The following is a 143100-nucleotide window of genomic DNA, read 5'->3' as shown; positions in this document are numbered from 1 at the left end:
AGGAGAGTTTTTGGAGAAATTAAGAAGAAGAGAGACGTTTGGAAATGTAGAGAGAAGGAAGGAGGTTGGAGATGAAAATGTAGGACATTTAGGAGAACGAGACAAAGAAGATGGAAAACGGGGGGATTGGATAAGAAAAAGAGAGACAAGCCAAGGGAAGAAAAGGAGGAGGAAGAGAAGTGAATGACATTTACAGGAGGTTATTCACAAGGTGAGAGATGGAGAAAAGACAGTCGTGCAAGACGAAAAGACGAAGAGACGAAAAGACGAAAACAGACAAAATGGAACAAAAAAAAAGGAGAAAAGAGAGGACAAGCGTGGGCAAGAGAAAGGACAAGTTTAGGGGAAAAGATTACATTGTTGAAGAAAAGACAGACAGAAGGGGAACAAAAAAAAAGGAGGGAGGGGGGAGAAAAAAAGCAAGAAAGCAGCATTAGTTATAGAAGTAAAAAAACAAAACATCGTATCTGTGATGCAACGAACGACAGACTTAGAGTCATAGAGAATAAACTTTGACTCACATTCGACCCACTAACACAACACAGGTCTTGATTCTTGTTCGCTCGGCTGACGATATTGATTGCAAATGATCATGTTGATTTTTAGATTCTTGCAAACAAACTTACCCCACACTTTCCTCTTGAACCTCACAGTGTTGACAGATTATTGAGAAAATGTCCAGGGTCTACGGAGGCAGACCTGTCCTTCGGCCAACTAAAGGTTTGTTCTCCTAAACATCCCTTGTTTTCCACTTAATATAAACTTATATGAGAGTTCATGCATGATTTATTAGTATGTTGTGTCTTTTCCTGTTTGTTTGGTGTTGAACATTTTTAATTGCCATCAATTAAAAGTTTGGCTTTAAGATAACTGGATACACCAAACAGCAACTTATCTGATTAACATCCTTCAAACTTTGGGAGTTCCCCTTTTTGACGGAGTTAGACTAAACTCTTTGAATATCTTCCTCTTTCTTCTTCGTCTCTGACTTGTTGAAGGGAGGAGACGTTTGTCTCGGGGACCGAATGAAACGACAACTTTTGACAAGAACGTCACAGTTTTGTCTCAAATCGTCCTTCTCATGTTTGAAACGCCTGTCGTTCGCCCGGCGCTCAAACCTTTACTCAAGCGTCTCGCTGTGTCTCTGCCTCTAATCTCTTCACTCCCCCGTCACATCCATAGTTAAAGAGGCCGCGATCCACTTCCTGCCAAACAAATCCCAACTAAAAACGCCCGTCTCTCTGATCTTGACGCAAGCTTCCATATTTATATTTCATGAACGTTGAGACGGGACAACCAAAGACGATGTAACGACGAGAGACAGAGATCATGTTCTCCTGTCGACACTTCGGCACCAGACGTCAGCTCTGGACCTCTTGCTCTCAGTTTAAAATTGTTGTCATATGTAGCACCAACAAGTTACCTTATGAGGTCTAGACCGTAGTCTTGCATTCTCTCTAGTGTCCATCAGGGGGCGACTCCTCTGGTTGTATAGAAGTCTAGTCTAAAATGACTCTACTTCTCTCTTGATTTATTCCCTCAGTAAACATTGTAAACATGAGTTTATGTCTCAATCTCTAGTTTCAAGTCTTCTTCAACACAGCATGATGTTCATTTAGTACATTATGGTCCATTTAGAGTCAAACAGACCATAAAGCAGGGGATGCTTTAGGGGCGGGGCTTACTGTGATTGACAGGTCCGCTACCAGAGCCGTATATCTCTACGCCACTCCTCCGCATTCCAAATATGGTCACTTCCTGTTCATCAGTTGCAGAAAAACCAACACGGCGACGGCCGTAATCCAAGATGGCGACGGCGAAATTGACGAACTCGAAACCAACGACTACGACACTTCTTACATACAGTCTGTGCATTATACATGGTCTGTACCAAAAGAACACTTTATATTTTGTTTGATAAGACGAAAAGATGATTGGATTTTAATATGAAAATACAAAGAAACTGATCATTATTTTTGCAAATATTGTTAAATAGGTGCACAGAAATGACCAATTTGGGACCTAAAAGGGTAAAAAAGGCATTTTTCACTTCATCCCGACGGCACGGTTATTAAAGTATGTCCCCCTAACCTTAATGAATATAATCTTAACTGAGTAGTTGTTGTAACCTGAAAAACCCACGTTATTAAACGTTAACTAAAACAGAATCACGTCTTTACATTGACAGACAGACCGTCTCATAACAAAGACGCCATTTCTTCTCTTCTCTCTCTCTTCTTTGACCAGGATGTTGGTCTGATCTCGACTGCGGCAGAGAAACACTGCGACTGCGATTAACCGCAGCAGATGGGGGAGTGTGGGAGTCTCATGTATTCATCAGCCCTGTCAGCACACACACACACACACACACACACACACACACACAAACACACACACACACACACACACACACGCACACACACTCCTCTGAATGTGTCATGCTGAGATTCTTTCCTCTGCAACGACCCTCTTATTCCTCTCTTTTTTTCTTTCACTTTCTCTTTCCCTCTCCTCTCCTGCAACAGTTTCTCCCTCCCTCCCCCCTCCTCCCCTGTTTCATCCTGCCGTTCCTTTTTTTTACTCCTCTCATCTGTCACCCTCCTCCTCCTCCTCCTCCTCCTCCTCCTTTCTCCTCTTCGATTTCTTTTAGCCGACCACTTGATGAGGCTGTGTTTTCTCTTTCATGCTGCACCCTGCCGCTACCACACACACACGCACACAGGCACACACACACACCCCTCAGGTCGCACAGCTGTATGTAGGTCAACTCCACCTCCCCCTGTTTCCCCCCCCCCCCCCCCCTCTCCCGTTCAGACTGCCCTACTTTCAGCTGGATCCAGAGAACCAATGACATCACCCTTTTCTCCTCAAATATCTGCTCGCTAGGCTGCTACTGACTGCGCCGCTCTTCCTTCCTCACCATCCTCCTCATCCTCACCCTCATCCTTAATCTCCTCCACCCCGTGACTAGCACGATATCCCTCCCCGTGGAGCTAAAAGTAGTCCCCGTGGCGGGTGGGATCTGCTCCGGAGAATCCGGTTGCCATTTGCGTCAACCGAGGACGCTCGATCGCCGGGGCTGCTGCTGCCGCTCATCCGCAACAGCGCTGTTGCTAGGGAGACCAACGTTAAAACACGGGCACTGCCCCCCCCCCGCCACACACTCTGTCACTCTCGTTCTCTCCTTCAGTTAATATTTACTCCACCTCCTTTAGAGTCACTCAAACAATGTTCAGGGTTCTTCGAAGGTTCTCTAGTCAAGGTTCTTACGCTTAATAGAACATTTGATAGATTTAGAATATCATATCAAACACATGACAATTAACAGTTTGCAACCTTTTTTTTTTTTTTTTTGCCAATCATCATTCATGAGGTTCTTTAATCTTAAGATGAGGCCTACGGGACGAATATTATTTTAATATTTTATTAGGAAAAAGCATAAAGAAAATTGCGTTCTGGAGTTACCCACTGCATAATATCTCCACCTTATATCATCATTTACTGTATGTCTATTTTTGATTTTTGATCTCCTTAAATCTTTCTGTATTTGCAGATTTTCGTGCCTCAAAAACACCAAAAAAAAAGACTTGAGATGAGGAGGAGACTCTAAAGTGCAGGTAGAGAGAGAATAAAGGATTTCATACTTTGTTTGAGGATCCATCTGAACCATGTCGGCTTGGTGGTATGAGAAACATTGACTTGAGGGGATTTAGAGCCCTTTAAAGGTCCAGTGTGTCCTAAACAATAATTACCTTTAGTGCATCTAATAGGTCTCCACAGAACCATTTCCTGGTCCTTCACACGGAGCCTCTTCCTGAGAGTGTACACCGGCCTTTCTCCCTTCTCTCCTCATCCGTTCTGCCGGCTGCTCGCCATCAGCTCCCCCCTCCCTCCTTCCTCGTCTCCTCCTGCATCCCTCCATCGTCTTCCTCACTTGTTCGCCTCCTATTGCAGCAGATCAATCCTATCCCCTCTTCCTCCCTCAGACTCTTTCTATCTCTCTTCTCTGTCGTTTCTTTAGCCTTTGGTTTCTGTGATGGCTACAAAACTGGTATCATCTAATATATCAGTATATGTCTCGGCTGATAGGCGACAGGTTCCGTCTCTATCATATGTCCTTGAGCAAGGCACTGGACCTCTGCTGCCTCGATCGTTCTCCATTCTCCAGTCATTCTTGTCTGAAACAAATGTGTCTTTGTTGAGGGCGCCGAGGACTCGTGTTCCTCTGCTGCTGTGACCCATGCTGGCGTTCACTCATCCTGCCTTTCTTCTTTAATGTTTCCCCAAATCTCAGGCGTCCTCTGTTTATGAAACACTACTCAGCTGTGAGCTCCTGACATTTTAGAAAACGTGTTGTCGAGACAAAATGAAAAAAGGCCTTTTTAACACATATATAGATCCTGTTGTGTTTTTATATCAAATCATCATCTTTTCTTCCTGTAAAACAAAATATGAAACGTGCTTGCAGAGGCTACCAACCGATTTAAACCAATAAAACCACGACATCCTTCATCATGAAGTCCTCTGTAGCTCTGTATATCGCACTGCATTCTAAGCCCGCCCACTTTTAAGCGGCCCAATCAAATGCGAAGGATTCAATTTAAATCCCTCTTGCAACTCAAATATTCTGTTTCAACCACTGAAGCTGAATACACTAACTACTGTTTCTACTGGACTCTTAACGGTACTATATGTGACAATTACTATCATTTAATGACCACCGGTGTCATTCATAACAAACGTTCCACGTTGGAGCGTACCTTTCACCTGATTGTCACACAGAGATTTGCTCTTTTAAATTAGGTTGATTGCGTTTTTGCTTGTAAACTACTGGATACTCCCCCCCCCCCCCCCCCCCCCCCCCCCCCCCCCCCCCAGTTGGTGTCTTAAACTTTAGAGAGAAATTTAAAATCTTCAGCGAGTCAGAGCGAGAAAAGATGGACTCTATACACAAACCAGAGTCCGGCAGCCATCCGCAGCATTGTCTTTTCTTTCCAAATCTCGACCCTTCAGATTACAGATTATAGCAGTGTGCAGATGAATTACAGTACAGTTATCCCACAATGCCTTGCAAAAATCACAGTTTAAAGCACTTGAAGTGATGATAGTGTAATTATTTGTGAAATATTTAATATAAAAAACGTGAAATCTCGTGAAATCCTGGAAATAATTTAGTGTATTTCTAAACTTCGGGATTATTTCCCGTCTCTGAGACTTATTTACAGACGCATTGACTGAATTCCTGTGAGTGTTTAAAGCTGTTGGTTTGTCTTCTTTAGCCTTTATTATCTCCCTTATTATACATTCTGTCCCCTGTGCCTCTTATCTTTATATCTTCATCGATATCTTCATCGACCGGCCTCAGAAACAAAAGATCTTTAACGTCGAGGGAGTGAACGCACCGCAGCCGAGACTCGAGCGTCTGCCGGGCGACGGATGATAAATCTGATGCACCAGAATGCCCTTGAGCAAGGCACTAAAGATTTTTTTTTTTTACTTTTCTTAGTTTTGTTTGATCGATCTTTTTAAACTCAGACAAATGAATCCACCGAGCCTGCGGGACACTAAAAGGAGATCTTGACAGATGGAGTTTCACTCGCGTTCGTGTATTGCTTCATCACAAACGTTGCTACTTTGTGGGGAATAAAGATATTACATCTTTCCTTTTCTCTACGATCTTGTTAGGATTACTAAATATAAATCGAGGGAGCATGAGCCAAAGGTTTATCCCCCAAAATATAGCGAAATACCCCCGTATTTTCTTTTTCTGTGTGAGTAAAGCCTCCTTTCAACGAGCCACTCCTCCAAATTAAATAAGGGAAGATGAAGAACTTCCACTTTTATTTTGAATCCCTCAGCTCAGACTCACCTGCGCTTGCGCAGCTTCTTGTTCTCCGTCTTGAGCACGTGGAGCTTCTTGGCGAAGCAGACGACGATCATGAAGAGCAGCAGCACCACCAGAGCCGAGGCGCCCACGGCCAGACACATCACCTGGAACTCGGTCACCACCGACTCGCAGCGCGCGCCCTTGTGCCAGATGTAATCCTGGACGTTACATCTGACAGGGAGACGGAGAGAGAGAGAAGAAGAAGAAGAAGAAGAAGAAGAGGAGAGGATGGGAGAGAAGGCAAAGTTTTGAGAGGAATCAGAGAGGATGGAAAGATCAGAGGTGGGAAATAAAAAAGAACAAAAGAGGAAATGGTTAGTTGGGTAAAACCACATTTTAGTGATCCCACAAAATGCTCGGACTGTGTGTCAGCTTCCACGTTCATTGCTTGGCAACGTCCATGTATTTGTCTTTTAAGTATCATTTAACAGGCGCGTTTGGCTTCGAGCATGTCTGTGAACAGTCAGGATTTCCTCTCTGCTCCTGATTATATCGAAGTCGCTCTAAAAACCTCACAACATGTTACATAAAAGTCCTCGGCGCTATTGTGAAGTAATCGACCGCAGGCGTGTCAGCAGGGTGGAAGAGTCGCTGGCAGGTTTTTGCAGGCTGCTTTATTCAAATCATTTCTGTGTGTCTGAGAATAGAAGGTGAAAATAAAAAAAGGAGCCCCGGGGGGGGGGGGGCACTCGCTGTCACACACTCTGTCAAACATCATCATAAAAGACATGAGATCTTACACAATGCATATGGGCGTCCATGTGTGGATGTAAATTACAGGCACATATGTGGACGCACACGCACACACACACACACACACACACACACACACACACACACACACACACACACACGGTCGCCATCTGAGTCCCGGGCTCCCTCTTAGTACAGGCGTCCGCCCGGGGACAGAGAGGGGCAGATGGCTTTGTCTACGGACCGTTTGGCGTGCAAAACGGCAAATCTATTTCAGCGCTTAACGAGACCTTAAAGTCTGTTTCACTGTCACACGAGCAGAAGATCGTGTTTCCATAAGAATCACTAGATTTATGATAAGTCATTTAACCCCTCCACCCCCCCGGAAAAATATACTTATTATACGTTAGGATCTCCACCACATGTCAATATTACGTTACTTTCATTTTGTCAAAGAGGATGTGTGTGTGTGTGTGTGTGTGTGTGTGTGTGTGTGTGTGTGTGTGTGTGTGCTGTTTGGTAAAGAAAGTCTTGTGCTATTTTCCCCCTTTTTGGTTGTTTTTGACCGCGGGGCTTTTAAAGTGGATGAACACAAACGCGGAGTAAAAATACACAGAACTGCCAGAGGGAGGTTTTCAAGCATGAAGGTTTTCTTATTCGTGTATTTTTCATATACATCAGAGCACTCAAAATGACCACAGCGAGCGGCTTAAATTAACAAACGACAAAGCAATTAACTGTCCTCCCCCCCCTCTCTTTGTCCCGCACGGACATCGCACCGACGAGGGAGCGTAAAAGTGAGGGCCGCCCCGGCTACGCTCCCTACATGCTAAGCAGCCTTCCTTTTCACCGACCCGCTTCCTGTCTCCTTCCTGAATCCTTGACGTTTTTTTTATTTTCTTTATTTCTGCCAGCTGAACGAGCCGGGAGACATTTTGAGAGTGGGCATATGTGAGAAAAAGAGAGAGAGAGAGAGAGAGAGAGAGAGAGAGAGAGAGAGAGAGAGAGAGAGAGAGAGAGAAAGGGATGATGCCCGATATCACATTTTCAAGGAGACTTCAATGCACTCAACCTCCGAGCAACTCTGCGCCCGCACAAAGAAGAAGAAGAGGTTTACGTAAGGCATGGATGGAGGGAGGAGGGGATGCAAATAGAGAGCGGGAGAGAGAGAAGTAAAAGGGATGCATGAATAAAATAAATAAAAAAGGAGAGCGAGGATGTGCTGGTCGTCGTGGCAACCCAGCTGAGCGGCAAAAAAAAAAAAAAAAAAAAAAAAAAAAACCCGGAGCAGATGCGTCGCTGACATGTCATTCCATCACACGTCCTCCACGAGGACACAGTCGGGGGGTTTTTTCGCGGCTATAGCTGCCATCTCTTTTCTTTCTTCCCCTCCCTTTCCTCCCTTTCCTCCCTTTCCTCCCTCCCTCCTTGTCGTCTTGAAAATCTCTTTTCTTGTTCACCGGCTCTTTCACCTCCCCGTCTTTCCTCCCTGCTGCCTCCAGCTGAATCGTGTCTCTGCTTTCACTTAGCGCGACTGATTTTCTCTCTTTCTCTGGAGGAAAACATGCAGAGTCAGAGGCGAATGTTCTGCTTTTTGGCTTTAGTTGGGAAATAAATGAGAAGAGAAGTAAAATTAACTGAACTGTTCTAACGAGCGTTGCCCGGGCATCCGAAGCCTGATGTGTTTTATTCCTCTGGAAGCCATGGAGCTCCACTCGTCCAGAAACTATGCAGCCGTGCTAGTGGGCTTTGTGCGGAGACGTACTGCGAAAACCACGGCCAACAGACGGGGGGGGAACAACATGCAACCAAGAGCTGAAATGCAAACAAAATGTAGAAGATAACACTGCACCTACGGGACCTAATTGAGCTCTACACTCTCTACACTGAGCTAAATACCAGCGTCAGCATGCTCAACAATGATATTGCTAATACGCTGATGTGACGTTAGCTCGTTAGCATGCTGTGATTTGATGAATAAAGTGGATCTGAAGTCAAGGGATCACCAAAAGACTAAAGGAGTCATCCTCTGTGCACCATGAACGTCGGTGCAACATTTCATCACGATCCATCCAATGGCGGTTGAGATGTTTCAGTCTGGACCCAAGCGGTGGACCGACCATCAATGGAGCTTTGCCTCTAGCAGGACTACAAGCGAGTCGCACCGTCGCGCTGCATGACACGTTCCTCCATTACTGTGACCAACACACACACAGGTCATATTGAGTCAATTCAAGGAAAAACAACGCCAAGTGGCAGTTAAAATTAACTGCCACTTGGTGTTGTTTTTCCTCCAGATTATTGCTCTCAAAAAAAGATTTCTTTCAACCGATGTGTTTTGTTTTCAACGTTCTTCCCGTTCTACATTTTATGAGCAGATTTGTGAACTGAAAAGTCAAAGTTCCTGCAGATAGCTTCTGCTGTTAGGAGACCGAATGTCTATTAATCTTGCAGCTGAGAATAGTTTGGTAAAAACAGTGCCAACGCACTTTTGGTTCTGGTCTTTTTGTCGGAGAATAACGCCGGTCTTATCTGTTACCATTTAGAATCAAAGCTAGAGAAGCTGACACGGGAGGAAACGGCTCTTGGCTGAATTTTTCGAAGACAATCTTCAGGATTGGATTTCCTTCTCTGGAAAAGTCTCACGTCCAGGGCGGCTGCACAAATCAAAGTGGAAATAGCTCCTCTTTGGGGACGAAATAACTTCTACTGTCAAACCTCTTTCTCAACATTTAAATCACGGATCCCTCTCTGGCGGAGAGTGTTGCCCAGCCTCCCTCGTTCCCACTCTCTTCCCTCTTTAAAACCTCCCTCGTGCTCCAACAGGCCTTCACATTTCTTTTTTTTTTCCTCCCCAACCCATCATTATCTCCACCGCAGCCGCACTTACAGCATTGTCGCAGCCCGGCAGGAATACACCAGAATTAGCATCAGGGCGGCCCGAGCCACACGAAGGAGAGCTGATAAATCCTCTAATATTTACCTGATTAGGACCCGCTGGGGTAAGAAAGGGGGGAGGCAGGCAGAGGGAGTCTTTAATTTAACTTACAGAGGGTGACAATGGTGCAGGTGGGTTGTGGCCCTCTAATGAGACCCCCCCCTGCTGGTTTTGATGAAGAGTAATGGAGATGAGGGGGCCTGGTGAAAAGGCCAATTTAAGACACACCGGTGTTCCAGGGCGATAGGCCACCAGACGACAGGCTGGTGTGTGTTTGTGTGCGTTTGGAAATTAAAAATACTGATATCTGCTTCGACCCAAGGAGTCAATAACGCCGGTTGAAGTGAGACTACGTCACGTTTTCTCAATCGAATACGCTCAGAGGTTTTGTCACCACAGCCTTGGTACGCAGCAGACAGCAGTTTTTTCAGCCAAAAAGCGTCCGTAGCTATACCTGCAGAGAGACCGTACGTCTGTAACGAGCGGAAAGTGATTACTAGATGTTGCTGGACTTTCGTAGGGAAAGCGCAACTGAAGCTAAAGAGGCAGATATTTCCCTCAGGGGGTGGGCGGAGACCAAAAACTTTAACGGCTGCTGAGTAAATAAGCAGCTGCTTACTAACAAATTCGCCCATATACACTTAAAAGGTGAATACGTCGACGTGATGTTCATTTATAATTCATCTTATTTATTGCCGAGACAATACTGCCAGCTGCAAAAGATGAGCGGCTTTATTTTGGTTACTGTCTCCGCCGAAAACATATCAAACTTCATTTGGTGCTACGATAATAACAGATGCAGGATGGAAACAGAATCAGGTTTTAGATATATGTTTCTTTTGATCAAAGCACCATATGGACGAAGGCCCAGCAGAGGAGACAAATGCATTTCAGCGAGGTCTTTGGGAGAACGAGCGGACCTAAGAGAGCTGCATGTGGACTGACAGGAGAGGGCACGGCGGGGTGTTTACTGAATACCTTTTTTGCATAAATCCCCTATTTTGCATTAAAACAAACACTATTTTTTAAAAACATTTCTTCCTTGAAGCGATGCATGATTTTCTTACGCAAATAACTGCGGAGAGTGGAAGGGGAAAAAGTGAGTCAAATCTGCAGAGAGAGAGAGAGAGAGAGAGAGAGCGATGAAAGGCCAGCAGAGGACTGGGGAGAAGGAACAACTGGCGTCCTCTGAGAACCAGGTTTCTATCACGAGTTTTGGACGATAAAACATCCGCTACCGATCCTGGCGCTGAAACAGAACCTCGCGGAGTTCCTCTGACGAATAGAAGCAAACGTCCTGGGTGACGCTGAGGCTCTTTGGGAGGGGGAAGGACAACCGGCGGGATTAAAAACTGGATTTGATTTCTAAGTGCTGACAGAAGAAGAGTAAGAGGAGAGCCTGTGGAACACGGAGTTTGATCTCATCTGATTAGACGACTCAATGTGGAATTTAATGAATGAAGGAAGACGGAGGATAAAAGTTTATAGTTGTGTTTATAAGATGCCTGAATACAGACATCACTGGATGAGTTCACCCTCTACATGTGAGTTCATTATACTCCATCTCTGTGTTTTGCGGTCTAATGAACGCCGTAGTTTGGATTTGCTGTCGTTAATTCAAACGTAACGTTTTAGGTCATCGGGCTTCTGAAATGAAACAATACAAGAAGGGAACACTTTGGTTGAACATCTCGTAAACATACGCAGCCAATTGCTTTCGGGTAGTGAGGAGGCTTTGCTTCACTTCTTACCAAGAAGTTCATGCAGAGCGTTAGATTTGGTTTTAGGCTCCTAAAATCTTATTTTATGGTCATGAGAACGTAAACTTTACTCTTGAACTTGAACTAGACTTTGTGAGTGCGTTTGCCATCAAAACCTATTACGTGTAGTCAGCAAATTAAAGGTATTTAAATTGTATTTTCTTATTGTATTTTACTAGTGCACTGTGTATTTTGTCATGCGGACTAATTAAGTGATTTGTTACATTTAGTTTTACTAAGAAAAGCAGTGTTACCCTTCACGCAGTGAGGCATACAGCCCATTAAATGAACACTGGTACCTGATCGGTACTTGGCGTCGGCTGACACCCAAAGCCCGGGTGTTGGTGTCGGTATCGGGACTGAAACGGTCGGATCGGAACATTCTCAGGGTCCATTTAATCACACAGTTTGAAAACCGAAAAGGGGATTTAAAAACACGACGATCTCCAGTACATGAGAAGAATCGGACCAATTCAAACCATGATGTTAATGTTCACATTTTGTCTTGTGAAGAAGTTATTTTTCCAGGATTTAAACCGAGGGAAGACTAAGAAGAGAACCAATGATCCTCCATTTCAATGAGAGCTTCTCTTGTATGAGCGTGACACTGTGGTTTCTACGGTCCAACAGAAGCCTCCATTACACCATCCAAAGACCACGATTCTCACATCTCCGCTGAGCAAAATATTACCACCTAATTCAGTACGTGTCTGTTTGCTCGTCTCGGTCTCGTGCTGTCAGACTGCGCTAAGCGCTAACCTTCGTGCTATCGTGTACAAAGAGAGGCCGGTTTCAACACCGCAAAAATGATCTCTGGTCTATTGATTGTAATGGAATCACATAGACTTCAACGGTTGTGTCTGGTAACGATCAACCGCATTTCTTGGCAAAACCGATGTAGAAATAACGAGCTCTGTGTGGGAAAAGGCTCTGGTTTGTGTTGCGGTTCTTCTCCTAAAGAACTGCAATGACATCCATGTAAACAATACGGTGATGAATACATACACAGATCCAAATGGCAGGTAATGTTGATGTGATTGTGAATTGTTATCTGATAAAGGCTGCAACTTTTAAGGTCAGGAAAATAGACCAGAACTCTACAAAATAAGAGCGTCAAAACATTCAGGGTTGAGACAGAGAGAGCTGAAGCTTCAATACAGATTAGCCCCGCCCACATGAAGATCAATACAAAAAGTGACCAATCTCTCTTTGTTTACGCGTGTGTGTGTGTGTGTGTGTGTGTGTGTGTGTGTGTATGTATGTGTGTGTGTGTGTGTGTGTGTGTGTGTGCATAAATGTGTGTGTGTGTGTGTGTGTGTATGTGTGTGTGCAGTGAACCAGAGTTACTCTTGAGCAAGATGACTCGAATGTGTGCGAGTGTATGTGCGTGTCAACAATTGAATACGTCAGACAGGACTACCTTTGGCAAAAACAGGCAGAGTGTGTGTGTGTGTGTGTGTGTGTGTGTGTGTGTGTGTGTGTGTTGTGTGTGTGGTGTCTGTTTTGTCTCGAACCTCCTCTACAGTCGTAAATCTGTGTGTCTGACCTCTGGCCCGATTCCACGACTCCCGCTCTTTGAATTGGAAGTGATCCCTAATACACACATAATCCTGTGTGTGTGTGTGTGTGTGTGTGTGTGTATGTATGTATGTGTGCACATGAGTGTGTTTTCCATGATGTGGTCATGAAATCTAAAATGGATACAAACTGCAGTTGGTGCTCAAAGCTTCCCTTAATTACATCAAGCTGCAGGACACACACACACACACACACACACACACACACACACACACACACACACACACACACACACACACACAAACTGGACCTGGCTCTCCCGGGCCGTTTCCATACTGGCAAGCGCTTTAAGGTTCTGACTCATTCACTCACTCCACAGTTTCTCCTCCACCTCTAACTCTCTTCTGTCTCTCTTTTCTCTCCTGTTGATAGCTTCTTGCTATCTTCTTTTACTTCCCTCCACTTTCTTTACTCTCAACATCTGACTTCTCTCACCCACCCCCACCCCCCACCTCTGTTTTTCTCTGAATATGGTCCTCGGTCCTGCAGCTCCAGAGAGGAGGAAGCGATTACGACGTTAACGCTTGTCAGACCCCATCAGTCAGAGGGACGGGGGAGCCAGACCCGGAGATAGCTCCAAAAAAAAAAAAAAAAAAAAAGACATCAGTGTGATCGACTGCAGTTCAAAGATACTACAAAATAAAAGATGTTGTCTCCAGAAGTCAAAATGATAGACATTGGTGACACTTTATAATAACCACCAATAAGAAATGTTGATGTTATTAGTATTGAAATGATAATTAATCATGTTTACTTATCATTAGTAATGCCCCCCCCGGGGCCCCTGTAGGTACATATTTCTGCCTGCAGGAGAAGAGAAACGACAGGCCGGTCCGAGGTCGGTACACAGCGCTTCAAAGGGGGTCATGTCATGTGTTTTACTGCAGAGGGCCAAAAAGGTCCCGACGTTCATCCCGCCGTAATTGAATTGGCCTGATGTATGAAGCCGCTCCAGTTCAGCTGCAGCCACACAGATATACGGCGCACACACACACACACACACACACACACACACACACACACACACACACGGGAGCTGTCACATGTGCAATCAGACACACAATCATGCCTAAACACACATACACTCACACACAGAGGAACATATTGGTGCTCATCTGTGCCAGCGCTCCATTGACCCATATTGCAGTTTTTGCCCGGCAGTAATGCTCCTCTCTCTCTCTCTCTCTCTCTCTCTCTCTCTCTCTTCAGCCCTCATGATTCTCTCTCAGGAGCTTCATCACTGTTACGATCTGCTGACCGAAGCCCAAAATCTGCCCTAAATATCTGGATCATGTCGTCCGCTGAGCAACATTGCTGTGTGAGCGTCGCTCCATTTCCCTCTCAGTCAATAAAACACTTGTAATCTGATGTTTGGAAACAGAAAAGTCATTTATTTTTTTTCTGCTTCCTGCTCTGTCACTGGTAGATATAGATATTTATGAAAGGTTTTCTAAAATGTTAGGGTTTGAATATGCGAATGAGGCATTATCTTATTAAATAAGTGCTGATTTGCATGAATTTTCGGGAACGGAAATGTGAACACTGGATAAAGCCAGGGTCTAAATCATCGTTTCATTTTGACGACATATTAGATTCAAAGGGTTTTACGGAGTGAATTTGGGATATCTCTTCGTGTCGCTTCATAAATCAGAAAAACACGGTCAACAACCATAAAAAACTGCTATTTTCTGCCATGTTCTTAGTGATAAAATGTAGTATAAATCAGGCTGTGAATGATATATGAACAAAGCCCTCAGTATAAACCTTCAGAACACAGAGAGGAATAAAACTGTGAGGTTTGGTGCTGAAGAGATGCTGAAGAGGAGATTTTTACAATTACAGATATTTTGAAGACACTTCAGGTGAACGTAGTAAAACAAAAATCTTTCTTTCTTAATGAATTCTTCCTGTTTATATTCTGCCAACTAATTCAAAACGTTCTGCTGTGATCCTATTTGTTTGTTCTAATTATTCTTAAGCCTCTGAATGCAGCACCTTCTTATCGTGTACAAAAAAAAAACCTTGAATGCTGTTATAGTAGATGTCTCAATTTTCAATTTCAAATGGCGGATATCAAATTTTCAATCGTTCTCCAGTTTTGATTCACATCACGATGCGACGGTTTACGTTTGACACGGGGGGGGGGGGGGGGGGGGGGGGGGGGGGGTTGTCGGCTCTCAGGATCAGGGTCACGGTCGCTGCATGGGGGCTGGAGTGGACCTTCAGCTCCAGGAGGTCACAGGATCAGACGTTATCTGGCGTTATTTACTCAGAACAAATAAATCTGGGCTGTCAAGATGTTTTTCAGAGACTGAGATATGTGTGTGTGTGTGTGTGTGTGTGTGTGTGTGTGTGTGTGTGTGTGTGTGTGTAGCTGTTGGCGGAGTGACATTTCCTCCATCATCTCCAGTCAGGAGGCCGATCGCCCACCATGCACACATCTGCATGTTAATCTGCGCAGCTGTCCGCTAATTGGAAGTCTCTCCTCGCCGATCGGTGGGTTCATCCGTTTCGTGACCACGGGGGGTTATGCATGGAAAAATCGTTACCGTTTTGAAATGTGAAACCTGCGTTTATGTGATTGAAACGTGCAGATCTTCCATTGTCAGACCTCATCGGTCTGTAATATTCACTGTACTCCAGGTGTTTTTTGGTGCTGCTATTCTCCCTCAACCGCGGCATTTGTTAAGAGTATAAATTGATCTTCACGCCTCTTGAACAATGGATTTTCTTTTGTTTTCTTTAGAGCTGATGTTTTCAGCGTTCACTAGCATCTCCACCAGCGTTGTAACGCTAACGAAAGCGTCTCAAGGCGATGTTACATCATCTACATTTAGCCAATTATGACGGGAAGCAGCATCATTGACACGTCACCTACAGCAGTTTATGAAAGCTGACTCTGCAGCTTCTAAAATGCAGCTTTAATATTGATCCCATCGCATTCTCTTAAATAAATATCATAAACCGCATCAGTTCCGCGATAACACAGCATTATGATTCATGAAAGCTACCAGGACGAGGCGTCCCCCTCCCCCTCCCCCTCCCCCCTCCCCCTTTCCCCCATCTGCAGCAGCTCTAATCCTGAACCCGGCGTGCTGCTGCTGTGATGCTGTCTTTTTTCTTTCTTTTTTTTTGAAGCGTAGCCGTTCTCGTCACAGATCGGGACGTTTTGATCCGCAGATGCGTCGTGATTGTCGACTTTCAGTTGCATCGCCAGAGGACTCGAATTGAGCCGGAACTATGATTCTCTTAATCCGTTTGACTCCTGACCTCCGCCTAGATTCTGCACCGCGGCGACCGCCGTTGGACCGGGTATTGAGAAACGTCGTTACTGTAAGTTTGGGGCCGATGCCTGGAGGTCGGTTGGCGCAGTAATGAGTGCTGTGTGTTCGCATGACAAAAGGAAAAAAACAAATCTAACGAAGCACACAACCGAATCTCAGCGTACAGCCTGGCAGAAGAACACTTCCTCATAAAAACTCTCTTGTTAAAAAAAACAGCAATAACACACTGGTTTCTGTTCTGCACTTGAGCTTTTCCACATGTCCCTGAGCCGCGGAGCAGAACACTGGAATAACTCTATAAATCTACAGCTTCACGGCGCCTCGTGCGTCACGTGACACAACAATTCATTTTGCATAAAGGAACCCGTTGTGGATGCTGCAGAATATAATTATCATTGATTATACATGCAAATGAATGACCCTGATGAAGCCTAACGCAGCTGCAAAGTTTTGGTTTTTAAAAAGTTTTGTAAAGTTTACAAGAATGGAAAAGTTTTTATGTGGCTTTTTCTTGATTAACCCTCTTTTTTTCTTTTTTTTTTACATCAAATCATTTTGTGACTATTTTAAAAACTGCTGTGAGACTGTGTTGATATGAGAATGAATAGAGAAGAGTGTCCTACAGTTCCCATCACGCTTTGGGTGATGCAAACATTGAGCAACAATGCTCAAACAAGCTGATGGCCGATGTTTTCCTGATGTCAGCCATATTATCTATTATCTGTTTTTGTCGCTGCTGTTCAGATTCCTTATGATGCAAATTCAAAAAACTGTTTTTGTCTCGTTTTGTTTGTCATGCTTTTTCTTGTGTTGCAAATGGAATACAACTGATTTTTGTTCCCTATTTGTTGATAGATAAGTGCAACTTGGAGGACTTGCAGAGTCCTGTGTATTGCTGAGTGGTAGTGACTGTCTTTGTGGTTGCACTGTGCAGTATATCCTCTGTGTTTTTGTTGCGTCATACCTGCAGAAGACTCCCATGCCCTCCAGCAGGTAGCACTGCCCCCCGTTGAAGCAGTAGTTGGGCAGCATGTCGCAGGGCGAGCGGCAACTTCCGTTCGCCACCTGGTACCCAACACGGCATCCACCCATCCCGTCCGACCCGTCCACCGGTGAGGCCGCCGGAGGAGCCGCTGCGGGGATGTTTGGTGCCGGAGCTCCGGCGCCGGGGAGCGCCGCCCCGGGGATGAAGGAGCCGGACCCCGGGACCCGGGGTTTGGGTCGAGACCCGGCGGAGAGCCGGAGGTCTTCGTCGCTCTCGTAGGCGCCGGTCGTGGTGCTGTAGGTGTACTCGTCAGCGGTGGGGGACACGCCGTCCTCGTAGGGTGTGAGGTAGTCGTAGTTGTCCGGCATCGCCCAGGAGGTCGGGTCGCCGCCTTGCAGCTCGTGGGCCAGAGATGAAGGAGAGGGCGGGGCCAGGTCAAGGCCACGCCCACGAGATGAGGGGTCGAAGAAGTCCACGTGGAGGACTTCGGGGTTAGCGGGGTTGGTGGGGGCTGAGGGCTGAGCGGTGGTGGTGGTGAAGAGGCGGTCCATGTCAAACACGGCTGTGTCCTTGGCGTGGATCCAAGGCGGGTCGGTGTGCGGCAGACGCTCCTCCTCTTCCTCCCCCCCCTCCTCCTCGCTCTCCAGGACGTCCTGTCCGCGCGGGTTGCTGGGCAGCAGGTGCTCCGTCTCGGCCGAGTCAGGGCTTAGCTGGGGCGGGGCGGCCACGCCCACCTCCTCCAACGCGGGAACCACCGTCTCGCCGAACATGCCGCTGCTCTGCTCTTCCTCCTCGCCGGCGCGGGGGATCCGGCCCGCCCTCGGGGGCACGGTGGCCGGACTGGCCGAGCTGCTCATCCCGGTTACCGTGGCGAAGCCCTCGTTTACCTCGACGGGCCCCACCTCCTCGCCAAGCGGGGCGGTAACGTTGGCCGTGCTGTCCGGCTCAGTGGCATTGGTCCCGACAACGGTTCCTACAAACACAAAGAAAATAAAGATTCTCAGTACAAATACAGCAGCTGAGAAAGTGTTCCGAGTTCGTTTTAAAGGTTTCGAAGGAAACAGATAACAGTAATTTATTGCACATCTTAAAATCTGAATCCATCCCACACCTTCAAATATAAATCCAGCCCATATGTTAAAACATAAATCTATCTCTATTTTGTGAGATCCTGTGTGCAGATGCGTGAGAGCCACTATGAACCTCTCAGTTATACAGAAGCACAGCGGTGAGAAACCTTCAGCAAGTTTAATGAGGTGCAAAATGGTTTCACTTGGAAAAACAGGACCGCCGTTTGTATCGATCAGCTCGGGGGGGGGGGGGGGGGGGGACTTCTAGCTCTCAAATGGGCTCCAGTTACTGGAGAGCAGGGCTCATTAGGGAGACAGTTAGAAAGCAGCTGGTTTGATTTAAAGCACCAACACGGTCCAAGACTCACTCTGAGAGACTGCATCAATAAAAATGATGCAAAAAAAATACCCATGAAAATGTGTAAAATATCCGTGAAATAAAAGAAAAACATGAGTTTTGTGCATTTTACTGAACTTTTATGTCCTTAATGGGGCACCGTAGATGATTAATATGAATTTGGAAATGCAATTCAAAGTCTGACACTTTGTCTTACTTCTATTTGGGGGATAATCCTGCTTTGGAACTACAGTTCACGTAATTTGGGGGCTTTGGAGGTGAAAACAGGAAGTGTTATTTTGCCTCGCAGTCAACTTGAATTCAAGCCTAATATGCCAATAAAAGTATTCCGAATTAGCTGTCAGCGGTTCCTTTTTCTAACATACCCATGGATGTACGGACAACCGCCATAAAATTCGTCTTTTCTCAATGATCACGAGGCCGATGGACATCCGAGGTAATGATATTCTTGTGCAAGTGTAAGTCACGCTGAATCTAAAAACACGTGGGTGACAAATACGACTGCTACACAGCTTTAGCTGTAGAAAAAAAACACATACAATCACCAACTGGTTCCCTCTTTCCAAAGGCTTTTTCCAACCTCTCGCTTCAAAACACCAGTGGTCCTCTGCCACGCCGTGACGTCACACGTCTCCCTGCGTTATGTGACGGGACAGAGTGGGCTCAAGGAGTCTAGCAGTGAGCCCGACCCGGGGGGGGGGGGGGACAAATTAAAACGAGACGTGATTGATGCTTATCCTCCGGTCGATTACTTCATCCGAGGGCGGCACGTCGAGTCATGCGAAGAGCCGCTGTACGGCCGCCCCTCCTTTGGGATTAAAGCAATAATACACTAATGTACTTGAACGGCGAGGAGCCGGGATTACGGATTATGGGGTTGGAGAGGGAGGGAGTTGGGAGACTTTGGGGGTGCCCAGACAAGACAGCGTCTCGACGATTGTAAGAGAGCTTTAAATACGTGAAGATGACGGAGACAAGACTGTTCATCGTGAAAACCATGACTGTTTCTTTCTGAGCCTGGTTGCCGTTGGAGCACTTGGTCTAGTTTAAAATAAGAACGACTGTTGCGTAACTTAAGCTACCGACGTAACGCCATGTGACTCGGTGGCGGCGGCGTCACAGAACCTTGTCGGTCAACTAAACTTTTGAATTCACGCGGTCCTGCGTTGGTTTGACTCGTCCACCTCGTCTCCCTCCTCCCGCCCATAGCAGACAACTCGTGTTTTAGGGGTTGGGGGTTCAATCCCCCACGGTGAATAAGTGCTGTGTGGTTGTGGTCGTATAAGTAAGGAGCTTTGGTTAAAAAGCCTCCACCAAATGGCATATGTGAGGATATCTGTGAGGATCTTTTGCCGACTGAAGATAAGCTCTGATCCCGACCCCTCCGGGATTTTAATCTGTCCATCTCTAAATGTCTCCTCAACACTCAGCGACGCTCCGTGTAGCCGCTAGTTCATCATGTTTTATGACCTCCACCAAAGTTTTATGACGCGATGCCTGATTTGGTGCACACCCTTTGATAGCAACGAGCCAATGACTGCATCACTTATCAAAACCGCAGCAGGATGAACGGGAAACCGGCACTGAGAGACTTTTACACGATCTCTTCTCCGTCTACGGTCAGTGAAGATGGTCCACAGATCACATACCTTTTAATCCTTCTAAGTCAAATCAACTGCATTCGTAAAGCCCAATGTATCCAATGTCTTAATGGGCTTAACAGCCCAATTTTAAGAATCCTGAAAAACACAAAATTACGTTTCAAGGGAACGTATTTTCTGCTGAATAATGTTCATATTTGACATATCACAAATATGTGAGATCAAAGTCGGTATAGAGAGGAGGTTGGGGTGGATGGACGGGTCAAACATGGGCCCTTCACCGAGGAGACCGGTATTCAGTGTTAAACCAAAAGATAGGTGCTTATTTGAACCCAGAACACGATCTTTCAACAGTAATCAGTTGTTAATCTTGAAAGACGAAGACATTTTTTTTAGCCAATTAGTCCTTTTTAATGTTCTTACATGAAGACTGAGCTTTAACTCATTAATTGTTAATAACCATCCATATTTCTGGCACCACAACATTGAAAGTCTTCTTCATGTATAGAACTACAGCGAGGGCGAATTGATCTCTTTGCTTCTTCTCTGACGGACACATTTTTTGGGCTTTTTCTGCCGTTATTAGACAGAAACAAGCAAAGAGGGGAGTAAGAGACGAGGACTTCTGTGGCTGCTGGAAGCCGGTTGAAGAGGACGAACCCTCCGTCTTTGATTCTCACGTGATTATCTGACGTTCACCGCAACAAAGCTCGAGATTGAGCATCAGCAGAAGCAGCTGTGCAAAACCCAAAGTGCTGAAATGAACCGACAGAGACCCTCGTCTGCACAGGAGATGTTGGCTCAGCTTCTATTTTTCCATTTTAAAGAAATTAGTTTTGAGTGCGATAACTCATTGTGTGTAATAAAATACATCTGCTGCGGTTTGCACATCTAATGTCAAAGTGTCCTTGAGCACCAGTGTCTGCTTCTCCTGCCACTGAAGAGGATCATATACTTGCATTGTGACAAATGTGCAAATATAAAGCGGCACAGCGCTGATGAAGAGCACGCCTCGTTCCTGACTTAATGGGTATTCCTTATGAATGCATGCATGTTACGGTTTCATAATAAAAAAACAGCCGTCATCATTACGCGTGAGGCTGTCACTCGACAGGTGTGAAGCCTCGGCTTTGTTTTCCGTGGCGCAGAAAGCAGCGAGCGGCGTCTTTGAAGCCGGGGTCGTTCTGGGGCTAATCCTTCCGGCAGTCCCACAATCCACTGCTGTTTAACACATCAGCTGAGCGGCCCGGGATAATATGCCAAAACCACACACACACACACACACACACATATATATATATAAATAACAGGCTTTACTATAACCACACATAAGCATTTTACACACCGAATGCTTGACGCTCATCAGGATTTCAGACCTCTTCTCTGCAGAACGATCACACTCGCCTTCGCTGGCTTTGTCTCTCGCTTGTGTTTTCACATCAACACACACCTGACAGCGGCACACTCGTTAGGCGACAGTTTTGTCCGCTGTGTTTGCGTGAATCTCCCGGGGAAACCGGTCGGCCTTCGACACAAATACCTCTTCCTCCTGTGCTGCAACAAGCCTGATAAGTGTACAAAACCGCACGGACTGGAAGACGGACGGTAACGGCTGCCGCGCGACAAGAGAGGATGACAAGTGGTGATGAGGAGGCACGGTAAAACGAGGCAACGGGGAGACGAGACGGAGAGAAGAGGCCAGAAAGGAAAAAGTGATGTGACAAAGTGAAGGATGGAGGAGAGAGAGAGATGGGTTGTGTCCGAAATCATTCACTCACATAGAGATACAAAAACACTTCTGCACACCACTCCGTTCTCTCTTGTGCCGTTAATTACGTCATAAATTGCAAATTACAGCGACACCACATTTCTACGATCGTTATTAACACACACACACACACACACACACACACACACACACACACACACACACACACACACACACACACACACAGGCAGCTACACACATTCACACATCAGAACTCAGGTGGTCTTGCTGGAGGAGACCACAGTGGTGTCAGTCTGCCAGCATCCTCGCCGCGCATCTCTGGACGGGGCTCCAATTAAGCCGAGTTGTCTCCCTTTCACGGCCTCGTTAGCTTAATTGGATTAACGAGAAGAAACGTTGTGACGGACACAGCTGGTTTGGGAGCAGCGCGGCGGCTCGAGAAAGTAAATTCTGCATCTCACCGGTACGCAATAATATCACGATGCTGCTACTGTAAAATCTGTTTCGCTTTTTGACTTCAGATGATTTAGTTCTTCCTCATTGAAGCCCTTGTGTTTTGGAAATTATAGCGCACACAGGGGTTTTAAACAAATTCTCATGTGTTATGAAAGTGAGTCATCACTTACTTTAATTCATGTTTTGAAGAGAGATTTCAATTATGTGGTCGCTTCATTTTAAACAAAATAACAATCTGGGACTCAATAAAAAAAGTAAAACAGATTGTTTTTAAGGGCATTCAAAGTGCAGGCCGAGCAAAACCAACGAGTCCTTCACCCCGTTAGACCCCGTTAGACCCCATTAGACCCCGTTAGACCCCCAGACCTGGCAGACTAGACGTCAGCTGGCGGGGGTCGGGGTCCGGTCGAGCCCATATGAGACAAAACCGATGGAATAAAAGAGTCCCTGTTTGTTTTCCTCCCACTGAACATGAGATAATCAAACAGTATTACATAAGATGATTCCTCAAACTGCATGTCTGTTTATATTTCTGCGTGTGTGTGTGTGTGTGTGTGTGTGTGCGTGTGTGTGTGTGTGTGTGTGTGTGTGTGTGTGTGTGTGTGTGTGCGTGTGTGTGTTGTCTCTCTGCCAGTATCACCCACTGGTAATTGGGGTTGCCTCCAGCTTCTCTAGTGAAGGGTGTGGATGGTCATAATGAGAAGAGTTTGGCTTGTCTTCTCATGTGTGTGTGTGTGTGTGTGTGTGTGTGTGTGTGTGTGTGTGTGTGTGTGTGCCAGACTGATTGTTTGGGGGTTGATGGCTCCTCGAGGCCAAGTGCTGTTAGCCTGTGCTGGCGGGCCGCCGACCCTCAGGCCTCGCCTTTTGTTTAACCCAGATCAGTAGGGGGGGGGGGGGGGGGGGTGCGGGCACTAACACCACCCATGGACTCTGATTGGCTGTGACAGACCGTAAAGAAGAACCTGATTGGTTGTGACAGTTAGGGCCCGCCAGCCAGTTTGCTGACCCAGACTGGAGGGAGAAGGGGAAAGGTTGGGCCCCGGATGGCAAACAAACAAAAGCTTACAGGCTCCCGTAGAAACAACATGGAGGTTCTGTTGGGTTCTGATTACATTGTGGGTAAAATCCCATTATAACATGGAATGTAATACAGCGTAAGCTCACATTTTAGTGAGTGTTGGTTCAGGTTCCTCAGCTTATTACACGCACGCACGCACACACACACACACACACACACACACACACACACACACACACACACAAAACCGACTTCAGTGTGTGGACATTAAACACACAGGAGGGATGATTTAATGAGTGAATGTTTGGGGAAAATGGCCGAACTGAGCGGAGATGAAGCGAGAGCCTCTTCGACTCATTCTCATTGATTTCAGCTTCAAATACCTGAACCACACACACACACACACACACACACACACACACACACACACACACACACACACACACACACGCTCCTCTCTTTTCTCGTTCCCACACTCACTCACTAATGAATAAGACAATAATCTTTGCTCAGCGCTGCTCATTAACATCGTTATAAAGAGGAAACACACACATCTGCATTCGCCTCTAATTGAAAACCTCCGCATCGATTTTACACCAGTCGCTTTAACTCCTCTCTGGAACTCTTTTCTTTTTGTTTTGTTACTCCTCCCCATCTTCATCTCCCACTTCTTATCTCATACATTTCATTAATTTCTCTCTCTCGCTCCTCGTCTTCTCCCTCTTCCCAGCATTCCCTTCTCTGTTACCTCCTTCCATCACACAAATCCTTTCATTTCTGACTCCACAGGTGGTGGGATGGAGGAAGGATGTGTTGCCTTGGAAACTCGCTCGTCCTCGTCCTCGCTAGAGCGGCAAGACTCGGCTGAAGATGTGCGTCGGCACACATTGAACACACAAAATAAAAAAGACACACACACACACACACACACACACACACACACACCGAATAATAATAATGTGTTTGACTTTGAAGAACTGTGCTTTTTATGAGATTGAAAAATGTGACGTGTGCAACTCTTGTGAGTGCGGACACGTGTGCATGCATACACGTGTGCATATTAATATTACATACCATACATTACATGTTAAGTGCATGCATACTGTATGTGTGCATCCATGCATGCACATTTACACAGCGTGTTTTTTTTTCCTCCTCCTGTGTGACCTGATTTTCAACGGTCAGTCAATTAAGATTCAAGTGTGTAAGCATGTTTTACACACACACACACACACACACACACACACGCACAATCTTCCCCTCTTACACTCTGATTTTTAAGTAGCTAAGTCTCACATGTACAGCACACATTCATCATTTTTTAATTATCAGCATTTTATGACCATAAACGGGAAACAATTGGATTGAAAAAAGAATACGAGAGAAAATGAATAATTAAAAATACTCTATCCAGCGCAACCATTCAGAGGCCCTCTGGTGCATAATCATGAACTCATTTGCCAAAAGATCTGTGTAAAGAGCATAATAGAAATAAGTCCTCCAAATGAATTGACAGAAACTTTTTAAAAGAACTTGAAGAACTAGATCATTCGACAGTCTTTACGTACGACCGCCACGAGCGGCTAGAGGTAATATATTCGTTGGTTTGCGGTTCACGTTCAGAACTGATCCTTCCTGGGAGACCGTCACAGCGTTGATTCGGTCGTTCACACATTAACGGCAGAAAGAAAAGAGTTGTTATGTAATAATATAATATAATACTTCTGTTGGAGCGAACGATCGTAGTCACGGTTAAACCAGCACAGACTGTTGGTAGGGAAGAGGACAGCGGTCTATGTTGTCATCGTTTTTCTCAATTAATCAATTAATCAATGCCAATCAAAACAGTCAAAACCCAAAGAAATTGATACAATCACATTAGAGAAGCTCGATCCGGTGAATTGCAAAAAAAGAAAGTAGAAGTTTTCTCTCTGACTGATAAAATTATTTCAGCTCTACTCGTCTGTTTTCTCAAACTCATCCCACCAGAGGAAACATCAAACACACAAACCAAATAAAGTCTCCTCTCTAATTATCCGCCTCTATGCTGAACCTGGTTGGTTGCCATGACAGGTGTGTGTGTGTGTGTGTGTGTGTGTGTGTGTGTGTGTGTGTGTGTGTGTGTGCGTGTGTGTGCGTGTGTGTGTGTGTGTGTGTGTGTGTGTGTGTGTGTGACTGTGTGGGTTTACATAAGCGTGTGATGGGAGGACTGAATGCTAATATGACAAGTCTGCAGCAGCAGAAGAAGAAGCAGAAGAAGAAGAAGAAGAGGAGGGCTGGGGAGGAAGGAGGACCGTGCACGACCAGACGGAGAAGAGAGGGGAGTTTGTGCACGAGCGTGAACTCAATGACTCACTTCACCAAGGACACGCTGACACGCAGACGGTTTAAAGCAGCCGTACCATAGCACACACACACACACACACACACACACACACACACACACACACACACACACACACACACACAGAGAGAGAGACAGGTGCAAGCCTACGCACAAACAAAAAGGTGTGCTCTTATTCCATCTTCCATCTTTTTTTTTTTATCACCCTGTCTCTCTCTCTCTCTCTCACACACACACATACACACACACACACACACACACACACACACACACACACACACACACACACACCGCCTACATGAACACACACACAAACATGTAAATGACTGTTGAAGGGCACCTGGAGTTTGAGAGCAACGCCAACTCAGCAGTGCTGAAATAAAAAGTGAACACCATACTGTACGCTAATTGTTTCGTCTCTCGAGGACAGAAGCACGAAACTTTTGCCGGGGTTGTTCGATGACCTTCTCCACCTGCGGCAAAAAAAAACTTCAGGACGACCACCGGCGAGGACGGAGACAATGACGTCCCCAAACAAACTGTCTCACCTGTGAGTCAGACAGGCGGCGAGAGAAACCCCTGGACGCCGACAAGGACGACGAGAAACAACCGGCGCGATGGGACGCTCGCTTTTTGGACGTCACTCTGCTTAAAGGTACAGCGTGTAGCGTTTAGAGGCTTTATTGGCAGAAATTAAATATAATGTTAATAAGTTATATGTTATAACCACTAAAGAAATGTTGTGTTTATCGTAAAATGAGCCGTTAATATTTACAAACGAATGACATGTTTCTACAGTAGCCCGGAGCAGACAAACCAAACGCTGGCTCTAGGGACATTCACGTTTTTGCGTCTGCCATTCCGTTTCCATCCATTTCGCCGTCGCCATCTTGGATTATGGCTGGCGCTAAATTGGAGGTTTTTCCGCAACCAATGAACAGACATTTCTTCCCAGAACTCTGCATTAAAAAACACGGCATGTAATAAACTAACGTCACGGTATGTTAGCATTGGTCGGGACCTCCAATAATGACATTTTACAAGAGGTAAGAGATTATGTTAAAACTGTGAGAGCTTCTTGTGTGAAAAAACATTGGAATAATCTTCCAACGGGTCTAAAGTTGAGAGAATAAATAGTCATTTTAAAGCGCTAAGAGAGCAGATCTGCAACACGTGAAGAGTTTTTAAATCAATTAAAATCAATCCGTCAAGGGTACAGAGTTTATTACTATTGATCACACTAAAGCTCGCTCTACAATCAGTGCGTTTAGTCTGCCGCATTAGAATGGACCGCACTAAGATCTCCCACTGAAACGCAGGATTTTTTCAGGATTAACAGCCGTTTGAAGGAGGAAGAAATTGACTAACCGGTAGAGATGCATAAAAAACGTTTAAACTAAGAGGTGGAGTTAATAGACTAAAGAGACAGAAGATCACATTTGATTGCAGGTTTTTCCTGTCGCGGCGGTCTCGGAGGATCCTCATCTGGAGGCCGCTCTAACTGGCGGCAGTGCTTTTATGAGATAATGACGGACGCTGAGGGGAAACATCTGAGCTGTGGCTTAAAGCTCGGTAAACACGTCCTGATCGCAAATTATGAAGAGCAAGCTGCCCGTCGTTACTGCGTGTACAGTGTGTCAGCCAGAGTAGAAGCCAGCAGCCGGGTCGGGTCAAGCCCACGTACGTATGCTAACGTTGGCCTGCAGGCAGGTCCAGGTGGGAGGATATCACAAATGAGATTAGGATCACGTCGTTTCCTAACAAACAGATTTATCTGGGATGAGCCAATAGCCTCCACAGGTCCCAATTTAGCATGACGAGTTTCTGCCCCACCTCATTACATTAAATGCTAGAAAAAGACGGGAAAAGCCCTGTGGCAGAATAATAACTTGGGCATCCTGCGTGAAAGACAAGACGCGCGACAACGCGACTCCGCCCCGCCGACCCGACCCCCAAATTCACCTCGTCAGGCTTCGAGTAACGAGTTTCTGTCCGGAACCGATCGGCAGTTCCGACCCATCGGCGACCCGCGAGGAGCTACAGGTGCGGAGAGACGACCGTTCATTCTCGACAACAATGGCGGCTCCTATAGAGGTTAGATGCTGCAATAGCCTCAAGAAGAACTGGAGAGTGTTCATTTAATTGAAAGAAGAGCAAAGAAGGACAGTGAAGGCTTTTTCTCAGTAGAAAGGATATTTTCGTCCGATCGTCTGCCACGTATTTTTTTCCAAACAGTTGGTTCTACGAAAGAAACAAAAACCTAAAAGTAAAAAAAAAATAGAAATGAATGACGAGTCTTATGTCGTGCACTCACTGAAACTACTGAGTCGAGACTGACAAAGCTGACATCTCTGCAGTTTCCCGTTGCCGTCAGTCTGCTGTCATGATCGCACGTTTCTGCTAATTGCTCTCCTAACTGGACCTTCAGCAGTTTGACAAGCGTTCAACTCGTGCAGCCTGAAGAACCGTCAGCCATCAGTCCCTTCAGCAGCTGACTGGATGATCTGCTCTCGGTCTCTTGGAAGCATCCAACACACACACACACACACACACACACACACACACACACACACTAAAGGGACGTCGCTTTTTTTTCCTGTTTTTCAAGAAAGATTTTTTTTTTGAGAAATCAAAGCGTGGCGACCGACGACGCGCTCCACCTTCCCTTCTTGTAAATGTAAATCAAGAGTCAGAACACTGGTGTTTGCACGGCCGACGGTAAAGCGGCTTCATCTGCCGAAAAATCAAACACTGTGAATTCATTATGCAGAAAAAAAAATTGAATGCACCAGTACAAACAATGATATCATCTACAAAAGTAAAGCTGGTAATGATGGACTACACCCATTGCCAGTGGGTGTGGACACACACACACACACACACACACACACACACACACACACACACACACACACACACACACACACATGCATGGTCAGTAGGCGTAGAGCCACCAGACTTGGCAAGACATTTCAGCGTGTGCCAAAAAAAAAAAAGAAAAGAAAATCCAACCAACATTTTCAGCCCTAATGAAATTCGAAAGCGCGAAACACATTATGGCGCCGATGTGGACACACTGTTCTGCCAGCAGAGCCGGTGTCATGCGGATGGTGTGCGGTTTCCATGGCGACAGAGAAGATGCAGAGGAGAGACTGCAAAGCCATTGTTCCCCCAATAATAACCAGAGCTGTAGACGGCATTCATCTTCATGGCTGGTTTGCTATTTAATTCTGCACACTGCTATGTATATGTATGTATATATATATATATATATATATATATATATATATGAAAAAATCATTATGGATTGGGTTAGTGGAGTCACGGAGGAGGACTGTGGCTCGAAGATTAACCCACTGCACATCACAGATAATGTGCCAGCAAGCAGATATGTGTCAGCAGGCCAGAGGAGGAGGAGGAAGATGAAGGGAGAGGAGAAGGGCATGAAAGAGGCTGTACATCCACGCAGAAACCATTAGTCTGTCAATCAAACCTATCTACCAGCTTAAACATGAGAGAGAGGGGGGGGGGGGACGGGAGGGGCGGCGGCATAATCATCCGTATTAACCACGCAGACGGAGGAGGATTGCAAATGGCCACCGGGAGGAAAAAGCCGACGGGAAATGACTGACGGCGTTCCGGTCGGCTTGTTTGTCAGTTCGGGTTCGGTTGGCCTCGGTCGTCTGAGCATCATTCACAGATGTGGGGGCAAGCTGCCGCCGCCACACTTCACCGGTGAAGCGAGAAAGAAGTGTGTGTGTGTGTGTGTGTGTGTGTGTGTGTGTGTGTGTGTGTGTGTGTGTGTGGAGGCGGAGGATTAGCCCAAGGTTGTTTTAAGGCGTCTGCACCAGATCTGCCGACCTCTTTTTTTTCGTTAGATATGAGTTATGAAGCACTTATTAGTGCTCAAAGGTGAGCAGATATGTAGATATAATAAGATATGACATTTAAATACTTTGATATCCTGTATCGATCTCACACATACTGCAAAAAAAAAAAATCGCCATATTTATTCAAACAGTTCAGCCTCACTAGCCGCACGAATCTATGGACGACGACGTCTGGTCAGTTTGTCCACCACTTTGGTCCAGACTGAAGTATGTCAACGACTATTAAACAGATTGACATGGAAGTTTGTACAGATGTTCACCAGGCCCCTTCTTCTGTTGTGATTTAATGGCGGTCGGCGTCCTTAAGTGTTGCATTAACGCCATCTGCCGCCAACCAATGAACAGAAGTCACCATATTTGTAATGCGGAGGAGTGACGTAGAGACGGCGTATACGTCTCTGGTAGCTGCAACGACCTGTCAATCACAGTAAGCCCCGCCCCTAAAGCATCCCCTGCTTTATGGTCTGTTTGACTCTAAATGGATCATAATGTACTAAATGAACATCATGCTGTATTGAAGAAGACTTGAAACTAGAGATTGAGACCATGAACTCATGTTTACAATGTTTACTGAGGGAATAAATCAAGAGAGAAGTAGAGTCATTTTAGACTAGACTTCTATACAACCAGAGGAGTCGCCCCCTGGTGGACACTAGAGAGAATGCAGGTTTCAAGACACTTCCGCATCTGTTTCACTCGGCAGAACCGGAGGTTGAAGACTGTGAGGACACAGATTGGTCACTGTTCTAAATCTTCATCTATTTGGCTCATGTGCGGTTGACAGGGAAGATTTCTCTTGGATGTTTCCACTGATGGGAGTTTTTACCTCCTTTGTTTTCCCGAAAGCTTCCAGACGTGTTTTTGCACACACACACACACACACACACACACACACACACACACACACACACACACACACACACAAAATAAAAAAAACATCTTCTTTTTTTCACACTCCATGAATTGCAGCCAGCGCGAGGAAAAGAATCGGACAGATTATATTGGGATTATAACGCCATACTGATTTCATCTTCCGCACGCTCCCGCATCATTAATCTGACAGTAATGTGGTCGTGCGCAATGAATCTTAGACAAAGAGACGGAGAGAGAGAGAGACGGAGAGAGAGAGAGAGAGAGAGAGAGAGAGAGAGAGAGAGAGAGAGAGAGAGAGAGAGAGAGAGAGAGAGGAAGAGAGCCTTCGTGTCTTTTTTCATGTTTACTCGGGTGTTTTTTTCCCCTTCTCTCTCCTCCCCTCTCCGTGTATCAGAATGTCCGTCCAGATCCCTTCATGAATTATTCATAAACTTCCCCCCCGGCCCTAATCCTCGCCTTTGTGTCGCTGTAGTGCCAGTGCGCCTCCAGGGACCCGGTTTACTGCATCGGGGCTGGACGCTGTCACTGTCACACATCTCTGTGATTTCTCCTACAGTGGCTTTAAATACATTGTGTGGATTTAGTGATCTGATTTCTTCCAAAATGTCATTGTAATCTCTTGTGCAGTTTCTTTTTTAACCCCCCCCCCCCCCCCCCCCCATGCTGTACAATTACTTACAACGTCTGCATCACTCAGCATCGAGCTTATTGTATGCTCATATCTTAAGCTCTCTTTATAATATTAGTCCTCATTTCAATGTGTAATCTTATAATATTTCATCTGACGTCCTGATATCCTGTCTTGCAAGTGCGTCTATGGTGTCCAGCGGGTTTATATTGACCTCGTTGTTACCTCCTCTGGTGTCTCTATACTATTCACGAGGGCTTAGATTGTCTACTTGTGTCTTTATTGTGACCTAATTTCGTTGTTGGTTTTTTTTGCCTCCTGTGACATCTCTAAAATATCCCTGCAGGGACATAGCGTTCGATAATGGGTTGATCGTGACATGCATTGATATAAAGGTTCATTTCAACAATCTAGATTATGATATTTGCTTCACTATCCATACATTTTTTTTTTTTATTATTCACATTTTTTGAGGGCAGATTCTCCAAAAATCTATTTTTTTGCGTTCAGTGTGCATTGACTGGGAAATGTCAAGATCAATATACTGTGTAGAATAATGTCCCAAAATCAAAACCAGTATTGATTTGTGTTGAGTATGCAGTGCCTCGTAACCCACAATCCGAGCCTCACTGACCTCCTTTCTGGCTGCCCTGTGGGAGTGCGTTTAGGTACCCTGAATCCACAGAGAGGACGTGCTGCTGCAGCACAATACATGTGCAGAAATCAAGCATCTCAAAGTGTTTTTTGTTTTTCTTTGCATGATTAAAAGTGCACCGTTAAAGACTCTTACCGTGGACCGACAGCGGGACCAAGTGCAGAGCCAGGACGCACGACAGCAGCGTTAGTCTCCAGCATCCCGTGCAAAAGCTCGCCTCCTTCGCCTGCATCCTCGCCGTGTAACGATAGAATACGATCAGACGGGTGGTGGTGGTGGTGGTGGTGGGGGGGGGATTCCTGTTCTAATAGTGATATTTAAGAGTTCAACAAAAAAAAATGGTGGCAAAAAAAAGTAATCCGGGTCTGTTAAATGTGCGTGCAGTCTAGACTCCAGCCTCGCTGCGCTGCTCCTCCATAGCCGCTCGGTCTCAGCTGTCTCCTCGTATCCGTTGCTATTTCACGCGCTCGGCTCAGTTAAGCACACTTGAGGTTGGTTACGGCTCCATTGCCACAGAACGGCGGTCGGAGACGGCGAGGCGAGGCGAGGGTGGGGTGGTGGTGGAGGCGGGGTGGTGCGTTTGAGGGTGGGGGGTGGGGGGGGCGCAGACGCACGCCGTGGCTCGGCTTGGTTTGGTTGAGTTTCGGTAAGGTTCGGTGCTTTGGGCACTTTTTAAAAAAAGTGGAAACTAACGCACGGCGGAGTGCAGCGCGCTCGGCAGCCTTCTCATCATCTGGGGAGGGGAACATAGGATTGTTGATGCCCCCCCCCCATCCATCCCCCTCCTCTTCATCCCTCCGCCCCGCTTTTCCTAAGACGCTTCCCTCCTCCTCCTCCTCCTCGTCTCTCTCCATCCTTCCCTTAAAACTTTTTCCTCTGTTTTAGTCCTGCAAAGCGCTTCATATAGGTCCTCCTCAAACTTGTTGTCCTCTTCTCTCCTTTGGCAGACATTTTCTTCTCATCTTCCTCCTCACTTTCTTCAACTTCCATGACTTTATCTACTTTGTTGTCCTGTAAAGTGTCCACACACAGACATCTTCTTCCTCCTAACTTTTGTTTGTCTTTTTTTCTTCCACAAAATGTGTTTTCTTTTCTCTTGCACTGAGATGTTACCATTCCTTTTCCTTCCTTTCCCCAAAACGACTCCTCCTAACCAGTGCTCCCCTTCCCAAGACCCTTACCTCGCCTTCCTCTTTCCATCCTTCCTTCTTCCTAAATCTCAACCTAAGAAAATGTTTCATCCCGCTGCACCTTTCCCACCATGTTTCGCCACCTCCTTCTCTAACCATCCTACTTTTCCTTTGTTTTTTTGTCCTTCCACCTCTTTCTCTTCCTCAGACTTTTTCTTCCCCTTTCTTTGTTCCAGAGACATTTATCTTCTCTTTATTATCTTCTTCTTGTTCCATAATCTTCAGAGACTTTTTAAAACCTTGTTTCCCTCTTCCAGAAAACATTTTTTTTCCTCCCTTTTCCTCCTACTTTACTTCCCTTTCCCTAAAACTGTTCCTTCCTAACACATTACTCCTCCTCTTCTTCCTTCCTCCATTTTCTCAAACTTTTGACACATTTTTCCCTATCTTTTTCACTTCCTCTTTTCCTTTCCCATAATGTTTCCACCTCCTTCTACTCCTCCTCCATCTCTTTCCCAAAGCTTTCAGTTATTTGCTATTCATCTGAGTGTTGGATCTCAATAGGAGTGCACACTCTGCTCTGGACACTTTGTTTTTTTCTCCTCAAGGGAAATCAGTATATTTCGAAGGAGATTAACCTCCCTTCATCGTCCCATGTGTGTGTGTGTGTATTTGTGTGTGTGTGTGTGTGTGTGTGTGTGTGTGTGTGTGTGTGTGTGTGTGTGTGTGTGTCAGATAGGATGAAGCCGTTTTAGATTATGTAAAAAAAAAAAAAAAAAAGTGTTGTTCGATGCCGTCAAAACAACCTGCTTTGTTTAATGGTGTGACACAGAGAAGCAAACAAAAGGGGGGAGGAGGAGGGGAGATGTGGGGGTGTCTGGGTGAAAAGGGGGGGGGGGGGGGGGTTGGAGGGGTAAATGGGGGGATGTATGTGTGTGTGATGAATGCCCAAGGGCCCCGGGGGTGATGGTGGTGGTGGTGGTGGGGGTCGTGGGCATTCTTCCACACACACACAAAAAAAAGCATAAAGAGAGAGGGGCTGGGCAACAGGAGATGTTTTGTGTCTGCGTGTGTGTGTGTGTGTGTGTGTGTGTGTGTGTGTGTGTGTGTGTGTGTACTTGGTTGTTGATGTGTGTACGTGTGCATGTGAAAGCAACAGCAATGCCAACAACATGAAATCCAAAATGTTTAGTGGAATAGAAAAAATGTGTTCGGTGAATTGTGAAAAGTAGGTCAAGTGGACATTTCGGTGGCTTCCATTTGAAATCATATAAGGTCATGTTTGGAGGATATCAACGACGTGTATCCTCCCGAAATGTGTTGCCAAAAAAAAAAAAGCACCTGTTATATTAGTCTCTTTCTGCCTCCATCAGTGTATTCATCATGAGCACAATAAGATTACATTCACACCAATGACCTTCCTGCTCATTGCTGCTTTTATATCTGTTCCACTGTGTGACGCCAACATGTGAGCTGACAGCAGTGCTGGACAGGGGGAACAATAACAAAAGGCATCCCATCTGTTACGAACTTTCGGGCACATTTTCTTTCGGGTTGTGTCGTCCAATGTTATAAAGTAGAATATTTGTCTTTTCATCCTTTTGTCTCACTGTTGTCCTCGCTTATTCCGACTCATCTGAGCTGCCGTCTTGTCTCGGGTGAGTATTCCGTGCTAAATACAGTTCACAGTAAATCACTGCTTATTAAAACGCACTTTAACATCAGGGGTGATTTTTTTTTTGGTGTGATTTATTCGTACGTCAACTTACTTTTTTTTCAGAATAAGGTTGATTTCCTGAGCTTTTGCACTGCGATTAAAGGCATCAATTAATCACGTCGTGCGGAATGGACGCGTACAAAACATGTACAACAACACGGAGGATATATAGTCTGAAACAAGACGGCAAACTGTATCAAAGGCTCTACTTCTCTCTTGATTTATTCCCTCAGTAAACATTGTAAACATGAGTTTATGGTCTCAATCTCTAGTTTCAAGTCTTCTTCAACACAGCATGATGTTCATTTAGTACATTATGGTCCATTTAGAGTCAAACAGACCATAAAGAGTATGATTGACAGGTCTCTGCCGCTACCAGAGCCATATATGGCGCTTCTACGTCACTCCTCCACAGTCCAAATATGGTCACTTCCGCTCACTGGTTGCAACAAAAAACAAACAATGGCGACATCCAAAATCAAAGATGGCGACAATCAAAAGGCAAACCTCGAGGCTTTAAAACAGTAGTCCACAAACCAACGACTCTCCACTTCTTCTATACAGTCTATGGTTACTGTTTACCAGAGGGAACTTAAATTCACTCAGCATTTCGCTAAAAGGAAACTCAATAAAGTGTCTTACAGTAGCTCAGACAGACTGCCAGTCGCTGCTCTGGGTCAATAGGATGCTGGTAGTTGGTCCTCTGCGCTAAACGCTAACGTTAGCATGATCACGTGCTCACAATGGCAATGCTAAGATGCTGAACTTTAGCAGGTATAATGTCTGTTTTTAAATGCCATTTGTTTCGCAGATGTTTGCTTGTGAACCAAAAATTTAGACAAAGTGACGAGGAAAAGTCAAGAGATTGCCAAAGTTATTATGAGTCATCCTCTGTGGAATATGAACATCTGTACCAAATTCCATGGCTATCCATCCAGTGGTTGCTTGAGATATAAAATGGTGGACTAAGTGACTGATGGTGTCTATACAAGTCAAATATGAACACACTGATGGATTTCAACTCCTGTGATACTGGGCTGAACAGGATGTGAATTGGTCCTCTATTAGAAGACAACCTTGGTGTTCCTTGTGTATATATATATATACACACACACACACACACACACACACACACCTCAGCCTATACATGGCAGTACGGCGTTCGTCCCGGAGTTTTGGGGTTAATTCTTGCACAGCTATCATGTCCAATTGAGGGTCTCGTGCTGTTGTTGTGACCCTCCAGACTGATGTTAAATAGGGTACAGTGCTCATCAACACATGGATTAGGGGCCATTTAATCCCTCTTGTTCATTTACAAAACATAAAGCCCCCCCCCCCTTCACTTCCAGGCATTTGCATCTCATACAATTTTTAAGTAAAATGTCCACGTTGAACCCGTTAAAAGTCTCCTTTCCGACTGCCAGTAGACGAGTATGTTATCTTCGACTTCACAAACGGTAAACGGTAGAAAAAGTAGTTTTTACGTGTTTTTCACATCTGTTACGTATTCAGTCTTTCTTCAAACTCGGTGCCAACTGATTTGGAATGATGTTTGAGTGCAGCTCGGACGACGGCGGACGAATTTTGTGGCTGAGATGACAAAGGATCGGTCATAAATGTCATAGCGCCGCGCCGGAAAAAGGGGGGGGGGGGGGGGGATTAAGCGCTTCCACCCAGTGGGGTGTTTCCATCACTGCCGATCGGATCCGATAAATACCCGAGACTACTGCAGTCATTTGTCTGATGAGTGCTAGTCGTAACCTTTCCCACTAAAGACACAAGCCAGATGTTAGTGTTTTTTTGTCCAGTATGAAATTTATTTCATACCTTATCATCCACTCTCGTATCTTCTTTCATCTACTCGCGCTTTCTTCAAACTGCAAGCAACATAATAAAAATGTTCAATAAAGTTAAACAAACAGGGAAACTCACATATCACGGAAAGTGCAAAAGGAATAAAAAAAAAGATGCAGTAATGAACAGCTTCATTTGGCAGAATGGGCTCGGGTCCATTCTTTTATTTTAACTAAGCTCTCTTATGTATTGTTTCCTTATTTTTATATGAATGCTAGGTAATAAGCGCTTTCTATAGCCAATCAAAACAAATACTAAGGTGTGAAAGGAAACAATAGAGTAGCAGAAACACGCTGCACAGCAGCACAAGACAGATGCAATTAAAACCTCTTATATGATCAGAGCAGAGTGACCTGTGCCTGAATCAAATTGCTCACTAAGTGTGAATTCAAACAACAAATCATTCACTCTTCAAACAACTGCAACGGACACAAAATACAGCTAGTATGCTAGTGTGTAATTGCAGACCTGGGGTCATTTCATGACCTATATTTCTATACGTGCAGACTATCAAGTCTAATTAAAGCTGCGAGCAGCCACGACGGTGTGTGTGTGTGTGTGTGTGTGTGTGTGGCGCTGGGTGTTTGAGAAGACAGGGAAATATTAGCATCCCCTATTTTTTGGAATTCAATAAAAGCTAAGGTCTCAGAAACATACTATTTCTTTGTCACCTGTATCACGCTGTCATTAGGTCTTTTACTGGGATGTGTGGTTATTATATTTCTGCTACGACCCACCATTGTCAGCAGAGGGCGCTGTAGGCAGTATACTGAGCATCAGTAGCTAACGTAAGTAGAGCAGAAGAAAGCCGTCAGTACGTGAAGCGAAGTATCACAAAACAGAGAGCGCTTCTCACCAGACCTGATATATTTTCACATATTTACACGTAAACTGACTTTAAACAGAAACATGTTAGATATAACATCTGTATTCACTTGAGGAGCCTTCGTAACTGTAAAATCCAGAGACATTTCATTGTAGTCGGTGATGAGTTTTTTTCCTGCTTCTAATGTTAAAATGGCGGAGCTCATTGAAATAATTAAAGACAGTCGGGTTCTATGAGAGCTGAAGTTAGCTTTATATATCTGAATTGAGGGAATGTTTCTCTAGCAACGTAGTTAAGGAATGCGCCAGTGTCCGGATGGAGAGCTAATTACACGTATTGCTGTTTGAATGCTAATCGCTGCTAGCATGCTAACGTATTAGCTTGTGTTATTAATACTACATGCTATCCGGGTTCAGATGAGAATGTATCGCTCTTTCTTAGACAAGACAAAATGGCTGATGGATAACTTTGTTTCATGTGATTTTATTTTACTCTGCGAGACAGGCAGCGTTTAAGAAACTCGCTAATTTTGATTGAGAGTGTGTGCGTGTGTGTTTGTAAAGTTGGAATTCTAAAATGTAGAACAGAGAGAAGCGATATCTCAATTGAACCTCAATGATACTACTGGTAATATTGGTGTGTGTATATATATATATATATATATATATATATATATATATATATATATATATATATATACCAATATTACCAGTAGTATCATTGAGGTTCATATATATATATATATATATATATATATATATATATATATATATATATATATATATATATATATATATATATATATATATATATATATATATATCATACCCGCAAACTTGACGCTTTTCGGTGAAAATCGCCGTTTTTAATCAAAATATATCATCCACGTGAATCGTGTAGATCCGTAGAGGTATTTTTTTGGGGGGGGTCAACTGACCAGCATTTCTCAGATTGGAGTGAGACAAGGATTAAGGCGATGTCGTGATCTTCACAATAAAACATCTTTGATGTGACGCGTCGAGTCTTGGCCAATCAGCGTTAAGATATCTACACCGTCTTCATTTCCCTCCATTAAAGTTTAAGTTCCGTTATGTTCCGTTACAGTTCAGACTTGCTGGGTTAAGGCTAACGTCCACTGCATGCGGAACTTTGTCGACTGTTAACATTCGTCATTATCGCGATTTCGGAAAAAAAAACGTAACGTGATGAAACCCCCCCCTCGGTTCAGTTCACGCGGCCACTCATTAACGTTAAACCGGAACACCGGTGGATCTGGTTGTTTTTTAGTAGAATGAGGTGATTTCGTGGTGATAATAACTTTTATGACCACGACACATGAGGCCCAGATACTGATGAGATGCTGTTTGTGTAGCGCAGCTTGACGCAGGGCTGAGATGTGAGTGGAGCTGGGCCTGGATAAAGATGTTCACTGTGATGACCACAGCCAGTGTACTTCCAGTCCCAACAGTCCCAAGTTGCTCCCAAGAACCCTGACGTAATGAGAGAGTGTTAAGGTGCCTGTACCTTCATTTCAGCGGGTTGCTAATGCAGAGGTGTGTACAGATTGGAAGCTTGCAGTTAAATCACAGCTATTATTTTACTCTTGATAAGCTACCTTAGCCAGAGTAGATTATCATTTTAATTTAAATAATTGAACTGGATTGAATGCATATTAATTGCAAATAGAAGATCATATTTAAAATAAAATTCTCCTGGGGGAGTAACTTCTACAGGAGCCACCGTGTGGTACACCAGCTGCACTGCAGAGAACCGGCGAGACCTGGCCCGGGTAGTCAAAACAGCGCAGAGGATCGTAAGAACCAAGCTCGCGACTCTGGACACGGTATAGGCTAGCCGTCTACAACAGAAGGCTAGCAACATCAGCAAGGACCCAACCCACCCAGATCACAGTCTGGTTGTCCCCCTGCCATCGGGGAGAAGGTACAGAACAATAAAAACATGTACAAACAGCTTCTTCCCCAGAGCTGTAGCCTCCGCTTGAAATGTCTCTTCTGACAGCTGTTGGTGGTTCAAGAAGAGTTTCCCCCTACTCTGTACACGTTTAACCTATGGACTGATGGAGGGGACTGTGGAGGACCAGAACCAGGCAGGAACTCAGATCCAGATATTCATCCAGAACCAGATACTGATTAGAAGACTGAAGACTGTTCTGACAGCTGTTGGTGGTTCAAGAAGAGTTCCCCCCCTACTATGGGAAGAACTGCTCAAAATTAGAAATCAATCTAAGGATTACACCTTCAAGTGTGGGCGCTTCTCAGCAGCCCACTGCTCCCAATAAGCTGGTGATGGGTTAAATGCAGAAGCTAAATTTTGTATATGTATATGACAACTGTAACAAATTTCTATTTCTACAAGAGACAACCGGCTTTATTTATTTATTGATCCTCTCACGTAACTTTTGTAATGAAAGCTCATACAAATGTTCCTCTAAAATGCTGTTCAACCTACTGTGCAACCTAATAAACTAATAAAGTTTATTAACTTGGGTGTCAAGTGCATCGGCACTGTCCGACCAAACCGCATTGGTGGAGCTACCTTGATGACAGACAAAGAGCTGATGAAGAAAGGACGTGGAGCTTTTGATCACAGGTCTGCTGAAGGGGTGATCGCAGTGAAATGGTATGACAACAAATGGGTCAACCTTCTGAGCAATGCCTGTCTGTCACTGTTACTACAAATGTGCCATGCAGGAATGGAAAGTTATTCCTGCAGGTGTCCACCTCCTGCATGCCTTTAACGTAAACCTGTTGTGATAGCCTACCTGGTGCAGTATTTGGCGGATTTCTTTCACAGAGAGGGACTCTAGTAAAAAAAATAATAATAATAGTATTAAGAGGTGTCTGTCCACAGACTGTTGTTCTGGGGTTTTCTAATATTCAGCCAGAGGCGGATCGGTTTAAAATAATTTAGCTACACTATCAATTGTGCGTTTGCTACTTTAGCAAACGTTACAACAGCTAACGTTAGCTTAGTTGCTACTTTAGCTAACGTTACAACAGCTAGCTTAGTTGTGTAGTAACATAATGTAAAGGTAATATGTATGCTAACATTAAACTAACTTGATATTGCTCTCAACTGGAATGCTCGGTGAATTCAATTTTAGTAGCTATGAAGGCAAATCACTGTCAACATCCGACAGCGCAAATGAGATCCATGCACGCGCACAAATCAAACAGCCGCATGTTAAGCTGCTCACCATGCGGGCGAGGCTGCTAGCTTGTAGCGTTAGCATGTTAGATCATAGCAGCATGGACGAACAGTAAACAAACGTGTTAGTTAATGATGGAGACTGTCTTTATGGACTGTCGCTGTAGCCCAACGAGTTTTTAGGATATTTTACATGTGAAATACACGACGGAAAGCAAGTGGGGCTGTACACAGTTTAAATGTGGAGGGCGAGAGTAAAACAAAGTGATGTACAAATAAGAAGACAGTCAAAACATTGTTGTTTGGCTTACAGCAATATACAAACAATATAAAGTATTATACTGTGTAATATCCAAGTCAGCATCGTTCCGTTTAAAAGACGTTTAAAAGACGACTATGGTCAATAATATCAATATTAAAAGGGAGGAATTCCTCCAATAATATCAGAAGGCTTCTGAACATAATACAGTTTGCCAGAGATAATAATGTACAAGGCCTGGCAGTGACGAGAGATTTAGTTCACCGAGCAGTTTCACACAAAACTAAACGATACTACGACAAATCTATGACAAACTGACTGTCTTGACATGCAAAATTCTCTTTTAAATCGACAAACATGTGTAATTTAATGGCACAGTTCAACCGGGATTTTCCCGAAACAAGCTCCCATAAGGGACACCTGAAGGGGCGGGACTTCACCTCTTTACTAACCAACAATTCTGTCCCAGGAGCTGATAGTACGGCTGAGGAGTAAAGGTGAAATCTGAGGTGAGAGAGTCAGAGACGGGAATAAAACAACAGAGGGGGGGAAGGGAGGCGATCTGATGGATGAAAATAGAAAGAAAGAAAAGGTATAAAGGCACAGATAACGGTTGAGTTGCAAAGTGTAAAGCTCATCGGTAGTGGCAGATTTAGTGCAGATGTGGGAGGCCTGAGGGAGCGGCCATGTTAATTATGAAACATTCTGGGGAAGGAGTGTGTTCGCTTACACACACACACAAACACGCTCAGTGTGAACATATCAAGTTACAACCGGCTTCTCTTCATGCCTTCAGTTGAAGAGGTGAGCAGCTCAGGCGATACCACGAGTGCTGATGAATTTGTATTAATACATTTGTATGAGTGGCTATATTAAAAAAAAAAAAATATATGTATATATATATATATATATATATATATATATATATATATATATATATATATATATATATATATATATATATCTTTGCTTTTGTTCATTTATTTACACACCACACCAGCAGGGGACTGCATGAGGAAGGAAGTCAAAAGGATGCAACTGAAAAATGGAAGGGAATGAGCGATGACCAGACGGAGATGAGGGAAATTAAGAATTTAACAGTTGTTTACCGCCAACAAAAATACGAAAAATGAAGAAAAGGAAAACAGAAATGAAATTCATTAAATGATCAACTTAATGTGCAAAACATTTTTGACTGCAAGCCTGCAAAATATGAAGTATTTCTCTTGCAAATGCATCGCAATGTTTGTTATAAATCAATCCAAAGAATTAATTTATATGCACAGAAACAAATGAGATCTTAGCGCAAAGTCTTGTGTGTCTTCATGAGCTGATGGAGGACGAATGTAACTTCACAGCCAGACTCCATCTGATTGTTTCCTTACTGACGTGAATCTCCACAGACACGTGTCAATCACGTTGCTCCCCGCTGTCATCCTCATTTCATGTCGTTTGAATATGAGAGGAAGAGACCGTTCAAAACCTCAAAGAATATGAAATCCATACTAAATATAGAGACATCTGAGGTCAGCAACGCTGCAGACTGAAGAGACAGAATGTCTTGTAACTGAAAAGGTCACTGTTTGAGCCCATGTGTCAAGTTAAAACACCCTTGTGTGAAAACACTCGACCCCTTCTTCCTCACTCGCTGTCAGATATTCTCAGCAGAGTCAGCAAAAATGCAAATCGGTCGGTTTATGGAGCCTCTTTGGCCGGCTGTTGGTCTGTCAGTTCGTTTTTTTTTTTTTCTGATCTGGAAACGAGTCCACAACAGAAAACTGAACAGAGACACACTTGCCTCAATGGCTACCGAGCAACTCTTGAGTAGGCCGGTTAAAGCGAAACGTTATTAATGCTATCTCGATACACGTTTTGGGTTAACACACTGAGTAGCTACTGCTGTCTCTAAAGAAAAGGACCCAAACTCTTCTGAATGTGCAAGAACAACATCCCTTTCGTCAGTCCTGTGTTAGCTAAATATTGGCATATTAACATGCTAACCACGCATGTGAAACATCAGAATACACAAGCTAAATATTAGCCTATTAACATGCTAACCATGCACGTGAAACATCAGAATACACTAGCTAAATATTTGCCTATTAACATGCTAACCCTGCACGTGAAACATTAGAATACACCAGCTAAATATTAGCCTATTAACATGCTAACCACGCATGTGAAACATCAGAATACACAAGCTAAATATTAGCCTATTAACATGCTAACCACGCATGTGAAACATCAGAACACACAAGCTAAATATTAGCCTATTAACATGCTAACCACGCATGTGAAACATCAGAATACACAAGCTAAACATTAGCCTATTAACATGCTAACCACGCATGTGAAACATCAGAACACACAAGCTAAATATTAGCCTATTAACATGCTAACCACGCACGTGAAATATTAGAATACACAAGTTAAATATTAGCCTATTAACATGCTAACCATGCACGTGAAATATTAGAATACACAAGCTAAATATTAGCCTATTAACATGCTAACCATGCACGTGAAACATTAGAATGTTAACTTGCTAAAAATGAGTAAACTAATACAATTTTATCGCCAAATAAATTTGCACAATATCTTCCATCATCTTTTCACCTGAAGTAAACCTCCGAGCCACATGATGGAGACTGACTTATCATAGCTTATTAGCCGTGTTGCACCATCCACTCATATTTATTTACACCTCAGTAAAATACACCCGGTTTGCAGACAAAAGTTGGTTGTTACAAATTAGTGCGTGAGCTTATTGTCCCGTTAGCTGGCTAACTAGCTAGCTTAGAAAGTTGTATTGCTCTGTAAAACCCTGAGAACTTTTTAGTGTTAGCGAGCAATGTCTCCCTTCGACGTTAGCTAACTACAGAAGTTTCCCAAACTAGTTATTTTCTGGAGTGAGCAAACCTAAAAAAGGTAATCGTAGAGAGGACAAAAACCTTATTTTGATTAAGGTAACAACATGACTTCAGGCCAGACTTTTAGTGACCTCATCATTGCCGGGAGCATCTCTCTGAATATCCTGTGGAAAAAAAAGAGGCTTGGCAAACGGTGCTAAAGCTAGCTACAGATGTCCATCCTCAAAAAATAAAAGAGTTGTTTGCTTCTATGAATGCAGGTATGATATGGAGCTGCAGCTTGCACCGAGCCTCTTCAGCGTGCGACTGTAAAGAAAAAGAATTCACATTTCAGACACGGAACACTGAAGTTGCACCCAATCATCTGTGGCTAAACATGTTAGCTTCACGCAGAGAGGCTCTGAACGGCATCTGCAGTATTATAATACTTATTCCTCCGACACAAAATCAAAAGACCCCCCCCCATCACACAGAGGGAGTAATCACCTTCTGGCCCTCATCCCTCTCGATAGCATCCTCATGGTCAATCTGCCGAATGGAGAAATCCCCCCCCCAGCCAGATTACAGCGCTGGGTGGCCGGGATTAGGTTTTAAACTGCAGCAGGACACTCACTCACTCACTCAATTGCGGTTACAATATCAATGCGTCACAAAAAAACACCAATTTGTTTTAAAATATTGATGGTTTGTCCAGTGGTAGGTTGAAAGAGACACGATATTGGTTACTTTGAACGTATTTCTCTTAAGTCATATTACGCTGGCCGGTGAAATGTGGTCTATGCGAAGACGTGATTTCAACGCATATAAACGTTCACGTTTAGACCAGATTTCACCGGGATTTGCAATATTGGCTTTCAACTGATAATTGTGGATGTGGTTTCTTAATAAGCCTCTAAAGTAAAGATACAATACTCTGTAACCACCGATTTCACACATCGTGTAACTCAATTCATATTGTATTTTTTACACTTTTCTTTTAATTGCTGCATGTATTGCAGGAGACGAGATGACGCACTTTGTTGGACATATTACAAAAGATACAAATCCAAACCTGAAAAGAAACACAAAATGTTTGTGTGGAAACTAATTTTAGAAGAGAAAAGATCTGAGAGGGATGAAAGAAGTCCGAGACGACGTCACTATTTATTTTCCAAAGAAAAAGAAAAAGAATGAGACTTCCACAAGAGCTTGATAAGCCTGTGATGTCACTTCAAACTGTACTTTACACACTGGGAACGCATCGTGTGCAGATGTGTTTTGCAGCGGCGTCCCTAATCCCGACACAAAAGAGGGCGACGCACAGACAGATAATCCAGTTTCTCCTCCCGGAGCTGTAACACCACCTTCCATCTTCAGATTACAAATCTGTCACCAGTTTACTGGATGCACCTTTTGTGATGGTTTTAGCTGTGGCCACACATGTAGAAAGGATGGTTAAGCACTTACTTAAAAAGGTCAAGCGCTGTCCTGTATGAGTTGAGCGCTGCTTATTAAAGGGCTGGTGTTAATAATCACACAGCTGCAGGTAACCGAGATGCAGTGTTGAACTTTAATTCTATATTTTCCACAGCTTTTAAGCGTTAGAAGACACGGCACGGCACTTTTTCTTTTGGGATTTAGGCTCAAAATATGTTTTTTTTGTGTTGGTATATTTAGCATTTAATACTACGGGTACACGGCTCATTAAAAGAAAGATGTCTAAAGAAGCAGGGAGAAAAATCTGTAAATAAAAAGAAAGAAATCGGGACGACGACCTCATACAAAACACAGTTTATTCGACAGTGTCTAGGTCCAGGTAACAACAGACCCCATACAAAAGAAAAGAACAAAACAAATGCTACAAAGAACAGAGATAACTTCCATCTACACAAAACTTCTCCTTAAAAAATACATTACCATTAACACAAAGAAGTATCGATTAAAGATAATATATGTGAAGGGGGGGGGGAGGATTCCCGTCATATTTAAGTGATATTACATAACAAGCCTGGGGAAGGTGTTGAATGGGGAAAGGAGGTCGCGGTGAATGAGAGAGTGGTTGACTGTGTGTGTGTGTGTGTGTGTGTGTGTGTGTGTGTGTGTGTGTGTGTGTGTGTGTGTGTGAGAGAGAGAAGAGGGCAACAGTAATGCAGCAGTCACGTGGGCAAAGGGGGCAATCAAAAGGAGATAAGAAGAAAGGAAATGGTAACGAGAGAGGTAGCGAAGGGGCAGAGAGGTAGCACATAGCAAGAGAGAGAGAGATTTCTAGAAGAGGTAGCTAGCGGATGAACGAGGAAGAGGTAGCAGAGATGCTAACAGTGCTAGCGAAGGGGGAGGGACTACCACGTTGAAACACACGTCTTCTTTTAGAGCTCGTTATCAACCCGTGTGTCGACTGAAGAAAGATGCGGCGCGCCGTAACGGTTTCTGAGGAGATCAGTTAGAAAAGCTCCTCGAGTTCAGAAAACTAAATATCTAGATAACAGATTTCCGAGCCAAAAAAAAAAATTACCAAATATCTGCTGGTTCCATCTTTAAATCTCAAGATTAAACAGTTAACGGATAAAAGACAAGAAATAGGGCAGACTACTTTCAATTAATTGTTTTTTAGTCGATAAATTTGCCTCTTACAAACTCCTGAGGCTCAAAGCGACGTCTTCAAATGTCTACTTTTGTCCAACCGACACTCAAAAACCAGTTTAACGTCATACAAGACAGAGAAGACGAGCAAATATTCACATCAGAGAAGCCAAAGAATGATCAAAATAGCTCCCGGTTTGTTTCTCGTTGTTTCGACTAATCGGGCGCTTGTTTCAGCTCTGTAAATAACCGGTCGATGGTTGTTCCCCTCGTTCACGCACGCATTTTTTTTCTTCCCTACAACACCACAAGGACACAGAATTTGTGGATTTTTCTAAAGCGTGGCGACCCCAAAAAAAATAGGGTCGACACACAGGAATGAGGGGTATTGCTTAGTTTTCCCGTGGCTAGTGGTCAGAAAACAAAAACATCCGTGTGTGTGTGTGTGTGTGTGTGTGTGTGTGTGTGTGTGTGTGTGTAAGTGTGTTGAGTGTTAGGCTAGTTAGCGAGGTAGGCGGCACCAGGCGTTAGGAAAGGATGAGCAGAGGAGGAAGAGGAGGGTGAGAAGGGGCGGGGTTTATCCGCTACATTATCATCAGCACCTAAAATCACCAAGAAGCCCAACGCGCTGAAGAAGAGCGTCGTTCGTGTTCTGATGTTTCAGTCGCAGCGTCTCCCTCTGTGTAAAGGTCAGCAGGAGATTAAGTGTGTGTGTGTGTGTGTGTGTGTGTGTGTGTGTGTGTGTGTGTGTGTGTGTGTGTGTGTGTGTGTGTACGCAGCCTCCAGTGTGAGCCTCAGCTTAGCTTACATCTGTGTGTGTTACAGTGCTGTTGGTGCGCGGCAGGAGGAGGAACATTTGTGAGAGAACCTTGTCTGAGAACTTTTGCGTCAATGTTTTTTTTTGTTCAGATTTCCGTCTTCAGTACGAACTAACGGGCTCTGGTTTGAGATTCACATAATGAGATTTGTTGGAAATAAAGACGACTTAAGCCAGTTATATCCTTTCATATGAAATCAGTATAAAAGCCAGTTTCCGTCAAACATCAGACGAAACTCCACCCTGCCATCTTTGTTTTGGTCAAGGAACGGAGACGCATCTTGTCAAACAGATAAGAAAACAACTTCATTCTAGAGTTTAGGGTCTATTTTCTGTAGCGGAAAGACAATAACTGTTAACATCTTAAAAAACAAGTTACGGGTTGTTGGTTTGTTTTTTTCCAATCGACCTGCCTCGTTTCACCAATTTGTGCTTCTGTTGACCAAAGATTACATAAGACGCACAAAGTGTGGTGACGGGAGTGGAACCCCCACCCCCCACCCCCCGCCTTGAACACACACACAGAACTACAGTGTATCGTTTAAAGAGGAGCAAGAGGTAGATACTCTACAAGACACGAGCAAGGACAAGCTGTGTGTGTGTGTGCACGCCTTATTCCTATCAATATCTCAATAACCTGCTAAGCCTTGTGTGTGTGTGTGTGTGTGTGTGTGTGTGACAGCTCAGGTTGCTCTGCACACACATATATGCAGATCTGGTCTCACTAGCTCCCCCTAGTGTTTGGCTTGCAGAAAGAGGCACCAGACAAGAGGTGTGTGTTTGTGTGTAAAAGAGAGACGGGAGGGGGGGGGGTTACAGTGTCATTTAAAAACAGCATTGAAAAGAGAAAAAAGGTGAGAAAGACAGGGTTTTTTTTATCTGTTCTCTCTTTGTTTTGTTTTCTGTACACAAAGTCATTCTCTCCAGCCTCCATCAGAGCAGAAAACAGTGTTCATTACTAGACGACCCTTGCCGCTGCGCCCTGAGAGGAAGTCTGGATGTGTGTGTGTGTGTGTATGTGTGTGTGTGTGTGTGTGGAAAATTGGGTTGCCCTTGCCACTGAACCCTGAGTGAGTGAGTGAGTGAGTGAGTGAGTGAGTGAGTGAGTGAGTGTGTGTGTGTGATGATAAAGTTTACTGTAGTTTTGAGTGTTGAGGGAAATGTGTCGAGCCAGTAGCAAAGGCCATCAAAAGAGGGGTTCAGAGATCAAGTTAGCTTTGTGTGTGTGTGTGTGTGTGTGTGTGTGTGTGTGTGTGTGTGTGTGGGGAGGGGGGGTGTCTTAATTGTCAGCCACTCGTCCACTCGCGGGCGCTGGAGGACCCACAGGAAGTGGAGGTACCGGTTCAGCCTGTGCAGGTGGTGGGCCAGGGTCTAGAAAGAGGAGAGATGCTGTTTTTTAGAGAAAAAGAAAAACACTTCATGAGGTGAAGGAGAGTCCTTGACGGCCGTTTCAAAACCTGGAGGTCTGGACTTTGTTTTGTTTGGCCGACAGCCGACACACGTTACCCGATCATTAACAGTCAACCATCAAGATAAGTGCCTCGCATGCAGGGGTGATGTGGTTAAAAGGCGCCCAGCTGCAAGTTAAATCCACCGTTTACACCAGGTTCACCTGTCCGAGAGAGTGAACGGCCACGATGCTGCGTGCGTTCCTGCAGACACGTGAAGCCACTTTTCCAGCAACTCTTCGTTGCATCAATTAGTTTAGCTGCGAGGCTGAGAGCTGTGCCTCTACACAGCTGTCAGCTCTCGGTCACAGTAATGTTTAGTTTCCCCAGAAACCTTTTTTGGGATTGTTTGTGATGTAAACACTGGATTCTAAAAACGACCCCACATTTTACAGCATACTGGATGAATTAAATGTACACATCACCTCAATTAAACCCCCTTTAAATCTGATACACACATACAAGTTTACACATAAACGCACAAACGTAATGTGTGGCAGGAGGAGATTTGTACTCACACATGCCGTTGGGAGCTCCAGGATGGCGGGGGGGCATCATGGGAGCCATGCCGCCAGGAGGGGGGCCGCCAGAAGGCGGGCCGGACATCATGCGCCCCGGCATCGGCTGGCCCGGTCCCATCGGTCCTGTAGCGTAGAAAATAGAGCAGAGACAATTCAGACGTGTGGAGGAGGACCGGTTGAAGCAGGAAACACGGTGAGGAATTAAACAACGAAAGAAAAAGGCTTCTGTGCCGGTTACAAAAGTCCAGATGAGCCCTCGGACCCCCGTACTACTGCCCCTCTTCTCATATTAACTTCAGCTGAACTTCATGATGTATGTGTGGATTTTGTTCCCCATCCCTTACAGAAGGGGTCTCTTCAGGTGCCAGTGTGGCTCCTCCTGCTCCGTCTCTCACCTGTCTGTCCTGGGTGGTGAGGGCCCATGGGGTGGTGGCCCATCGGCGGGTAGCCGGGGTGCATGGCGGCACCGGGCGGGGGCCCTCCGTGGTGGGGCAACGGTGCTCCGTGGTGCATGCCCGACGGAGGCGGTCCTGATCCGGGAGCCTGCCCCTGTCCTTGAGCCTGGGCGGCGGCGGCGGCGGCGGCGGCGGCGGCGGCGGCTGCAGCAGCAGCAGCGGCGGCGGCAGCTTGCTGCTCCATCTGCTGCCTGGCCTTCATCTCGGCGTATTTGAGCTGCTCCATGTGGAACGCCTGGCGCTCGGTGAGCAGCTGCTGCCGCTGAAGCTCCAACTGCAGGGAAGAGACGAAGAAAGGCGGTTAAATGAATATCTGCTGCTGCACATACAGACCTGTGAACCCCAAAGACTCCGTATAAAACTGTGCTGTGTGGATCTTTGTTGTATTTTTTTTATAGACGATCAGTGTTTTACAGCCTGTAGCAGCAGCAGGTTGGATTCCTCTCCAGTCTTTGGAAAGCTCATGTAAACCAGAGTCCTTTTCATGCACTATTTACAGCCGTGAGGCTGGGCAACGCTCCCGATGCCTCCACAGAGAAAAACACTGTTTTACACTCTCACTGGTGTCTCCGGGGAATGTCCAGCGCCAGAGAGAGAGACAGAGACAGAGAGAGACAGAGACAAAGAGAGACAGAGAAGGAGAGACAGAGACAAAGAGAGAGAGAGAGAGAGAGAGAGACAGGAAGAGAGAAAGACAGAGAGAGACAAAGACAGGAAGAGAGAAAGACAGAGAGAGAGACAGACAAAGAAAGGAAGAGAGAGAGACAAAGACAGAGAGACAAAGAGAGAGAGAGACAGACAGACAGAACAAGAGAGACAAAGACAGAGAGAGACAGACAGAGAGAGACACACACCTGACGTCTGTTCCCTCCCCTGTAGAGACAGGTAACAGTTTCAGCCTCGTTGCTCTGGTAAAATGTTTGATGCTCAATTGAGCGTCTTCACAAAGAAGTGCTTCTGCGTCTCCTCTTCAGTCTCTCCGGAGGATTCGGACCAAACGGGAAGCAACCTGTTCAGTGGCCAACATCGGCCCACCAACTCCAAATATTTACACGGCTGCTTGTTTCAATTTAGCAGAAGCAGGACTACGCGAGTGGATCGTTTTGGGATAAAAACCCGTCATTTATTCTGAACCATAACTGTCATCTACCCTCCACCTTTCTTCTCAAAAAGCGTGCTGGACGAGCCTCTTTCAACAGATCACCTTCATTATTCATAACCACAGCTGAGAGCCTTTACTGGCTGTGTCGAGATGAAATGTTAATGCTGGAACTAATGCACTCGTTCAGGGTCAACGCTGGCCAGAAACATCCACCTTTGAGCTCATCTTCCACACTCAAGCATTTTAAAAAGCTTCTTTTTGGACTTACGGCCTCTTTCTCTCGGTCCATGATGGTCTCTAGCTCCTCGAAGTGCCTCAGCTTGATCTCCAGCTTCTTCATCTGGGTCTCCACCAGCAGGGCCACCAGGGACTTGATCTTCCTCTCCTCCACCGCCGCCAAGTGCTGAGAGGACGAAGAAAAGACGAAGATTACACATCCGACCAATGCCGAATACACAATAGTCAACGGGATCAAAACACCGACTGATACAGCAATGCTTTCAGCGCGACACACCTTGGCCTTGGTGGCAGCCGACGCGAGGGCGGCGGCGGCCGCGGTGGCGATGTTGCCCTCTCCGATGTCGTGCTCCAGTTTCTTCCTCTTCTCGTCTCCCTCCTCTGCCGCTGCCTTCTCCTCCTTCTCCTTCTCCTGCTCCGAGGACGACGTCTCCATCGTCTCGTCCTTGTCTTTGTCTGACAGGGACGGAGACGGAAATTGAACTACCACTCTTAATTCTTAACTTAATTTCTAGCAATCAGTGGTTGGAACATCTTTTATTCTATCATGAAGCTCACAGTTACCCGATGGAGTCGTCTTTGCCTCCCCTCCCTCTTCGTTGTCGTCCTCGCGCTCCGACGCCTCCGACCCCTCCTTCTTCACCTTGTCTGCGGCCTCCGTCTTGTCGCTCTTCTCCGCAGACTCGCTGGGCTTCTCCGCCTCGTCCTTCAACTCCGCCTGACGGTTTGGGGACGGACGCACAAAGCAAAGTGGACCGCGTGTCAGCGCCGCGGGAAGGAAAAAGGCCTACGTTTCAAGTCTGACTTTAAAAGACAACGTGAGATTTAGCGCAAGATAAACGAGACGATCTGACATTTTGGGTTGTAAAGCCCAACTGAGGAAAAACAACACAAGAGATGGTAGAAATGGGACAAACGGCCAAGAAACGGTATCAAAAAAACAACCACAGCTAAATGTGGCCGACGCTGTAGCTGGTAAATGAGGAGATGCTCGGGGGTTAAGTGGAATAATGGGTCGTATCTTGACACGATCCACTTTTTTGGGGGAACAATCGCTGTGATTCCGACACTAGTTAATGGATGTTAATGAGGAAGCAACCGGCCAACGAGCAGCCCAGCAGAGCGGGGACAGAAAAGGCCATTACGTTCAGCCGGTGGGCCTTTACGGACCGAGAGACACCAAACGTAGGAGTGGAAAATTGACTTTAAAACACCAAATGGGGAGAGAGGGAAAGCGTAGAAATAGGATTTTTGTTTTGGGACCTTGTTTTAGAAATTAAACTTTATATTTGGATCCAGTTTTTAAAGATGAAGGTCTCAGATATGGGCCGAGAGCCACGGAGAGGGCAAAAGTGCTTAGAGATGGACTAATGCTGTTACGCCACACCAGATTTCTAAAAACGCACAGACTTCCTCGACGTGTAGGACACATAAAGAACAACAAATGGTGGTTTTACCTTGTCGGCCTGCTGGGAGTCTGTGTCCGTGTCCATCTTCTCTGCCTCTGGGGCTTCTGCAAGAGACGGCGAAGAGGAGGATTCAGCATCGTGTCACAGAACAGAACTAATCACGACGCTTCAGATTGTGGTGTGTTGCAGCCTAAAATTTCATCGCAGCTGTTTTATTCCCCAGATGATTTGCTTATGCTGGAGGAGAACTCCGTCAAAACCTAGTGTTTGAGGGAAGGAACTCAGGAAAGGAACTAAAGGTCAAAGGCATTTGAAGGGAGCAGAGCCACAGGATAGAGTGCACACGCACACGCACACACACACACACACACAGACACACACGTGACCGGATGAATACATGTGTATGCTTGAGTGTTAAACCGTGTCACGGGTGCACTTGAGCGTGTGTTAAGGGTTTGAATATTGATTTTGTGTGTGTTGGTCGGACGACTGCTTCAGGCCAAGAGAGGCACTGAACACATTAAAGCTTATTGATTGCATTGATTGGGTGGGAGAGTGTGTGTGTGTGTGTGTGTGTGTGTGTGTGTGTGTGTGTGTGTGGAAGGGGGGAGGAAGAAGTGAAAGAGAGGAAGAAATATTTCAAGAAAGCACTGAACAAAATAAAGAGAAAGAGATAAGCACATGTTGGAGTGAGATGACCCAGTTTTCTCCTCCCCCCTCCCCTCCCCTGCCCCATCTGCCACCATTGTTTTAATCCACTGGGTATCACCACACACACACACACACACACACACACACACACACACCGCAGTATTTCTCTGGTGTTCAGCCCCTGCTGATAAAAGCTGACATGTGTATTGTCTCCAAATGTCATCTGTCTGATATTCAGGCGAAGAAAGACCATTTTCATTCAAAGATGGAGGAAAAGCAAAGATGTTCTCTCTCTCTCTCTCACACTCTCTCTCACACACACACACACACACACACACACACACACACACACACACACACACACACACACACACACACACACACACACACACACACACACACACACACACACACACACACACACACACACACACACACACACACACACACACACAAATCTGTGTCTGCTACCATCTGCTGCCCTCTAGTGGCTACAAGAGGTGTGGAAATTTCCCCGATTCCAGGACGCATCGCGGTGCGGAAGCGAGTGATTCTGCAGCGATGCGGTGACAGAACGTTATCGGGGAGGTTGGTTTCTTTTCAGCTTGGTGGGAGTTTTCACTGTGACTGTGAGCCAACACACTCCGTGTGCACGGACGCAGAAAGACGGCCCTCTGCAATCCGCTAAGCTTGTTTTACATAATAGACTGTTGTAGTCTGATTTTTGAAAGGATTTTCCAGCTAAAAGGCGAGTTCAGACCTTAAAGCAGCTCCCGTTTCTACCCCTCTTCACGTTCCGACTCACCAGTCTTTTCGGGTTCTTCGGGGGCGGTGCCGGCGATGCCGCTGCTCTCCAGGCCGAAGGCGGGGTCCACCTTTCCTGTGCTCCTGGCCGCTTCCTGCACCTTCTTCACGTGAGCCTCCACCAGCTCAGCCGGCACCTCCTCGCGCACACGGGAGAACTCCTCTGCAGACAGACAGAGGACATGTATGAACCAACGATTCAAAAGCAAAGTTCACGAATTTGAATTTTAGTTACAGTCATTTAAAAACAACTTGTGTAGTTGCACAAACGTTTAAAAGACGCGACTCTGCAGTCTCGTCTTCCTTCCGCCAGTTCTCACCTAAAGCTGCCCGAGCGGCGGCAGACGCCACCCTGGGGTCGACCACGGAGGCCAGGAAAGCTACTGTGCTCATGACGGGGTTCCCAGACTGGCTGAAGGGGATGGGCTGGTAGGCCAGAGGGCCCAGGGAGGCCTCGGTGCTCTCCATGTACGGATCCTCGATGGGGAGGCGCAGGAAGTGCAAGATGCACTCGTCCTGGGTGCGTGAGCCGATGTGCTCAGACACTTTGTTCCAGTCGTCTTTGAACATCTCCAGGGCCTGGAAGAGTCGAAGGGGAGTGAATACGCATTCGGCTGCCATAGTTCGTCAGCGTGCAATATTTACAGGAGGTATGCAGGACCATAAAAGCGACAGATTTAAGGGTCGTAAGGCGGAAGATGATGCGAGAGAGAGGAGGAGGGTTACGCGCTGCAGAAGGGGAGGCAATTAAAATGTAAACTATAAGAAGAGAGGGAGTGAAATTGAGAAAGGATTCATGAAACTAGGGAGGAAGCAAAAAGCACAACGAGAAAGAAAAGGAGGGAAAAGGAGGGAAAAGTAGGGAAGCAAGACAGAGGGAATAGAAAGAGAATGAACTGCTTGTTAGGTGACGGAGGTTAAAGACGGACAACGAGCAACAAGCTCATTAACCGTTTTATGTTTCCATCAGTGTTTATGACACAGCGCTCATAAATATTCACAACGGGCTTCTTTCCACTCTGGCGTCCTGCGAGACTCACCTCCAGCAGCAGAAGGGTTTCCTGCTCGGTCCAATCCCTGGTGGAGTTGACCGTCTTACCCTTTAGGGAACCAGAACCAAATGATCACATTAACAGTGACACTAGGACCATGCATTGGCAGTGTTTTAAAGTACAATAGCAAAAAGGTTTTGTGGAAAACACGTCCCAGGCTGTGAAGCGAGTCGTGTGCACACCTTGAGGTGTTTCTTGTTGTAGAGATCGGAGCGAAGGCCGAAGTTCTGCAGGTCGATGGACTTCTCTTTGCCTTTGTCTGCGAAGTTGGGCATTGGCTGTTGGGGGGGAATCTGCAAGGGACGAAACGCGGCACGTTAGCGACAACGTCTTCACGCAGCACCGCTTTGAGTCCCATCACAGACGTCCGTCGACGAAGCCGCTCAGACAAACAGTAGAAAAACGACGCTACATTACGGCGAAGCATTATTCATCTCGTATATCATTTTTTAACGTCGGCCTTACCGGTGGGGGTCTGTGGTTCAGGGGCATGAGGCCAGAGGGCGTGTCAGCCAGCACGGTGAAGTGGGGCGTGGGCGGGGGGCCCATGGGTAACGGACGACTCTCGGAGTCGACCTGGTAGTTCACCAAACCCCACTGCTCCAGGAACGCGTGAACCCTGGAGACAGACGGCAGAACACAAATTGATACGCTTCTGTTTTTTTTCTCCATTAAGAAATACATTTCGCTAAAAAAAAAGAAGAAAAAAAAGGTGTGTACAGCGTATGTCTAAAGAACGCTCACCTCATGATGGCACAGACATCCCCGGTCAGGTTCCTGCGACAGGAGGTGGAGGTGAGGTACTCCTGAGGGTTGAGCCGATACGTGTCGATCATGAAGTTGCGGTAGGCCAGGTATCTGTTGAAAGAGAAGAGGTGAGCGTGACAGGAAACACACATCGTACAAGATTTACATAGAAATGCTTGTGGTTTTATATCATTTGTAACAGTGTGTGGATGATGTGTGTGTGTGCGTGTATGTGTGTGTGTGTGTGTGTGTGTGTGTGTGTGTGTGTGTGTAAGCTCACATCTCTGGAGTTTTGGACTTGTTCTTCCCGTTGAAGAACTCGGGCAGCGCTCTTCTCTCGATCTCATGGATGCTGTCAGGAGACGAAAACAGATCAAAAGAAATCAAAGAATTGGTTTTATGATTTCAAACGATGAATTCACCGTGGCTCCTCCTTCTGGGTTTTTTTGGTCTGCCATAATAGTGACCGTGATCGTTGAGTGTTTCCATCGCAAGTGAACCTTAAGCTGTAAGTATAATACAGCTAGTGATTCAAATAAGAAGATTCCAGCTAATGCAACTTCTTCAAACGCCTCGACCTTTAATGCAGAAGAACAATATCGAAGCACATGGTGGCAGAGTCCTCAAGTTCTCATTGAATCACAACAGGAATCAAATAAAAGAGCAAAATCTGCAGTTGTGCTCTCTCTCACACACACACACACACACACACACACACACACACACACACACACACACGTACCAGTTGTAGTCAAACCAGGCGCCGTAGCTGGGGATGATGATGTGGTGAGTCTGCTCCGTCACGTTGTCCTCGCTGGAGTCCATCAGTCGGTTCACTTCAGCTTTGCTTTGCTCCTCGTCGTCCTGCAGAAAGGGACAAAGAGTCGGACCGGTGAGGACGGGGGACAGTGGTGGGAGGCACCAAGTGAAATAAAGTAATAAAGTACTTCAGCAGTCAGATTTCCTAAAGGTGTCTCAACATAAAGAATGTGTTTGCCTGGAAGAAGACTAAGCTGATCTTACAGTAATATTTAAAGATGGAAAAATAGTTTCACATTTTATTATGCAGGACTAGAACTTGAAGGTGGATTTGGGCGTAGAGGGAAAATGAAAGAGTTTTGGAGAACTATGATAAGGGGAGCAGTCAATCTTTTAACCAATAAAACCAGAAGGTAGTTGTTTTCAGGAATTTACTGCGACTGTTTTTTGTCTTTCTTGTAGAAAACCTCTCTAGTCCGGCACCGATAACGTATTTTATTTTGATTCTATTGTACTATCATGATTTGTATATGTGATGACATCAGCATGACGTCAACAACGTGTGGTCTATACTCTTTGTATAGGCATGTTTGTCTTTGTCATGTTGAACATTTGCCTGAAGAAGACACAGCAGGTTCAAAATGTTGCCGTATTTTTTGCGTTAAATACATTTTTTAAGAGCTAAAATAGAGTGTGAGACGATTAGTCCACAATGACGTCAAACCCTTGAGAGGTTTGACTGTGACAACAACACTCTGATAACATCTGGTGGGCATTAGTCACTACTAGTGTTCAGCCTAAACAACTTGTCATTGTTGGTGACGTCTCACCTTTCCACCGGACAGCACGGAGTCGTCCTCCATGTCATCTGGAACGAGTGAAAAACAGATTTCAGTTGAGATGCAATCACACTGGTCGACGCACATATTTGAAAATGTTTTTTATGAATTGATTCGTGTAATTTATACACAACTTAACAGATGAATTCGGTTATTAATACGCACCCAAGTCGGCCACGTTCCCTCCTTTCACCGGAGTGTTCTCGCTGTCTTTCTTTGAGTTCGCTGTGTGCGAAAAAAGAAAAGAGAAAAAGATTGTTTGAAAAAGTAGACTGAAAAGGGTATGGAGTATGGGTATGGAGGCATTAACCGGCACTCTGGTTTTGCAAAAGAGGACACCGTAATAGACAAGGGGGGGGGACAAAGTGGGACATTCCAGGTGGGACTTGGTCTAAAAGAGAACCTTTCGGAGAGTTCCCTAAAACTGAACATCAGCAAGACATGAAGACTGTCAGCTAATCGCCCATGTTCTCTCTCTCTCACATTCTCACACACACACACACACACACACACACACACACACACACACACACACACACACACACACACACACACACACACACACACACACACACACACACACACACACACACACACACACACACACACAGCTCCACCCCCCCCGACACGTACCATTCTTGGACACGCTTCCCTCCTCCATGCTTGCTCCAGCTGAGGAGTCGTCCATGTCCTTGGTCAAGTCCTCCTCCGTGTCCTCCTCTTCTCCTCTGTGGCCCCGTCGCTTCCAGTGAGGCCCCTGGTTCCTGACACCAAAGAGAGAGAGAGAGAGTCATAAGTCAGTTAAAAGTCACTGGAGAGCCTCAACAACAAAAAAAATCTATGTAAGCAGCAAATCAGCTTGGCAGCTCAAGCTAAAGCTCACTAAAGCACCAAATTAGTATTAATCCGCCGCTTAAAATAGTCCCCAACAAATGCACTATTTACTCCTGCTTGAGTAACATTCACTTAAAGACTACAGAGACCAGCTGTTCAGGGAAATAACACAGCCCTGTCCGCTACATTTGTTTAAACTTTCTCTGATTCTACTTAAACCACTCGCTCTACCGCTGGTTCTAAAAGGAGAAGATAAGAATGAGGCCTCCTTACCCCTTCTTTCCTCCCTTCTTGCGGGACTCGGCGGGAGTGCTGGGTGGCGAGGGCGAGCGCCTCCTCTTCTTGCTGGCGGAGTTGGCCTTGCGCTCCTTGCGATCGGGTGTACGGGAAGACTGATCAGACAAACCCCGTGCAGCGCAGGGAGCGAGGGATGGAGGATGAGAGAAAGAGCCGCAGAATGAGAGGATGGAACGGTTGCACACACAAGGAGGGGAAGCGGTGGGAGAACGACGGCGGGATAGGGGGAGGGGGAGGGGGAGGGGGGTGCCGTGGAGGTGGAGGAGACGACCAGGGTTCCTGTACGCTGTCCTCAATGCTGTCCCAAATATAGCTGCTCTGTCACCCAAACCTCCACTTCAGGATTTGGTGCATTTGAGGTTTTAAAGATTGATCTGAGACAAATAAATGTTTTGGGGTTTTTTTTTCTTCCAAACATGCACAGAAACCCTGACATACATTAGAAGGAGACGAAGAGTGAGGAAAGGATGGGCAACAAGACGGACAAGGAGGCCAGACGCAGCCGAAGGAGATGCACAATCCACACGAGAGACGCAACAAAACACAAAAAGACTTGCACACGAGCCGGCCGGCTCGCTTTCAAAATGCTCCATCAGCAACTTCCCACACGGCACAGAATCCATGACCAGCATGAGATTTCTATTGTTCATGAACTGCCAATCTGAACATTCAGTGTCAGTGAGTTGTTATCATGTGGGACACGATCAGGAAAGGTTGTTGCTGATATTTAATAAACAATAAACAGCGGTTTCAAGGCGGGAACACACACAGACACACAGACACACAGACACACACACACACACACACACACACACACACACACACACACACACAGACACACACACACACACACACACACACACACACACACACACCACAAACACCTACCTCCTCCTCCTTGGGGAAGATCTTCTGGCGGAAGCTGACTGGCTTCTTGTTGTCGTCCACCTCGTAGTCTTCTTCATTCATCCACTCGTTGAAGGCGTCGGTGTCTAAAACCCACTTGGCATGGACCTGAGAGGGAAGGAGACCGTTGTTCAACGACAGTTTGTTATTCTGTTTATCCGACTAGAATCTAATCATGCCGTCACGCTGCCGCCCTGATGTTCCTTTATTGTTTCACCCAATAGAATGAACTCATATAGCCCCAAAAGTTAAGACATTAGAAATGATTAAACTTAACAAAATGTCACAAAGTAGCACCATTTAGGTAGCAGTGGCTCCCTGAATGCTTCTCTTTGGAACTAAACTTAATTTTAACTTTTGAGCATCAAAGCCTTGCTCTGATTTAAAGATGTTCGACTTGCTAAAGGTTCCTTCTCTTGTGCTCCTTGTTGCTCACCTTCCACGGTCTGTCGGTGTTGGGCGGGTCCTCCACGTCTCCATCCACCTCACTGATTGACACCCAGGTATCATAGCTGACAGAGAACAAAAACATGAATGAACCGACATGCTGTCTACAAGACTAAAAACACAGGAGTGAGAGAGATTTTGTGATTGGCTATAAAAAGAATCATTTGTTTATCAAAATACTAAAATACGAGGGGTCTCTAAAATCAATTATTTGTAACTAAAATGTATTTTTAAGAGTTTACAGCCTTTTTCATTATTCAAACAAAAAATATGAAAAATAAAATGAACATTCAGTAATGCAAAAATCTGGATTATATAAACACATAGCACTGTTTCCTATAATTACATGAGAAAATCTGAGTAAAAGTCAATTTGCTGCCTCAAAAATACATAAAACGTCATGAAACTTAAATGTTTAGTCCCTTCAGAAGAGCCGTCTTTTCTTTAAACGCCGGCTACAGTCATCTAAATGAGTGTGAAGAGCGTCTCTGCTCACCTGTCTGGGGACAGACCCCAGTGAACCAGCACCTGCTTGTCTTTCCTCACGACCGGACGAAGCCACTCTTCTGCGACACACACAAACCAATGCTGACATATACACATTGACCAACTATACACATTACTGAGTCATACATAAACAGATCTAGTATTACAAAAAGATCGATAACAAGATGACCAGTCGAACTTTTGCTTACAATTTGATGTTGTTCGTTATCGTTTCACTGTAATTTTGCACGACTCGCTTTATGTCATTGCGACAATAATTAAAACGCTGGTTTTAAGTTTTAAATATTAAGAAAGAGAGAGAAAAGTATTCCCAAATATTATGGGGTTAGGTATTGATTAGTGGTGGATTTAATGATAATAATCTTTCACTTCAACCGTTGCTTTCCTCTCCTGCTGACACGATGCAGATGATGAAGTGTTATTTCACTGCATCCACAGACAATCGCCAAAAACTAGACAATGTTGACACCAGAGACTGTCTGTGTGTCCGTGTGTGTGTGTGTGTGTGTGTGTGTGTGTACCCAGCTAGCTGCTATACGAGTGCAGCAGATTGGACACTAGGCCACGAGACACCAGACCAAAGCTTCGTTTATTCTCGCACGTGGCGCCGTAGCGCGAGCCTCTGTTTGTACGGAGGCGTCTATACTCCGTGTGCTGCATTATTATTCTCCGAAGCGCCAGAGAAACAAAATGTACTGTGAAGAATCAAAGAGACAACGAGTGAAACCCAGAGATATGTCCACGGACTGTAGGTGTAACCGGCAAAAAGCCACAAACCAACCTCCGCAACCTCCTCCTTCGAATGATCCCTCGACATGTAAATAGTGTTCTCATCGGTGAACCGTAACAACGCCATTGACTGCTAACGTTTAGCCAACGAGCTAAAAGGTGGTTAAAACTCTCGCATACCGACGTCGAGTGTAGCTTAGCCTCCCACATACGAAACAATCGACCGAAACATTTTAATCCATTTTGTTTTTGTGACTCTTTATAGCTCGTTAGCTAGCTAGCTCTCCATTAGTGATTGCCTGCCTGCATGTCTCGATGGCTCCTGTGCTGCTCATGTCCCTGTTTTCTGCATGAACAGTGGAGAAGCACGGCCGGGTCTCGCTGCCTCCGTCTCTCCCCTCGGACACAAACAGACACACACCTCGCTCTTTCTTTCAGCTCACACACACACACTGATGTTAAAAGCTGCTCAAATGGAGCCGTTTCTGACGAACATATCCATTTTTGACCGATTCCCCAGTTTGGCATCGATGTAGCCTCATCCAAGACTCTTTTATCGATTGTATTGACCTAATCTGTGAGTTACAGACAATCCAACCGTACCTTCTTCTTGTTGGGATGGAGTGGGGTAAATGTGGTGGGTGGCCTTTGACTTGTCATCAGTAATGGAGCCCTGAGAGGACGAAGTGGAGAAAATAATGAACAACCACCAAAGAGACGTTAGAAAGAACCCTTTCTCCACTTCACTGATACGTAATGTAGTCGTCTAGTTTGAGGTAGTAAGTTCGGGCTCACCTGGTGCCTCTTGATGATGTCTTTGAGCTTACTGGCTTGTTTCTGCTCGATGTCCGGCGACAGGAAGACGGTTGGTCGAGTCAAGCAGTTGTTCTAAAAGCAACAGAAACAACATTTTTTTCATCCCAAAAATGTCTGTAAAAGAAGATAACTGCTCATCTATCGATGTATCCATGCAGCTTGGCTTAGTTAAAACGGCGTAGAAGTTATTACTAGTTAATAAATTATGACGGTTAGAGTAAAAAAAAAGAAAAAAAAAGAAAAAAAAAAAAAAAGTGTCGTACCTGGACCAAGTTCTTCTCTACATTTAAGAACATTTCCACGTTCCTGTCCATCCGGGAAGGATTCTGCAGGTCAAATCTACGCCTGGGAGTGGTTGACAAAGAAGAGCAAGACATGCAATGAGATGTGGAAGCAGCAGTACAGTACAAACAGCTCCAACGCAGACTTTTGTGAAAAAAACAAACAGAGGGAACGTGTAAAAGCGGGAGCTTCTTTGTCCCGACAAAGCCATCTGGTTTACATGTCGGGACTACGCGAGTGTTAAAGGTTATGGTCAACACGTCTTTCTATGAAAGTTGCCACAAGTCGACTCACCATCCCTGCTCGCTCTTGAACTTGTAGACCGACCCCAAGATGTGACAGAGAGCGCCACCTGCCTTGAAATCCAGGAAACACTTGGCCTGAAGACAGAAGAGTTACAATGAGGACGTGACACGTCTGCACGCAGGGAGCTAGGAGTTGTAGAAATGCTGGAGAAATTTGAAAATGTGTTTTGCTTACGGGTAGCTTGGTGAGAGCGGGGTTGTTGACCCTGCGTCCAAATGCGTCTTCCTGGAACTGCAGCAGCTGGACCACCAGACCCGCCAAGGATTTACTGGAGGGGGAGTCATTCTGGACAGACTGGGACCAGACGGAACAAAAACGTTTATTAAAACACACCCCAGTGAAACACACACACACACACACACACACACACACACACACACACACACACACACACTGTGTTGTTTGGGACAAACAACACAGTGCACTACTCCAATGTCAATAATGAAAGGGATGTACAGTATGTCACCTTTAAATAGAAATGTCACAATAACGACAAACGATGTTGCTATTAAAGAAATATATGTATATGTATATATGTATATGTGTATATATATATATATTTTTATCCTTTATTTATGTTGGGGTTATAATGATTATTATAATGATATTTATCTTATTTAAGATTGCTTAAAATGTGTGGTGAAAAGTGTTTCCAGTATGTTTTAGTGACATTTGAAGAGTTTTTTTAAAAACATGTTATGATAATTATCTGGATAATATCGTGAATCGCAATTTTTTGGGGGCCGGGATAATCGTGACATGAAACTACTTCCTGTCTATCTGAGTACAACAATTATTCACGTGTTCAAGTAATCTATCAATCAATATGTTTGACTAATCAATTCAATTAATAAAACAAAAACTGTGACAAATACCATCCTCTAGTAACAAGATCCCCAAAACATGTCTTGAAAAAAATGGGAATTTACTACAAAGAACAAAACTGTACGTGTGTGTGTGTGTGTGTGTGTGTATTTTTAATTTAAAATGGGTGTGATGTTGCCATGATCATAGCCAATATACAGGCACCCACTGAAACAACAACACCAAGAGCTTGCGTTGAGACGTTTAAGCAAAGTAGATATTTTGCTGTCACAGGTCCTGCCATCTACCAAATCTCAAACATACATGACTTTATCATCATGGCCACAGATACACTTCCACACTTAGCATAGAGCTACAATGCTGCAAGGGGGACATTGTGATAACATCTCTCGCTATGAGAAAATAGGACAAGCCAAACTAAAACAGAGGGAAAAGCTCACATACGCCTCGGTCTATTTATAACAAGGAGACCCACTTCCTGACTTAAACAGCCAACTTGCATGTGATATCATATAAACAAACTCAAACCAAGCATCTGGGTTAGCATCTCTGCAGAAGCATGTTTACATGTTTTAGTCTCGGGTGTGTTTCTCTGTGTAGGAAACGCAACTACGTCTCTCATTTAGATCCATCCCAATTAAATGTATTATTTCTTCAACATAATCAGCTAAAAGCGTGTCAGTGGATTTGAGAGAGAGAGAGAGCATGAAGAGACAGGAGGACCACTCTTTGTTTGGCTAACTTAGCGGAGGCTGCACAGTCTGGTATGCTGCTGTGTTGACAGAACTGACAACAATGTAATTGAGCATGATTAAAAAAGGGAAAACTAGTATATATTTTGCTTTAATTTTGATTGATTGCACGGTGTCCCGTGACTGCCATTTCATTAGCTTCTCGGGCCTTTTTAAAGCCAATGCTCATAATAAGGGAGTTTCGCTGCAATGTTATCAACTGAGAGAAGTTGCACATATCAGCTGAACAACGTCAGTAGCTGCAACGTCCCATCTGGCTCTTTGTTTGTCAACATTTTCGCCCCGTAGTGTTATTATTAACGGCACTGACGCGGCAGTTAGCTAGCTAGCTAGCTAGCTATCCGGGGGCTAACCAATAGATAAAACAGCTTCACCACAGTATAGTTAAGAGTCTGTGTAATTTGAGGGGTGCTAACACGAACATGTGCTAACCTTTAATTAACAAAGACACGTTTGTATAAGCGGCCTAAACTATAACGTTAGTGAGTTTTGTTGTGGCAGAAGCTAGCTAGGATAGCTAGCGCCCCCCATTGTGCCAGCAGGGACGCGGGCCGTCATAGAGAATCAATGGAGATCCAGCTAGCTAGCTGCTAGCTCACCTTCTTGTAGTGCTTTCCGATCCACTGCCGCACCGTCTCGAACTGGGATATGGTCTCTGAACTTTCCCAGAATTTCGTAGACGGACCGCCGTCCTTCTTTCGTCCCACTGCGGTCCCGCCGCCGCCGACCGGGCCGGTGGCCGGTCCGCCTGAGCCCGTTCCGCCTGCCGTTGTACCCGCCGCCGTCGCCATTGTTGTGTGTGTTTTTTTTGTTTGTGTCCGCTGCGTTGTCTCTTTCTCCTCCACGGCGTCCGCTCACCATGCAAGTTTTCGAATGATGTTGCGCAGCCGCAAACGTGTTGATGTTTGAGTCTCGCGAGTCTTAATATTAGAGGGCTTGTGGGAGATGTAGGCAAACTTACACGTTGGCCTTTATGTATGGAAGCTTAAACAATTTTTTTTCCGCCCAACCCTCCTTTTTCAATTATTTTTTTACGCCAGCAAAAACAATAAAAATACTTAAAACGTTCTCAATTTGTTCTTCCTATTTGAACACATACAAGGGCACACGTTCCATGGTCTATCACTAATATCACACTGTTCACACGCAATGATTCTCTAGTTTTGTTATATTACTGTGGACCTATTCTCTCGTCCTTTGTCCTCTTGTGGTTTTACACTTCATTGTTTGTTTTCTTTTTCAGCATCAGTAATTATTCCTAACAATGCAAAGTACACGCGTTGTCTAATCAGACCAGGACGCTGTGCCATATATGATCCACCTAGGAGCTTATCAACAACATGAGTATCTGTAATTTTCTTGTTTTATCTCTGTGTTTATCTGACCTGGAAACACAATCATATTTATTCGAGAATTGACAGTAATCAGCAAGAACACGTGGCATATTTCTTTCAAACAAAAGGTAGTTTATAAAGCAAAACACATAAAAAGAATTGAACTTTAGCACGACTTTCTTGTTTGTCAGCGAATATCAGAGTCTTCCTGGCTGCAGAGAGTTTGTGCTTCTGACCATCCAAGACCAGGAAGTGGAGCAGGTTTACACCATCTCCTCTTTTCTGAAATCTCTATCATCAGAAAAAGGATCACTGGAGACTTTTTTCACGAGGCAAACTGAGAAATATAGGTTATTGAGAGAAGGGATGCTTCAGATAAGGCTTCGGTGGAATCCATGCCTTTTCTATTCTGGTCAAATTCAGCCTGGGCACCACAGCAAAAGAGAAAAATCAGATGGACAAAATTGTACACACAACCTTAAAAATCATGGATATTGAGCTGCTCTTTCCCTCTGACACATATGAGAATAAAACTCAGAAGTTTGTACAGAAAATGTTATCTAAACTTGACGCTAGTGTGCAGAATTTCCCCTATTGTTCATATTCTGCACCAGTTAAGTATTTAGCTGAGCTCGAGCTGATTTCATAGTTACACTTCCTTAATAAAAACCTATAATGTGTTATTTCTTTTGTTTGTTTTGTTGCCCTGTTTTTATGTCTCTATGTTTTTTTTATGTTTTAATGAGAAGAGCTGTTGATGTGACTTTAAAGTATTTTATTGTGAATCTATTAATTAAAAAAGTGGCACCAGACAGAAACAAAGGAATCACATTTGCCTTATCTACAAGGACAAAGTCGTCTGTGGTAAATCATCAATGACCAACACCATGCGCCGTGATAAGAGGTGCACATAAATATCCCTGTGTGGTCCCCATCAAGTCATATTCACCAACAAAACACAAACAGCGGCTCCTCGTCTTCTTCTGAGTTTATTTCGCAAGTCAAGGTATGTGGTTGTAGTTGAGTAAAGCTTTTAAATACAAAGTCTGGAGGATCATTTCATTTTGGACAGCCAAGGCTACACATGCAGTTTCTTATTTGCCACCAGTTATTTATTTTATAACAGTTACTTCATTTTTATGCACTTTGGATATCTAACTTCTGGAACAACAACCGGTATTAATGATGACAATATTTATTCCTTCAGTGTAATTCATTGACTGTTTTTTTTTTGTCTCAACCAGAACAATGAAACACAGTTCAGTTCTGCCTTTGCTGCTTCTTCTGGGGACGTGTTCAGCTTACACCTATCGTAAGTAAGATCCGGCTATATTTGTGATATATTAAAGTCTCCCATGACCTGGCTAGAACTGCTTCAAGTGCTACATTTAGAAACAATAAGAGATGATATAATCGGACTGAATGGTTGGGTTCACATTATTGCACATATGAGGCAGTAAATATGAAGTGTTGATATTGCACATACTGTGGTATCTGTCCGTCACACACAGCTTTTCCATTAAGAAAAGCCTTCAGTGCCGTTCTTTGCTCTCCTTTCAGTGAAGAAATGCTCACCAGTTCGGATACAACTGATGCTATTGCAGCATCCACGCTAACCTCTTTAGGCCGCCATTGTTGTTTTGAACAGTCGCCTCTCCGTGTCGTCTCACACACACATCTATGCCACGGCCATAGCTCCTCCCAAAACGCTAATTGGTCTGGACACAAGCACATTACTTGAAGCCTGACAACGTGAATATTTGTGTGATGTGTGATCCCGCGATTCTCGTGGCATCGCAAGAATCCGGCTGCCCTGCAAGGTAACGGGAAAATAAATAATTAGTTGAGTGTCATCTGCATAGCTAAGACAGGGAACGCCATGGGAGTGAATAACAGAGCCAAGTGACTAGTTGTAAAGAGAAAAGAGGAGGAGACCCAGAACTAAACCCTGAGGGACCCCAGAGGGACCCCAGTGGTGACGCAACAAGGTTCAGACACAGATCTTCTCAAGGTGACCCTGTAAGTGCGGTCCTGACGTATAACCAGGTGTTTTAGAAAGAGGTTTGTTAATTTATATTTAACATTTTTCCATCAAACATTTCTACGTGTATTTCATCCGTCTCACTCACAGAGAACGTGGCCTTGCGTGGAAAAGCGACCCAGTCGGACCGTCCTGTGGAACCTTTGGGAGCTGCTTACAATGCTATCGATGGAAATCGTGATTCTAACTTCTTCGCTGGATCCTGCAGCCACACTGTTGAACAGACCAACCCCTGGTGGAGAGTGGACCTGCTGGAGTCCTACATCGTCACCTCCGTCATCGTCACCAACAGAGGAGACTGCTGCGAGGACTTCATCAACGGGGCGGAGATTCACGTCGGCAACTCTTTAAGAGACAACGGTGCCGCAAACCCAGTGTGAGTGAACGTAATGACTTCTTAAATACAATGTTTCATTTACAATTCAAGGAAATTGTTTAGTCAATCACTAAGTGATAGCAACACTCATTGAACATGTGAGAAATACTGCCTCTATATTCGTTCTCCAGCAAGTTAAGTGTTGGTATTATTTCCTATTTTATATTGCTGTATACCTGTCAAGCACCCCACTTATAAAACGAATGAATGCACTGCTTCCTCTCTCTGTTCTAGGGCTGGTGTGATTCCTCAAATCCCATTAGGCAGGTCTTTAAAAATCACTTTTACCAGACGTGTGGAGGGACGTTATGTGACTGTGCTGCTACCTGGTTCAAAAAGAATGCTTACATTCTGTGAAGTGGAGGTCTACGGGTACCGTGCCCCAACTGGTGAGAACTGAACATGAGGCTGAAGCCACACGAGATTTTCTAAATGATGCCAACGCGTAATTTTCTATACAGCCGAGGTCACACCAGAGTTTCAACTGCATTCCTTTGAATGAAGAAAATAGATGCACGCACTTCCTGTTATTAATAAATCTCTTCTTTGCAAAGTTGTATATACAGTAATTGAGCGAAATTAAGTCTTAACTCTAACATGTAATATATTGAAACTCACCAGCCTATCAATTTTCATTCAGAAAAGTTAAGATTTTCAAATTTGTCATACTGTGGATACTGACACAATTGAGCATTGACACAATTACTACTGCTAGCTGCTGCTGCATCCTGTAAGTTTTGCAGTGCCTGACTTTTCCATGTGTTACTGCAGTATCTTCTGGAAAGCTGGAAAATGGCAACAATGTGCAAATAGTGAATTTCAGTTTCAAGACATACACAGACTTTGTTCTGCAGAACGCATCAAGTAAAAGTAATGATCAATTCTAATGTTTGCAAATGTGTTCTTTATGCAGGAGAGAACTTGGCACTCCAAGGAAAAGCCACACAGTCGTCACTGCATGGCACAGGCATCGCAAATAACGCCATAGATGGAAATCGTGCCACCAAATGGAGCCAGGCTTCTTGTACTCACACGACCCAAGAGTTGAACCCCTGGTGGCGACTGGACCTGGGCAAAACCCATAAAGTGTTTTCTGTCAACATAACCAACTACATAAATCCTAATTTACAACTTGTTGGGGCTGAGATCAGAATTGGAGATTCTTCTGAAAACAATGGCAACAGCAATCCCAGGTAGTTTAATGTCCAATCAACTAAAATATGATTAAAAGTTTGCAAATTATGTATATTTGTAATTGGGGTTTGTTTGAAACAACACATTCATGCACAATACACCTCCACAGCACATCCATGCATTGCTTTCATTGCTGATACCCATTCCATTGTTTGTTTTGTCTTAACTTTAGTTCAATTATGTTCAAGTAAATCTCATGAACCGTTGACGTTGTGGCAAACTGGCCCAGGGAATGTGACAAAGATCACTAGCTGATCACTCAACGAGTTAACAAAGGATGATTTTCTTCCTCTGCTAGGTGTGCTGTGATCTCAAGAATCTCTCCAGGTTTCACCGAAAACTTCCAGTGTAACGGGATGGACGGTCGGTACGTCAACATCGTCATTCCTGGAAGAAGCGAGTCGCTGATCCTGTGTGAGGTGGAGGTGTACGGCTCCAGACTGGATTAGGTACATGATGAATCAACACCTCAGTTCCAACTACCACTCCCAAAGTGCAAAAAAACATCCTATTATCACAGTTACAATTCTGTTCTAACAACTGAGCGGGACAAAAGATTTGATCGAAAACGATGCTTAAATAATCGGCAGACATTTTAGCGTTTCATAGCGGGAAAAGCAAAGGTGTGACATACAATATTAAAGGTATACTATGCACGAATAAATTCTCATTAAAAAGTGATCCTTCTCATTCATCACTCATGACCCAGTAGAAATCCTCAGCCTGTATTTCCTCTTCTTCTTACTAGTGCAGTGACCGTGCAAAAGATGCCTGTTTGGAGCGGGTCAGAAACACAGATTAAACACACTGACCTTACTTGTGTATATATTATAATAATATATTTGTATTGCAGTTAACCTACAGTGACAACAATGTTGTATATGTAGGCCTACATATGATTTTGTATGAACTTTGTACTTTTGTATTTGTTTGGATCATGATTTGTTTTTTAAAGCTGTCGCAGATTAATTTGGCTGAAGTGAAGATTTAAATTTCTAATTCTGAACTTTGTTCTCTCACTGCCAGCATATGAATATTAAGTCACCTTTGATGAAATAAATTGAAGCAAAAAAAACCGGCCTGCCTTAGTTTTTTTTTTCTTTCTTTCTTTTCATTGTACCTGTATTCATTCCACATTGAACCTTTTGTTTTATCTCCTGTTGAGCTTGCTGGGAGGTGTATTTTTTATATTTTCAAGAGTACATTAGAAGTAGTTTGTGTGGAGCAACCTGTTTTGATTTGGTGATATGCAAAACTCCATTTAGAAAACAATAATATGTTTCTATTTCTTGCACTGTGTTAATTGTTGTTTAATGTTTAATTTTATTGTTTATTGTTTAATGTTATGCACCACCTGCCATGACAAATTCCTTGTAAGTGCAACATACATTGGCAATAAACGGATTCTGATTCTGATCTGATTCTGATCTTGTACAATAAAAATACTTTAAAACGTTCTCAATTTGTTCTTCCTATTTGAACACATAGAAGGGCACACGTTCCATGGTCTATCACTAATATCACACTGATCACACGCAATGATTCTCTAGTTTTGTTATATTACTGTGGACCTATTCTCTCGTCCTTTGTCCTCTTGTGGTTTCACACTTCATTGTTTGTTTTCTTTTTCAGCATCTGTAATTATTCCTAAGAATGCAAAGTACACGCGTTGTCTAATCAGACCAGGACGCTGTGCCATATATGATCCACCTAGGAGCTTATCAACAACATGAATATCTGTAATTTTCTTGTTTTATCTCTGTGTTTATCTGACCAGGAAACACAATCATATTTATTCGAGAATTGACAGTAATCAGCAAGAACAAGTGGCATATTTCTTTCAAACAAAAGGTAGTTTATAAAGCAAAACACATAAAAAGAATTGAACTTTAGCACGACTTTCTTGTTTGTCAGCGAATATCAGAGTCTTCCTGGCTGCAGAGAGTTTGTGCCTCTGACCATCCAAGACCAGGAGGTGGAGCAGGTTTACACCATCTCCTCTTCTCTGAAATCTCTATCATCAGAAAAAGGATCACTGGAGACTTTTTTCACGAGGCAAACTGAGTGTTAGAGAAATTCACTCGAAGCCGATGTAAAAGTAATTATCACAGGACATGTATTCTTGCAAGAAGGAGACAGAGTTGAAACACATACAAGTCATGTATCAAGGCTGCTCAGAGGTCTGTCTCTGAGTCTCTGATATTTATACTTCGGATAACACACAAGTGCGTTTGCACAGAATCATTTGTATAACGCTACGTAGCATGTCTTGAACTCGCCCCTTCCGCACAAGCAAATGTCTTCTTGACGTTTAGTAAGATATACAATTGTTCCTTACAGAAGTCACAGTGACTGCTAAACAAGGAACCTCTGAGGATAACAAGTGTGAAGAGACTTCACACAGTAGCCACAGACTTCACGGAGCCTTGTATGTTAAACAATAAGAATTGGTCATTCTAAAAGTTATTTTTCTCCAACATTTCCCTCCTGTTTATATAAAGTATAACTACTAGATCAAAAATAAAAATAAATGAATGAATGTCCAATCAAACTAGTAATAAATGAATGCATAAAAACAAAACATCAAAAACAATAAAGAAAGAATATAATCAAAAACACACGTATTTTTGATGTCGTACGGATTATCTTAAGCGTAACATTTTAGGAATGTCTTCACAAATATGCTGTGTACTGTCGCTTCCCAGCCCCTCATCACCTTGGTTGGAAATCTGTAAGTACACAGAGTCTGTTTATTCATTTCAACATCAATTCATCACTGTATTAGCCCTCTCAACATGGTATGAAAATACAATCACAATGAACCAAACATTTTGTAGCCCCCTCCTGTTCTTCACCAGCCAGCAACACGTCTTGACCCCTCTACCGTATTGTTGCCCACCAAAATAGTACTGATTCAAACCCTGCAGTGTTTGATTTCCCCTAGGGACCCCAATGTCATCTATGTACACAGACTGACTGAAACTGCCAGTTGGCGCTGACCTTTTATGGTCGTGATCTGTCTCTAGGAGGTTACGCAGGGAGGCGCCATCCATAGGCAATGCTTAAAATGGCCTCACCACGGTGCCAACGCACACGTTTCACTCCACTGCTCAGACCGATGTCTCTTACCTCCACAGAACCACTAGGTGTCAGCCCTGGGCATCGTCCATATCCATCAGTCGTCTGTGTGATGTTTTACATAAATTTGTACCATTTCAAGGTTTGAAACAGAGTGGTACTTTGTTTTAACAGTTGGAAACAGATAGTGCAGAGTGACACAATCGTTGCTACTAGGCGGTTTGAGGAGGAGAAAACAATCTGTAAGGCACATTTGAAACCTGTTGGATCATTTTCTGGTGTCAGGCGGAACGGAATTGTTCCCAGCGTGTAATGTTAGTGTGGTTGAATTCTGTTTTATTAACCCCCTCTGAGCGTGTTAGTATCTTCACTGGTCAGACAAGCGGCCTTAGAGACTTTCACCTCCCTGTTACTCCAGACTCACCCAGAGGGAACAGGTCCCTGCAATTAAGAGTTATCAGTGAGGTCTATTTTATGCAGACAATTGGTTGGAATTTTTTTTTTCTTTTTACAGTGAAGTCCCTCCCACCTCGGTACATTCCAAGTTTTCCATGACCTTGTGCGTGGACTTTTTATGAGTCCTCCTGAGTGGGAGAGACACAATGTAATTTCTCTTCTTTTTAACATTTTTCACATATTCTGATTTAATTGTACCATTTGTTCTTTCAATCAACCCTGCTGACTGTGGGTGATAAGAATTATTAATTTCATGTTTATTCCAAATACCTCAGTCAAATGTTTTATCACCTTATTTACAAAATGTGTACTATTTTCACAATATTTCATTTCTGGTATTCCAAAACATGGTCAAAATTTTTTGCTACTGTAATAGCATCTAGTGTTTTGGCTGGAAATACCTCTATCCATTGATCAATTATTGTCAAACAATATGTCTTCCCTTCACATTGGTTTAATTCAATGAAATCCATGCAAATGTGTTGAAATGGATATTCTAGTTCTGGTAATTTACCCCTAGCTGGTCTTTGCTGCCCCTGAGGATTATGTTTCGCACATACAGTACATGCTAGAAATTTTTTTTTTTTAGTAGTTTGGAAAGTCATACGCTGTTGCAACCCTGCTTATCATAGATACCATCCTCCCTTTTGAGCCATGGTCTCGCCCATTGGCTCAAATAGAGCCGTATATCTATATAAGGTCTTAGGTAATATTAGTTTGCCCTCAGGCCATTCCCAGAACCCATTGTTGTCTATTTTGCAGTTTTGTTTTATCCAAAAAGTTTTTTCTTGCTGTGGAGCATTTATTTGCATGTCTTTTAAGATTTCATGATCTAAATGTTGTACTTCAAAAGAAAGTTTGGTCATAAGGTTGGTTGATGTCACCATCTCTCTATTTTATTTTATTTTTACTGTTGAGCGAACACATGTACGCATGAGTATGCACAGTTACTATCTGTATAGATGGTGACGACCTTGTCCTTGTCCTAGTTTGCATGCTTCTGTTAGAGCGTTTAGTTCAGCAGCTTGTGCTGAAGAATGTGATGGTAAAGGTTCAGATTTTAACACTATTATTATTTGTCACTACTGCATATCCCGTTACATTTGTACCATCCAAATTCTTTTACATGAACCATCAACAAACATAGTCATATCTGCATTTTCAAATGGAGTGTCTGTTAAAACCCGTTAAGCCCTAAGCCTTTTTGTAGACCTCTCCTCGATTTTTGTGTATTTTAATAGTTTTGGTATTTTAATAAAGCTGACACTTGTGAAATTTGTTCTAATTTGTAAATATCAGTATATATGTTACTGGTTAAGAGAAAATTAAGATGGAACACAGCACAAATTGAAATTCTTTATCTCCGACTATAAATTAATCCAATTTTGATAAGATATATTTTTTTAATGTTGTAGTTGAAAGCTTTAAACCTCTCCAGATCATAGCCCAATGGGTTGGAAGTCTCTCTGCACAATGTTTTCTTTGATAAAGTGAAGCATTCAAGAGCTAGAGAGATTAGAGTGCAGTGATTTCAGCCGAGGTCAACCAAAATGTCATTTGGTTCCAGCTGTTCCATTGTAATTTTATATAGTATATAATTATATATTTCACTTCTTTTATGACTAATAGTGTTCAATCTATCATATGCAGAAGTTTGGCATCATTTAGAGAGCCTGGATCCTCTCTGAGCCTGTTTATGTCTGTCATCCATGGGATTTTCTCATCTGGCTTCCACTCCAGGTCTCCTAGCTCAGCCTATGGTTGGTCGATTTCAGTCAATGGACCCTCCTTAGAAGCGTCTGAGTCCACAGAATCTAACAAACCCCTCGTGATTTTGATAGACAGAAGCGTTAGCCAGTAGGGAGTAAAACGGTGGCACGTCACCTGAACCGTGCGCACAACTTCGCCGGAATTCACACCCATCTCCCTCACGGTCCCTTTGTTATTGGGCTCTTGTTTCTGCGCGGGGACATTTCAGAGACGCACCGGAAATACGTAGAACTATTGTTGACGGAAATAAGCGGAGATATACAGCAGAACAACGAAAAGGTAAGGAGCTTTGGATGATTTTGAAGGATATTACGCATTGTGTTTCTGGTGTTTGTTTGCTCACAGCCTTGTGAGGGTTTACCGGAGAGGCGATCTGATAGTAGTTCTGGAATCTGTGTCGAATGCTCGTGCTGTTTGATATTTCGGTTGCCTATGCTAACCGTTAGATTTGTTATGCTAACTCGGAGAAGAGCGACTTATGGCTAGAAATACGTGATTTTGTGATAAATCTTTTATTTGCGTACACTATTTGTGTAGAATGGTGTTTGGAGTGTGTAAGAATGTCTTAGATTGTTTGTTTTAAGCAGATTTTGATTTTTTTTTGGGATTTTTTTTTTCATTTTTTTTTCATATTCATAAATACATGCAAATGGTCATTTTTGAACGGTAAATGCTACAGCGGACCCGAAATCGGGGGCGTCGGGCTTAACAGGTGTTAAATCAATTATTGGTAATACACAACTCTCAGTTTCAGCAACACAGTCATACATGAAAGGTGTCTTGCAGGTGACATGTAAGTTATTTTGTTTTGCAGAATTAGAACTGCAACTGCATGTGATACTTTTAGTGTTAAAGGTAAATACCATTAAAGCTCCATCTGCTTCAGGTGTCCAGCACAATATGTCATGTGCTGCCATAGGTTTATCATCAATCAACTTTGATAAAGGTTCAGTTAATTCAGCGTAATTAGGAACCCAATTTTTTACAGAAATTAGTCATTCCTTTAAATGACATCATTTGTCTTTTTGTTTGAGGTTGGTGCTTTGAGAATGGCTTCTTTTCTTCGTCTAGTGACCTGCCATCCTTAGATAAATCATAACCCAAATATTTTACTTTTTCCTTGCAGAGCTGGAGTTTGTTTTTGCTTACTTTATGACCTTGTTCACAGAGGAACTTTAGCAACGCAAGAGTGTCCTCTTTGCATTGTTGTTGTTGTGTCTTAGAGCATATCAAAATGTCATCAACATAAAGTAAGATTTGACTTCCCCCAGTTGGCTCGAATTTAGCTCTGTTAGCTGCCATCATTTGAGAAAAGATGGTAGGATTTTCACAATACCCTTCTATTATAAGTGTACTTTTCCCCTTTGAATTGAAAAGCAAACCAGAATTGACAATTTTTATGCACTAGTATTGAGAAAAATGCATTAGCTAAATTTATCACAGTCATGAAGAGTTTTCTCTCTTCTGGCTGCAGTGATCACACCACTCCTGTAATCTTATCCTAGCCGTTGTTCTGTTAAAGAATGTCTCTGCATATTCTTATCTGGCCCTGGAGTGTCTGTAGTACATGGCACAATGCATGTCTTCAATTTATTGTTTTTGTACAGTCTGAGGAGCTGTTTTATCAACTTTTTCTTTAACTCCTGTGTACTTTTTGTACAGATCAAAACTGTAGTAATAATTTGGTGAGATACAACAGTCAATCGTTTATTCAAATCACTTTCATTCTCTTTCTAACAGGTTAACTGGATAGTTTTTCGTTGATCGCACAAATTTCTGTTTTGTCTGTCAGCCCGTTTTTGGATCTTATGATCATTTCATTAGTTGTTGTTTTTTTTCTTCTGAGGTTAAGATAACAGATTTGCATGCTCCGGAATCACACAAAAATACCATTTCACACCCTTCTATCATCAAATCACAAATGTTTTTTCTTCCTGCATCAAACACAATTTTTATTTGATCTAATTCTAATATTTCTATCTTTATTGTTCACCTTTAGTTTGTGTCTGTGTATCAGTGTGTGTGCGTGCTTTTACATGACCTGATCTGTCTGATGAATGCGTTGTCCAGACGTCCCCCTCCTCCGATGTCCCACTCCTCCTGCTCCTTTTTTCCTGCCACAGACATCCACTCCGCCTGTCGAATCCTCCTGCCTCTCCTCCTCTCTCTCTTTATCCTCTGCTCCGTCCACGGAAGCCTCCACGTCTTTGATTATCTCGGAAATACACATTAGAACAAACAGGTTCAGATATTTCATCAAATCTTCATATTCAAATAGCATCATTTTGTTTCCCTTTTTTACTTTGATGGTTACGCTGCAACACTGTTGCTGCATATTCAACATATATAATACTGGTGGGTGTTGCTCACCGTATTCTGTGCCTGATCTGGTGGATGCTGGCTTGTAGAGTGGTCCGCCAAAAGTCTCTCATGACCCTTGTCAGTCCCGTCACAAGCTCAGTTGCTGTTGTTTCTGCGTTTTGTCTGAGCACCTCTGGGACAGTGCAGGAGGGAGAGAGTGGAGAGAGGTTTCCGGAGGATCAGGCTGCTGGGCCCGTGAAGTTTGAATCTCCACGGGCTGGAATGTCTGGAGGGGAGACAGAGGGTGGGCGGACATACAGAGGAGGCCACCTTCCTCACACTATTCACACAAATCAGGAGAATTAGTCACATTATTTTCACAGTTTTCGTAATTGTCTTGTAGTCGTTTCAGTCTGTTTTTCCCTACTCCCTTTTTGCTCTCTTGCGCCTCCTTTAACCACATTTTTGCTTCGATTAAACCTTCTTTCTTTTCTTTCCCTGCATTTCCCTTTCACTGTTTTTCTATCTTGTCAATCAACAGTTGACATCCCGTGTTCGTCAGTTTTTCATCTTCATGTACTTTATTTCTCCCTTTAAAGTCTCATCTTTATTGCCTTTCGTTTTTGAACCCATCTTTTATTTAGTATAGTTATTTATTATTTTGATCTAAAAAGAAGATGAAGCTCTTTTTGTTATTTGTACAAATAGTTACCGATAGTTGCAAAATAAAATCTCTTTTGTTCACTAATTGAGTTTAGGCTTCCCAGAAACCAAGGCTTACGAAACCTAATAAACTTTTAAATTCCCAGAATTTCAGGTGTTTATCAAACCCATTGATAGCTTTTTAGATTGTTAGTCTCAGGTGTACATCACTCCTATTGATAGCTTTTTGGATTTTCAATCCCAGGTGTACATCACTCCCAATTTAGCTTTTTAGATTTAATTTTGTAAATCTTAAAGATCCAATTATTCAATTCAATAGCTCAAACTACTTCTTTTAAGATTGTAAGTCTTAAGAATGCTAGTTTTACCTGTAATGATTCTTCTACTGGCTCGGTTCACAAAAAGGATCTCGTCACTCCGTCTCCTCTACAGCAGAATCCTGGCCTCCAAAATGCCAAGTACTCTCGTGTGAGAATAGGGCGGAGGTCTTTGTCAGGAGTCCTAAACTCCCCTGTGCACAGTTTCAGGTTCAAAAGCTGAAGAGAAGTGGAGGTATTGAGATCCGGCTCGAAGGACCAAGTTATGTTAGAGAAATTCACTCGAAGCCGATGTAAAAGTAATTATCACAGGACATTTATTCTTGCAAGAAGGAGACAGAGTTGAAACACATACAAGTCATGTATCAAGGCTGCTCAGAGGTCTGTCTCTGAGTCTCTGATATTTATACTTCGGATAACACACAAGTGTGTTTGCACAGAATCATTTGCATAAAGCTACATAGCATGTCTTGAACTCGCCCCTTCCGCACAAGCAAACGTCTTCTTGACGTTTAGTAAGATATACAATTGTCCCTTACAGAAGGTCACAGTGACTGCTAAACAAGGAACCTCTGAGGATAACAAGTGTGAAGAGATTTCACACAGTAGTCACAGACTTCACGGAGCCTTGTATGTTAAACAATAAGAACTGGTCATTCTAAAAGTTATTTTTCTCCAACATTTCCCTCCTGTTTATTTAAAGTATAACTACTAGATCAAAAATAAAAATAAATGAATGAATGTCCAATCAAACTAGTAATAAATGAATGCATAAAAACAAACTTTTTTCACGAGGCAAACTGAGAAATATAAGTTATTGAGAGAAGGGATGCTTCAGATAAGGCTTCGGTGGAATCCATGCCTTTTCTATTCTGGTCAAATTCAGCCTGGGCACCACAGCAAAAGAGAAAAAGCAGATGGACAAAATTGTACTCACAACCTTAAAAATCATGGATATTGAGCTGCTCTTTCCCTCTGACACATATGAGAATAAAACTCAGAAGTTGGTACAGAAAATGTTATCTAAACTTGACGCTAGTGTGCAGAATTTCCCCTATTGTTCGTATTCTGCACCAGTTAAGTATTTAGCTGAGCTCGAGCTGATTTCATAGTTACACTTCCTTAATAAAAACCTATAATGTGTTATTTCTTTTGTTTGTTTTGTTGCCCTGTTTTTATGTCTCTATGGTTTTTTTATGTTTTAATGAGAAGAGCTGTTGATGTGACTTTAAAGTATTTTATTTTGAATCTATTAATTAAAAAAGTGGCACCAGACAGAAACAAAGGAATCACATTTGCCTTATCTACAAGGACAAAGTCGTCTGTGGTAAATCATCAATGACCAACACCATGTGCCGTGATAAGAGGTGCACATAAATATCCCTGTGTGGTCCCCATCAAGTCATATTCACCAACAAAACACAAACAGCGGCTCCTCGTCTTCATCTGAGTTTATTTCGCAAGTCAAGGTATGTGGTTGTAGTTGAGTAAAGCTTTTAAATACAAAGTCTGGAGGATCATTTCATTTTGGACAGTCAAGGCTACACATGCAGTTTCTTATTTGCCACCAGTTATTTATCTTATAACAGTTATTTCATTTTTATGCACTTTGGATATCTAACTTCTGGAACAACAACCGGTATTAATGATGACAATATTTATTCCTTCAGTGTAATTCATTGAATTCATTCATTCATTCATTCATTCATTTTTTTTTTTGTCTCAACCAGAACAATGAAACACAGTTCAGTTCTGCCTTTGCTGCTTCTTCTGGGGACGTGTTCAGCTTACACCTATCGTAAGTAAGATCCGGCTATATTTGTGATATATTAAAGTCTCCCATGACCTGGCTAGAACTGCTTCAAGTGCTACATTTAGAAACAATAAGAGATGATATAATCGGACTGAATGGTTGGGTTCACATTATTGCACATATGAGGCAGTAAATATGAAGTGTTGATATTGCACATACTGTGGTATCTGTCCGTCACACACAGCTTTTCCATTAAGAAAAGCCTTCAGTGCCGTTCTTTGCTCTCCTTTCAGTGAAGAAATGCTCACCAGTTCGGATACAACTGATGCTATTGCAGCATCCACGCTAACCTCTTTAGGCCGCCATTGTTGTTTTGAACAGTCGCCTCTCCGTGTCGTCTCACACACACATCTATGCCACGGCCATAGCTCCTCCCAAAACGCTAATTGGTCTGGACACAAGCACATTACTTGAAGCCTGACAACGTGAATATTTGTGTGATGTGTGATCCCGCGATTCTCGTGGCATCGCAGGAATCCGGCTGCCCTGCAAGGTAACGGGAAAATAAATAATTAGTTGAGTGTCATCTGCATAGCTAAGACAGGGAAAGCCATGGAAGTGAATAACAGAGCCAAGTGACTAGTTGTAAAGAGAAAAGAGGAGGAGACCCAGAACTAAACCCTGAGGGACCCCAGTGGTGACGCAACAAGGTTCAGACACAGATTTTCTCAAGGCGACCCTGTAAGTGCGGTCCTGACGTATAACCAGGTGTTTTAGAAAGAGGTTCGTTAATTTATATTTAACATTTTTCCATCAAACATTTCTACGTGTATTTCATCCGTCTCACTCACAGAGAACGTGGCCTTGCGTGGAAAAGCGACCCAGTCGGACCGTCCTGTGGAACCTTTGGGAGCTGCTTACAATGCTATCGATGGAAATCGTGATTCTAACTTCTTCGCTGGATCCTGCAGCCACACTGTTGAACAGACCAACCCCTGGTGGAGAGTGGACCTGCTGGAGTCCTACATCCTCACCTCCGTCATCGTCACCAACAGAGGAGACTGCTGCGAGGACTTCATCAACGGGGCGGAGATTCACGTCGGCAACTCTGTAAACACCGATGCCGCAAACCCAGTGTGAGTGAACGTAATGACTTCTTAAATACAATGTTTCATTTACAATTCAAGGAAATTGTTTAGTCAATCACTAAGTGATAGCAACACTCATTGAACATGTGACATGTGCTGTGTGAAATACTGCTTCTATACTCGTTCTCCAGCAGGTTAAGCGTTGGTATTATTTCCTATTTTATATTGCTGTATACCTGTCAAGCACCCCACTTATAAAACGAATGAATGCACTGCTTCCTCTCTCTGTTCTAGGGCTGGTGTGATTCCTCAAATCCCATTAGGCAGGTCTTTAAAAATCACTTTTACCAGACGTGTGGAGGGACGTTATGTGACTGTGCTGCTACCTGGTTCAAAAAGAATGCTTACATTCTGTGAAGTGGAGGTCTACGGGTACCGTGCCCCAACTGGTGAGAACTGAACATGAGGCTGAAGCCACACAAGATGTGATTTTCTAAATGATGCCACTGCTTCATTTTCTATACAGCCGAGGTCCCACCTTGAACTGCAATTATTTGAATGAAAAAAATGAGCAAAATGCAGGCACTTCCTGTGACTAAAAGATCTCTCCTTTGCAAAGTTGTATCTATTGAAGCTAAATGTTAACTCTAACATAGAGAGACTCCCTTTGAGAAAGATTGAACGTCTTAAAAAATATGTATTGCCGATATAAATTGCTAAATCGAAAGAAGACAGTTTCTCAAAGGGTACTGGGATTCTGGATAGTTTGCACATGTTTTATACATACAACACAATGTACACATTTACTTCTGCTAAATGCCTTCAAGTTTTGCACCACTGATTAAATAGTTGTTAATTTAATGTCAATCAGGAGAAAAAAGTAATATGATGAAAATACAAATATTTAATACAAACAGACTTAATGATAAAGTCTTGACAGAGTCTATGGCACTTAGACTCTACAGGAAGACTTGTAATCGAGGGGTGTCTGCCCTGTGCAGGAGCAATATAACCCACCCCCATGGGATCCAGAAACCGGCGGTGGTGGCTGTTGAAATGATGAATCTGATGAATCTGATTGATCTGCAAAGACTGGGCAGTGATGGGGAGGTGGAGGGGCGCGTGTCGCAGCAACGTGAATGTACAAAAGGCAGAGAGACAATCAGATTTGAAAAGAGACAGCGACAAGTTGATAGAGGACAACAATGCAGGCGTGTCTCTGGGTTTTTGGAAAGATGAGAGCAGGTGATGAGAACAGCTGACACCATGATTGACAACCCCAAACAATGACATCAAGGGAATTTTGAGTGAGAGGAGTGAACGGCAGACGCATGAGAAATAAACTACAGGCCTAAGCATGCAAAAGTATAGTCTTCCAGACTGAACTTAAGCTTTATCTTGTGTTTGCAAATGTGTTTTGTTTGCAGGAGAGAACCTGGCACTCCAAGGAAAAGCCACACAGTCGTCACTGCATTCTACAGGCATCGCAAATAACGCCATTGATGGAAATCGTGCCACCAAATGGAACCAGGCTTCTTGTACTCACACGACCCAAGAGTTGAACCCCTGGTGGCGACTGGACCTGGGCAAAACCCATAAAGTGTTTTCTGTCAACATAACCAACTACGTAGCTCTTCACTTGCAACTTATCGGAGCCGAGATCCGAATTGGAGATTCTTCTGAAAACAATGGCAACAGCAATCCCAGGTAGTTTAATGTCCAATCAACTAAAATATGATTAAAAGTTTGCGAATTATGTATATTTGTAATTGGGGTTTGTTTGAAACAACACATTCATGCACAATACACCTCCACAGCACATCCATGCATTGCTTTCATTGCTGATACCCATTCCATTGTTTGTTTTGTCTTAACTTTAGTTCAATTATGTTTAAGTAAATCTCATGAATGGACCGTTGACGTTGTGGCAAACTGGCCCAGGGAATGTGACAAAGCGAGAGTCCATGCAATGGGAAGAGTGAAAATTTAGCTGATCACTCAACGAGTTAACAAAGGATGATTTTCTTCCACTGCTAGGTGTGCTGTGATCTCAAGAATCTCTCCAGGTTTCACCGAAAACTTCCAGTGTAACGGGATGGACGGTCGGTACGTCAACATCGTCATTCCTGGAAGAAGCGAGGAGCTGATCCTGTGTGAGGTGGAGGTGTACGGCTCCAGACTGGATTAGGTACATGATGAATCAACACCTCAGTTCCAACTACCACTCCCAAAGTGCAAAGAAACATCCTATTATCACATTTACAATTCTGTTCTAACAACTGAGCGGGACAAAAGATTTGATCGAAAACGATGCTTAAATAATCGGCAGACATTTTGGCGTTTCATAGTGGGAAAAGCAAAGGCGTTACGTACAATATTAAAGGTATACTATGCACGAATAAACACTCATAAAAAATGATCCTTCTCAATCATCACTCATGACCCAGTAGAAGTGTGTGGCGGTGTCTGTATGGGCAGAGACTCTTTCCTCAGCCTGTATTTCCTCTTCTTCTTACTAGTGCAGTGATGTGCAAAAGATGCCTGTTTGGAGCGGGTCAGAAACACAGATTAAACACACTCTGGTTCACAGGAAAAAACACACTGACCTTACCTGCATAAATATTATAATAATATATTTGTATTGCAGTTAACCTACAGTGACAACAATGTTGTATATGTAGGCCTACATATGATTTTCTATGAACTTTGTACTTTTGTATTTGTTTGGACCATGATTTGTCTTTTACAATTTTTGGACTGTAGTGAAGATTTAAATTTCTAATTCTGAACTTGTCTTTGTTCTCTCACTGCCAGCATATGAATATTATGTCACCTTTCATGAAATAAATTGAAGCAACAAAAAAAAAGCCTGCATCTGTTTATTTGTCTTTCTTTCTATTCATTGTACCTGTGTTCATTCCACATTGAACCTTTTGTTTTATCTCCTGTTGAGCTTCAGATGTGCCGGGAGGTGTAATTTTTGTACATTTTCAAGAGTACATTAAAAGTAGTTTGTGTGGAGCAACATGTTTTAATTTGGTGATACGTAACACTCCACTTAGAAAACACATGACATAAGAACAGTAAGTTTGAACTTTAGGAACCAGATGATGAAGCAGGACTCACTCACTAAGAGGCCCGTCTTGTGTCAATTAGTACAAATTACTGAGCCTTTTCAAAAAAAAAAAAAATCTAACGATAATTTTGGTAAGATTTACATCTTTAACAGCAACCTAAGGGGGTTTGGACCTGAGTGTCACCGACTGGACTAATTTGCCTCATGAAGAAACGAGTCTGATGATCCTTTTTCTATGATCCACTTCAGAGAAGAAGAGGCGGTGTAAACCTGCTCTCCCTCCTAGACTTGGATGGACGGACAAACTCTCCGCAGCCAGGAAGAGTCTGATATCAGCTGACGTACAAGAGAGTCGTCCTCTCTCTTATGTGCAACATCTAAATCTGTCACGGCTGAACAAGCACACGGCACGGAAAAAAACAAAGGAAGCAGGATCGTGTCGCCACAGGATGGCGCCCTCTTGACTCGCACACAGACAGTCCAGCAAATGTAACACGCTTTTATTCTTGCGATGTGTGAAGTAAATAAGAAGAGCAATATGCTGTGCAGATATCTTCAGGTTACATTAGGACATTAGTTGAATCGGTACATGCACTTTTATTATGTGTCTTCCTTTTATAGGCTCAGATTTGTTTTGAAAAATGTCTCGAATAAATCTGGTTGAACTTCCTGATCACATAAACACAGAGATAAAACAGTAAAATCAGAGAATATCTTTATTTTGCTGATACGCTGACAGGTGGATCACATGAGACAACTTCCCGGTGTGATATAACGTGTGTGTGTGTTGCATTCTCATGAATGTAACATTGAAGTGTGAAACCATAATAGAAGGAGAGATAAGGTCCATTATAACATGTGATAATAAAACTAGAGAAGCATTGAAAATGTGTTTGATTTCTATACACACCGGTGATGATCGACATGGATGAATATGAAAACTGATTGACCATTAACGTATTGGCTGAATTAACATGGTTAGAGACGTCTGCCTTCACTTGAATATAACAGAACTAGATGGCACTCGGCTTGTGGTGCTCAAGCCCCAAAAAGTACATCTGAAAAACTCTGGATACGGTTGGCGGGTGTAGTTTGGTCGAAAGAAAATTGTTCCTACACAAAACTGCTCAGGACAAGGTCTGAGGATTATCTTGTATCTGGTTTTTCAAATGTATATTTTTGGGGCTTTGAGCACCACACGCCGAGTACCATCTACTTGTGTTATATTCAAGTGAAGGCAGACATCTCTACGGCCCATATGTCCAAAACTCTGCGGTGAACTGTCCCTTTAAGCTGTGATTGAACCATGAGACTCAGATGAACGTCACCAATGTAAAATGTCATTGTTATACATTATGAGCCTCCTCAGACCTAATCCAGTATGGAGCCGTACACCTCCACCTCACACAGGATCAGGTACTCGCTTCTTCCAGGAATGACGATGTTGACGTACCGACCGTCCATCCCGTTACACTGGAAGTTTTCGGTGAAACCTCCAGGGATGCTTGAGATCACAGCACACCTAGCGGTAGAAGAAATAACTTTAACTCACCGAATGATCATTTTAATACTCCAATGAATTCATTTGAGAAATATAAGTCACTGCTAAGTTTGGAAAAAACAAACTCAATGACAAATATCCATTAATCTCAAACTTTTAGTTATATTTAGGATTGTAAACTGTACCTGGGATTGTTGTTGCCATTGTTTTCAAGTGAATCTCCAATTAGGATCTCAGCTCCATTAAGTCGTTGTGGCACAACATCTATATTGTTGGTTATGTTGACAGAAAACACTTTATGGGTTTTGCCCAGGTCCAGTCGCCACCAGGGGTTAAAGTCGGCATTTGAGTGACTACAAGAACCCTCGCTCCAGTGGTAAGCACGATTCCCATCTATGGCGTTAATTGCGATGCCTGTAGAATGCAGTGACGACTGTGTGGCTTTTCCTTGGAGTGCCAGGTTCTCTCCTGCATAAAGGACAAATTTGCAAAACATCAGCACTGATGGATAGTTTACTGTGATGCTTTCTGCAGAACAAAGTTGCCCCAATCTGTAAATGTCTTGAAACGATGTTGACAACTATTTGCACATTGTTGCCATTTTCCAGCTTTCCAGTAAAAGAAACAGCAGTAAAAGATGGAGAAGTCATGGAAAGTTGTGACGATGCCTGTTTGTTTATTTGGATCGGCACTGCAAAACTTGAAGGACGCACCAGCAGCTGGCAGCAGTAAATGTGTCGATTGTATTGTATTTATGACGAATTTGCTCATCTTAACTTTTCAGAAAATGTTTCTTCTTATAATTTTCCAATTAAGATCGCCTATGAATACTTTTTAAGATGCTTATTAATTTGTAAACCAAATTGGCTGGCTGGTGAGTTTCACTATATCAAATGTTAGTGTTAAGACATATTTCTCTCAAATATATACAACTTTGCAAAAAAGAAGAGATTTTTTCGTCACAGGAAGTGAATGCGTCTGTTTTCTTCATTCAAATGAGTGCAGTTCAAACTGGTTCAAACTGGTGTTTGTATAGAAAATGACGCGTTGGCATCATTTAGAAAATCACATCTCGTGTGGCTTCAGCCTCATGTTCAGTTCTCACCAGTTGGGGTACGGTACCCGTAGACCTCCACTTCACAGAGTGTAAGGATTCTGTTTGTACCAGGTAGCAGCACAGTCACATAACGTCCCTCCACACGTCTGGTCAAAGTGATTTCTAAAGACCTGCCTGCTGCGATATGAGAAATCACACCAGCCCTAAAAGAGAGAGAGGAAGCAGTGCATTCATTTGTTTTATAGGTGGGGTGCTTGACAGGTATACAGCAATATAAAATAAGAAATAATACCAACACTTAACCTGCTGGAGAACGAGTATAGAGGCAGTATTTCACACAGCACATGTCACATGTTCAATGAGTGTTGCTATCACTTAGTGATTGACTAGATAATAGATCATAAGAGGAGCTGTTAACATCTGCTAAACAATTTCCTTGGCGAAACCCCGTATTAAAGAATTCCTTCACTATCATGAAGGACTCCGCTCACCCTTTTTTTGACCTGCTGCCTTCAGCGAGACGGCCAGAACCATAACCCCCAGGTGCAAAATAAGCTTTTTTTCCCACAGCTGTTTGTCTCCTGAACTGAATCAAACCTGTCAATCCAGAAAAATAACAGGCTCCTTTCCAGCAAAAGAAGTCTGCATGAATGTTGAAGACTTTGAATGCGCTGGTGATGTCTGCTTTAGAAAGCAGGGTGTTGATAGTTACTGCTCCTATTGTTCTCTGCTGGTTTTTATTGCTTTGTCTTAATTCATAAGATACTATATTTCATTCCTGCTTTTTTTTTTTGCATGACCTGTAAGGAGAGGCATGACAATAAACTCAAACTTGACTTGAAACTTGATTACGTTCACTCACACTGGGTTTGCGGCACCGTTGTCTTGTAAAGAGTTGCCGACGTGAATCTTTGCCCCGTTGATCCTTTCCTCACCGATGTCTCTGTTGGTGACGATGACGGCGGTGACGATGTAGGACTCCAGCAGGTCCACTCTCCACCAGGGGTTGGTCTGTTCAGCAGTGTGACTGCAGGATCCAGCGTCGAAGTTAGAATCATGATTTCCATCGATAGCATTGTAAGCAGCTGAATCAAAGTGTGGATAACGGTGTGACTGGGTCGCTTTTCCACGCAAGGCCACATTTTCTGGGAATGAGAGAAATATTTGATGGAAAAATGTTTGAAAATGACCAAACCTGCGATAACCTATTTTTATTGGCCACTTATTGACACATCCAACAGTTACAGATCAACATGATCATGTAGTGTTTGAGTCCACTTGATGAATGAACCCAGTATCTTGGCAGGTCGTGAAATAGAAACAAAATGCAATATATTAATTTCTTGTACGGGGGACATGAATTGTCCGTTTTCTTAATGTCGCTCAGCACAAAAACAATGTCAATGGAAAGTCAATTTAGGATCCTTTTTGATGGTGGACACACAAATTAAACTTATCTACGTACATTGCAGCCAGTACAGACTGAATGCTGAAGTAATAATCAGCAAAACACATTTGAGTGAAGAGAGACTTTAACGTTATATAACAAAGATATCAGAAATATAGCCGGATCATACTTACGATAGGTGTAAGCCGAGCACGTCCCCAGGAGGAGCAGCAAAGGCAGAACTGAACTGAGTTTCATTGTTCTGGTTGAGACATGCAAGAGAGTCAACAACAGAATTAAACTGAAGGAATAAACGTATTATTTAATACTGTTCGAAATTTACATCAATCTTTGTTCCAAATGTTCGATATCCAAAGTGCACAAAAATGAATCGACTGAAAAAGAAGAACAACTGGTGGCAAAGAAGAAACTTTGTATTTAAAAGCATCGTAATTCAACTTCAACATACCTTGACTTGCAAAATTGACTCAGAAGAAGACGAGGAGCCGCTGTTTGTGTTTTGTTGGTGAATTTGATTTGATGTGGACCACACAGGGATATTTATGTGAACCTCTTATCACGGCACATGCTGCTGTTCATTGATGATTTATCACAGATGACTTTGTCCTTGTATGTAGATAAGGCTCATTTTGGCTATCACGCAGATCAGGGATCTGGAGCTTTTACCATTGTTAAATAGCTTATGGAAAAACCCACATTACAGTAAATACTATTCCAGCACCGAGAAGTTAAAGCGTTTTAAAAAATAAGGAGGGGGATATGTCAAATTTCCCTTTCAGTCCAGTAAATATGTAAAATTTATGTTCGCTTTTTCATTAAAGCATGGACCTTGGTACACTTGTACAGTTTGGGGTACTAATTGTTTTCATGTCACAGTTTGATGTCTGCCTTCTCTTGAATATAAAGGGAATATATGGCACTCGGATTGTGCTGCTCAAATAGTCCGGAAATCCAATGAAAAGACCAAAATTAACAATCCAACGATTAAGTATTGTCTTAGTCATCAAAGCTTAATATATGTTCTTCCTCTGGGCCTTAGTTGTCAAAACATTATTAAAAAGCCACATTGTTGCACTGATTAACAAGTTCTTTCATTAGCATGAACACAAACACTGTAGTTTAGTTAGAAAAGCACATTATCAACTGAAAGGATGCGGTACTTAAAACTACATTTTAACAAAATCTGGCTACAGGTTACATCACAAAATTAGTTAAATGTGGATTATTCACAACAATCTAAACATGCACTTTTATCATGCTTCTTCCTTTTATAGGCAACCTTTTGTTTAAAAAAAAATGTGTCATGTGTACTGACACATAACTGTAAAGTTCCAAATAAATCTGATTGTACTTCTTGCTCAAATAAACACAGAGATAAAACAGTAAAATTAGAGAACATTCATGTTTATAATTTGCAGGAAGATGCATGATATGAGACACAGCTTCCTGGTTTGATTAGATAACGTTTGTACTTTGCATTACCAGGGACACTGATGCTGATGCTGTAAAACAACCAAGGAAGTGCGAAACCACATGAAGACAAAGGAGGGGAGAATGGGTAATAATTGTCCAGAATTCCAATGAAAAGACAAAAAATTAACGATGAATTGATCCTAACAAGTGTTGTCTTTGTAACCAAAATAGGATATATATATATATATATTATTCCTCTGTACAGTAGAGCTCCATTGTCCAAAAACTATTAAAAACTGTAATGGTAATTTTTTACGTAGTATGTATTTCTACTCAGTATATTGTATTCATGCAGAAGTTATTTTGCTCTGGACTTTGTTGAACTTCACCATGTCTCTGTTGTGCAGAAGAATAATTCTCCCTCTCTGTTCACATAGATAACTAACTGTGTTGTATGAGAATGTTCCATACCGAGGCCTTTGGGCCGCTTGTTTTGGTTGCTGGCCGTTTGTTTTCATTTGTTGTTCCTATCAGTCTGAGACCAAAAGTCTGAGACCAAAATGTCTGTAACGTTGGCCATCGGCCCCACTTTTGCTCATTCTGTATAAAGAAAGCTTGTTCACTTTTTTCGAGCTTCTTCCTCACTGAGACTGTTTGCATTTTGTTGTGATGATTGAACCTTCTCTGCGCAGAGAATAAATACTTAAAAGACAACCTGGTTTTTAATATTATGTATTTCAGCATGAAAAGACTCACGCAAAGCGGGTATAGGATTTTTTTTCCATAACAAGTGAATAACAGAGCCAAGTGACTAGTTGTAAAGAGAAAAGAGGAGGAGACCCAGAACTAAACCCTGAGGGACCCCAGTGGTGACGCAACAAGGTTCAGACACAGATTTTCTCAAGGTGACCCTGTAAGTGCGGTCCTGACGTATAACCAGGTGTTTTAGAAAGAGGTTTGTTAATTTATATTTAACATTTTTCCATGAAACATTTCTACGTGTATTTCATCCGTCTCACTCACAGAGAACGTGGCCTTGCGTGGAAAAGCGACCCAGTCATACCGTCCTGTGGAACCTTTGGGAGCTGCTTACAATGCTATCGATGGAAATCGTGATTCTAACTACATGGCTGGATCCTGCACCCGGACTGATACCGCCCAGACCAACCCCTGGTGGAGAGTGGACCTGCTGGAGTCCTACATCGTCACCTCCGTCATCGTCACCAACAGAGGAGACTGCTGCGAGGACTTCATCAACGGGGCGGAGATTCACGTCAGCAACTCTGTAAACAACGGTGCCACAAACCCAGTGTGAGTGAATGTAATGACTTCTTAAATACAATGTTTCTTTTACAATACAAGGAAATTGTTTAGTCAATCACTAAGTGATAGCAACACTCATTGAACATGTGACATGTGCTGTGTGAAATATTGCCTCTATACTCGTTCTCCAGCAGGTTAAGTGTTGGTATTATTTCCTATTTTATATTGCTGTATACCTGTCAAGCACCCCACCTATAAAACGAATGAATGCACTGCTTCCTCTCTCTCTCTTTTAGGGCTGGTGTGATTCCTCATATCCCATTAGACATCTCTGGGTTCTGTTATTCGCTCGCATGACTTCTCCTACCATTGTTATGTCGATGACACCCAGCTGGTCTTGTCATTTCCCCCCGGTGACACCCAAGTGGAGACGCGCATCGCTGCGTGTTTGGCTGACATCTCGAAGTGGATGACGACACACCACCTCAAGCTCAACCTAGACAAAACTGAGCTACTGTTCCTCCCGGGGAAGGGTTGCCCGCACCGGGACCTGTCCATCACCATTGATGATACCGTGGTGACGCCAACTCGGACTGCGAGGAACCTGGGTGTGACCCTGGATGACCAACTGTCATTCTCGGCAAACATTTCATCCGTTACACGCTCCTGCAGATTCCTGCTCTACGACATCAGGAGGATTCATCCCTTCCTCACTGACGAGACGGCGCAGGTTCTCATCCAGGTTCTTGTCATCTCCCGCCTGGACTCCTGCAACTCTCTACTCGCCGGAGCCCCGGCGTCGGCCATCAGACCTCTGGAGCTTGTCCAGAAAGCCGCAGCTCGCCTGGTGTTCAATCGCCCCAAGTTCTCCCACACAACTTCCTTACTCCGTTCTCTACACTGGCTACCTGTAAGAGCTCGCATCCAGTTTAAGACTCTGGTGCTAGCCTACAGGGCAGTGAAAGGAACAGCTCCTTCCTATCTCCAGGCCATGGTCAACTTACTTATAGCACTAACTGTTTTTCTTGTTTCTGCACTGTACTTTGGCTCTGAGTTATGCTCTGCTTCATGCTCTTAGATGCTTGTTTGGAAAAGGAAATGTACTTATGACTTCTGGTGACTAGTAGTTCTTTTGATTACCAATGTTGATGCACTTATTGTAAGTCGCTTTGGATAAAAGCGTCTGCTAAATGACTGTAATGTAATGTAATGTAATGTAGGCAGGTCTTTAAAAATCACTTTTACCAGACGTGTGGAGGGACGTTATGTGACTGTGCTGCTACCTGGTACAGGAAGAATGCTTACATTCTGTGAAGTGGAGGTCTACGGGTACCGTGCCCCAACTGGTGAGAACTGAACATGAGGCTGAAGTCACACAAGATTTTCTAAATGATGCCAACGTGTCATTTTCTATACAGCCGAGGTCACACCAGAGTTTCAACTGCATTCCTTTGAATGAAGAAAATAGATGCACGCACTTCCTGTTATTAATAAATCTCTTCTTTGCAAAGTTGTATATACAGTAATTGAGCGAAATTGAGTCTTAACTCTAACATGTAATATATTGAAACTCACCAGCCTATCAATTTTCATTCAGAAAAGTTAAGATTTTCAAATTTGTCATACTGTGGATACTGACACAATTGAGCACTGACACAATTACTACTGCTAGCTGCTGCTGCAACCTGTAAGTTTTGCAGTGCCTGACTTTTCCATGTGTTACTGCAGTATCTTCTGGAAAGCTGGAAAATGGCAACAATGTGCAAATAGTGAATTTCAGTTTCAAGACATACACAGACTTTGTTCTGCAGAACGCATCAAGTAAAAGTAATGATGTTTGCAAATGTGTTCTTTATGCAGGAGAGAACTTGGCAATCCAAGGAAAAGCCATACAGTCGTCACTGAATTCTGCAGGCATGGCATATTATGCCATTGATGGGAATCGTGCCACCAACTGGGACCAGGCTTCTTGTACTTACACAAATCAAGACTTTAACCCCTGGTGGCGACTGGACCTGGGGCCTGTTGTTCGAAACCTAGATAAGGGATTAAGCCGGGATATGTTGGTTATCCTGGCTGAATTTAGCCTGCAGTCGGTTGTTCGAAAGCTGGATAACTTTATCCTGGTCAAGTTACCATGGTGATTTATTCTCTGCAGCTAGCCTGCTCCAGACCAGGCTAAATGCCAAGCTTAGTTGATTCTGTTGTCTTATCTTTGGAGTCAGCGGCTGCGCTGATCAGAAATGAATGTGTTTTCTACAGTCATTCCATGTTCTAATGAAGGCTACGCATTGGCCTCGTTTTTAAACAAACAACACGTAGGCTAAATTATTATTTTAAAAAAAGAAATAAAACAAAGCATGATCAAATTAAAAAAATAAATAAAGTTAGCCTATTACGATAGTTCTTTTTCATAATTGGGGCCTATTCGTGTGTTCGTCATTGTAAATAAACACCCTTCATATTGTTTGCCAGCTCAAATCTGATTTTATTGCAGTCATTAGAGTAATTAGAAATGGCTGCACTTGCAAAGGTGCTTGCAATTAAGTCAGCAATTAGGGTAATAGCCTACACTATATAAAGTCCCATGAACATGTGTCCTTTCCTTCACAATGGCGTGTCCTATTTTGGAGGACATTGTGGATGATGAGGTAGCCATTGTTCGGTGGGCATTTTGACCTCAGAGGGTGGTCAGAGACAGGTCAGCTCCACTGGTGTTCAGTGACGACTATCTAATAGAAAGATACAGATTTTCAGGAGAGAGCATCCGCTATCTGTGTGGAATACTGGGTCCCAAATTCCAGGGGCGCACAGCCCGCCAGGAGCCGCGCAATGACGTTTCCACAGATGGTCTGTGTTGCACTCCGTTTTTTTGCAAGCGGCTCGTTTCTCTACTCCATCGGGGATGCTGAGAACTTCAATAAAGGAGCTGTGTGCCGGGCCATCCGCGACGTGTATTTGGCACTTAAATCAGTCGTGCACATTTTTGTTACATTCCCTGGCCACAGACGACTGTGTTACATCAAGGAGGGTTTTTACAAAATCGCAGGCAATATGAAATGCACACACAAAGAAAAATGTGCAAGTAAAATGGGATGGGCTGCACATGTTTTTCACAAGGGTTTATTTTTATAATAGCCTTCCCTAATGTCATTGGTGCACTGGACTGCACTCATGTGAGGATAAAGCGCCCCTCGGGTGTTAATGAGGGTGATTTTGTAAATCGCAAATCTTTCCACAGCATCAACGTTCAGGTAAGAATGACCTATGGTTACTGTTAATAAATAAATGAATCAATCATGTGCTTCAAATTGTGTTAATAGCTTTCATCTTATACTTTCAGATGATCTGTGATGCTGACTGCATTTTCAGCAATGTGGAGGCAAAGTGGCCAGGGTCTGTCCATGACGCACGAGTCCTTCAGGCCTCTTCGATTCACCAGAAGCTGTCTCAAGGTAAGCCATGCATTTGTTAAACAACTTCAACATCAGAATGTGTCAAAGGTGTATAACGGTTACATCTTGCACCCTCAGGCGAATTTGCTGGCATAATCTTGGGCGATAAGGGCTACGCATGCCAGCCGTTTCTGCTTACACCCTTTGCAGACCCCCAGGGGGGGGCCCAGATGAATTTCAACCTGGCCCATGCAAGGACAAGGGGCAGAATTGAGATGGCATTTGGCCTTCTGAAAACCCATTTCCAATGCCTCCGTCATTTGAGGGTCAAGCCAGACAGAGCCTGTGACATCATAGTCACGTGCACAGTACTCCACAACATCGCCATCATCAGGAGGGAAAGAGCTCTTAGAGTGGCCCTCCAAATGGACTAGGATAATCCTGCTATTTTTCCAGACAATGTGAATGGTAGAGCTGTCAGAGATCAGTATGTTGCTAGTTATTTTAGTTAACTGTATTTCTCTTTTGTTGAAATAGCTGCTTAGAGCAGGATTTTTTTTATTTAGTTAGACAAGGCAACTTTATTTGTTTAGCCCATTTTTACAAAAAGTTGGTCACAAAGAGCTTTACACAACATTCTCTGCCGTTAGACCCTCGCATCAGTTGAGGAAAAACTGCTTAGAGCAGGATTTAATGAATGAAACAGGGAAATGACTCTACAGTATTCATTAAATTGTTTTATTCACTGTCTGTTTGGAGCTGTGGAGGAAATGAGAAACAACATTGAATACCTTGTATCATTGTTATGCTTACAATGTGCATTAAACATACTTCTTTTTCTAGTTTTTTGATCTCGAGTTCCAACTTCAAGGTTTTTATTTTTTTTATTTGTCTGTCCAGATCCTCAAGCTTCCGCTTTTCGAGCTTGATTTTTGCATCTGCCAGCTCCGTTTGCTTCAGAAGATTAATTGCGTAGAGGCGTCTGACAGTTTGGGGATTCTGTAAAAAACACATCAGTTACGAGTACAGGAATCGTGGACACTGGATGTCATTCATGTGATAGGCTACTTACTATCTCTGCAGGCAGGCCATCATTTTGTTCAGCATCTGTGTCCTGTTACATATGATATCCTCCATGAGCACCACATCACTGACTTCTTACACAGAAAAATTCCACAAGATTGACAGGTTACCTCAAACCTCCCTGAATCCAGGGACAGAGTCTCATCAGCTTGGGCAGATGTGCCTTCACCCTGACACCATCAAATAAAACTCATGTTAACCAAGTGTAAACTTGCAAGACATGTTGAGCCTTTAATAACACTTACTGGATCTTCTGCTTGAACGCGGAGTGTGATATCATTGCCAGACAAGCTAAAGTCAGTCCACAGAACACCATAAACGTATTGATTCCTTCAACTATGTACCTCGTATGAAGGGCGCAGTCTGCAATTCAGTTGCAGAGCCTGTAGCTGACCCTCCCTCTAATCCCTCCATCGGCCTGTCTCGATTCTGGTCTAGGGCAACTGATTCTGCAGGTGTGAATTCCGCAGACGGTGGGCCACCCCCCGTGCCAGACATGTGTGCCTTCTTCTTGACTGCTGAAATCAGTGCATACATGAAAATCTGAATGAGACACGGTTTATTGAAGAAAGTTTACACAAACAAGGAATTTGCTGTGGCAAAAAGGCATGAAAAAGGACAAAAATGGCATGCAGAAAAATACACATTGGCTATTATATAAATGCTGGTAGAAGTAATGATATAATACAATTAAAAAAGTGTTAGCCAGGACCTTCCAAATAATCTATACACCTCGTTTGTGCTCAGCCATTTATTGAAGCACTTACCAGACTGCAGAATATTCTTATTTAACTTTCACCTGTTGCCAGGTGCGTGTTTGGCCACTTGTATTTGTGCTGTATGAACGTTACATGAGATAGAAAACATTTGCACAGTGAATCAATTCCCACTGCTCATAAGGCTACAGCATTTGCAAAAAGAACTTGAATTACAATGATGATAATTCATTAAAGTGTATTGTTTTAGATTACTTACGCATTTAGTCTGTCTGCAATCGTCTGCCACTCATGCTCTCGTATTTTTATGGTGGCAGCTGTGTTACTCTTTTTGTTAATCCGATGTTTCACCTCCTCATACGTATCCATTAAGAGCTGCTGCTCATTTGGGGAAAAGTAGGCAGCTCGCGTCCTCTCCATTTGACCTGTTAAGACTAAATGTTTAATGTGTAACCCTTCCAAAAAATCCACACACCTCATTTAAACATTATCAGAAAATTATTCAAGCACCAACAATGTTCTTATATTCACCACTTGTCATCAATTTCCACTGCTTATCATATTTTAATTTGTGAAAGGAACTTAAATTGTGATTAAGGATTTTAGTTTTGGATTACTTACCTACTCATTTAATCAGTCCGTCTTCAAATGTCAAGACAGCAGCGGTGCTTCATTTTATGAGAGGTGTGTCACCTTACGTTAGCATTCAGATCCGCTGTTCATTGGAGGAAAGTGTCCACACCTGTCGTCTCATCAGTGAATCTGTGATCAATCTCTGTGGTCTACTGAAGAAAGCCGTGGCCGCGCACTTACTCAAATTAGTTAGACCTGGCTTGATAAAGCCGCCCCTCCTCAGCGTGGCTCGGCGTTCGAACAACCAATTAAGCCAGTATGAATTTATGAGACTTTGTCCAACCTGGCTTTCCCACTTATCCTAGATGTCTTTATTCTACTTTCGAACAACAGGCCCCAGGGCAAAACCCATAAAGTGTTTTCTGTCAACACAACCAACTACTTAAATCCTAATTTACAACTTGTTGGGGCTGAGATCAGAATTGGAAATTCTCTTGAAAACAATGGCAACAGCAATCCCAGGTAATTTAATGTCCATCAACTAAAATGCTACTATAATTAGAAGTTTGTGATTAATGGATATCTGTCATTGGGTTTGTTTGTAAACACATCAATCCTCAAAACAAGTACTAAAGAATAAAGGTTCGTCATAACTTAGCAGTATCTTATGTTTATCAAATTATTTAGTATCTTTTTATTCAACTGATCACTCAATGAGTTAACAAAGGATGATTTTCTTCCTCTGCTAGGTGTGCTGTGATCTCAAGAATCTCTCCAGGTTTCACCGAAAACTTCCAGTGTAACGGGATGGACGGTCAACATCGTCATTCCTTGAAGAAGCGAGGAGCTGATCCTGTGTGAGGTGGAGGTGTACGGCTCCAGACTGGATTAGGTACATGATGAATCAACACTGTTTCATAGTGGGAAAAGTAAAGGTGTTACGTACAATATTAAAGGTATACTTTGCATGAATAAACACTCATAAAAAGTGATCCTTCTCAATCATCACTCATGACCCAGTAGAAGTCCTCAGCCTGTATTTCCTCTTCTTCTTACTATTGCAGTGATGTGCAAAAGATGCCTGTTTGGAGCGGGTCAGAAACACAGATTAAACACACTCTGGTTCACAGGAAAAAACACACTGACCTTACCTGTACAAATATTATAATAATATATTTGTATTGCAGTTAACCTACAGTGACAACAATGTTGTATATGTAGGCCTACATATGATTTTGTATAAACTTTGTACTTTTGTATTTGTTTGGAACATGATTTGTCTTTGAATTTGAATTTTTGGACTGTAGTGAAGATTTAAATTTCTAATTCTGAACTTGTCTTTGTTCTCTCACTGCCAGCAGATGAATATTATGTCACCTTTCATGAAATAAATTGAAGCAACAAAAAAAAGCCTGCATCTGTTTATTTGTCTTTCTTTCTATTCATTGTACCTGTGTTCATTCCACATTGAACCTTTTGTTTTATCTCCTGTTGAGCTTCAGATGTGCCGGGAGGTGTAATTTTTGTACATTTTCAAGAGTACATTAGAAGTAGTTTGTGTGGAGCAACGTGTTTTAATTTGGTGATACGTAACACTCCACTTAGAAAACACATGACATAAGAACAAGGCTAAGTTTGAACTTTAGGAACCAGATGATGAAGCAGGACTCACTCACTAAGAGGCCCGTCTTGTGTCAATTAGTACAAATTACTGAGCCTTTTCAAAAAAAAAAAAAATCTAACGATAATTTTGGTAAGATTTACATCTTTAACAGCAACCTAAGGGGGTTTGGACCTGAGTGTCACCGACTGGACTGATTTGCCTCATGAAGAACCAAGTCTGATGATCCTTTTTCTATGATCCACTTCAGAGAAGAAGAGGCGGTGTAAACCTGCTCTCCCTCCTAGACTTGGATGGACGGACAAACTCTCCGCAGCCAGGAAGAGTCTGATATCAGCTGACGTACAAGAGAGTCGTCCTCTCTCTTATGTGCAACATCTAAATCTGTCACGGCTGAACAAGCACACGGCACGGAAAAAAACAAAGGAAGCAGGATCGTGTCGCCACAGGATGGCGCCCTCTTGACTCGCACACAGACAGTCCAGCAAATGTAACACGCTTTTATTCTTGCGATGTGTGAAGTAAATAAGAAGAGCAATATGCTGTGCAGATATCTTCAGGTTACATTAGGACATTAGTTGAATCGGTACATGCACTTTTATTATGTGTCTTCCTTTTATAGGCTCAGATTTGTTTTGAAAAATGTCTCGAATAAATCTGGTTGAACTTCCTGATCACATAAACACAGAGATAAAACAGTAAAATCAGAGAATATCTTTATTTTGCTGATACGCTGACAGGTGGATCACATGAGACAACTTCCCGGTGTGATATAACGTGTGTGTGTGTTGCATTCTCATGAATGTAACATTGAAGTGTGAAACCATAATAGAAGGAGAGATAAGGTCCATTATAACATGTGATAATAAAACTAGAGAAGCATTGAAAATGTGTTTGATTTCTATACACACCGGTGATGATCGACATGGATGAATATGAAAACTGATTGACCATTAACGTATTGGCTGAATTAACATGGTTAGAGACGTCTGCCTTCACTTGAATATAACAGAACTAGATGGCACTCGGCTTGTGGTGCTCAAGCCCCAAAAAGTACATCTGAAAAACTCTGGATACGGTTGGCGGGTGTAGTTTGGTCGAAAGAAAATTGTTCCTACACAAAACTGCTCAGGACAAGGTCTGAGGATTATCTTGTATCTGGTTTTTCAAATGTATATTTTTGGCGCTTTGAGCACCACACGCCGAGTTCCATCTAGTTGTGTTATATTCAAGTGAAGGCAGACATCTCTACAGCCCATATGTCCAAAACGCTACGGTGAACTGTCCCTTTAAGCTGTGATTGAACCATGAGACTCAGATGAACGTCACCAATGTAAAATGTCATTGTTATACATTATGAGCCTCCTCAGACCTAATCCAGTATGGAGCCGTACACCTCCACCTCACACAGGATCAGGTACTCGCTTCTTCCAGGAATGACGATGTTGACGTAGCGACCGTCCATCCCGTTACACTGGAAGTTTTCGGTGAAACCTCCAGGGATGCTTGAGATCACAGCACACCTAGCGGTAGAAGAAATAACTTTAACTCACCGAATGATCATTTTAATACTCCAATGAATTCATTTGAGAAATATAAGTCACTGCTAAGTTTGGAAAAAACAAACTCAATGACAAATATCCATTAATCTCAAACTTTTAGTTATATTTAGGATCGTGAACTGTACCTGGGATTGTTGTTGCCATTGTTTTCAAGTGAATCTCCAATTAGCATCTCAGATCCATTAAGTCGTTGTGGCGCAACATCTATAGAACTTTGTAAGAAGGCTTTCCTGCCATCTATGAATCTGAAAAACATCACACTAAAGAGAATTGTGTGATATGGAAGACTGCAACCATATTACAAGATGCTGAACACGCTGAGAAGCAGTACGACAACAGATAACAAGCGAAGACTTTCGTCAGCGCAAACTTGAGGATGCCCAGCTGACAATGGAATCAGGCCATGACAGGCGAGGAGGAAAATTGACTTTGGAAAACAAACACCGGCTGAAAACTTGGTGTGCCATAAAAGTGGCAACTTGGACATTGTCTAAGGGACGGCCCACAATCTCTATGGAGGCAGGACTGGTGGGAGGGCTCAACATCAGCAGTCAAGAGGGGAGGAGCAGGCGCGGCGGGGCGGACCTCAGTGATGAACCATTCGACGCACACACATTACAACAGAGGGTGAGTTAACTTTAGATTCTGACTATGACAAACTTGTACATCAATACACACATTATAAACCATACAAACACCACTCAACCCACATACCAGATGTACTCAAACAAAAATTACGTTTTTAGAAAGTTACCACAAGACACGTTAACTATTAAAGGTAAATATGTTGCAGTTTTGATTGGCTCAGGGGAATACCAATTAGTGAAATGTACACAAAGCCCTTATCCTGTATATTAGATAACATCACAGACAAACATTCATTTCTACTGTCTGATCACTGCCCTATAAATTTAGTAGGTAGAGAAATGATGTATGATGGACATTTATTGGACAGAAAATGCTGCTGCTGTCTCCGTTTCTGTCTCCCACACAATCTGAGTTGTTTAAAAGGGAGTTCACACATGTGTCCTATGTGTCCTATGTGTCCTATGTGTCCTATGCGCGAGGCCCATTATTGGAGATGGAAGGACATGTCTGACTGGCTGTACAGTAAGACTCAACTCACTTCAGTAATAAGGGTGATGTATACAGAATAGAATATGATGTACATCAATGTTAACAGTAAAAGAGTAACTCAACTTATGTTTGATAAAAACACACACACACACACACACACACACACACACACACACACACCATGGTTTGAAATGTTCCGTCTGTAAACATGGCTGAGCTGTCTGAGGTGCCTTCCTCTCTATGGTCTGCACACAAATATGACGTAGGACTGGTGAGGGGTGGGACACCTTTGGTTCTCACCCAAAATCTGATTTTTGATGATTCTCTGGTGTTGCGCACACCAATCGTTCTGGTAAAGAAAATTCGAGACCTGGGGGAACCGACTGAGTGACGATTTGTCTAAGATTTACAAGCAGTTAATACTTCGGTGCACCTCAAAGTTCTAATCCACACCATTATGTCACTCATCCCTCCAGACACAGTTTTTCCGTCTTTGACTTGGCCAATGTTTTTTTTTATATATTTTTATTTCTGTACCTGTGCACAAAGTCAATTTTGGGTAGCTTCTAATTTAAAGGGACCCGGTGTCCTCAGGGATATCCAGAATGCCCTGGTGTTAAACAGTGTCTTGAGAGACAATCTTGCTAATTTATAGTTACCAAATGGTTCTGCCTTGTTACAATATGTTGATGACATCATGATTTGCAGCCCCACAGAAGAAGCATGCAGATTAGAGTAATTTACAATTACAGTTATCCTAGTTACATTTTGGCTGCAAATGGTCACAAGGCTATCCGTCCAAATTGAAATTTGCTCTCGATAAAGTTTCATATCTGGGACATGTGATCACAGCAGAGGGCAAAACCCTCTCTCCCAAGAGAATACAGGCAATTCAAAATGTGCCTAAAACACAACTAAGAAACAAATGATGAGCTTTATATGAATGACGTCATATTAGATCAGTGGATCCTAAACTTCTCAGAAAGAGAGGCACTCCTCTCTTCCATGATTCATGGTAAACATCTTTCTGCGCAGAACAAACTGAGCTGGACTGACTCCTTGACTGCTGCTTTAATGACATAAAGGACGCTTTACTGTCAGCTCTGACACTTGGACTACCTAAACTACACTCCGTTCACACAACACGTGGACGAAAGAGACATTTACATGACATCAGTTTTCACTCAGAAACATGGGGAGCTCATGGTTCCTTTCTGCCGTTTCACACATTAGATTAGATTAATATATTAGATGTGCCTAACATTACTGTGGAACGATGTATTATCCATTATTTTCTTAATATGTTTAGCTCTATTTATCTTGAATACAGAGTACTGAAAAATGGGAAAATGATCTAACAAGTCTGAATACAAGACTCCAGATTTTGTTCCTTCACGCAAAGAATTGGTTAAGATGTTGTCAATCAAAGTCATTGAATTTCCAGGAACTCATGTTGCTTTATGAATAAGAGGAAAAAGTAACTAGAGTAAAGACAAACTTTTGAATTCATAGTCACCATGAATAAACAGGGATACTCCACCTCCAGATCCATCCTCTCTTGCATGGTGAACTGAACTGTATTTTGGTATTTTAAAGACGTACAGTGGCTTGCAAAAGTATTCATACCCCTTGAACTTTTCCACATTTTGTCACATTACACACCACAAACACAAATATATTTTATTGGAATTTTATGTGAAAGACCAACACAAAGTGTCACAATTGTGAAGTACAAAGAAAATTATACATGATTTTAAATTTTTTTCACAAATAAAAAACTGAAAAGTGCAGTGTGCAAAAGTTTTCAGCCCCCCTGAGTCAATACTTTGTGGAACCGCCTTTTGCTGCAATTACAGCTGCAAGTCTTTTGGGGTATGTGTCTACCAGCTTTGCACATCTAGAGACTGAGATTTTTGCCCATTCTTCTTTGCAAAACAGCTCAAGCTCAGTCAGATTAGATGGAGAGCGTTTGTGAATGCGGTTTTCAGATCTTGCCACAGATTCTCGATGGGATTTAGGTCTGGACTTTGACTGGGCCATTCGAACACATGAATACGTTTTGTTTTAAACCATTCCATTGTAGCCCTGGCTTTATGTTTAGGGTCGTTGTCCTGCTGGAAGGTGAACCTCCGTCCCAGTCTCAAGTCTTTTGCAGACTCCAACAGGTTTTCTTCCAAGATTGCCCTGTATTTGGCTCCATCCATCTTCCCATCAACTCTGACCAACTTCCCTGTCCCTGCTGAAGAGAAGCACCCCCAGAGCATAATGCTACCACCACCACCATGTTTGACAGTGGGGATGGTGTGTTCAGGGTGATGTGCAGTGTTAGGTTTCCGCCACACATAACGTTTTGCATTTAGGCCAAAAAGTTCAATTTTGGTCTCATCTGACCAGAGCACCTTCTTCCACATGTTTGCTGTGTCCCCCACATGGTTTCTGGCAAACTGCAAATGGGACTTCTTATGGTTTTCTTTTAACAATGGCTTTCTTCTTGCCACTCTTCCATAAAGGCCAGATTTGTGGAGTGCACGCCCAATAGTTGTCCTGTGGACAGATTCCCCCACCTGAGCTGTGGATCTCTGCAGTTCGTCCAGAGTCACCATGGGCCTCTTGGCTGCATCTCTTGTCAGTGCGCTCCTTGTTCGGCCTGTAAGTTTAGGTGGACGGCCGTGTCTTGGTAGGTTTGCAGTTGTGCCATACTCTTTCCATTTCCGGATAATGGATTGAACAGTGCTCCGTGAGATGTTCAAAGCTTGGGAAATCTTTTTATAGCCTAACCCTGCTTTAAACTTCTCCACAACTTCATCTCTGACCTGTCTGGTGTGTTCCTTGGACTTCATGGTCCCGTTTGCTCCCCAATATTCTCTTAACAAACCTCTGAGGCCGTCACAGAACAGCTGTATTTGTACTGAGATTAGATTACACACAGGTGGACTCTATTTAGTCATTAGGTCAACATTCAATCATTCAGCAGTCATCAGGCAACTTCTGAAGGCAATTGGTTGCACTCAGAGAAAAGGGGGCTGAACAATTTTGCACACTGCACTTTTCAGTTTTTTATTTGTGAAAATTTTTTAAAATCATGTATAATTTTCTTTGTACTTCACAATTGTGTGACACTTTGTGTTGGTCTTTCACATAAAATTCCAATAAAATATATTTATGTTTGTGGCGTGTAATGTGACAAAATGTGGAAAAGTTCAAGGGGTATGAATACTTTTGCAAGCCACTGTATCTAGAGTCCTCAGTAAACCATGTTTCTGACAGGCCAATAAATGCAAATTCATGCTTAAGTAAAGACAAATAATGAATTAATTTGTCATAGTTGCTAGGAAAACTTCTTATATTCAGATAACAAGTAAAGAATGTATTCCCTAAAACCGTCTGTGTTATGAAATGTGATGCTCACACTAACGCTTCTGATCCCATTTCAACAGGAAATGCTGCAGCTGATGCTACGACTAAGCAAGCGGTTTTTTTTTTATCAGGTTACTCTTTTTAGCTCACAACACTTATGCTAGGTGTGCCTACAGAAATATGCCTCACTTATGATATTCAATTATTGCAGACAATTAACACATGCTCTCTTCCAGTAGTACGCTAAATTAGCTCACAGCAGAGATAACTTAGTACAGGGGAAATATGTAGTTTTAAGTATATGTGCTATCCACATATATTTGTACAGAATTTAATATTTAGCAACGTTGTAACCTTTGTCTAAAAGACTACCAAAATCCCAGTCTTCTACCAGTGATAAGAGATTGAATAAGATTGAATCTTATACTTTTACTTTGTAACTGTCCCATGCAGGTTATAATCCCTTTCTTCAACTGGTAGTCAAAATCTTGATGTATCATCAAAGCAAATAAAAACACCATTTAAATACAATGAGTACAAACGTTTTACAACATTTCACACCTCTTATACTAAATCTAAATCTTTCCACTACAGTTTATTTTAGCTTAGTTAATGATACCATTCTATTTCATTGTATACACTACTGTGCATGTTTTTTTTATATATTTTATATTTTTACTCTGCTATCTTTATTGTATATATATTGTGCATTTTTATACTTTATACTTTTATTTTTTACTCTGTTACTTTAATTGCTTTAGTATATTTTCTGCTGCTGTAACAAACACATTTCCCCTTGCAGGATGAATAAAGTATCTACTATCTACTATCTAAACTCTCAAGATAACATGATGACATGATGAGCTGAGCCTCTACATTAAATAATATAAATATCACTGTATTCAAATTAGTTGTTAACTGGCATTAGGGAATGTAAAAGAGAAATACAATAAATATTTGTTTTTATTATGTTTTAGGAATTCCAATAAAATACGTTATGATGTATCACAGCAGGGATTTATCAGAATAGACTAAGTAGCATCATTCATCTGTAGATTTCAGGATTTTAAGACTAGACTTAAAGTAACGGTCAGTGGAAACAAAGCAAAGAAATATGGAATGTTATTGTATTAATTCAGCATGGTACACAAAAGAGTGCACAGTTTTTTGTATTTTGTAGAAAATGTATAGTTTGTTAACAACTCATCAAGCACCTAAGTAACGGCGATGGAAGGCAGATCTCCAGCACCATGGCGCCCATTCTACGGTCCGGGGGGGTGTGGCCTAAGAGGTTCAATGTGTTTTCTGTATTTTTGTGCAATAATAATTGTGTTTCCTAATAATTGATGCATGAGAAACCATGGCAACCAAATAACATAGAACCAAAAACCAGCAACCATCAGATTAAAGAAACGGTTTGTAATTTAACTAAACTGCAAATAACATGTGATATGAATACACTACATTGATTTAAATTGGCCCTAGACATGCTGTTAGAAAAGAAGGAAAAAGGCCAATCCTGCAACATGTGACTTGTTTTCAATGCCTGATTGTTTTCCTCCCTTAGATGAGTAGTAGTACTTTAATAGTGACATTTCTGTGTAATACTTATGTTTATTATTACAGCTTGTTATCTGAGAAATATGATCTCACTAAACAGCTGGTGCTTTTGTTTAGTTTACCTGATAAAAGAATCGATTAAACTGACACTTGATTCTGAATGTGTATTATGGTAATATGATTGTATATGACAAATTGTTTGAGTTGTTTGATTATTGTTTGTTATGAAACTCACTGAAATTGACTGCCAATGTTAACCAAACTAACTGGTGAACTATCCAGATGATGGTACGTGTCAATCCGTCTGTTAGACTGTCCTTTAGTGCGAACCATCAACAAATCAGTGTCCCATCCACTCCTCCTGTATTCCCATGAGCACTCTGTTCTAACGACTGCACAATTAGACACTTTTTCCATGATAAAGATTTTGTTTCCTCCACAGGCTTGGTGTTTTCACAACACAAAAACAGCCCACCAACACTTTCCTATGCTAGGGGTTAATGATGACCTTAACTAAAATACTTATGTTCTGACTTCTAGCGGGGAATATATACTATTGTAGTGATCTAATGTAATGATCAAGGGGAGGATTGTAATGGTAATTTTTTACGTAGTATATATTTCTACTCAGTATATTGTATTCATGCATAAGTCATTTTGCTCTGGACTTTGTTGAACTTCACTTTAACTTTAATTATTACAAGTTTCTATGGGTTGTGTTATCAAAGAGGCACACCAAGTATCATATTTTGTCAAGTGAAGTTTAAGTAAGCTGGAGAGAGTTGGATTATGTTTGTGTGTTTTCAGAGAGAGAAACAGAGAAGTAGCAGAGCTGTTGAAATTTTTGGGAATAAGCACATTGCGCAAAAAAAAAAAAAAATGCAACTAAGCATTTTCAGCATTAAGGGGTACTATTGTTAAGGTCAAAAGCACATAGAAAAAGGCTGACACCAGCTATTTTCCCTCACATTTTTTCATCACATTGCAAAAATTCCTTTTTAATCTATAATAATACATCATATTTCATCAATTGATCACATGTCCATTGTGAAATCATAACCTGCAAAATAACTTTAGTTTTCATACAAATTAAGTGGAGTCAAAAGTGCAATATTTCCCTCTGAGATGTAGTGTAGTAGAAGAATAAAGTCGTATACAATGAGAAAAATCATGTTAAGTACCTCAAAATTGTAAGTACAGTACAAACTATTGAACCAATATCATCGGTAATGAATGGATGTGTGTGATCTTTGGCACACTTCTGTAGATGCACTTCTGAAATTGAATCATGAGTTTAGGGAAGGGAAATACATGTGCATGGGAGTAAACCGATGGCATGTGATTGGATAAGTGTTGAAGGTGAATATGATCTGATCTCTGATGATTGGTTGGATACGGTTTCACCGAGACGCATATCAAGAGCACGGGAACGGTTTAGGTTTTAAGTGTTTGGAAGCTTTTTTCTTTTTCATTGAATCAGCCAACTGTTGGGGTCTCCAGGTAACATTTTTCATTTCTTTGTTGCATCAGATCACCTTCCTACATCGGTTTCTGAGTATCTTTAGCATGTCGATATGTACCTCTGGAGCCCATGGAAGCAAATAATAGTTGTAATGGTTTTAACCATAATTGTGAAATGTAACTGAATATGAATGAGTTTCCCTCTGGATGAAGTTTTATCTAATCTTATTGTTGAAATCTAACACATTCACAGTTTTTTGTTATAATCACTCCTCCAGAATTCCAATAGGACACATATTACACAAGTAATAATGAATAATAAGACGTGTCATTTAAAAACATTATGATTCTCTCAACCAGAATAATGAAACCCAGCGTTTTCGTTCTGCTGCTCCTCCTGGAGACACGCTCAGCTTACACTTATGGTAAGTATGATCTGAGAGTATCTGTGACATCTTTATTGTCAATCAACACCAGGAGGTGCACATAGGTCTGTTTTGTTAGCAAGAAAAGTAACTAGTATATTTATAAAAGTGAACTCTTTAACTGTCGGGAGTTTAGTTTTTTTCTCCAAAATCATTGGAGTTGTGGTGAAAGGAAGCAAGACGTTTTTAGGGGCTTAATTTGAGTTTCTTTATACGGTAATATGATTATGTTTATATTTTCCTATATGTACTTGTGTTCTTCACAAAAATGAATTTCTCTCCTCACATTACATATATATTTTATGTTTTGCTGCCGCAAAAGCTAATCTGAACTCTCCAAATGTTGTGTTGTTGTTGGAATGCATTGGCAGACCAACGTCCTCTTTTCTACAAACTTGTCTGCAACAACTTCCTGCAGGATTTTGTAATGAGCAACAAGTTGCCATGTGGCTCATCAGACTTAAGGAAACACACACAAAGAGACACAACAAATCAATACATCTTTCCACCAATTCTACAACAATTAATCACCGAGAAACAAATTCATCAATTTGGCAACACATGCAAACAACCAAATACACAAACACACTATAGTTGACCACATAACAGTGAGCTAATGGTTTAAGTTTAAACCAAAGGGATATAATGTTGAAACACATGGTCTATATCACACTAAGCCATGGATGTCAAACTCAAGGCGCCAGTAAAAAAAAAAAAAAAAGTTACATTTTTTTCTCATGCATGAGCCAACTTCAAATCACATTCATGAGACAATTTGTCTAATTTCAGATTTGATTTTAGAGGAAACGGTGCATAGTTACAAAATAATTTCACTTCAGGTTAATAGCAGACCACCTCAAGGTGTCACTCAGAGAGAACCAGGATATTCTGATGTAGCATTTCAAAATTAAAGCCTTTCAAAATCTCATTCACGAGCCAACTTCAAATCACATTCATGAGACAATTTGTCTCATTTCAGATTTGATTTTAGAGGAAACGGTGCATAGTTACAAAATAATTTCACTTCAGGTTAATAGCAGACCACCTCAAGGTGTCACTCAGAGAGAACCAGGATATTCTGATGTAGCATTTCAAAATTAAAGCCCTACTTTAAATGTGGCTTTACAACAGATGAAATACTTCACGTGGGATTGTGCAAACGCACCCTTGAAAGGATTTTAAGCTTTGAACTTGTGTTTGATATTTGTCTTTGCTATTTTCTTTAAAAGTTTGATAGAATAATGTGGGTTTCTTAACCCTAAATTAAAAGGATTGAAGTTATAATAACAGAAATGTGCTTAAATATATTTTTACATTTATATAACTGCATGTGCAATATTTGTGTTTACTTGAATAAACAATAATCAAATGCAGAGACAGTTATTTACCAATATACTAGGAGTAGTTACAGTTACACAGTCTTACATTTACAACCGGCCCTTTGAGGGAAACCGTAATGCTGATGTGGCCCAGAGTGAAAATGAGTTTGACACCCCTGCTCTAAGCCATGGAGTAATACGTTGTTGGACACAGATTCATGCTTAACAATTCACAAACGATCTTCCTTTATATCTCCTATGTGTTTTTCAACCGTCTCATTCTCAGAGAACGTGGCCTTGCGTGGAAAGGCGACCCAGTCAGACCGTTGGGGGGACGCGCTTGGAGCTGCTTCCAATGCTATTGACGGAAACCGTGAAAATACTTACGGTTCGGGATCATGCACCCACACTGAACAAGAGACCAACCCCTGGTGGAGAGTGGACTTGCTGGAGTCCTACATCGTCACCTCCGTCATCATCACCAACAGAGGAGACTGCTGCGAGAACAGGATCAACGGGGCACGGATTCACATCGGCAACTCTTTAGTGGGCAATGGTGCCGCAAACCCACAGTAAGAAAACATATCCCGCAATCAAAGACAACAGTTTGCTGTAAGCTGCAGGCTCAGCAGTCGCCATGTGGAGGCGATAGATATGTGGCAGCTTTAAATGTTATTTCCACAAATACATAAATGTTAGTTTTTTTTCTCAGTATCATTATGTTAATACGTGAGGAGAATTCAACTTTCAAGATTAAAACAACAAGTTTGTGTCTTTCATCTTCATGTTAAAGGACTACAGGTATAAAATGTGATTCATGTCCTGTTTTTTTTTCTCTCTCTCTCTCTCTCTCTCTCTCTCTCTCTCTCTCTGTTAGGGTTGGTAAAATTCTTAGAACTGATCCAGGCGAATCGGTTACTCTGACTTTCCCTCAACGTGTGGAGGGACGTTACGTGACTGTGGTTCTACCGGGTTCACAGAAACACCTCACACTCTGTGAAGTGGAAGTCTACGGGTACCGTGCCCCGACTGGTGAGCATTTGACATGAATTAGTATGCAGTGACATCGCATCTATAAACTGTGGTGTCAGCCAGTAGATAAGATAATAAAATATGAAAACTGTTTTTAAGTTTTTAATGTTATTCACGTTGTATGCTTATTGGCTACATTTGCATTAAAAATGAATCATATTGTAGCGACCCTCGATAAGGAAAGCTACGAGACGTTATCTTGCTTGTTGCACTTTATTAGTGAACAGAACGCAGGCTACTGTGGTCCGTAGCCTGACCTCCTGAACTCAGTAAATGCAATAACCATTACTCTTATCTTAAACAACTTCTGTCAACCTGTTATAACATAACATAACAGGGTAACATTACATGTTACCCAGTCCGTTACAATATTATCAACGGTGCTTAATCATCTGTCTCCCGCATTCTACATAATACCTTTTATTTTACATTTAAAGTTGAATTTGCCACGTCTGAGTGATACATTTAGTTATACTTAAGTGTATTTGTAGTGTATTTTGCGTAATTATAAAATAAATGGTGGTTAATTCTGATTTGATCCAACATTGTGTCTGCAGATTAATTCACATTTTCTTGATGAGTCATTGGAGATAGTAAATTGAACATTGCAAGAAAAACAAGACCAGCATCAGAAGTCACACATGTTGCGCGTGCATTTTCTTTTGCAGGAGAGAACCTGGCACTCGGAGGAAAAGCCTCACAGTCGTCACTGTACATGTTTGGCACTGCATCTAACGCCATAGATGGGAATCCTGGCAGCAAGTGGGAGGACGGCTCCTGCAGTCACACGAAAAACAACATCAACCCCTGGTGGCGACTGGATCTGCGCAAAACCCACAAAGTGTTTTCTGTTAAGATAACCAACCGAGAGGAAGACTCGGACCGACTCAACGGAGCCGAGATCCGCATTGGAGATTCCCTCGACAACTTCGGCAACAACAACACCAGGTAGTTTACAACCTGTTCATTTAAAATCCATGGTTTCTTCATTTACATCTTTAGACACATTTGTATTTTCTTTATCAATGTTTTCAGCCACGGCTTTGTTCCAGACTGAAATCTCTCAACTACTACTGGATGGATTGCTGAGACATTTTGCTCAGACATTCATGTTCCCCTCAGGATGAATTGTATTCAATTTGGTTATCCCTTAACTTTTCATCTGATGTCATCATCGGGTCAAAAATTATTACTTTAATACCTGTATACTATAGTGTCAATCCCATCAGTATCAGCTGTGCTTTTGAGTTTAGTGCTAATTAGCACGTTAACATGCTAACACGTTAAACTAAGATGGTTAACATGAACATGACCTGTTAAACGCAGCATTTTAGCATGCTGACGTTAGCATTTAGCTGTGTAGCCTCACAGAGCTGCTACACTTTGTCAGCATGGCTGTAGACTTCTATTACAATTAGGGATGGGTATCATTAGGATTTTATCGATACTAGTACTCTAATCCAGTGATTCTTAACCATGAAGCCCACGATTGGGCCGCGAGCGCCACCTAGAGGGCCGCAGAAAACTTTCAGTTTTGCACCTGTGGGTCGCGAGGGCCGCGGGACCGCATAGGTTATCAACTGAAGACACCAGAGATATTACTGTTTTCCATGAGACGCTCAGTTACAACATAGCTTCAAACCACTTGGTGGTGGACTGGCGGTAATGCGTCAGTCAGTTGTTTAACAAGCTCCAATAAGCAGAAGAAGACACTCAGCTAGCCGCTAGCCTGTAGCGAAAGTTATGAAGAAGTATTTAAAAGTGCTGGCCAAGTTAACGTGTTATTATCGCATTAATTAAGTAACGCCGACAATTATTTAATCGCGCATTAACGCAGTTTTTTTATTATTATTATAATATCAAAATACATATTGTTGTGTTTTTAAATAAACATATAAGCACGTAAGAACAAACTGCTCTTAACTCTTTAATAGCATAACTTCACATGCACGTTACTGTCCCGGTACAGACTCCCTCCACGTTCCATGCTTCACCTACATTCCCCTGGGTCCTAAGTCCCTCCATGTACAACTTCTTATCACCCTCTATGTACCAACGTACATTTATAATTAATACCACACATATTACACGGTACTCAGCATTGCATATGTGTCTGACCAAAAAAAGCAAAAAATATATGATTCATTTAAATTTTATTTTTTAATTTTTTAAAGTTGTTTTGTTTGGAATATGTATAATAAGTATATCATTTAGTTATCCTACTGAGAATTTAACAAACATTAAAAAAACATGACGTAGATAGGTTTGCAGTTTTCAAGGTGTATATTTCAAATTGCATCTATTACACACATGAAAATAAAGTTGTGAACACCGGCTGAATATCTATTATCAGAATCATTATAACTGTATTTTAACTACTGTGTAAAGGAATACTGCTGTTAAAAAGAACCTGATTTGTTTAAAGTGTTTGCAAACCAAATGTTCCTGCACTTTAGTACTTTTAAAATAAAAGTGCACAATACACTACTTTTGAATTCATTATTGAACATTGCGCATAACAATGCGATTAATCGCAAAAAAATCATGCAATTAATTGCATGATTAAAAAATGTAAGCGTTGTCCAGCACTAATTTAAAACAAAAGAAAGAAGACGAAAGTGGTGCCAAACCCCCCGAAAAGTCTACATTTACAATCCTGACTTCATTAAGTACGGCTTTGTGAACGGAGGTAGTGAGGCAGAGCCGAGAGCCCAGTGTGTGGACTGTTGTGACTGTTGTTATTGTTCATTTGTCACAGATATGAAGAACAACTTCTGGTTCTGCCATGCAAAAATGAAGACTGCCGAAGCATGTAATTCGCATATTATAAGGCTATATTTTAATTTGCACTTTATTTAAATTCTATTTACAGTTTATTTCATTTGAAACTTATTTTTAATGTATATATTTTATTACCACATATTATTTATTTATCAAATTTCCATTTTTTTCTCAGTTTTTTTGAGAGTCCCTCCTTTTTTCTGTAGTAAAATCTAATTATTAGTTATTTTTGTGTTAATAAGCCTGACTTAAGCCTTTACATTTGTTCTTGTATTACCTCGATTTGTTCCATGCATTGTTCATTGGGTCGGTTCCTTATCAATACTCTTATTGGTTCTTTTTTATTATTCTTGCATGTAAACAAATAGTGTTTCTTAAGCAGCAATTCAAAAAGTTCAAAAATATTTACAATACATTCGCAGCTAAACAATTAGCTTTAATTTATTATCCTATTCTTATGATCAAACTCCTTATGGCATCACTAACGTTACCTGCAGAGGGCGAGGACGAGGATGGACGGCTGCTCAACAAACAGTAGAAAAAAACTTAAAGAGACAGAGACCAACCTTTTTTGGATTGAACAACGTCATTTCTGTTTCTTCTGCCAGGTGTGCTGTGATCACAAGTATCCCATCAGGTGGTGTCAGTGAGTTCCAGTGTAATGGGATGGACGGTCGTTACATCAACATAGTCATCCCAAGAGAAGAATTTCTGACTCTGTGCGAGGTGGAGGTGTATGGCTCTGTCCTGGATTAGGGATGAAGAAGTTCACAATAAAAAACAATAATCAAAAATCACTTCTTTTGTAAACTATGACTATTCCATTGTGAGATATATTTATGGCACTACTTGGTGTGTAAATTGTAAATTGTAATGGTCTTGTTGAGTTGTCTTTTTTTCTTACCAAACTTTTGGTTTACTGTCACTACCTGCTGCATGATAAAACTGTCTGTCATCAATACTGAAATAAAACTAAATCATTAACACAGACTATTGTTCTTTTCATTTCAACCCTTATTGGTCTGAATCAAAACCTTTTTTCTTGCGTTTAAAGTTTCATCGACCACAACCGTGTGATACAATTAGCATGTACAGGACATAAAATGTATCATCCTCGGTGGAGGCAATTACACATAAATGTACCATTATATACTTTTAATTAAAGACACTATTTTAATGAGAGAGTTTTAAGAACTTTGGGCTGTAGACTTGAATCTGCAACAGGATGTCACTCCTGAAGGGAACAGCAATGCTGTGCCTTGGACTGAAGAATTGCAAACAACATGATTTTCACCCAGGAGACTGCTGTTCCTGTCCCGTGTGAAAACAAAGGCAAATGTTCACTTTAAGCTTTTGTTGGACGGTTGTTTTTTGTACCATTGTTATTCATCAAAAGCCATGGCGCTATAGACTTCAATTGCCGAACTGTCTGTTGTGAAAAATCTTCAATACGTTCCCCTGTCAGCTTCATGTTCCGGTGTTTTTGTCCTTGTGTTTGCTCCTGGTTCCTGGTTTGTAACTTTCCCTTTTTTCTACAGTTTTGGGATGTTTTTGCTCCCGTTTGGAGTTGTTTTCTGTTCCTGTGTTTGATGGCTTGGAGCCCAGTAAAGTTACCTTGTTTTCCACTTCACCTCATCTCCTGTGTCTGTCTGCGCCTGAGTCTCTGATCTGCCCCTAAAACGTAACAGTACAATCTGACCATGACAGACTCAGCAGACCAGTTTTGGGGAACCTGCTTGGCCTTGGGAGGGCCTCAGAGTTTCCAGAAGGCTAACCTCGAGCTAAGCCGCCTTTTCACCCCTAAGAAGAGACCTGGGAGGAAGCAGCAATCCCCCATCCCCGCTGGGCCGCAGCGATCCCCTGTTCCCAGAGCAATTCCCTGTTCCCGTTGGGCCGCAGCGATCCCCCGTTCCCGTTGGGCCGCAGCGATCCCCGTTCCCGCAGCGCTCCCCGTTCCCGCAGCGCTCCCCCGTTCCCGCAGCGATCCCCCGTTCCCGCAGCGATCCCCCGTTCCCGCAGCGATCCCTCGTTCCCGCTGGGCCGCAGCGATCCCCCGTTCCCGCAGCGATCCCCCGTCCCCGCTGGGCCGCAGCGATTCCCCGTCTCCGCTGGGACCCAGGACCTCTCTATTCAAACAGAGGGTAGTCTGCTACGCACATGGACAGTAAAACTGAATGGATTAATTCATCTTTTGCCTGGAATACATCAAAAAGTAAGGCGCTGGTTATGATGTGAATCGATAATGCGGATTGTGATGATGGCTTTGTTTTGTGAGTAACTCGGTGATGCTGTGTCGTAGCAGAATATGATGAATATGGCTGCGATCATCAGGTTGCTAGCGATCTTTTAAGCTAACGGGGGTTAGCATTGAATTCATTTTCAAAAAGTTATTGGCATAAATTCTGGCGAGTGGGTCTGCCTAGGGGGCGCTGTATGGATTTTGATATTTGGTATTATATGTAGCTTTGTCTGAGATGACTTTGTAGATGCAGGAGCTGCAGTTTGAGCAGGTATATAACATAATTATATTTGTTACTGATGAGTGCACTTGTTTGGCATTATGAGTGGGTGAATTTTTGGATGAACGCGAGTGCCTCCGCCGGTGGGGGCTCTTGGGTACAGAAGGTTTAGACATACTTTAAAGTTCTGCATGGTTTAAACCCATGTTTGCTAAGTGTGCAGTCTTCTTCTTTTCCTTTGTTAGCACACTGCTACATTTCTCGGTGCATTACCGACACTAACTGTTGATTAGTGGCATAGAGTGAAACCTTTAGCTGGTGTGTGTATTGCGTCTCTGCATGCTCGTCACATACATGACATACAAACAAAATGGTAACTAACTCTAACAAACATTACTTCAAAGTGCTACTAGCGGTCAAAAAATCCAGGGACCTTTAATATTAGCTGATTCTCTCATTTTATATCCTTGTGAATCCAATCTTTTTGGGTTTGGGAGTGCAGACCTGGTAAAACAAGCTATTTGAAGACGTCTTTGAGAACTTGTGACTATGTAAACCAAAGTATTTATCAAAGAAAGTTACGCCTATCATAAAAGAAAATAGGGGCAAAAGCACAAAGAAAAAGGCTGACACCAGCTATTTTTCCTCACATGGTAGTTTAGGAGAACATTGCAAAAGACCTCTCCAAAACCACACAAACACCTTTAAAGTATCATGCAGCAAAGTCTTGAGTAAGGAGCATCAGGCTGTTTCAAAATAACTGGACTGACAGCTTTGCTTTTCTGAAATGAAGTTCTGGCAAAAACTCCACTATTATGTTGTGGCCGAAATGAGTAGAAGACACATAGTAGTTGGAGTAGACCTTTCATTCTTGTGGGACAAGGACATGTTTAAAACAAATCCAAAGCGTTAAGGGTTAAGGTTGACACTCTTGGCAGGTTGACTGATATTTGTCTGGTTGGGCAAAGTTCTGTTTATCTTTTAACCATGCCCATACGTGGTTGGTATAACGCAACAGTTTATATGAGGTCTCGTACGGTTATTCTACAACAGTGTGACCTTTAGATGCACTTCTGAAATTGAATCACAAGTTTAGGGAAGGGAAATACATGTGCATGGGAGTAAACCGATGGCATGTGATTGGATAAGTGTTGAAGGTGAATATGATCTGATCTCTGATGATTGGTTGGATACGGTTTCACCGAGACGCATATCAAGAGCACGGGAACGGTTTAGGTTTTAAGTGTTTGGAAGCTTTTTTCTTTTTCATTGAATCAGCCGACTGTTGGGGTCTCCAGGTAACATTTTTAATTTCTTTGTTGCATCAGATCACCTTCCTACATCGGTTTCTGAGTATCTTTAGCATGTCGATATGTACCTCTGGAGCACATGGAAGCAAATAATAGTTGTAATGGTTTTAACCATAATTGTGAAATGTAACTGAATATGAATGAGTTTCCCTCTGGATGAAGTTTTATCTAATCTTATTGTTGAAATCTAACACATTCACAGTTTTTTGTTATAATCACTCCTCCAGAATTCCAATAGGACACATATTACACAAGTAATAATGAATAATAAGACGTGTCATTTAAAAACATTATGATTCTCTCAACCAGAATAATGAAACCCAGTGTTTTCGTTCTGCTGCTCCTCCTGGAGACACGCTCAGCTTACACTTATCGTAAGTATGATCTGAGAGTATGTGTGACATCTTTATTGTCAATCATCACCAGGAGGTGCACATAGGTCTGTTTTGTTAGCAAGAAAAGTAACTAGTATATTTATAAAAATGAACTCTTTAACTGTCAGTAGTTTAGTTTTTTCTCCAAAATCATTGGAGTTGTGGTGAAAGGAAACAAGACATTTTTTTTGGGCTTAATTTGAGTTTTTTTATACGGTAATATGATTATGTTGTTTCATAAAATGTTCTTTTGTTGTTCTTAAAAATGAATTTCCCTCCTCAAATTAAACTACATTGGCAGACCAACGTCCTCTTTTCTACAAACTTGTCTGCAACAACTTCCTGCAGGATTTTTGTAATGAGCAACAAGTTGCCATGTGGCTCATAAGACTTAAGGAAACACACACAAAGAGACACAACAAATCAACACATCTTTCCACCAATTCTACAACAATTAATCACCGAGAAACAAATTCATCAATTTGGCAACACATGCAAACAACCAAATACACAAACACACTATAGTTGACCACATAACAGTGAGCTAATGGTTTAAGTTTAAACCAAAGGTATATAATGTTGTTAGACACAGATTTATGCTTAACAATTCACAAACGATCTTCCTTTATATCTCCTATGTGTTTTTCAACCGTCTCATTCTCAGAGAACGTGGCCTTGCGTGGAAAGGCGACCCAGTCGGACCGTTTGGGGGACACATATGGAGCTGCTTACAGTGCCATTGATGGAAATCGTGAAAATACTTTATCTTCGGGATCATGCAGCCACACTGTTAAACAGACCAACCCCTGGTGGAGAGTGGACCTGCTGGAGTCCTACATCGTCACCTCCGTCATCATCACCAACAGAGGAGACTGCTGCGAGAACACGATCAATGGGGCACGGATTCACATCGGCAACTCTTTAGTGGGCAATGGTGCCGCAAACCCACTGTAAGAAAACATATCCCGCAATCAAAGAAGACAGTTAGCTGCAAGCTGCAGACTCAGCAGTCGCCATGTGGAGGCGATAGATATGTGGCAGCTTTAAATGTTATTTCCACAAATATATATAAAAATTTGTGCTGGGCAGCGATTACAATTTGTAATCATTATGTACAAAGTTCAATAATGAATTCAAAAGTAGTGTATTGCGCAGTTACATTTTAAAAGTCCTGCTATATGAACAAAAGTGCAATAACATTTGGTTTGCAAACACTTTAAACAAATCAGGTGCTTTTTAACAGCAGTATTCTTTACACACTAACAGTTATATTTCCTCACTGTCTGTGCTCAGTGTGCTGACTTTATTTGAAACGTTCCACTGTTGCGCAACATGAATAAAATGTTCCGCGCGCGTTTCAGCAAAATGTCCGTCTTCTGTTGTCATGACAGTCAGAGCATGTGAATGCAGCTGCCACTGTTCATCAATATAATGCACCGTAACTCTGAGGTGATGACGGTTACCCGGCGATGTCCGGTAGTCTCCAGTGAGAGCAACAGCTGGTGCACGTTGTAACGCCGTCTCTTTTGTAGTCCTCTCCTTTTCATACAACTCGTGTGTTCTTCTTGTGGTGGTGCGTCTGGAGGGAGGCTCATACGTGCCGTCATTTGTTGATCCTAAGAACGTTCCTCAGACCGACATCTTCCACAATACTAATCGTGCTGCAGTTTGTATCTATCCACTTCTCTGTGGCGTTTGTTAGCTTGCCTTGCTTTTGTTTATCTATACTTCTCCCACACGCTGCATCCGACGTAGTCTGATGAAGACTCCCTCCACCATTGCCAGTGAGCAACGGACTTTAAAAATGATTTTTAAAAAAGGCGTTTACGCGCGATAAAATAATTGTCTGCGTTAATTAATTAATGCGTTAACGCGACAACGCGTTAACTTGCCCAGCACTAATAAAAAAAATTCTTTTTTTATCGTCTTTTGAAAAAAAAAAGTGTTATCATTACGTGAGGAAAAAACAACAAGCTTGTTTCTTCCATCTTCATGTTATAGGACTACAGGTATAACATGTGATTCATGTCCTGTTTTCTTTCTCTTTCTCTCTCTCTCTCTCTATCGCTCTCTGTTAGGTTTGGTACAATTCCTAGTGCTCGTCTAGGTGAGTCGGTTACTCTGACTTTCCCTCAAGGTGTGGAGGGACGTTACGTGACTGTGGTTCTACCGGGTTCAAATAAATCCCTCACACTCTGTGAAGTGGAAGTCTACGGGTACCGTGCCCCGACTGGTGAGCATTTGACATGAATTAGTTTGCAGTGACATCGCATCTATAAACTGTGGTGTCAGCCAGTAGATAAGATAATATAAGACCAGTTTTTATGTTATTCATGTTATATGCTTATAGGCTACATTTGCATTAAAAATAATCATATTATAAATTGAAAGTTTAATGTACCACATCTGAGTGATACATTTAGTTATACTGCATAACTTAATCATATTTTCTTGATGAGTCATTGGAGATATTAAATTGAACATTGCAAGAAAAACAAAAAAAGCATCAAAAGTGCATTTTTTATTTTTTTGCAATAACTGCAAAGAAGCCCATGTAACAATTTTCATGTTTGTAAGTGTGTTTGTTTTGCAGGAGAGAACCTGGCCCTCAGAGGAAAAGCCTCACAGTCGTCACTGTTTGTGTATGGCGTTGCATATCACGCCGTAGATGGGAATCCTAACAGCTGGTGGTTGGCCGGCTCCTGCAGTCACACATTGCTCGACATCAACCCCTGGTGGCGACTGGATCTGCTCAAAACCCACAAAGTGTTTTCTGTCAAGATAACCAACCGAATGGAAGTCCCAGAGCGACTCAACGGAGCCGAGATCCGCATTGGAGATTCCCTCGACAACTTCGGCAACAACAACCCCAGGTAGTTTACAACCTGTTCATTTAAAATCCATGGTTTCTTCATTTACATCTTTAGACACATTTGTATTTTCTTTATCAATGTTTTCAGCCACGGCTTTGTTCCAGACTGAAATCTCTCAACTACTACTGGATGGATTGCTGAGACATTTTGCTCAGACATTCATGTTCCCCTCAGGATGAATTGTATTCAATTTGGTTATCCCTTAACTTTTCATCTGACGTCATCATTGGGTCAAAAATTAAACTTTAATACCTGCATACTATAGTGTCAATCCCATCAGTATCAGCTGTGCTTTTGAGTTTAGTGCTAATTAGCACGTTAACATGCTAACACGTCAAACTAAGATGGTTAACATGACCTGTTAAACGCAGCATTTTAGCATGCTGACGTTAGCATTTAGCTGTGTAGCCTCACAGAGCTGCTACACACACACACACACACACAAACACACACACACACACAAAAAAACAAGTATTTCAGAAAAAACCCTCTGTTATCACAAAACAAACTTGAGACCATCCCATATGAAACATAATCGGCTTCGCTCGAAACGACACCTCTGACCTACTTGGGTCAGCAGAGAAAGCTCCTCATGCAGTTTCTGCATTTGCTCTCATGGCAACTAAACTGTGGAATTAGTCACTGTTCACATAAACGCTTAATGCATCCCTTTTTAATCTGGCTTTAGACTGACTTGTTTTTATATCTTCTGGACAATATTATCATTTATTTCATCTGGTTTTACTTTTTTAAAGTATGGTTTTATTACCGATTTGTGCTCTTTGTTAAAGCGACAGAGACCAACCTTTTTTGGAGTGAACAACGTCATTTCTGTTTCTTCTGCCAGGTGTGCTGTGATCACAAGTATCCCATCAGGTGGTGTCGGTGAGTTCCGGTGTAATGGGATGGACGGTCGTTACATCAACATAGTCATCCCAAGACTGGAGTTTTTGAGCCTGTGTGAGGTGGAGGTGTATGGCTCTGTCCTGGATTAGGGATGAAGAAGTTCACAATAAAAAACAATAATCAAAAATTATATAAATTGTGTTTAATTTACAATTGCGTAAATTGTAATGGTCTTGTTGAGTTGTCTTTTTTTCTTACCAAACTTTTGGTTTACTGTCACTACCTGCTGCATGATAAAACTGTCTGTCATCAATACTGAAATAAAAGTAAATCATTAACAGACTATTGTTCTTTTCATTTCAACCCTTATTGGTCTGAATCAAAACCTTTTTTCTTGCGTTTAAAGCTTCATCGACCACAACCGTGTGATACAATTAGCATGTACAGGACATAAAATGTATCATCCTCGGTGGAGGCAATTACACATAAATGTACCATTATATACTTTTAATTAAAGACACTATTTTAATGAGAGAGTTTTAAGAACTTTGGGCTGTAGACTTGAATCTGCAACAGGATGTCACTCCTGAAGGGAACAGCAATGCTGTGCCTTGGACTGAAGAATTGCAAACAACATGATTTTCACCCAGGAGACCGCTGTTCCTGTCCCGTGCGAAAACAAAGGCAAATGTTCACTTTAAGCTTTTGTTGGACGGTTGTTTTTTGTACCGTTGTTGTTCATCAAAAGCCATGGCGCTATAGACTACGATTGCCGAACTGTCTGTCGTGAAAAATCTTCAATACAAGACAAAGAAGCAATGGTGCTGATGGCAAATATTTTATTCTTTAAAATACAGACAAAATAGACAAATATTATAAAAGACATCTGAAACACACGAACGCCTGCAACAGGAAAAAACAAATATTTATGCGTTTCAGGAAGTGTGACGACAGCCCCACTTCACAAAAAACGGGCACTTACAAGATCACGTCCACACCGCGAAACCTCAGTCGTCCTACGAGTAGTACGAGAAGAAACGGCTCTGAAATCTGATGGACAAAATGTCCAAAATGGATTAAATGTGTACTTTTGATTTGTTCAACCGCTCGCTCTAGCACATTTAATGTTTTTTTTTGTTGTCATTACACTAATTTAATTTGTTCTTTCGTCTCATTCCGATGCCCAATCAATAAAACAACCTGCACCAAGGTGTGTTGTACCGAAGTTTCTTCCACCCTATTACAAGTTCATACACAAAAAAAAACACATTAAAGCTGAGAGTCTTTTTAGAAAGAGAAAACCCATCATATTGAATAAGTGGTTACCAATAGTTAAGGACACGGCACCATGTTGGAGGAGTGACCATGCAAACAGAGACAGATGTGTGTGTCTGCGGAGGCTAAGAGTCAAACTCTTGCAGGAGGAAGTGAGAATGTTCCTTTCTCTTGTTGCCACTCCTCCAACGTGGCAACGCCTTCCTCTTATATGAATAGTTTGACATTTTTGGAAAAATGCATGGCCAAAAGTTAGATGAGAAGATCGATACCGCTCTCATATCAGTCCGTTAAATATGAAACTACGGCTTGCAGGCGTCGGTAGCTTAGCTTAGCGTAAAGACTAGAAACAAGGGGAAACAGCTACCCCGGATCTCTAAAATGGTAACAAAATCGGCCTTCTAGCACCTCTGAAGTTATTGATGAATCATGAATTAACAGGTTGTTTTTTAAATTGTGGCTTTACAGGTTGTTGTTTTTTTTTATACGGAACTATTTCTTGGCCAGGAACAGTAACTTGTCGTCAGCGTGAGGTTGACAGCAGAAACAATTGCGCTCAGCCAAAAAAAAAAAAAATAGGTACAAAACGACCTAAACTCGTCTTTTCTGCACCCTTTAGAAGTTTTGTTCAGCACATATTTGACATCGCCGGGTTTGCCGTTTCCCTCTGCTTCCAGTCTTTGTGCTAAGCTAAGCCACCTGCCTGCCTTCACGTATCGCCACAAAGACCTTTTTACGGATCTTTTCATTTAACTCTCGGCATAAAAGCCATTAAGCGTATTTCCTGAAATACTGTACGGCCATGAATGCTCCCTGAAGAAGGAACCAACAACTGCTACCATTTACACAAAACCCACTGCTACAAATAGTTTGAATTGGCTGTTCCAGAACTCACAAACCAACGGTCCTCGATCACTAAAAACACTTCTTTTATGCGCTACAGTACCCCGAACACGCAGCTTTAATAACAAGACTTCCTTTGGCAATAAAGAAACACAGAGAACCTTTTGAAGGCTTTACATTGGCATTTTACAAACATGTTGGGTATTTACAAAAGCACAATTAGAACTACCTGTTTTGAAATTTAAAATAAAAACTCTTTTCCCCCAGTTTATAACCGAATTAAGAATGAATGCTCTTCCATTATGTGAAGTCTGTTAAAACACTTCTTGAGTGAATTCCATGGGGACCACCCATTGTTCAGACCAGCCCATTATTCCGAAACCCCAACAGTCTGAAAAAATTATGTTACTTGTCCGATGATGTCATTCTGCATAATAATTAGCCATGTGCTTCTGTTGGTTGCAAAGAGAGTTCATCATTTCGGAGCGATGGGCCTTCGGAAGGATGGACGTTTTTTTTCGGGACAATGGGAAGAATGGAATGGCACCAATTCCATCGGGAAATGTTTTTCAAAAGCTTCCAAACACAAGAAGATATTCTCCTCCCCCCCCGTCGTTCCAAAGACTCTTAAAACACTGTTGGCTTCTAAAGAAAACTTCTTAAAGGAATACTTCACCCAAGAACAGTATTGGTTGTATGAAGCTCTCGACTCCCAGGAAAAAAAAGCAAGGGAGGATAACCAGGAAATACTTTGTTATCAATAGTTAAGTGAAGGATTTCCTTGAGTGCATGAATGGAGACAAGACACTTGGATAATGCTGTACAGAGATTTCATAACCTTTTTTGACGTCTTTTGTTCGGCCTCCGTCAAAGTCTGTTTGCATTGATATGCTGTCATTTTTTCGGACGCTCTGCTCTCACTAACAGCATTGGATAGAAAACTTTCTGTGGGACCATCGGGAGGAGAGTGATGTACAAAATGTATATTGTTTTGGGGTGAAAGTATTCCGTTAACACTTTGAAGTTTGCATAAAAATGACTCGCACGAATAAATTATAAAAACAGCCTACTACTGAAAAACACCATGCATAAAGAAGAAGTCAGCTTTTGTCAAGTTTGCAAAGGGTATTGCTTCACAGTATGTGGACATCATCGATCGGTCCTGCCAGACAAAATGTACTTCTTATGCAAAAAAGTAAAAGAAAATGAATTCTATACAGTGAGAAACAACACTGACGTACAAACGGCATCTCTTTGAGGACAACGTTTCTTCAACTAAAGATTCTATATAACAGAACCAATGCGACGATCTAAATGAAGAGCTGCGACACCTTATGGCTTTCACTCGGGGCGCCGATGTGTGTCACGGGAACGTCGCCAGATGCAAAAGGTGAAGGAGCGATAAGGATGACTGGCGAAATGTGGGGAACAGGGAGTTCCTTTAAGTCGCAAATACTGGGGACCGTCAGCGAACCAAGGGAGGAGAGACTCATGGGGAAGTGCTTTGGCGTGACCAACCGCTCAGTGAGTCTGAGCACCGCAGACAAGGGGAACTGTTGGGGGAGGGGGGGGGGGTTAAGTACAAAGCAGCAATGCCAATGAATGATCAAAACCTTGAAAAAGTGGTGAAAAGAACAACTGAACCAGTCCGCCACACGGTGTTATCTGAGATCTTTGCTAGCTTTGGGGACTTTGAGAACTTTGTAAATGTCGTTGGAAAACACTGTGGTGAAGTGGGGTCTCGAGCTCCTGGACATGTGGGTACAGAGGGGGATTTTACCAGCATTTAGGGGATCCTCAACGTCCCAGATCTCTGGCATGCTGCACCCGGGCCTGGGCGAAGGGAGGGAGAGAGAGAGAGAGAGAGAGAGAGAGAGAGAGAGAGAGAGAGATGAATGAGAAACAGAAAATCTCCGAACAGCATTTTAACTAAATGAAACAATGTGTCCTGGGTAACAACGCCCCCTCCCTTCTGTGAGAGGGCACTGGTGGTGTTGGGGTACCTGGTTCGCCTGGTGCACCACGAATCCTCCAATACGAAGAAGTCCACTCCCAGCTTCATCAGGTTCCCCTTTACGGTTTCTTCAGACATGCGGCTGTACATGGAGTAGACCAGCTTGGTTCTCTCCCTGCGAGGGACACAACACAGGTGGAAATCAACTACAGTTAGGACGTGGCAATGTTTTACACAAAGAACTCTTTCTCTCTCTCTCATCTGAGCAAAGGAGCAGTTGTGCTGCTGGTCAATTTCCACTGACCTCAGACCAGCGTCTTCATAGTGGGGGTGGTTGACGATGGGCCGACCCGTGGAGAGCTTCACGCTGGCCATGGTGGGCATGGCTCCAGCAAACACAGAATCTGCATCAATCGCAAACGAAACAAGTGAACGGCTGAGTTGTGGAGTATCTACACTACCAGCTCTTGCTGTGTATTGCCACAGTTATCTTGATTGACGTTTTGCTTTTCCTACTCATTATGCTGATATTTCACTGTGACCCTGGAAGCGGGCGACCTCACTCACCAGGACGGGTGTTGTCCTGGATCCAGTCCAGCAGCTCCTCCTGTGGCAGGTTGCTGAACTCTCCGATGATCCCCCACTGGGCCTGCAGGTTGGCCACTCCCTGTATGGCCATGATGGCCATGACTGCAAACACGGCAAGCTGGTGTTTAAACCGCTCCCCGATCCAGCCAAACAACTGACACAACCACCGGGGGCAGGAGAGAGTGAGCATAGGAGAGAGTGAGCATATGAGAGATATGAAAGTGAGCATATGAGAGAGAGAGAGAGAGAGAGAGAGAGAGAGAGAGAGAGAGAATATGAGAGAGAGAGAGAGAGAGAGAGAGAGAGCATATGAGAGAGAGAGAGAGCATATGAGAGAGAGAGAGAGAGCATATGAGAGAGAGAGAGAGAGAGAGAGAGAGCATATGAGAGAGAGAGAGAGCATATGAGAGAGAGAGAGAGAGCATATGAGGGAGAGAGAGAGCATATGAGAGAGAGAGAGAGAGCATATGAGGGAGAGAGAGAGCATATGAGAGAGAGAGAGAGAGCATATGAGAGGGAGAGAGAGAGAGAGAGAGCATATGAGAGAGAGAGAGCATATGAGAGAGAGAGAGCATATGAGAGAGAGAGAGAGAGAGAGAGAGAGAGCATATGAGAGAGAGAGAGAGAGAGAGCATATGAGAGAGAGCATATGAGAGAGAGCATATGAGAGAGAGAGAGAGAGAGAGAGAGAGAGAGAGAGAGAGAGAGAGCATTATTAAAGGACAGCATGTGAGCTCAACAAACTGCACCATACACAGATAATAATAATTTGAGTGGAGAAGAAACTTAACACTATGGCATTAATTAAAGGAAAGCTTCACCGAAATCTTTGTTTTTGCCCTGACTATTTAAAACACTCCACATGAAGCGTCTCGTGCCTGTGTTGAAGTGTTACTCATCTGAAGTGTTTTAAATAGTAAGAAGCATGGGTTTGGGAAGAAGTGTGTTTTGCTGTTGTAAAACCCTCAGTTACTTTAATTCATCACGACTTTTCTCTGTTTTGAGATTCTTCGTTTTCTTCTTAACGCGGGCTGAGCAACTGATATACAAACTGGGTCATTTTGTGGGAGAAGCACTCCTTTCAGGAAACAAATAGCCGCGTTTAAATGTAGACCATCTTGTTATTTGTGAATCACAGACCTGTTTGGAGCAGATGAGCGAGGCCATGATGCACATGTGCGGCGTCAGGAAGAGCTTCAGACGCATGATGAGGACGGCGAGGACGGCGAACGCCACCAGCTGCAGGCTGTGGTACACCAGCTGCAGAGAATGTAAAGGATACATTTTAATAAATGTGTTCCAAGTTGTTCTTAAAAAGGGACAGTTCACCCCTAAATCAAACATGCATACACGCGTGGACGAGAGGCTTGTGACAGTGCGAGATGTAAACATTGATGACGTTAGCTAGCTGATGAGTTGCGCGCTTCCATCTGCGCTGTGATTCGTTTGGCGGGTGTAGTTCGGTAGAAAGAAAATAGTTCCTACGTGAAACCGCTCACAACGAGGTCTTTGGATTATCTTGAGAAACAGGGTCACGATTTCTGGAAACAGTATTTTTTTTTTTCTTGTCCCATTATGTTGGAGAGAAGGCAGACATCTCTACGAAGGATATTTCCAACACTCTGCAACTCACACCAAAACATTCTGGACTGATAAACAGCCAGGTAAGAGGAGTAATTTTGAGGTGAACTGTCCCTTTAAGTGACCTCCACATCGGCTGCAGCGCTGACTGTTTGATGACATTTGCATGACGCTTTGATCTTTTTGAACACGCCCCTCCCCGAGGCCGCCGTGTTACTCGCCGAGCAGAAATATTAAAGCAATTATCTGGGAAACTTCCACACAGTGTGGCTAGTGGAAGAACATCTGAACGGTTTCCTGCACTGGGAGGGATATTACAGCGAGAGAGAGAGAGAGAGAGAGAGAGAGAGAGAGAGAGAGAGAGAGAGAGAGAGAGAGAGAGAGAGAGAGACAGAGCAAGAGTGAGACAGAAAGAGACAGAGAGAGAGAGCGAGAGAGAGAGACAGAGAGAGAGAGAGCGAGAGACAGAGCAAGAGAGAGACAGAGAGAGAGACAGAGAGAGAACGAGAGCGACACAGAGAGAGAGACAGAGAGAGAGAGAGAGACAGAGCAAGAGAGAGACAGAGAGAGAGACAGAGAGAGAACGAGAGCGACAGAGAGAGAGACAGAGAGAGAGAGACAGAGAGAGAGCGAGACAGAGAGAGACAGAGAGAGAGAGAGAGAGAGACAGAGAGCGAGACAGAGACAGAGAGACAGAGAGCGAGACAGAGACAGAGAGAGACAGACAGAGAGAGACAGAGAGAGAGAGAGAGATGACAAAGGCAGCACGGGGGGATTTCATAACAGAAGGGGAGGCTGCCTTTCATTTCTTAGTAATGAGAAAAGGGATGAAAACCGTTTTGGGACATAGAAACTGAGCAGACGTTGCTGCTCTGGAGGAATCTAATCAAATAAAAACAGATTAAGAAAAATGGAACAACGCTGCAAAAAGAAGAAGAAGAAAAAAAGCCTACGAGTTCACGCTGAGGCGTTGTCATGAGCGTATACTCAACAATAACATAAAGGATGTGAAAAGCATTTCTTCTCACCTCTCCTTTAGCGGCGATTTCAGACCTGCAACAACAGAAAGTCAAGAAGTAAAGTAAAGAAGTAAACGCAGTGAGATCAGCAGAAAGAACACTCTGCTCACCCTGCAGCTTCATCGACGTCTTCAGGCCTGACGGACGCCTTCCCTCCGTCCCGCAGGAACCGGACTACGTCCTGGACGGTCTGAAGAGGAGACACGGTTAGAATAAAAAGTGTTTCCAACAAACGAGCAGGAGAAGACAGCTCGCTCGCGTATCGCATTAGGCTCTTTGTCAAAGCGACTCATGTATTCTTAGCTCAGCGTGGGCAGGCGTTAATGAGATTACGCCTGCATCAGGAGCAGCTCCTCAAATATCTTTTTTAATTCTTCAACGTTTTAGGAATCACGACCAAATCTCGCCGTTCTTCCTTTCTCAAAGCATAAACATACACACGTAAATGCCGACTAAGCTTCCCACGCAGAGCAAATATAACAAATATATGCAATTTTTTTCTGAAACTGTAAGAGAACAAGCTGAATTAAAAAACAACTCCTCCTATATGCAAGCAGTTCTCCTCAGAGGTGGACACGTTTGCGTAGTAATCGGAGCGGATCGACACCCGGCTTTGTCTTCCAGACGTTGAGGCTTTTCACGCTGCAACACACACACACACACACACACACACACACACACACACACACACACACACACACACACACACACACACACACACACACACACACACACACACACACACACACACGACACTATTCCTCTCCCACCGATTGTGAAAGAGGAGAAGACGGCCGTCATTCACGTACATTATTGCTATTTCATCTCTCGCATTATTGTCACGCCAAGATGTGTCGTTTGTCCTCTGTTCCTGTGAATGGACCCCCTTGTTAAGACGTATGATGATGTAGTGCAGTGGAAGACCGTGAGGTTCTGGAGGCCTTGAGTTATTTTATTAGAGCTTATGAATCTACAGTTCCTCTCCTGGCATTTATTAAACCCCTGAAAAACAGAAAATGGCCACCTGGAATCTAAATTTGAGTGGAGCGCTATGATTGTTCTTCTTCCCCGATGCCCCTGGTTTCCACGCAGCTTTGTGCTGACGACATGGAACGCCGTGTGGTTCCTTAGGTATGTGACGTATGAACCCCAGGCTGTCATTGGAACAGCCTGGGCAGACATGTTCAGCACTGGCATTAACTGACGATTTTTGCTCTTGTTGCAAATAAAATAAATTATGGATATCAACTATGTTATTAAGGTTAAAACACACACACACACACACACACACACACACACACACACACACACACACACACACACACACACACACACACCTTTAATGTCCTGCTGACGCTTTGCTAACAGACTCTGTGTAGTTCAGAGGGCTTGTTGGGGGTCAGATTTGTTCCACTACACAAAGTGTCTGAGGTCTGAACACTAAAGAGGACTTACCCTCCCAGCGATGAGAGCGACCACCAGCATGTTGACGGGCAGCAGCAACGTCCTGAGGTAACGTATGGGGGTCTGAGGGAGAGACAGAGTGATGTCATGTACACTGTACTCTACTCACAACATGGCAACACAAACGTGAAAGCAGGCGGCTGTGTGGCAAAGAACCCAAATCAGAGAACGGGTTCTGCTGCTTCTGTTTCCTGTTACATTCAGAGCACAGAACAGCAGGCGGGGTTTTTTTTCCTGATAAAAATAAATGGTTTTCACACCGGAGACTTACGGGTTTTTTTTAAAATCAGAGAACACTTCAGCACACGGTGTCAGAGAGATTCAGACTAGAAACAGACTTTACCTCCATCTCCATGAAGTCAAACTCTGCAGCACAAGTGTACATCAGGGTGTGGAAGTCCTTGTAGCTCGTGAACTTGGACTTGATCAGTCCGCTGATGTGAGCCTGGAAAACGACAAAACGAAACAAAAACACCAGAGATGTTTTCTTTACATTTTGGATTTAAAAAAAAATATCCTCTAATTCCTGATTTTTAAATGTTTGAATTTTTGAAAATGTTAATTGTTATACACAGTGTGTGTATATACATATAGTAGGGCTGTATCTAATACTTCAGAGCTTCATTCATATTATTGACAGCTTCTTCTTCTTCTTCTTCTTCTTTTTGTTTTTTTCTGTTGGAATCTGTTGCTCTCCCAGTTACCGCTTACAAAAGGAGGCTCACACCTGTATTAACTAGGCAATCTAGCAGCAATCTAACAGCACAATACATTTAAAAAAAAAATCTATTTCTTCCTCTATTTTTTTGGGTGATGATGTCATAAATAAAATGTGACGACATTCATTCAAAAAGCCTCTCTTTCCAGGAACACGGAAACCCCTTCTAGTCACTCCTTTGATGTTAAGTAAGGAGTTTAAACGTGATGATATCAGGAATATAATCGACCGTAAACAGTCATTCGCAGACACACGCATTGCTCTACGTATAGCTGCAGTGGCTTACGTCATCTGAGGCGCAGAGGACAGTGGACAGCATGAACTTGAGCAGGACTGTGGAGCCGACCCAAGCCAAGCCCTGCATGACCTGAAGAGAGAGAGAGAGAGAGAGAGAGAGAGAGAGAGAGATGAGATGGACGCACACTCACAACCCAGACAGGAACCGGTGATAGAAGCTCAAGTCACTTCTACGCACCCAGAGGACGACGCCGGGTTTGAAGACTTGAGCAAATCGATCCCTCAACGCAATGATTGCCTGAAAACAAAACAAATTGTCATTTCAGACCACGGATCAAAACACATCACAGTGCATTCACATCGTCTGGACTGTAAAAAGACCCGGCTCACCCAGATGGAGACGAGCGAGGAGGCGTAGAAGGACGTGAGCAGCATGGAGTTGCCGAACATCAGGACAAAGCAGACGGCGAGGGTTATCTTGATGAGGACAGGTGAGAGAAGACGGCTCAAAAAAAAAAAAAGTATTGTGGCCTCACAAAAACTCTCCACACTCACAGATATACAGGCTGCCTCCCGACAGCAGCAGGGCGGTCTGGAGCAGATTGTATTAAGAGTGAACGATAAGTCTCCCTGTTGTTGAAAACACTCCATTAAACCGATGCATTGTACTTTGAATACACAGCCAGCAGCAGCAGCATCTAATCCTATTCACTGAACTCTCGATGCTTAATCCCACAGTGAAGCGAAGCGCCACTCACTGTGTGCACAGAGCGGCAGCCGTTCTAAACAACGGGGCACTTACAACTCAACTGAATGGCATTTTAATAATTGATCAGGGATGCGATCAACTATTATTCATGAATCGGTTTGTTTGTTTTTTTGTCAGTTTACAACAGCTTCATAAACAAACAAGCAAATGTTGACTTTTGAGAAGCTACAAGTGGGCGGATTTTCTATTTGTTGTCAATTTTCAACTTTCATTGATGTTTTAGTACATTAAAAAAAATGACTTATTGTTTATCTTTTTGGAACTAAAATATAATTCCAGCTTCTGAAACGTGTGGACTTGCTGGTTTGCCCCTTTGGTGTCACTTGATTACTTCAATTCATAACGAGGGCGTAAGTTTACACGTGTGGACATTACGGTCATTTAGCAGACGCTTTTGATCCAAAGCGACTTGCAATTCAGTATCTATCTATACATTGGGGTTAAGTGTCTTGCTCAAGGACATGTTGACATGAGACTAGAGTAGAGCAGGAGCCGGGGATTGAACCACCGACCCTCTGATTGAAAGGCGGCCCTGCTCTCCACTTAGCCACGGTCACCCCAACACCCTGACCAATATTTGAGCAAACTTCTCATGCAGCGTCTGCGTTATCTTTAAAGCGGAAAGACGCACAGGTCTGGACTTCCGTCTTTATTTCCTAAAGAGCCGCCGTCTCTCTGCATCGGAATGACGTGAAACACCACGTGCAGCAGGGACTCGACGCTCGGGGCATCGTGGTATGCGCCCTAAGCACTCGGCTAAATACCGAAGGAAGTATTCTGCATTCATCTACACAACTTATATTTATATTGTTCTATAATTGCACTACATGTTTGTACGTTTCCTACCTCTATGTACCGTAGTGTTTATGGAAGGATGACAATAAAATCTCGCTTATCTTAATAAGAGACAGATCTGCGTGACAACGCTGTAGATCACGTAGAGGACACACGTGGACGGTTTTGTGTCTGTATTTCTTTTCTTCAATACGCAAACACACACACACACACACACACACAAAGACAAAGTCATTGTTTCCAAGCTGTCTAAATTATGCAGAGGCATATTCCTTCCTCCGACACAAATCTCCACCATCTTACCACAAAGGGCGTTCTCCTTATCTGTGGAGCGCACAGGGCCTGGCTAACAGCCTGGCATGCTGAGCGGATTAGGGAGAAAAGAATGTGGAGGAGAAGGACGAACGGCCTGAATAACACACACACACACACACAAACACACAAACACACACACACACACACACACACACAGAAATACTTTGTCCTTGCCAACATATCCTCCCTATTTCACGCTTCAGTAAAGAGCAGTGGTGTACGGTGGCATCGTTAATGCCGAAGAAAGTCATCCCTGCCGAGCGAGATAAGGCGAGCCGAGGCAGAGCACATTACGGCTCAGGGGACGGCGGCTGGAAAGACTTTCACTTATGTTGGCCACAACGCACAGGGAAACCTAAACCCACCTAAAACCCTCGACTCAGGTAAACATTTAGTCCCTTTCAGGTCCTTCCTCTGTGTCCTCTTGTTGCGTCTCTGTCTCAATAGCTCGGGTGCTTCGGTGTGATTATTTGCTACCGAGGTGCTGCAGGATGCACCAGAGACAAGCGAACGTATCAAGTTAGGAAACAGAAAGTGTCTCAACAGTCTGGTGGGTGGGTGGGTTGGTCATCTACTGTACCATGTGAGTGACCAGGATGGATTGCATCTTGGCGGCGGCGAGGTAACCCAGGATGTAAGACGCAAACAGAGACGCCACCTAGACAAAAGAAGAAGAAATAGACAAAAAATATACAGGAACAGACCGCATGTATGTGCAGACGATACAGCGGACACTACAGCTACACCTGACAAGTCCAACTAACTCTAAATAGCCGCAGGACATTTGAAGTGCATGTCCACGGCGCTGCATAGATTCAAATTGATTCTTCGCTAAGTCCCGCCCCTCGAACGCAGACTGGCCAATCACGGCGTAGCATCAGCCGGCTCCGACCAGGGTCCAACGAACTCTCCGGCTCTCCTCCATAGACTCTCATGCAGTCGTTTCACTAAAGTCTAATAATAATAATAATAATAATAATATCAAAATACTTAAGATAGTGGCATTATTACACGATCCCAATTGTGCGATCCTGAAATAATTTAAGACACAAAACAGTGTATTTAGTGTCTTTATTCTGGCTTCTGTCAGACTCTGGAGCGGACAGTATTTGTTTCGCGTGCAGTGAGCGAGGCTCAATCAGCAGCTTACATGTGCAAAACAAAAGAAGAAGCCGTCGAGCAACTCGTCTGGCCCAGAGGGGGCCCGCCGGCGGCGTGGGCCGAGCCGCTAGCCGAGAGCACAGACGCTCTCGGCGGCGGTGACCCGTTTGTTCTGGAGTCGCGGTTCAAACTCCGGCTCCTCTGTCTGCCGGCCCACGCTCAACGCTCCGCTCTCTACTCCCGCTTCTGTCTGTAACTCGCTCGTCGCTGAAAGCGTCTCTCCTCTTCCACTGTCTCGACTGTTCCACTCAGGGTTTCACATGCATATTTCCCTACTGCATGTCACGATAGGGTTTATGAAATGAGGATGTAAAGGGTTGCATTCTTGGAATTTTATAATCTCTTTTCTTTTCTGTCTTTGTTTCTTTTCCATCCTGGCAAACCTCTACAATCCCCTTCCTTGCCAGAGTCTCTATTTTCTCCCTAATCTCCTCTGCCCCTTCTGCTTCCTTCCCACACTCTCCCTCCCGATGTCTCTCTTGCTCTCCGTTTACCTGAGTGAGCAGCACAAACTGGGCGAACTGCCAAGGCAGCATAAAGCACAAATTGGAGACGCCCAGGGCGACCATGGCGGTCCTGCTCGGGTTCCGTGTCCTGGGGAGAAAAGCGAGAGAGAGAGAAAAAGAATTACAGCGGTGAGAGAGAGAGAGAGAGAGAGAGAGTTGCGGAGGAGATAAGCAGAGACGATGCATTAAGACGACACAAGCGCGCACGACATTCAGTTTCACTCAAAAGAGTCTGCTACAAAGCCCTCAGAGGTGTGACACGTTCATTCTGCTTTTAGCGCCGCCGGTAGAAGAAGTCACGGTTTACCGACTGCACTCGCGTCACATGAGGTGGCGTCCGCTAGTTGAGAAGATTGCTAGACAAGAACATTAGCTCGCCACCCCTCCAGTGCACCGTTTAGCAGACAACAAAAGCGAGCTTCGCCTCAGGCCGGTGATTATTACGACGCACAGAGCCTGTATCACTGTAACGTGTCAGGGAAACAGCTGTTCGATCATGTGTTACTTCTGTTGTTTCGCACAGTCAACAGGCCGTTCAAGTTCTTGTTATCCAGCATCTTATTTAAGATACAGCCGGGTGTTGCGGTGGTAATCCCGCATGTATAAAAAACTATATAAGAAATAAAAATGTCTTATGGACGATTGTGGACCGCTGCGACCCGGAAGACGGAGCTGCTGCTGCTGCTGCTGCTGCTGCTGCTGGTGAGTTTACCGTAGGATGTAGGTGAGGAGGAGCATCTGCAGGACTAAGAAGGGGTAGGCGAAGCTCTCCCTCAGGGGCGGAGTCCACATCACACGAGTGCTCTGACAACAGCCACGAAGACACACACACACACACACACACACACACACACACACACACACACAATAAAAACATGCACATTAACAAGCTAATCAAAACCAGAGTGGATGGAATCACTTTGCAACAGCGTCTCCTTCTCCTCCAACAGAGAATGGATTGCATCGTACACACTTTCATTCCTATATTAATAATCCCGCCTCATAAACTTAATGGATCTGAACCAGGATCTTCAGTCATTTAGCTTCGAGTGTCTCGTAAAGATGATGTGCGCCAAAACTTAGGGGCGTACAGCTGTTATTTTAATGTGTGCCATATGCATATTAAATCAACACCGCGTATCTGCCGCTAAGTGGTTTTACTATGTGTGCTGAGCATCTTTGGCAGGCAGAATTAATTAAGTTTTATCTGATCTCGTTTTCGAGCGGTAGCTTGAGAGTTCCCCCGGCCATCTGGGCCATTTAGGTGAATGTAAGAGTCAGACTTGAATTATCTCCGTTCCTGAAATCTACCACTGCACTCAGGGAAAAGAAACTGGAAAGAGGAGCGCATCCCCTGCTAGTGTGTGTGTGTGTGTGATCTGAAATAAATTCTATTTGTTCTGAAGGAAACTGGAGAGCATGGAGGAGGCTTTGAGCTCCAGCTGAAACCGACTCTAAGCTCCTTTGAGGGCTGCAATGCTTTTTCATTTGGAGTATTACACATTTCAGAAACGTGGACACAGAGAGAGACTTACCGCACAGGACTACAGAGCGACGCAACGAACACTGACACTCGACGGTTTAAGGCGGCGCTCTCACCTCTCCGTGATTGAAGAAGAAACACATCGCGGTGACGACGCCGCCCAGTCGACTGCCGCTGGACAGGAAATAAGAAAAGACAGAGACAGAGACAGAGAGAGAGAGAGAGAGAGAGAGAGAGAGAGAGAGAGAGAGAGAGAGAGTTCACCCTCCACCTTCTGGTTCCACATCTGTAAAGCGGCAGAAACCACAAAACTGAGTTTACCTGAGATAGGCGCCGTAGACGAAGAACAGGCTCATCATCGCGCCGTTCAGCAGGAACACAAAGGTCACGTAGAAGTACGCCGGGTCGCCCATCCCTGAGGAACAACAACAACAACAACACAAGTCACTCTACCCGACCCGTACATCCTTCCACGTTCGGTACTTCAACTCTTAACAGAGATGAGAGAGAAGCGGGACGGCTCACTTGTGAGCTGCTTCCATCCTCAGCTGTGAGGGGGGGGGGGGGGGGAAACAACGATCGCCGCGTCTCAAATCCACAACGGAAGTAGCAAACGATCTCGCTCTCATCTCTGTTGAGAGTTGCACATGTGCAGTACGGATCAGGCAGGTACTAGAGAGTGTGACGTCAGCAGCTTGGCTATATTTTACGCTGGAAAAATATGAAAAATAAAACCATGATATTGGAACATTACTTATGCCATTTATCAAACACTGGCTCCGATTGTCCTCGGGGCCTTTATTCAGCGTTCTGCAACAGTCTGGAAGAGGCTTGAACAAACGTCTCCTCCAAACTCATGAGGTCGATGCAGAAATAGCCCAGGAAACCGGCAGCGTCTCTGCGGAGCTCTCTCTCGGCCGAGGTGATGAATTCACGGCGCTCTACGCAATAATCCCCTGCTGCAGGACCGTCTGTGGCCCGCTTATATTTTTAGCCACACAGAAGAAAAAAAAAGAAGTTGTGGTCTGGTGGTTCAACCTCTATGTATGTTTGCAGTGAAACTTTAACGAGAACATGTGGTACATTTGAGATGTGGGGAACTAACAAGAGCACTTCCCTTTGACCAGCCAGCGTGTCGACCTTATCAAACCACCATACGTAAGAAAGTACTACACTGAATACTAATAGCTTCCCTTTTTAAAAAGGTACAGAAACGTCCTTAATAAGTACTCGGAGACAAAGTGCGTGGACACAAATGGACCCGACCTCTCTAAACCAGCAGGTGCGCAGAATGACTGACGAGGTCCCCGGAAGCGTGTTGGCGTTACCGAGAGCCGGCGCCACGATGCCACACTTTCATATCGATTAAAAAAATGTGATTTACTGCGTGTCACACTGTTACAGGAAACGCTCTGGCTTGCTGACGGCTCGATGTTATGCAAGGCAGGTTGTGTAAACACTGTGAAATCAGTGCATCGACCCGGGGGGGGGGGGGGGCCCTCGCTCTGCTAACGAGATTGACAGAAACACACAGATTGCAGCTCCACAAAAAAGGGGAAAGCTGACAACGGCTTGTTTACCGTCAGCAGATTTTTACTCTTCTAGGAAAATGTTCCCGCTGAACAAATAAGATCACAGAGCGCTCTGTGTGTAAACGGGTTAAAAGCATTCTCCTGTCCTTCAGGGCTACTGTGACAACACTAACGCTGCCCTCGCCGTGTTCGACCTGTGGAAACACCAAACTGGTTTTTTTTTTGGGTTTGTTGCCATCGACCCTTAATGCCAAACCTTTTCTCGAGTTCCCCGACATCATTGTGTGAGCCTTGCTCAGTTAATCTCACCATTCTTTCACTACTTTAGTGGATAAACAGTTAAGTCCATTGACAGAAAATAAAGCGGGCAAAAATGTTGCTGCTTTTCTTTGTCTATTCCGATTAAAATGTGTTAAAGAATGTGGAAACAGCCTTATTCATAGCCGCCCATGTGACTTCCTTCAGTCTCATCTGGATCGCAGATACGGATTGCTGTCCGTCTATGATCCTCATGGACCAGTGCAGATCAGTGTTGTTCTTTTGTTTTGCTGGAGCAGCTGGTATACAAGGCTGCAGATTATCTGTTTAACCCCCCAAAGAAACGGATCCATCCACCTGAAGCCAGTGAAAACCTTGTCCTGTCATCAATAGCAGCTGTTTGCATAAAACACACAATTCAAATGATTAGGAAATAAAAGTATTTTTATCATTAGGCATTAGTAGTAGTTTGAATTGTGTCTTATAAGCTGCTTTAAGAGAAGTGTTAGGAAGTTAATCCATCAGTAATCTGAAGAGGCACCTTTGTAGGAAAAAAAAAAACTATTAAATTAAGAGTTTTGACTGAAAGCCAAAAAGAAACAGAAAGAATCAAACGACTGCTTTGGGTTCTTTGATCAAATTCCTTCCGTGTAATTTATACATTTTCTCTAAACTGCCGGCTGTTTTGACTGCATCTGTCCACGAGGGACGAAAATCATCAAAGTCGGGGAAGAAATGAGTCATTCAGTCAATTCAGCGCGAGACCGTCTTTAATGTCAGCGTAGCTGCAGGTTGTGACGGGGAAACTATATGCCTGTGTGACGTAGTCATCATTCAACCTGCTGCCTCTGTGTGTGTGTGTGTGTGTGTGTGTGTGTGTGTGTGTGTGTGTGTGTGTGTGTGTGTGTGTGTGTGTGTGTGTGTGTGTACACAAACGAGCATATTTGCAGACCGGGCTGCAGCTCCGAGGGCGACAAAGACTCTGTACCTTCACAGCTGTCCACAGGAGTGAGTCCCTCTCCTCTGTTGATGGACCAGCACATCTTGGTGGGAATCCCAAAGTACCCCATCACACCCGTGTACATCCGGTACCAGCTGGCCAGGACCACCTGGGGACCAGGAGACGGACGAGAATCAGTGCAAAAAGCCTTTGTTTCGAAAGGTCCTATAATCTCTGGGGAAGACGGACACACACAGGGTTCCCTCTGTGGTCCCGTAGAAGCTCCTAACCTCCCCGGGATGTGTTCATCTACTCTCGCGCTGTTTTGCGTGTGAAGTAACACAATAACATAATATACTCAGACGTCATTACACCTCTTAAGATTTAACGATAGTCCACAAAGTCACTGAGCAGGAAGCCACTTCAGACGTTACGCTAGAATCATCATAAAATGATGTGACGGATTTATTTATCCCTAAAGACAGGAGCAAAGACTCATTTTACATCTTTTAAAAACTCTTGTATCTAATGCAGGAATGGAAACTCATTCCTAGAGATCTGTTGTTTTACTTTTACTGTTGAATATTATTACATTTTCAACCATTTTAAAGTCTGATAAATACAATTTTCTCAACAAAAACTTGTCTTTGTCCGCACAAATCTTTCCACTTCCAGCAAACTCTGGTTTGGTAGGAATAAAACCTCAGTTCCCCTTAAGTTAGATGTGAACACGCTCCGGCTCCACCCTGCTGTTGCCGGCCTCGCTGCTATTTTTGTCGAGTTTTTGTCGCATCGTGACGAAAGAAAAAGTCGGGGAACAAACTTTGAAATTGGGGCCTTGTAGATCAAAATACGAGAGGCGGTTTCAGAAAGAGGATCAAATTTGTCGACTCCTGGCGTGAAAGTAAAATAAATTCGATACAGTCCAGTCGATAACAGCGACTGCTCTTTCTTTTCATCTCATCTGTGCAGGATCCTTTTTTTTTTTGTGACTCCTCCCCCCTGAGACGGGTCGCCGCGCTACACGTCGGCGTTACCTCTGGATAGAGATTGAATCTCTTCAGCGTGTTGATGACCAGCGGGTACTCCGTCAGCCGGTCGTTCATCACCATGTGGAGGCCGTCCAGGAAAGCCGGAGCTTCAATGATGGTCTTGTAGTAGGAGTAGTACAGACCCTGGAAACCAACAGAAGATAGACATACACAAGTTACCTCAAACACATAGAAAAAAAAATACCTAAAGGAGGAAGAGGAGGAAGAAAAAGACAAAGAAAAGAGGAGACGGAACAGAGCGATGCAGAGAGGAAGAGACAGCAGGCTAATTATAACGCTACAACACAGAGCCAGAGTCACGCCGGCTCAGCAGACGGCATCAGTTCACAGCCCATGTTGGTGTCACGCAGCGGGGGGGGGGGGGGCCGAGGGAAGAGAAATGTTCTGTCTGCAAACGATAAGATCCTCACCGTCATCTCCCAACCGGACGCGAAAGCTCGCTCTGCGTGTTCAATATCAGAGACTTCTACACAAACATTACGCCGCGTTACGTGACGCACATTTCAAAACGGAAGACGACAAGAGAGAATATTGCGTTTCTGCATATCGTTAGAATCACAAATGTCCGTTTTTGAAGGGCCAGGTCAGCGTTGATGGAGGAAAGCTGGTTCTTCTCTGAAGGTGCAGAGGGTACGGAGTCAGTGTGGTCCCATTACGCACCTGAAGTTCAGAATCAGAATCTGTTTATTGTCAAGTTCGTTACACGTACGAGGAATGTGGCTCGGTGACTACTCGTCCAACATTCCTTTTGTCTCCCACCTTCGTTGAAACTGAATTCGAGTCTGCTTCCCCCGTTGTGATCGCAGACCGGATTGGACCGATTTCCGACATCAGCGCCGGAGCATCTCTAATAATCAATCGATGTTTTTGTCCGCAAGATGTGATGAAATAGTGACACCGTGTCCTAAAGCCAGAGCAGCTGTCCCCACATTGCCAAAGTCTAAAAACCCCAAAATATAACAGCTTCAACAACATTATGCACGGGAAAAGCAAATCGCCAGAACTTAAACAAAAATTGATGATCAAATCGCTGCAGATAGTCAGTTGATGAATGAGGCACCCTTCTGTTCTTCTGGATTAAACGAAACCTCTCGTCACAAGCTGACACGATATATGAAATATATATTTATGCAAAGGAGGGCAGACAAGTGGACACTGCCCATCCTCTGCTGTACTCTCCTTTAATACTGTGTATACGCTACATACATCCCTTTGTTCAATACGTCTGATGTGTGTCAAATAAGCAGCAGATCTCGGTGTTTACAGGTGATGTGTTCTGCAACTATTCTGATAATCAATGAATCATTTAAGTGATTCATCAGGCGGGAAAGGAGGCCGAACGTCTCACGGTTCCGGCGTCTCAAATGTGAGAACGCACCGTCAAACGTAATTATTTTGGGGATTTCGGACTGTTGGTCGAACAAAACAAGACATTTGAAGACGTCAACTAGGGCTCTGGTTGTTTTGTTTTTTTTACATTTTACAGACAAAGCAATTTGTTGCTAAATCTAAAAAAAATATTGCAAATCTAAGTGACAATGACAACAGTTGTTAGTTGCGACCCTGCAGCATCACAACCTTACACTTGCATTACATCTCTATCTGTACAGGCTCACACCAGGAAGTAGTGTCATCACCTTTAAAAAACGTGCTATTTGTGCATCCCTAATAATAATAAAATGATTACCATTTCTGTCCGGAAAGCCATCTCCTTCTCCAGGTTTGACAAGTGAGAGAAGTGTCTGTCGTTCTCAAACAGCTGTGTGACATGATGCCTGACCACAGGAGGAGAAACACGTGAGCCAAGCATCTCTCTCTCACACACGCGCGCACACACACACACACACACACACACACACACACACACGTGTAAACGTTATGAATGAGTAATAACATGCTGAACTCACCAGTGGAGATACCCGGTCAGAGCAGCTGTGGAGAAAGAGATAATGCACTTTAAAATGCTACTGACACCGAAACAGTTACATCTACAGGGGTGAAGACTCGGGTAATGACACGCATGGTGCATTTTCACGAGACATCATGCAAAAACGTTAAGCTTAAACTTTTACCAGAAGACCTGTTAACACGCGTGGGGAATTGCGTGTGTCACCATAAGCACGAGAAGAAGGAAACGCGGACTACTTTTTGGTGCGATTTTAATGGAATAGCAACGACGGGTATGGCTAGCGCTGGTGAGCTAGCGTTAGCTCAATAAGAACAAGATAACTTAAATTTAGCAGGATGCTAGCGGTGTGCGCGCCGTTAGCGTTCGTTAGCTCACGAGGGTTCCGTGGAGAAAGCTAGCAAGGGCTCAAAAACGCTCCGAACTCACCGAGGAGGAGAGTGATTCCCAGCCTCGCCGCCGCGGATGGAGTTAGCCCGAAGAGCCTGTGTCCGATGCCCGAGAGCCCGTTCGGATGAGAGCTGTTGAAAGGCCGCCGAACGGTACTTTTACCGGGGGGCGAAACAAAAACAAGCGGGCTCTTGTCGCGGTCCGCCTGGGTCGCCGGACTCTTCCCGGTGTGTTTTCTGTTTTTAGCCACCATGACTTGAGTCGAGGTCGAAGGCAGCGAGGAGGCGCCGTTAGAGGGGAGAGGAGAGGAGGGGAGAAGAGAAGAAAAAAAAAAAAAGGACCCGAGAGGGGTGTGAGCTTAGCTGCTCCACCGTCGCTTCGTATCTGGTCCTCGGATCTGCCCCCTTTACTACCTGAGCGATGCTTTCTCTGCTGTTTCTCTCTCTTCAGGCGCTCGTGGACATCTGGTGACGCATTGCCCCCTACCGGACGGTCGGCGCCACTACAGGGAGCTTCTGGAGCAGCGGGCACCACACACGTTTATTATACTGTTAAAAAAACAACAACAACAATAACAACAACAACAACAACAACAACAACAGAATAATGTCCTGCGGGCTTATTAGGAAAATGTTTTGTGATTTTTCCAAACAAATTGCTCCCATTCACACATTTTTTACTCTTTATACACCATTTTTGGACAAAAAGCTTGGAAATGTTGTGCTGGTCGCAGCCAAGTGTCTATGGAATCCAACGGACTTACACATTTTGTTTTTTATTTTATTTTATTGATTGGACTCATGGTTTTGGTATAAAGTGCATTTGTTTGACAGGTGTTTCCCAGTGTTTTCTCATGAAAAGGCTGACAGGCTCACAGGTGTTCTTAATTCAGCTAATTACTGATGTTTATAAACACAGACTCACAGACTCTCCAACCGCTGCGTCGTCACCATGGCAACCAGTGACACACACGCACATCCTCTCTCTATGTCTGTCTGTCTGTCTGTCTCTACACACTCAGTCCATCTATCTGTCTGTCTGTCTGTCTCTCTCTCCCAATCACTCAATCCATCTAACTAGCTCACATTTTTAACACCACAAACATAAAAACCACATCAGAGCGTTCAGACTGCAGAGTGACTGCAGTGACGCGGCGGCGCGTTTGGCGCGATGTTCCTCCTGTCATCATTGAGGTCCTGTTGTTGAATCAGGAAGTACAAACTGTAGTCGTCTGTGGACCTGCGGTCAGGGTGTGATGATGAAAAGTAAAAAACAAATAATGCTAAAATAAATATTAATATTTCTCTACTGATCTGTGCTATAAATGTAATTTTCTGTATGATTCCAATCATTTCAAGCATTTTTATAATCAAAATCTCTGAATTAGCGCATGTCCTGTTCAAACAAAGAGGAGACAGTGAGGTGAGGCAGTGACGAGCTGTTCCTCACCTCAGATTGTGAATCCCTCACTAACTGGGTTGAGCGCGTGCCTTTTGCTGTCTCATTCCTGCACACACTGTAATATTTGTAGACACTTTTATTATATGTCCTTTCTTTACATAGAATATGTAATGTATTTCACGTCTGTGTAGAACATATTTAGTGTTGCTGATCTGACATTAAACCGCAATGAAAAAGCATCAGAGAGGCAAACACTACTCTGCCTTAATGAAGAGTGCGCGAGAGCCCACGGCTCGGGTTTATCACGTCAATCTACACAGAGCAGATCGACCCAGACAGGAAGTCAAACACCGATAAGGGATAGAGCATCCGGTACGTTTTAAAAATAAAAGCGTCAGTTCCCATCGTTTCCAAAGGCTTCTCTAACAAAGATGTATATCTCCAATACAGAAATGATGAGAGCCATTTGTGGACTGTCCATGACGAACACAAGATTTAATCCAAGAGTATGAATCTAAAATGCAGAAAAGACTTTATGCAAATTATTCTGTGCCAACGCACTTGTGTATTATCCAGACTTTATGCAAGTTGTCTTTCTGTCTGTCTGTCATTGGTTTAACTTTTTCAAGAGTATGAATCTAAAATGCAGAAAAGAGAGAAGCGTTATCTCAATTGAACCTCAACGATACTACCGGTAACATCAGCGTTTATATATATATATATATATATATATATATATATATATATATATATATATATATATATATATATATATATTGCGACGTCTTCGGGCAGTAGAAGCCACACTGTCAAAATGTCTTGCGAAATTTTCTAGTTGTGTCCATGTTATCACATTTTCGTGGGAAATTATTATTAATAATATTTTAATTAGATCCTACTGGTTGACAACTTAGTAAAACAGAGTAAAATGCACAATATATTAAAAAATAATAACAGTAAAAATATGATTGTGCATTTTTATATTTAATATATACATATTTTTTATTTACCTGTACCATAATTGCTGCTGTAGCGAATTTCCCCTTGCAGGATTAATAAAGTAACTATATATCTCTCTCTCTCTCTGTCTCTCTCTCTATCTCTATCTCTGTCTCTATCTTTCTCTCTCTCTCTCACTGTCTCTCTCTCTATCTCTCTCTCTCTCTCTTTCGCTCTTTTCCTCTCTCTCTCGCTCTCTCTCTCTCTGTCTCTCTCTCTCTCTCTCTCTCTCTCTATATATATATATATATATATATATATATATATATATATATATATATAGAATGTAACATCTATTCAAGTATTGCAGCCCACTTAAGTGCAGTTTT

General features: G+C 43.0%; 8 protein-coding genes and 1 pseudogene across 18 annotated transcripts in view; 5 read left to right on the top strand and 4 right to left on the bottom strand.

The window, feature by feature from the left end:
• The window catches only part of cspg5a (chondroitin sulfate proteoglycan 5a), a 42779-nt gene extending 10293 nt beyond the window's left edge, over nt 1-32486 (bottom strand). For 3 of the 7 annotated variants that reach the window (XM_068735168.1, XM_068735170.1, XM_068735169.1), the window contains exons 1-3: nt 31883-32480; nt 17105-18098; nt 5870-6058 (exon numbers count right to left, since the gene is read on the bottom strand). In XM_068735168.1, the coding sequence (XP_068591269.1) occupies nt 5870-6058; nt 17105-18098; nt 31883-31979 (1280 nt within the window). In that variant the 5' untranslated portion in view covers nt 31980-32480. Of the gene's footprint in view, nt 1-5869; nt 6059-17104; nt 18099-31882 lie in introns of all 7 variants that reach the window. The other 4 variants (XM_068735172.1, XM_068735173.1, XM_068735174.1 and 1 more) reach the window with 3 other exon arrangements.
• Nucleotides 32487-45326: 12840 nt separating this feature from the next.
• On the bottom strand, nt 45327-64528 carry smarcc1a (SWI/SNF related, matrix associated, actin dependent regulator of chromatin, subfamily c, member 1a). 5 transcript variants are annotated; one of them, XM_068736225.1, is made up of 28 exons: nt 64272-64528; nt 62270-62389; nt 62084-62169; nt 61771-61852; nt 61487-61579; nt 61295-61364; nt 59952-60021; nt 59445-59520; nt 58991-59116; nt 58079-58197; nt 57605-57735; nt 57137-57196; nt 56963-57000; nt 56116-56237; nt 55654-55725; nt 55371-55484; nt 55092-55245; nt 54809-54919; nt 54615-54674; nt 53895-54153; nt 53576-53737; nt 52168-52223; nt 51269-51428; nt 50988-51166; nt 50742-50876; nt 49312-49645; nt 48914-49039; nt 45327-48336 (listed from the first exon to the last, which is right to left on the bottom strand). In XM_068736225.1, the coding sequence occupies exons 1-28, from the start codon at nt 64461-64463 to the stop codon at nt 48227-48229; spliced, it is 3417 nt and encodes a 1138-aa protein (XP_068592326.1). In that variant the 5' UTR covers nt 64464-64528; the 3' UTR covers nt 45327-48226. The 5 variants fall into 5 exon arrangements, with proteins under 5 accessions (XP_068592326.1, XP_068592328.1, XP_068592327.1 ...); XM_068736227.1 differs by having other exon boundaries at nt 45327-48318; XM_068736226.1 differs by having other exon boundaries at nt 51275-51428.
• A 1392-nt stretch (nt 64529-65920) lies between these two features.
• On the top strand, nt 65921-70074 carry LOC137891556 (uncharacterized). Its single transcript, XM_068736231.1, has 6 exons — nt 65921-66012; nt 66251-66318; nt 67138-67423; nt 67658-67812; nt 68337-68616; nt 68916-70074. The coding sequence occupies exons 2-6, from the start codon at nt 66255-66257 to the stop codon at nt 69064-69066; spliced, it is 936 nt and encodes a 311-aa protein (XP_068592332.1). The 5' UTR covers nt 65921-66012; nt 66251-66254; the 3' UTR covers nt 69067-70074.
• An 8530-nt stretch (nt 70075-78604) lies between these two features.
• On the top strand, nt 78605-82903 carry LOC137891557 (pentraxin fusion protein-like). The gene is made up of 6 exons (XM_068736233.1): nt 78605-78671; nt 78933-79000; nt 79809-80091; nt 80338-80492; nt 81471-81750; nt 82081-82903. The coding sequence occupies exons 2-6, from the start codon at nt 78937-78939 to the stop codon at nt 82229-82231; spliced, it is 933 nt and encodes a 310-aa protein (XP_068592334.1). The 5' UTR covers nt 78605-78671; nt 78933-78936; the 3' UTR covers nt 82232-82903.
• A 914-nt stretch (nt 82904-83817) lies between these two features.
• On the bottom strand, nt 83818-87619 carry LOC137891560 (fucolectin-1-like). The gene is made up of 6 exons (XM_068736236.1): nt 87534-87619; nt 87259-87326; nt 86540-86822; nt 85726-85880; nt 84806-85088; nt 83818-84641 (listed from the first exon to the last, which is right to left on the bottom strand). The coding sequence occupies exons 2-6, from the start codon at nt 87320-87322 to the stop codon at nt 84491-84493; spliced, it is 936 nt and encodes a 311-aa protein (XP_068592337.1). The 5' UTR covers nt 87323-87326; nt 87534-87619; the 3' UTR covers nt 83818-84490.
• A 288-nt stretch (nt 87620-87907) lies between these two features.
• Nucleotides 87908-96420, top strand: LOC137891009 (uncharacterized; annotated as a pseudogene).
• A 9611-nt stretch (nt 96421-106031) lies between these two features.
• On the top strand, nt 106032-112707 carry LOC137891559 (fucolectin-1-like). The gene is made up of 6 exons (XM_068736235.1): nt 106032-106205; nt 106527-106591; nt 108197-108482; nt 108788-108942; nt 109611-109890; nt 112332-112707. The coding sequence occupies exons 2-6, from the start codon at nt 106531-106533 to the stop codon at nt 112477-112479; spliced, it is 930 nt and encodes a 309-aa protein (XP_068592336.1). The 5' UTR covers nt 106032-106205; nt 106527-106530; the 3' UTR covers nt 112480-112707.
• Nucleotides 112708-115374: 2667 nt separating this feature from the next.
• Nucleotides 115375-119928, top strand: LOC137891558 (uncharacterized). Its single transcript, XM_068736234.1, has 6 exons — nt 115375-115480; nt 115802-115866; nt 116531-116816; nt 117945-118099; nt 118460-118739; nt 119587-119928. The coding sequence occupies exons 2-6, from the start codon at nt 115806-115808 to the stop codon at nt 119732-119734; spliced, it is 930 nt and encodes a 309-aa protein (XP_068592335.1). The 5' UTR covers nt 115375-115480; nt 115802-115805; the 3' UTR covers nt 119735-119928.
• A 479-nt stretch (nt 119929-120407) lies between these two features.
• dpy19l1l (dpy-19-like 1, like (H. sapiens)) lies at nt 120408-140790 on the bottom strand. Its single transcript, XM_068736230.1, has 22 exons — nt 140411-140790; nt 139983-140007; nt 139763-139850; nt 138061-138198; nt 137072-137192; nt 134615-134708; nt 134410-134467; nt 133523-133614; nt 132799-132898; nt 131724-131801; nt 129655-129741; nt 129503-129562; nt 129314-129394; nt 128653-128754; nt 128301-128372; nt 126956-127035; nt 126855-126879; nt 125386-125505; nt 124225-124399; nt 123962-124061; nt 123707-123832; nt 120408-123536 (listed from the first exon to the last, which is right to left on the bottom strand). The coding sequence occupies exons 1-22, from the start codon at nt 140622-140624 to the stop codon at nt 123365-123367; spliced, it is 2208 nt and encodes a 735-aa protein (XP_068592331.1). The 5' UTR covers nt 140625-140790; the 3' UTR covers nt 120408-123364.
• Between the last annotated feature and the right edge of the window lie 2310 nt (nt 140791-143100).

Source organism: Cebidichthys violaceus, unplaced genomic scaffold (genome assembly GCF_023349555.1).
Source record: "Cebidichthys violaceus isolate CVI_PGR_0920_01 unplaced genomic scaffold, fCebVio1.0.p SCAF_7, whole genome shotgun sequence".
Taxonomy (NCBI): domain Eukaryota; kingdom Metazoa; phylum Chordata; class Actinopteri; order Perciformes; family Stichaeidae; genus Cebidichthys; species Cebidichthys violaceus.
This window is presented reverse-complemented; position numbering and strand designations above follow the sequence as displayed.

Coding starts and splice junctions, on each gene's coding strand:
- dpy19l1l (XM_068736230.1), bottom strand. CDS start 140,624: ATGGTGGCTAAAAACAGAAAACACACCGGGAAGAGTCCGGCGACCCAG. Junction 128,755..129,313: donor TCCTCTGCGCCTCAGATGAC/GTAAGCCACTGC, acceptor GTCGTTTTCCAG/GCTCACATCAGCGGACTGAT. Junction 124,062..124,224: donor CCAGGACAACACCCGTCCTG/GTGAGTGAGGTC, acceptor CGATTGATGCAG/ATTCTGTGTTTGCTGGAGCC.
- LOC137891557 (XM_068736233.1), top strand. CDS start 78,937: ATGAAACACAGTTCAGTTCTGCCTTTGCTGCTTCTTCTGGGGACGTGT. Junction 80,493..81,470: donor CGGGTACCGTGCCCCAACTG/GTGAGAACTGAA, acceptor TTTTGTTTGCAG/GAGAGAACCTGGCACTCCAA. Junction 81,751..82,080: donor AATGGCAACAGCAATCCCAG/GTAGTTTAATGT, acceptor TTCCACTGCTAG/GTGTGCTGTGATCTCAAGAA.
- LOC137891559 (XM_068736235.1), top strand. CDS start 106,531: ATGAAACCCAGCGTTTTCGTTCTGCTGCTCCTCCTGGAGACACGCTCA. Junction 106,592..108,196: donor ACGCTCAGCTTACACTTATG/GTAAGTATGATC, acceptor TCTCATTCTCAG/AGAACGTGGCCTTGCGTGGA. Junction 109,891..112,331: donor TTCGGCAACAACAACACCAG/GTAGTTTACAAC, acceptor TTCTTCTGCCAG/GTGTGCTGTGATCACAAGTA.
- smarcc1a (XM_068736225.1), bottom strand. CDS start 64,463: ATGGCGACGGCGGCGGGTACAACGGCAGGCGGAACGGGCTCAGGCGGA. Junction 55,246..55,370: donor GATGTCTGTGCCATCATGAG/GTGAGCGTTCTT, acceptor GTCTGTCTCCAG/GGTTCACGCGTTCCTGGAGC. Junction 53,738..53,894: donor CGCCGCTCGGGCAGCTTTAG/GTGAGAACTGGC, acceptor GTCTGTCTGCAG/AGGAGTTCTCCCGTGTGCGC.
- LOC137891560 (XM_068736236.1), bottom strand. CDS start 87,322: ATGAAACTCAGTTCAGTTCTGCCTTTGCTGCTCCTCCTGGGGACGTGC. Junction 86,823..87,258: donor GTGCTCGGCTTACACCTATC/GTAAGTATGATC, acceptor TCTCATTCCCAG/AAAATGTGGCCTTGCGTGGA. Junction 85,881..86,539: donor AACGGTGCCGCAAACCCAGT/GTGAGTGAACGT, acceptor TCTCTCTTTTAG/GGCTGGTGTGATTTCTCATA.
- LOC137891558 (XM_068736234.1), top strand. CDS start 115,806: ATGAAACCCAGTGTTTTCGTTCTGCTGCTCCTCCTGGAGACACGCTCA. Junction 116,817..117,944: donor AATGGTGCCGCAAACCCACT/GTAAGAAAACAT, acceptor GCTCTCTGTTAG/GTTTGGTACAATTCCTAGTG. Junction 118,100..118,459: donor CGGGTACCGTGCCCCGACTG/GTGAGCATTTGA, acceptor TTTGTTTTGCAG/GAGAGAACCTGGCCCTCAGA.
- LOC137891556 (XM_068736231.1), top strand. CDS start 66,255: ATGAAACACAGTTCAGTTCTGCCTTTGCTGCTTCTTCTGGGGACGTGT. Junction 67,813..68,336: donor CGGGTACCGTGCCCCAACTG/GTGAGAACTGAA, acceptor TTCTTTATGCAG/GAGAGAACTTGGCACTCCAA. Junction 68,617..68,915: donor AATGGCAACAGCAATCCCAG/GTAGTTTAATGT, acceptor TTCCTCTGCTAG/GTGTGCTGTGATCTCAAGAA.